This window comes from Astatotilapia calliptera, chromosome 20 (genome assembly GCF_900246225.1).
Source record: "Astatotilapia calliptera chromosome 20, fAstCal1.2, whole genome shotgun sequence".
Lineage (NCBI taxonomy): Eukaryota > Metazoa > Chordata > Actinopteri > Cichliformes > Cichlidae > Astatotilapia > Astatotilapia calliptera.
The window spans coordinates 19,179,468-19,287,801 of NC_039321.1; the positions used below are offsets into that span (position 1 = coordinate 19,179,468).

Below are 108,334 nucleotides of genomic sequence, written 5' to 3' on the forward strand. Positions count from 1 at the left end.
TCTTCATCTCCACTGTTTTGAGTTATGTTTGAGAGGAAACCTGCTTTTGACATTATTTTTTAACCCGTAATGGGGGTTAATGGGTTTTATTTTTCAGCTCACAGTCTCTTAAACTGATTTCAAACAGATTTATTAGAAAAAAAAGTCACTAAAAGTCACAGAACTGTTTGCTCAATGGCAGCATTTCATTTTCAAACTGAGCCTGAGTTGAACCGTACCTTCAAAACGACTTAGAAAGGTTTTAATAGATTATCATGGATGGTGCTTCATCTATATAGAATATCCCAAGGTTCCTTTTTTTGCATTTCTTTAGAGAAATGAATAAACCACTGCAGTGAAATTAAATTCACTCAGCTATTAAAAGTGGAAGCAAGGCAGAATTAGGCACACAAACACACAACTAAAGACACAAAACCGTGAGAGGATATGAATGGTTTAATAAACTCATATAATACATCACGGGTCTGATGAATTAAAGTCATGGCCAGGATTACCTGAGCATATTCCTGTGTCATTAAAAAAATACAAATCTATAAAGCTCAAAAGAAAAACAAGTGAGTCAGTTCTTCTTTCAATCTGAGATCAAAACAAGGACGGTCCCTGTGCACCTGATTCAGCTCACTTCTTATATGACTTCCAGTCTTTTTAACCCTTCAAAATTTAGCACGGGTTTGGACGTAACCTGATCTCCACATTCAGCTGATGGAGGAGTGCCCCTGAATGCATCTTTACAAGTCAGATTTTAAGAAACATTTTCCACTGATCTCATTCAAGTGCTGTCAAAAATCATCTGCCCCCTTCTTGATTTCTTATTTTGTAGCACAGTTACATGCTTCACATCATCAGGCAAATTTTGATATTAGTCAGAGAGTTTAAATGATGTCATTTATTAAGAGTAAACAGTCATCTATGCCTGATGATCTAAAACATGTAAATGTGAGAAATGCACCAACAAAAAAAAAAAAAAAGGGGGAATCATGAAGAGTGCAGATACTTTATCACAGCGCTCATAAATGACTGAATTGAAAGTGCACCGCCTCAACCCGTGAGCCTAATATACACACTCATTTCTTGTTTACTTCTCTGTAGTATGTAGCAGTGCAGAATAATAGTGTAACGGATCACACCACAGATAAATAGCACAAAAAAAAAAGGCATGCTAACTGCAAACTATCTCTTTCATAAAGCAAAACAAGGATGCGACCACAGTGCTGCCATTAGTGCTTAAGTAAAAGCTTGTCGTCATGTAACGGTTTTACCCTTTTCCTCCCACTCTTCATCCGTGGTTGACCAGCAGGTTCTGAGAGAGAAGAAAGAACAGAGAATTAGTCCATCTGCACAGCAGCCACGCCTGCTGACCTTTGAAGGAGTTCTTAGGTGGAAGGGTTGTCCCCGTTTTGTTTATTCTCTGCCACCTTTAACTGACCACAGCAGAAAGGTCAGGCGGGTAAGACTAGGGATTACTCTGGTAATGGAAATAAGCAAACCCAAAAAATAAAAATAAACTTCAAGAGGTTTATGAGAAATTCTGTCATCATTTTGTCAGATTTTTTTTTTTTTTTTTAAATTGACGCTACAACATTTAAACAACTGACGAGTGGAGTGACTATCACTGACCACCTTGAATGCTACTTTGAGACTTACAAACTGCAACTAAATGTTGTTGTAGGCCAAGAACACACACACTGTACACACTGTGGACACACATCCAGCCCCATGGAGAAAAACTCCACCTATCAAATTGCTCAGGTAATGCTTTACAAAGAGCCCTGGGCACTGACCCAGCCTCCAACCACCACAGATCTGAATTCGATTAAGTATCCCACCGGGCCCAAAGGATGCGTTGCCAATGTCCCAATGCCAGATACTACAGAATCTCCCAAGAGCTGCTGGGTCTATGCCCTGATGGAGTCTTTGTGTGGCATTAAAGGGACGATTTCAGGCAGGTGGTTTAAATGTTGTGGCTGATCAGTACACTGTGTATTTAGTATTTGTATGAGCAGCACAAAACCAAACAGGGATGACGGTGTCAGTGTCCTGGCCTTCAAACATTTGTCCATCTAAATCAATATGAAGGAAAAAAAAAAAAAAGTTTTGGTCACTAGATTCACAAAACCTTCAAGAAAAAGTCTCTGTCGTACGAGCATTTTTCTGCTGCAGTTGTTGCAGCTTTCAAACAAAATGACCTCCAAGCTCCAGCATGCGCAGCCTATCAGGCGTACCTTCCTGCTATTTAAAAACAGCTGCATGCAATTGATCCACGGAGTGCAACCTTCATCCTTCAACCTAAGATCAATGCGGTCCTTGAAACCCTAGCAACAAATCGTCCTGGAAAGAAGACGCGTCTGACACCATCATTCCAGCGACCTTGTCTTATGTACCATGAGAGGGGTTCGCTCAGATTGTGAGCCCTCACGTGAAATGGCAACGATCAATTAACACCTTGAATTGCTGGTGATTCTAAGAGCGATACCAACAAACTAAACTAATCTCACGCTAATTTGACTTGAGCCCTGACATCATACAGAGCTGTTTCTACAACCTTTTGGAAGGGAGCTTTTTGAAATGCTAAGGTAATACATTTTAAAGAATATATACAGCTATATTGTATAAAACTAATGGACAGATAATTGGTCTCATATGTGAAGGTCTTTCAGAACTTTTCCTTTGAAAACAGAGACATTACCTAATGAGATGACTCCTAGCTATTATATAAGCTCATTTCCACAGGAAAGTTCAACACTCGCTGTAAATGGAGGATCAGATATACTATGATTATTTTTCAAGTGCAAATGTGAAGCAATCAAGTACAAGGAAGCACATGTAACGCATTCATAAGACAGCAGCACAAGCTCGTGTGAAATTTTGTCGAGCGTTTGCAAAGAGCACTTTTGTAGCTGACTGAAATTTTCGTTTTTTCATGTAAATTCTGTGGACAGGGCATGATTAGTACTCCCCTGGATTTATTGAGGTCACACAAAAATGGCAACAACTACGCAACGCTACATGTACAGACAATACAAACTGTGACAGAATGTTGTGTTGGAAACAGAAACAGGTGTTTACCTTTGTTTATTTATTTATTTTTTAGCTAAAGGCCCCAAACAGACTTTACATGTCTCTCGCTACATGGATGTTCCCCTAAAAATGAACAGCAATAACTTGTCCTGATCCTCTCATATATTTCAACTCAAACTGCCCATTAAGCTTAGTTCTATGATCAGAAATCATCTATAAGAAAAAAAATCTGTTTTTAACCCAAGGTTCTTTATCGTAAAATGGATCTCTTGCAAATTTGCTTTGGATTCCAAGTCAAAAAAAAAATTGATCCAACTCTGCCCCACTTGGCCTCAAAGACTAGACAGCAGCAGGGAGGAGGGTTAGCCCAAGTGGAACGATGCAACGAGCTCAATTGACTGAGAGCTGGGGGCGCATTGACCTGAAGCCGCCTGCTAGACACACTGCGTATATGGATGTGCTATATGTGCATGTGTGTGCTGAGAGCACGTGGTATCTGTTCTAAGCACTGCAGAGTTGACTCCAGCTGTGAAACTCAAACCATTATAACCACAGAGAGACTTACAGAGCAGTGTGATCAATATGACTCCCCTCTTTTGTCCTCTCATCTGATGCCTCTGGTTTAGTCTCCTCATCTCCCATACCCTTTCAATTCTTCTGTCACTTTCCTCGACTCTTCTATTTCACTGATTTTTTTTTTTTTTGTCCTTCCAGTGTCTCTTCATTCTCCTCTATACACTTTTGCTCACACGAGTAGTTTGTGTTCATTTATAATAATGTAAGCCATGAAGGCGTATCTCCTCTCCTGTTGTTTACCTTAGTGAAGAAGAAATCTAATACTGGCTCGCTCGCAGAAAAGTAACAGACATGAAAAGAGTCTTGACCATGAAAGAAAACAAGAGTGAGTTGGATACGCAAAACAGAAAAATGATAGGACACAATTACAATCTGTACATCGAAAATGACAAAGAAAATGAAAAACCCTTATAAGAGAGACAAGAACTCTAGTTAGAAATGTACAGCATGCTGAACGGCACCTTTGCAAACCAGCTAACAAATGAACCTGTATTATGGCTTTAAAACATTGACATGGGATCTTTTACATTCCAGGATCAAGTTCACCTGATCATTTTTCTTTTGTACGATTTAAATTCTCAAAGCAGATGGACTCTGTTGTCAGAGTCTTGTGAGTGTTTAAAGCAGGGAGCCAAAATCCGCCTGGATTTCAATCCAGCTCACTTGACAGCTTTGGAAAATGTGAAGGGGGGCAAACATTTGGACGTTTACCAGTGTTTCATAACTGTTAAAACATTTCTTCCCGATTACCATTCATTCGTTATTGTTTTTTTTATTGTTTTCCACAGTTAAATATTTTCTGTGAATTAATAAAAACGTTGTTTTATGATTACGAGACGGTCTGGGCCGGGAACTACAGGGACTTTCTCTAGAATTTGACACAATTATTACAGAGAAAGAAAGAGTCACGCTGACAAACTCCTTTCATTTACAGCATTTTTACACAATGCAGAAAAACTAAGATGTGATGTTGAAATGACCCCCCCTTCTTCACTTTAAGAATCTCGGGGATTAGATATGTAGCTAAACTTCAGAGAGGAGATGTCACCGGTCAGGCTCACTCAAGCTGAAAGCAGGCTGCATGTGGCCTGTGTAGTATGACAAAGTTTACACACAACAAATTATTAAACAGATTAATTAGCCCTCTGAGCAGTTCTGAAAACTGTATTTTTCCACATCTACTGTACTAACGAGCAAAATGTAACTAATGGATTTCCCACCTGTTGCTCTAATCTAGGGGGTCTCAAACTCGCCACTTGTGGCCCATGTCACCCCTGCTTGTGGCCTGTATATTGACGTAAAGAAATCTAATGAAATTTGACCCTTGAACCTTTTTTTGTTAGCGAGGATTTGTTTGTTGTTAAGAACAATGTTAAATTAGTTCTTTTAAAAAGCAAAAAATGATTTAATATGAAAACAATATGAGCAGAGAGCACTTACATGTTGAGGGATTGGCTGTGTTAGTTCAGTGAGAGAGTTATTTGTAAACAAAACACTTATAACTTATTTTTATTCTGTTAAATATGAATAAACTTATAACAAGTGCTGCCACATGTCTGGCCAATAGGAGAGTTCCAGTGTTTTTATGTGGTAGTTCAGTGAAAGGCTTCAGTTAGTTAAGAGTGAGAAGAAACAAAGATTGTGTTCATGTTTGCAGTTTTGTCTTGTTATACAATATTTGAAATTTATAAAAACAAAACAACATTTTTGGAAATATTTGAGGGTGTTTTCTTGTTTGTTTTGTCCTACTTGAACACTAAAGTGGCCTTTGAATGAGATGACAGTGCCAGCAGTGGCTCACAGCTCATTTACGCTTGAGACCCCTGCTCTAATTGAAGACACCTTCTAAATTAAAGTAGTCACCGACTATGAAGACTTGCTGAGGTTCTTTCAGACTTTTGACCAGCTAGTGCCTTGGTTATGGTTACGGGCTGTTACAGTGAGCCTATTTTCAGTTCATGTGGCTCCGGCTAGAAGATTAAAGAGGCAGAGTGAAGGGACTGAAGAGAGGAGAAGAGAGACCGGGGCTGACCACTGTAGGAGATAGAAATAAATAACAACAAAAAGTCAGGAGAGGTAGGAGAGCAGAGTCAGGCTGTTCCCCACTCCGCACCCAGCCTGGGAGCCTTGACTCAATTGGAAATCCATTTTATCTGATGACTGGCAGGCAATTGGGGCTCCCAGGTGAGGCTCTGCGGTTGATAGGCCTGACCACTCCACTGCTGAGGGACAGAGGGATGAAGATGGAGGGGAATGTGGAGGAGAACACGTACTAGATTGGCTCCACTAACAAAGTTCATTTTAGGCAACCTAGATCATCACTTAGCCTCCACTTCTATCAAAAACAAGAAGTGGGAGGGGAGCTACTAAGTATTTTCACTTAGTGGGAAAAAAAAAAAAGACTCCAAAGATATAAGGCCGAGGAAAGCAGCAAGCCGTCTGAAAAACAAGACAAAGATTCCAGTGTTTTCTTGATAAATGACGAAAAAAGGAGAAAGCAACTGCTAAAAAAGTGAATTCAAATTTTATGTTGACAAACCTCATCTGTAATTATATGCCCCGCAAGAGAGGGAAGGATGTTTTGTAATGAGTTGGGAGACACTAAATTAAGTTAGGAAATAAAATAAGTCTCTTTAGAAGAGAGGGTCACTGCAAATCAATGTGTTGTTGTGAGTTATTCTGATTGATCCAAGATTTCTATCCTAATATGACTACTGAACTGAAAATCAGCAGGAAGAGATATTATGTGGGGAAGGCCTTACTCTAACAACATCGTGTCAGAGAATGGAACAAAAGGCAGAAACATCCAAAGAAGAGCTTTAAACGTCCTTCAAGAAGCTGGGGAACTATTCCTGAGAACTACTTAAAGGAATGACAAGGAAGCTGCCCTGAAAGTTCAGGCTGGGATGAAGAAACCAGTGGGTCGTACCAAAAGTGATGTTGAAGCATGTAAAACTACAAACTCTGTTGTTGCCCCATGCAACGCATTTCTACAGATATTTGCCCATTTCAGTAAACATCTGCATCTACTTCCCATTTTCCTCACAAAATCTAAAGAAATGAGACTTTTATAAATCCAATAAATGAAGTTCAGATGTCATTGTTTAGTACAATAAATATAACGTGCTGCTTTTTGTGGATTTGTAGGACAAAAGAAAGTCAAATGCCTGCAGTATATTTACATGAAAACAGGTTTCACATGAAAACCCAACAGCTCTGCAAGCGGGTAATAAAACATTGGTATTTTTTTATTTACAATAGGGCTAGAGAAGAGACGGAGAGAAGGAAATCGATATTTTTAGAAATACAGGGTCTGAATGAAGAGCAATCACAAAGGAAAGGCAGGCTTCAAATCATAAAGGAAAAAAAAAAAAAGAAGTGGAGAGACAGACGGATTGAGTCACAATGGGACACAAAGGAGAGGCTGGTAGAAAGTGGACTGTTCCGATAATGTTGTGGCTGTTTCGGGGTGACAAAAGCCAGTGAAAGACCCACCTAAAAGCCCCGCTGTTGTCCTCTCTTATCCCAGCTGGTGGTCTTGGTTCCACAAAACCTCTTCCTAAGCACACACAAGAGGGGCCGATAAAATGCCGACCAATGGCGGTCTGGTGTGTGCCCAGAAAACAAAACAAAACAACAACAACCAAAAAAAAAACAACTAAATGTGTCAATTGCTTATGCAGCCTAGGTGGCTTTCAATAGTACACAATACGGCACCGTGCTGAATTATTATCGGGACCCCTGTTGGAGCAAACAGAAAGAGGGAGACAGAGTAGGGGGTCTGGTGGCGCGAGCCGACGGGAGTGGTGGCGTTCAGAAAGGTCAGGATACAGCGAGGAAAGAGCACAAAAGATGGTGAAAATGCTCCTCAGGAGGCAGCTGAGAATACCCTCAACTCTACCCCCACCCCCACAACTCTGCCCTTGTTTGAAAGCTTTGTGGTGTCTGAGGGCCACCGGATGAAAGAAGAAGCAGAGGCTCTGGATATGGTTTGATGGGATGTTCGATCGCTCCTCGCACCGCGACAAAAGACAGAGAAAGGGAAATACAGAGACAGAGGGAGAGAGGGGACGTGCAGGAGGAGAAAGACGTGTGCTACAGCTCTTAGAAAAAGTTCAACGTGCAACAAAACAGCTGGTATAAGTAGTTGTACGTACTTGCACTGTGATTATTGAAGAGATTTGCAAACCAGAAAGCAGAACTTTTTGACTGAAATACATAACATAAGTCTTTTAATTGCAGTACTCTTTTTCATTAACACCAGTTACATGAGGACTGGCCAAATCCCGATGCTCTCATACTTTTGTTGGAACCCTACTTAAAAAAAAGTACCTGGTTCCAGGTAATGAAAACCCCCCAAAATTGAGTCAAGCTTAGGCAAGCAGGTACTAGTGGAAGAGAAACACGTGTTACGCCAAACAACCTGTCCTAAAGTCCCGACTTCTGAAGGTAGAAAAGCCTGCTGCTTAGTTTTGTTTCTCATAATATTCAAGAATATAAGGCGGGGGGAGACAAAACTTCACTACCCAAATAACTAAATGTACAGAACTCCACAGCACCGAATAGCTAGATTGAAAAATACAACCCACAAAGCACAGAATACAAGACAGAGGAGACAACAAAAGAGGAAGAGCGAGAGCAGATAATGATGCTCAGTGGAGATTGGTTGTGATCGGTTGTACAATGATCAATGCCGGCTTGAAAGGAGGCAACGCTGATGGTTTATGAAGGAGGGAACAACTGCCAACAGTATGAAAATGAAATCAATAAGTCAGCTGCGGCGCGGGGGAGAGAAAAATGAAGGAAGCGGGTGAGAGAAAGCAAGAAAAAAAAAATGGAAACAGGAGACAAGACTGAATAAAACAAGAGAGACAAAGAGAGCGGGAAAGACGCGGAGAAAGAAAAGAGAAAGAGTTGCAGACAGACTAAGAAGTGAGATGAAAGGTGCTGGTTTAAAATGAAGCAAAGGCAGAGAAACTAAACTGACAGATGAAGGAAAATCTTTAAAGAAAGATAAAAAAACAAAAACAAACAGAGTACAGCAAAAACAAACCGATGAACATTTACACTCACGAACTGACAAACTTTTGAACAAAACCCAGATCCTGATGTAAATATAGCCGGGCATGTCTACTGTGTATGTGTCTATATTTGATTGTGTCTATAAAAAGGTAAGTCTACACATGAAAGGTGAGATGATTGATGGACATTTTTTCTCTCCCCCTTCACTGTGGGCATTTTGTCAGGCAGAACAACAAAGCATAGATGTTCCAAAGAACAGAGGCGTATTTTTTTTTTATTTTATTTAAAAACACACATTAGAGTGTCCTGAAGTCCATCCCTCTGTTCTTTATAAAAAATTTAAAAAAAAAGCTGTTCTTCACTGACTCAGATATCCATGACAACAGCATTAAACTCTCTCTCTGGACCCGACAATAAACACACAGATACACAAAAACACTCTGAGTCACACGGACGACATGCAATGAGGCACAAACAAGTTATGTTTTATGTTTTTCTGATTTTGTGTCAGCAAAAGTCTTTAAACATGCAGCAATGAATACAAAACATGACAATGTAACGGCCAAAAACAATCTACAGACTCCAAACAAACTGCAAGGATGTGAACTTTTACAAATGTGTTGTTCTCAGTGAGCATTTTGACCTTTGCATCCACAGGGAGAGTGACTTACTCACTGCACTAATGGAAAAAAAGTTTTTATACACCAACATCACAGGTGGAAAAACAGAGTTTTAGGTTCTGTATATTTTTCAGTTTAATAGGCACACAGCAGCATAAATGTTATAATGTTAATATATTTATATGTTTGCTGCAGTAATTTGATCAAGAATCTGGAAAATTAGAAAATGCTGTGCAAAAGGTAAAGTTGAATTTTCAGCAGTAACTTTTCAGAAGTTGCTTGTGAGAAAGCGTTTCTTACAGATTTTGATGGGCTAAATCCAAACATGACAGTTAAAAATATCTGATTGGCCTTGGTCTCTCAAATATATTTATACTTATTTTATATTTTACCAATGTACATTTAGATATTTGACTTTTAATCATGAACTGTAAGCTTATATCTTCTCATATTTATAGTTGTTTCATGATAATAATAATAAACTTTCACCTTTCTTCATTATGTAACAGTAGAAATGGTAGATAAAAAACCCGATATGTAACTTTAACATTAATGACAGCCATAGTACGTTTAGCTTATTGTGAAAAAAGATGAAAAACCTTCAAGATATTTTAATATGCTTTAAAATCCTGTAACGTTGTTCTGCAGCATTACAGATTTCCTGGAACAAGCAATGAATCTTCTATCAGATAAGACGTCAGAAGTTTAAAAACAGATACGTCAGGAGATTTCAAATTTGACAATTGCATTTCATACTTGATACAATCCTAAATCACAGGAGCCAAATTTTATGAAAATATTGACAAGTTTAGCATCTGCCATCATTTGGTCTTTCTTTTTATGTTCAGGAGTCAAAATATGTTTTTATTATTTCTGTTTTTAAATGAGAACATTGGGTTTTAGAACTAAACTAGTAACATAGAAAAATAGAGCCAGCCGACAGCTCTAGGCTTTAAAATTGGTAAAATTTGATTAGAATTATTTGGGGTATATTTCATTGATTCATCAAGTCAATGTCACTGTACAGTAAATGTTACCCTACACCAAAGGTGGGTAGAGTAGCCAAAAATTGTACTCAAGTAATAGCGACACTACCTCAACATAGTTTTACTCAAGTAAAAGTAAAAAGTAGCCGTCCACAAAATTACTGAAGAGTAAAAAAGTAGTGAGTAACTGATCATAACATCTGACTTAATCTTTAACAATGAGATAATCAGACAGACAAAAATATAACATTTAGTGCAAATTTTGGTATTTTAAAGTCTGAAAAGGAAAAGAAAATGCTTCATATAAATAACGATTACAAAATAATAAATATCGGCAGGAGAAACACTTTTCCAAATCAATATTAAACTATTATTTAGAGTAGGTATATTACCTATCCCTATCCGGTTGTTCAGTCTGACGTCACTAGCCGTGTCTGGGTCTAAACTCCGCTGCAGGTCCATATATCAAACGATCAATATGGGATTACTGAGAGTTGAAAAACTGTCTAAAGTCTTTCATCTTTAATAAAATGATCAGCGTTCTGCTCTACCAGGTATAACAATTGAGTTTAACATCCAGGCATCCATGAAAACGGAATTTATGACATTTAACGGAGTTAGAAGTTAGCAGGGAGTTAGCTCGCTAGCTTCTATCTAAATACAATATAGCATGTCCTGACTGCGGGGTTTTGGAAACAAATTCAAACGTACAGCTCTGCTATCACTTCCAGCATAAATGAAGACAGAAAACTAAACAGCAGTGACGTTTGTAGGGTTACTGAAGTTGGGCTAGCTGGTATATAATGATGTGCTACGTGACCGCTAGCGACACAGCTATGTTAGCATAATATAAACAAGCTAACTTTTTTTCCACTCGATAAAAGTTAATGTGAGTGTTCTCGGTGGTCAGGAACAAATGTAATCGCATGGCAGGATGCTGTAAAAGGACCAAACTTCAGCCAGGAGAACAACTGAGATAATCCATCCACAATACGAGGTTAGTCATTCATATACTGCTGCATGGGCTGGGCTGTAGTTACATCGTAAGGTTTTAAAAACTGAGCTTAAATAAATGATTAGCGGTAATAAAAGCCGAGGGAGGTCAGCAGGGATCACTGACTGTTTTAGGAGCTTTTTGAGATTAAATAGAAGAAAATACAAAACATTAAACATGTTAACAACACAAAAGCCATATTAAACGCAGACTACTTTAGACCCGGAAGTAGGATTCGTCGCGTCATCACTGAACAACTGGATAGGTCTATATTTGTTAGGTTATATATGATACTTCTCCAAATTGCACAACAGGCTCAGCAGATAGAAAATAAAACAACAAATCTTACTTTGACACAAACTTAGTTTATGTCAAAGTAAGATTCATTTTTGTTTTCACTAAAGTTATTCACACCGAGTAGAGTAGCCAGAATATTTTCTCAAGTAAGAGTAGCGATACATCATAATAGTATTACTCAGAAAAAGTACAGTGTAGTTAAACTACTCCTAAAAGTACATTTTTTTTCTAAAAGGTTACTCAAGTAAATGTAACTGAGCAAACTGAATTAGTTACTACCCACCTCTGCCCTACGCTGAACATTACATGAAACACGTGACAGCTAGCATCTAAACTCTATATCAGTTTCCATTCAGAATGATAGTTCTGTAACTTCCTCAGGATGTAAACGTAAAACAAAATCATGTGATGTGCGTTTTGCTGGCTATCTAGTCATAACATTAGACTTTGTGGGGCAAAACATGCAGGAGTCCAGCAGGGAAAATAGTGCTAAAAAAGCATGGTGGCAATTGCTTTATCACATGCCAAACTCATAGTACCACATTAATAATAATAATAATAATAATAACCTGTTTCGGTCAACAGACCATCATTACACAACATGTTATACCATCGTGTTTTGTTGAGTCTTTGTCAACTTTTGCTCAAAACTGTGAGCTGAGAGGGAGAAAAAGTTCAACAGTTCTTTTAAGACTTTTTTCTTCAGTGTCTGTAGGCAGTCACCATTAATGAGGCACAACAGACCTACAAGTGAGAGCAGAACAGAAACACGAAGCTGACATAAATGGGCTCCAAATGAATGTCACTTTTTAAAAATCAATTCAACACCTTTCATAAAAAACCCACTGAACACTGCTTCCTTACAATTTGTTATAATTTAACATCTTTTCTTTGTAGGTTTTATTCCTGTTCTCTCTAGTGGGCAGGAAGTCACAGAGTCACAAATAGAGAACTAAGAGATGAAAAGTACTATCTGCTCTATGGTACATCAACTTTGCAGAAAAGTTCTGCCTTTGGAAAGCGGATATAAAAGCCCTGCGTAGACTTCAGCCCCAATTAAAGCAACTCACACTAATTTAGAAGGTTGGTCTGAAACGCCTATGCCCAAGTGTTTAATCTCAGACGGTTTATCTCTGAACAAATACAAAAAAATGAGAGAAACTCTGGTCGTTAATTAGGCCTAGTTTTAAGAAAGCTACGAGACACTTTGTAATATTTATTCATGCATAGCAATGAGGTGAAAGGAGTCCAACTGTTTGTTCGCTTCATAAATTTTGTGTCAAAACTTGAGGAGTGCATACTTAAGTGAGAACGTGCGTGTGGTCAGCAGCAGGTCCAGCAGGAAGCTGAAGCTCCTCATTCTTCTTCATTAAGTTTTGACTGCTGAGGGGCCAACGTCTATGCCCCTTTCTCTCTGTGTGTCTGTGTACATCTCTTCATCCCCTGCCCATCTCCAACCCTTCCTCCATAAACACTTATCTCCTCATGGTATCCACTCATCTTCCCCTTCTCGCTTTTTACCTCCTGACAGTCATCTATTTCTCTCCCCATCATCTCCCCAACTTGCCTCATGTCGCCTCCCCGTCCCTCCTCCTTTCTCTCCTTCCCCTCATCTGTCCAGCTTTACCCCCTTCCCCACCTGCCTCCTTACCTCTATTCTTTAACTGTCCACCTCCTCCTCTTCATCATTTTCTCCTTCTCCCATTTTCTCCCTTCACTTCTTCAATTGCTCACTGTTTGCTATCATGTTTTTTACTTTCCCTCGACTCTACTCATTCTTCTCTACTCTGCTTCCTGTTTATTTGCCCGTCTCTCGCCTCAGTCCTGAACACAAATTCATCTCAGTTTTTTTCTCCCTGAACATTTCTTAGTTTCTTTAGCTGTTTGTTCCACTTAAACCAACTTCCAGCGCCTACATGTCACCATTTAATCTCAGGTTTAACTTCAAACCTTAATGTGTCTTTTCATTTCTCTCTCCTTCTACTCCATCTCTTTCTGTGTCCGATACTTCTCAAGGCCTTTCTGTTTATTTCTCATTGGCCTTTCACATCTAGCCTCCTTATCTAGCCGGCTACAGATCTCTCTGTATCCACAACGTGTATTTTCTCCTTCTTCAGTCCAATTCGCTGTCCTGAGCCTCTTCTTTGTATTTTTCTCCACTTTGTTTGTCTATTTTGTTATCTACCAGCAGAGTGACTGAGCTGCTGTGATCTCTGTACCGGCATGACTCCTGTTCAATCAACAATAAAACTGAAGGTAAAAGAAAAAAGAAATCAATATGAGGTTTTACACTGCTGTGATTCACTGGCTTTGCGAAAGTCGCTGTGCATTCAGATCGGCTACAGATACACATTTATTATCAGCATATCAACATTGTCAGTGTGGACTTTCTTTGAGAATAGACTTATCAAAAGAAGATGAAACAATTTTCTCTTTCCCCTTATCTTCTGGTGGGCTATCCACCGAGAATCATACCAGCACACAAAGCCGCAGAAACTGCACAGAGTTTCCAGCTCGACAGGCCACGCTGTTGTGAATCACAACAGTGTTCCTTGCTACAAAAATGCTACACCATTTCTCTTTATGTCCACAGGATGCTCCTATTCACTGACTACAACGCAGCCCTGAAATGAAGCCACCCAGATCCCTTTTCATATAAATGAGGGAGGCTGAGTATTGCAAACAATTCTCTGGAACAGTGTCAATTTAAAAAGAAAAATTACATTTTACAATTCACAAATGGTTCATTTACCATCTCATCCATTTTTTTTTATAGATGGTCGTGTTATATCACACGTCTTACTGAGAGCAAAGATTAACTGGGCACATTAGAAAAGTGAGTGATGCTGCCGATCCAAGGAAAGCTCCACTTCACACAGACAGGTGTCCCGGCTCTTACCTGCCCACAGTCTCGATTGCTACGACTGTCAGTGATTGCTTAATGGTCTAAGGACCTACTATGGCGTTTTAGATTGAACGATTATAAAACAAACAACAGAAAACAAACAGAAACAAAATAGCATAGAAGGGAATTTAAGGTATTAATTATGGCTCCTTCCTCAAAACAAGGATAATCGGTCTCAGTACGCTGGGTTATTTGGGTGACTCTCCTATGCCGTGATAGCTGATAACTCTGACATCTCATCACCAAGCCCGCCAACTCCCTACTGCACCTCTCCATGGCTGTCAGGGGCAGAGGAGTCGTCAACGTGGACAGCTAACAGGCTACACGGGAAAGGCAAGATTCTAAGATGCGACTCTAAAGCACTGGAGAAGAAATGAAATAAAAACTGTGCATTTGTGTATCATTTACCATAACCGCAGCTTTGTGCAAATATCTTGTTGTTATAGCTGTTAAGCTATAAAGGCTGGCTTTACCTTTAACGCAATTTCTATCTAAGGTACTCAAAGATAAATTCAAATATAACTAAGTTTGGGATACAACGAGCCAGGCCTGTGGATGGTCACACATAGCGCCATATCCTTCATTATATCTGCATCTATATTTTCCCATATTAAGAGCACACTTCCTGGTCCACAAGCCAAACGACTTCAAACACGATGTTGCCTGATATTAGACTGAATCATGAATTCATTGCACTCAATTTGCATGTTCAGAAACTGCTTGTTTAACCAATTTTGATGTGGGAGAGGCTTCAATTCTCCGTAACTACAGAGACCACATGAGCTGTTTAAATCTAACATCTGAACATTTGAAGTTGACAGTGATGGACAAACAGCTTGTTTGTGACCTTTTTCCCAAGATTTTGATTTCACTATTGGTTAACTTCATACACACAGTATCTTAGGGCTGTGCAATATGACCAAAATCTCATATCCCGATATAAGACATCTATCGTCCAGACTAGGGCTGGGCCATATCATATCGTTCACGGTAATACCGGTATAATGTTGGGCAACGATAAGAAAATGAAATATCGCGATAGAATATGGGTAAAACGCACATGCGCACATGGCGGAAAAAGCATGGCGGCGACGGAGAATGAGAAGGGCGAAAGCGGATCATTGAATGAAACGGATGAACCAGAATTGGTTTGTAAAAATGCTGCAACTTCAGTGATGTGGAACTGGTTTGGCTTTCGTCCGTCAGACACACAACAAAGCACTATTTTTGGTAGACCATGCTAGCGGGCCGTCGTTATTATCGTGTTTTTTGGAAAATATGGCACACTTAAAATCAATCCTTTGATTTGTCTGAAAATCGACAGTGCCCCTTATAATCCCGTGTGCCTTATGTTTGAATTCTGGTTGTGTTTACTGACCTCGAAACGATTTTATGTGGTACACGGCGCTCGAAATCTGTCAAATGTTTTAGTACGGCTTTGCTAAGCTACGAAGTCGCACCACTTGATGGATTGTCGGAGCATTACGGCTACCGTAAGCCGGAGCCTCGCGGAGTGATACGTACTGTGCTTCAAAATAATATTACCGTATTGTGTGTGTATAACCTCTTTTTAAGTTTTGTGGATATTATACATGGTTATGCTGAGGATATGTCGGCCAATTTCCACTGGAAATGCCTTTTGGTTATACTGTCAGCGAGGAATTTGCATTTGAACTGTTAAATGTTTATATAACTTTAATGCACATAAAAAAAACAGCTGCTTGTTTAAGTGAAAATACATTGATGGGTTTTTTTGCACTAATAAAGTTGTGTATTGTAAAGTATTTTGTCTAGTGTCAATTATATCGTCAGTTATATCGTTATCGCAAATTTTCAAATGTATATCGTGATAAAATATTTTTGGTGATATCGCCCTGCTCTAGTACAGACAATGATATATATCACAAATATTTTACATTTTCTGTAAATTCTGTGAGGCTTGGGCAACTCGACTTGTGTGCAGTGTTTTCAGCTGGGCGTCGTGTACCTGGAGTCGAGTGTGACATAAGTTGAAACGGCCGCAATTTTCTTTGTGAGTATTTATTACACGGCGTGCTGCGGGGAAAAGCCTGTTTCTAAGGTTCATTATTTTAGCCCCTGACGGCTCTTTTTAGCTTCTCGTCAGTAAACACTTTGCATACTATGTCACATGATTCAGTTTATTTTGAAAAATCTGCACAGAATCTTCATCTTTATTTTGAAAAGTTTATGTGGAAAATAAAGAAGCGGACGGCGGAGCCATGTGATGGTTTTATCGTCATTGTTGCTAACGACAATGCATAAAAGCCGTCGCTCGTCCAGCCGTAGTGTGGTTATATTAAATATAAGAGAAAGAGAGAACTTTAAGAAATTATACAGTGACCATCAAAACGATGAAAAAATATTGCTGTAAACAGTTTATTTTGTGACAAAACGAAACAAACGATAGCGTGATATGAAATGATAGATGTTTTCATATCGTCATCTGATATATATCGTTATATTGAACAGCCCTACAGTATCTAGTATAATACTTATGCTTCTGTGAAATATGTTTCGTATGACACAAACTTAGCAAAGATCTAAAGTGGCACATTATTTAGATGGTTCAGATTAAAGGACTCTTTCATGTGTATTTTCCATCTTTTGGTACATTTTCAGTCTGTTCTGTTTCTCTGCTCAGATATTCCAAATGACTTTTACAAATCTCTTTAGTAGCACTCTCTCATGTCTGTCTCGTTTCTTGCCTTTCACTCCTCTCTCCACGGTGAGCGTGAGCGTCTGACATTGATCAAAAGCAGGCTGTCTCTTAGATTGAGGCTAAATGACTTGAGAATCCCACCAGCCACACAGACAGCATGTGTGTGTGTGTGTGTGTGTGTGTTGTGTATGTATTCACATCTGAGAGTGCTGATAAATGACTAGAGAATCCCACAGAGTGTCTGGACAGTGTGTAAGCGTTACATGTAGTAGTGCCCACATCAGGCACAGCCTCCCAGAGGATAATGACTAGAGGTTGTCTGCACCGTCTCTGTGGGATCCTCCTCTCATTTGTCATCAAACACACAAACACGTGCACACGGGTACACATAAAGATGGAAGCATAACCCAGCAGGAAGACGTCTGCGATATGCATGTCTGTCTACTGACCTGCTGTGGCACTGATCAAAACACATCACAGTCACCTCTGCTGAGAGACAAAAAAGGAACAGGACCAATTTTGTCCCAATTAAGTCCTCTTTCACTCACTTAAAAGCTCAGGAATGAAAAGTCACCATGTGTTTCTCTCCCCTCTGGAGACGTCCTTATTTCCTATCATTATTAAATAACTAACCAGCTGTAGTGTAATCTCTCTTGCATGGTCCAGTCCACTGCAAAATTTTGAAAGGATTAAAACTTTGATTCACAAAACAGAAGACATTACTCATCAGCTCTGCTTATAAGCAAGATGAAATACATTTATGAATTTTCCCCAGGTTCTCTGCCTACAAGCCTTCTTAAGATGCAGTCATTTTAAAATACATTAGAAGAGTAATGTTTAGTTTATATCTGTACAAAAGCTTTACATAAGCATATTTTGTACTCTTTTACGCAGTCATAAAAACCCTCATTTGTCACACTATCACAGTAGCTGTTAGCCAAGTGGAAAGTGTTAGCCGAACAGTGTCATTAGCAGCTGACAGATTTTTCGTATTAGCAATGCTTGGTTTTCTAGCACAACTAGAAAACCAAAGTAGGCCTAGCTGATAATTATGCTGCTCAAAGAAATGAAGTGAATGACACAAAGTCAGTTATGCTACAGCCTGAGGCACAAACTAAATGATGGTGACTGTGGGCAACGAACTTGTGATTGAAATGATTTTGATAACAGGAAGCAGGTGTGCGACCAATCGCACTGAGTTGCTGTTTTAAAAGCGTCTTTGGAGCATGAAGACGCAGATAAAACATCAGTGAGATAATCGGTAGGCTATCAGTTTGGGATTGAATGGGACCAGTTTGGAAATTATGTGCAGTCTGTTTGTGATAACACAGTGATTAACTCTTTTAGTTAAGCCAGAACCTCATAGATTTGAAACAGAAATTCTAAAAAGGTCATACTTGCTGCAGGACAGCACTTGAACTGCTAAATGACAGAGGCGCTCGGCAATACCGCTTTTATCTAGAATACAACCATATGGCAAAGAGTTTAGCCGAGTCCCAAAGAAACCTCTGAGTGGTTACGTACTCAGAGGGACTGCAACATGTTGGTAATCTGTCTGCATTTTTATATTAGAATGCAATTACTAACAAACCTTCATATGGAGTTTATAACCAAACTCCACGAACAAGAAACAAATGGCTGTCAAACTTTAGCAGGTAAAATGGTTTCACAATGGTCTTAACAACAGGACAGACTGATACTCTGTAAGTTAAAAGCTCTTCTAAGCAATCAACTTTGAAAACTATCCATGTGGTTCTGCTAATTGTTGTCTCACTAGCACTTGGCGAGTTTACTGTGTCACTGCTACTGCACTGGGAAAAAGTTATCAGCGATAACCAAACTAACTGTGACAGCTTTTAAAGACACAAAACGGAGGAAGAACTTTATAAACTTCCAAATTGACAGGGTGAAAGTCAGGGAGATGCCTCGGGGGCCAATCAAGAGGAAAGACCTTGATGAGTAGGTTGAAGCAAGCTGCAATGTAGCAAGCTATTCACGCGCCACAAACACACACGCATATATGTATTATTATGCTCTGCTGTAGTCTTTAAAGACTGTCTTCAAAGAGTCTTCCTTCACTCCTTGTTATCTCACACCAGCTAATATATGGAGGAAAGTCTCCCACTCTCTGTCACACACACACACACACACACACACACACACACACACACACACACACACACCAATCCTAGTAAGCAACGAATATAAGAACATAAACATTGCTGCATATTTAAAAATGTGAATTTATGACTGCATGCTGTCATACACGACATAAACAGAAGTTCAGACGCTGCTGAACGAGCACACGAGTGCATGTATCCATGCACACAATACAGCAGTACAACAGCAGAGGTATCAATGTTCAGCAAGCTGATTATCACACGTTGTATTACTGTGTTCCAGGGTAAGCCTCACTGCCCCTGAGCAATACAGAGGAGATGTGAGCAGAGACCAGCATGAGATAGTAATACGCTGCTCGAGTGCATAATGAGCAGCTGTACCTTCAAATGCTTCTACCGTACAAACTTTGCGAGTAGCCCGTCCTGCAGCTTCCTCCTCACATTTTCTCTCTAGCGTTCTGTCAACTTGTAGCTGCTGCAGAAATGTACACAGGACTTTTCGATGCTGTTAAATAAAACAGCAGTAGGTTGAACTCAATATTAGGCGGTGCCAAAAAGTGAAGTATAAAGGTTCAATTTTTCTAAGTGAATGTATATCTGAGTTTTCCATTGTGGATAAAAATATAAGGGAATGAGAGAGATAAAAAGAGTGAAGATTCAGTAACTAGTAGATAACCCAAGCCAAATCATCAGAGACAGACTGATGATTCATCTCAGGAGCCTACAGAAGTAAAAGGAAAAAAAATGGTATAAGGAATCCAGCCTGTAAAAAAATCCTTTATTAGCACCAAAACAAAGAAAAACTAAGAGCTCAGAAAATGAGCCAGGCAGAAATGAAACTGACTTACTGGAGGTAAAGTAACTCCAACTAACTGGAAGGTAGATCAAATTTAAAAAGCTTTATATGCCTCTCTTATTTCTTTCCAATTGTAAATGTATTCTGTGATATTTAATCATCAATTAACTTTGTTAGTAACCTTTAAACTGCCTTTTGATGCTCCAGCATCTTTTTATATTTATCTTCAAAAACCTGCACAGCTCAGTGTAACGTAATTCAGTCAAATCACTGCTTTTCTATGTGTGAGGCTGAACGGCAGTGAAACACGAGGAATTTTAAAAGTTACTTTAAAAATGATTTGACACTAAAGATGAAGGACAAATCTGGCTGCAATGCCTGATCACATAAACTACATCCTCTGGTGGAAAAAAGAGAGCTTAAAAACATGATTGTTACGTGCCAAGGGGTGTGGCTTTGCTTTTGTGCTCTGTTTTGTGTTCTGTTTATCTTTCAGGCGTCAGGCCTCCTCTGATTGGCCAGTTCGAAGTTGATTGGCAGGTGTCTATTGGCTGGTCTGGGCTCAGTTGGCCAATCACACTCCAAGGAACACTACAAATGAGCCGCTCCCTGGCCAGCTGGGGGCTGCTGGCTTCTGCTTTGACAAACATTTGCGAACAAGCATCTTTATGTTGTGTGTGGTGGGAGGCTGGACAGGTAAGCCGGGGTACCCTATACACTGGTTGTAGATTTTACTCTGTTAGTCACACTAGGTTATGCGGTTGATGCCACCCTTGTATGTTTTCACTGACTTTTATCGAGTAGCTAGGTAGGCCTTTTGTTTTGCATTTTTCTTTCAGTTAGGCTAGGCCCTGGAAGCTACTGACCTCTTTTTGTTTTATTACTTTCTTTGATTTGGATCAACCGCCCAGTCCTCCTCCCCCACCTCTTTACTGTTGTTAAATTTGACTATCCAGGCAAGCACCCAATAAATCCTGCCTGATACTTAACTGTTCTGTGGTCTTCCTCCTTCATTGATTGTGGTTGTCCAGTGTTGCTGTCTCCTTCCTACCTTTGCCTCCGCCATGGTGGGGGGGACGTAACACAAGTGGGGGCTCGTCCGGGATCGTTGTATGTGGTGGACAACCTGTATTAATGAGGACGGTGCCGTGATTTTAGGGTGTCTACATTTCATAGTATCAGCCGGAGATGAGTTTCGACCTGCCTGGTTTTGTTAGTCACCCTAGCGTTGACAAAGTTGACTTGTGTCGCAAAGACGACCTGTTGAGTATTGCTGCCCAGTATAACCTTTCCGTACCAAAGTATGGAGTGAAGAAGGATATTAAGCAGGCTTTGTTGGAGGGATTATTCGAGTTGGGGATTTTAATCAGCCCTGTTCCAGCTGGGGTGCCTTCTCAGGACCCTTCAGTTTCCCCTGGTGCCTCTGCTGATCTAGCTTCTCCAGAGAGAACTGATGAGCAAGCGCTGCCTGCTACACCTCCGGGTGCCCAAGTTAACACTGATGCGGCTCCCCAAACTCTGCCTCGCTTTAAGCCTTTCACTCCAGAATCCCAATCATCTAGCAGTGATGCAAAGCTTAAGGTTCGCTTACTGCGTTTACAGTTGGAGGCACAAGAGAAGGATAAGGTGCGTAAAGCGGATTATGATCTCCGGCTGGAGGTCCGTAGGCTGGAGATAGAAGCTGAAAAGAAGTCAGGTTAAAGCAGCTTGAAGTAGAAGCACTGAGGGTGTCATCAGGACAGAAAACAGATGCCACTAAAGAAATCCCGAAAGTCTCCCCGGAAAGTTTTAACGTTAGCAAACATATTGCCCTAGTACCTACCTTTCGTGAGACTGAGGTAGATTCGTACTTCAACGCTTTTGAAAAGGTGGCTACTGCTCTGAAATGGCCAAGAGACATGTGGCCCATATTACTTCAGTGTAAATTAGTGGGCAAAGCTCAGGAGGTAGTAGCTTCACTTTCGCTAGAGCAAAGCATGAAATACGACGTGGTGAAGGAAACAATTGTACGTGCCTACGAACTGGTACCTGAAGCCTACAGGCAGAAATTTAGGAACCATAAGAAGTCCAGCAGTCAAACATATGTGGAGTTTGCACATGAGAAAGGGGCTCTTTTTGATAAATGGTGCGCTGCTAACGGAGTTGGGGATGAGTATGAGTCGCTGCGTGAGTTAATGTTACTGGAGGATTTTAAAAATTCATTACCTGAGAGGCTCATAATGTTCTTAAATGAACAGAAGGTGACGTCAATGTCCAAAGCAGCTGTGTTGGCCGATGAGTTTGTGTTAACTCATAAGAATGTTTTTACCCCTGTTTCCCATCCAGATAGGCCCACAACCTTGCGCTCAGCACGGCTTGAGTCTAGTTGCTCTGCTGCGAGGCCAGTGAGGCCAGTGAGGGTGCCCTCGCCTCCCCACGGTGAGCGTGAATGCTTTTATTGCCACAAGAGGGGTCATCTCATTGCAGAATGTCAGGCATTAAAGCGTAAACAGCAACTATCCTCACAACCAAAAGGGGTGGGATTGATTAAAGCCACAGAGACTGGGAGGGCATTTCAACCAAACACTAACCACCCTGACCCCTGTTTCAAACCATTCATTCTAGAGGGAGTGGTTTCGCTGACTGGGAATCCAAATGATCAACAACCAGTAAAAATACTGAGAGATACAGGGGCCTCTCAGTCCATCATTAGAGAAAACGTCTTACCGTTTTCTGAGGAGTCATTTTGCCAGTCCAGTGTTATTGTCCAGGGAGTAGAACTCGGATTTGTATCTGCCCCTTTGCACACTATTCACATTCAGTCTTCATTAGTCAGCGGAGTTGTTAAAGTGGCTATTCGTTCTGCGTTGCCCATACCAGGCATTGACTTCATCCTAGGTAATGACCTTGCTGGAGGCAAGGTCATACCCATTCCTGAAGTGTTAGACAGACCCGAGCTGAGCCGGGATTCTGACTCAGCCCAAGACCAGCCTGCCATCTTTCCAGCTTGTGTAGTTACGAGGGCCCAGACAAAAAAGTATGGTCCTGACTTGGCCGATTCCTTCATGAGGTCAGATCCCGTTGGTGACGTGATTAACTTTACCTCTGGATCTAAGGTTCAGGCCACAGTTCCACCTGCTGACAAAACACAACCAGTTCTGGATTTGCCAGTCTCCCGAGAGGAGTTCATTATTGCACAGAAAAAATGATGTAACCCTGTCCAAGTGTCATTCCTCCACTCTCAGTCAACAGGATGCCAAAGGGAAAAAGCTGGCTTACTTCTCTGACAAAGGTCTTCTGATGCGCAGATGGACAAGTGAGGTCTCGGAAGACGCTGACTGGTCTGCAGTATATCAGGTGGTGGTACCTACTGCTTATCGTACCCAGGTACTGTCCTTAGCACATGACCATCCATGGTCAGGACATTTGGGGGTTAATAAAACATACACCAGAATTCTGAAACATTTCTTCTGGCCCGGACTGAAATCTGATGTTGTTCAATACTGCCGTACTTGCCATGTATGCCAAATGACCGGCAAGCCAAACCAAGTAATCCCCCCTGCTCCTCTCTGTCCTATCCCAGTAGTAGAGGAGCCATTTCAAAAAGTGATTGTTGACTGTGTGGGGCCTCTACCTAAAGCTAAAACTGGAAACCAGTTTCTGTTGACGATCATGTGCGTTTCGACCAGGTTTCCCGAGGCAATCCCACTACGGAGAATAACAGCTCAGATTGTTGTCAAAGCACTGTTGAGATTCTTTTCAACCTTTGGTCTGCCTAAGGTTGTGCAAACAGACCAAGGCACTAACTTTAAGTCTAGAGTGTTTGCCCAAGCTCTGAAAACATTAGGCATTGAACACATAACCTCGAGTTCTTACCATCCTGAAAGTCAGGGGGCACTAGAGAGGTTTCATCAGACTTTGAAGTCTATGTTAAGGAAACACTGTTATAGTTCCCAACGGGACTGGGATGAAAGTGTTCCACTTGTTTTATTTGCCTGTCGGGAAGCAACCCAAGAATCTCTGTGATTTAGTCCCAGTGAGCTTGTTTTTGGGCGTGAGATGAGGGGTCCTTTGAAGGTTTTTAAAGAGAGGCTGGCTACACCGGTTGACAACACCAAAAGCCTTCCAGAGTACGTCAAGACACTGAATGACAGGTTGAAGAGGGCTTATTCCTTAACCAGGAACGTATTAGCCACGTCACAAGCGAAAATGAAGAGACACTTTGATCAGCGGGCTGTTGACCGTTCATTTCTGCCAGGTGACAGAGTGCTCCTTCTCCTTCCGGTGCCTGGCTCCTCTCTCTCCGTTAGGTTCTCTGGTCCTTATGTTGTAGAGAGAAAACTCAGCAAGACTAACTACATTATTCAGACCCCGGATCGCAGACGTCCCACTCGGGTGTGTCATGTCAACATGATGAAGCTGTACAACTCTCGTGAACCTTCAGCTGTGCCATCTGTGGTCCAAGAGCAAGTGGTTACGTCTCCGATGGCTTCGGTGACCAAGGTGGAGATTACTCCAGATGAAGATGGGTTGGTGTTACGAGGTGCTGAGCCTCAAAGTGCTCGACTAGGTAATTCTGTGATATTGTCAACCCTAACACAATACCTGTCCCACCTTCCTGCTGAACAGAGCAATGATATTATAACACTCATATCGGGATTCCCATCTCTGTTCAGTGATATCCCGTCTCAAACCACTGTCATAAAACATGATGTGGTGCTCACTAACCCTACACCAATCAAACAGCGCGCTTATCGGGTTAGTCCTGCAAAGAGGGAAAACATAAAACAGGAAGTTGAGTATCTTCTTCAGAATGGATTGGCAGTGCCAAGCTCCAGCTCTTGGAGTTCACCATGTCTCTTAGACACTAAGTCAGATGGAAGCCCAAGATTCTGTACGGACTTCCGAAAGGTGAACTCTGTCACTGTACCCGATGCACATCCCTTACCCCTTATCGATGACTGCATTGATGAAATAGGGCCTGCAAAATACATCACTAAACTCGATATGTTAAAAGGGTATTGGCAAGTGCCTTTGACACAGCAAGCGTCTGAGATTTCAGCTTTTGTCACCCCTGACCACTTCCTGCAGTATACGGTTATGCCTTTTGGCATGTGCAATGCCCCTGCAACGTTTCAGAGACTGGTTAACAAAGTGTTGGGAAACATCCCTAACTGCCGAGCATACTTAGATGACATTGTTGTGTATAGCAGTGACTGGTCCACCCACATAGCTACATTAAAAGAAGTCTTCATTAGCCTAGACAGTGCGTCTCTCACTTTGAACCTTGCCAAATGTGATTTCGCTAGAGGCAGTGTCCTCTACCTTGGCCAGCAAGTTGGTCTAGGGCAAGTGCGCCCTGCAGATGCCAAAGTCATTGCGATTAGGGAGTTCCCCCAACCAACCACCAGGAGAGAACTGCGGCGGTTCCTTGGGATGATAGGATATTACCGACGGTTTTGTAAAAATTTCTCTTCTGTTGCTGCTCCTCTCACTGATTTAACCAGCCCCTCAAAGCCATTTATTTGGTCTGGGAGTTGTCAGCAGGCTTTCGAAAGCCTTAAGGGCTTACTTTGTTGCACCCCTGTTTTGTCTGCTCCTAACTTCTCTTTACCATTCAAACTGGAAATAGATGCCAGCGCAGTTGGGGCGGGAGCGGTGCTTCTCCAGGAGGATACTCAGGGCATTGACCATCCTGTGAGTTACTTCTCTCGGAAGTTTGACAAACACCAGCTCAGGTATTCTACCATTGAAAAGGAGACCCTTGCTTTGTTGTGGGCCTTGCAACATTTTGAAGTCTATACAGAGTCAGGTCAGAGGTCAGTCCAAGTATTCACAGATCACAACCCTTTAGTTTTCCTCTCCAAGATGTATAATCACAACCAGCGGCTTATGCGTTGGTCACTGATTATTCAGAATTATACCCTCAAAATCCATCACAAAAAAGGTTCAGAAAACATTGTATCAGACGCACTCTCCCGTGCTGTTTAGAGAGGTCACCAAACCCTGAGTTTGGTTTTTGAAGGGTGGGGGTGTTACGTGCCAAGGGGTGTGGCTTTGCTTTTGTGCTCTGTTTTGTGTTCTGTTTATCTTTCAGGCGTCAGGCCTCCTCTGATTGGCCAGTTCGAAGTTGATTGGCAGGTGTCTATTGGCTGGTCTGGGCTCAGTTGGCCAATCACACTCCAAGGAACACTACAAATGAGCCGCTCCCTGGCCAGCTGGGGGCTGCTGGCTTCTGCTTTGACAAACATTTGCGAACAAGCATCTTTATGTTGTGTGTGGTGGGAGGCTGGACAGGTAAGCCGGGGTACCCTATACACTGGTTGTAGATTTTACTCTGTTAGTCACACTAGGTTATGCGGTTGATGCCACCCTTGTATGTTTTCACTGACTTTTATCGAGTAGCTAGGTAGGCCTTTTGTTTTGCATTTTTCTTTCAGTTAGGCTAGGCCCTGGAAGCTACTGACCTCTTTTTGTTTTATTACTTTCTTTGATTTGGATCAACCGCCCAGTCCTCCTCCCCCACCTCTTTACTGTTGTTAAATTTGACTATCCAGGCAAGCACCCAATAAATCCTGCCTGATACTTAACTGTTCTGTGGTCTTCCTCCTTCATTGATTGTGGTTGTCCAGTGTTGCTGTCTCCTTCCTACCTTTGCCTCCGCCATGGTGGGGGGGACGTAACAATGATAAATAAAATAATCATTAAAAAAGCCTATAAAATCTATCCTCACTACTATATAATCTTATTTACACAGTCAGACAGTGTCTACAGAGTGGGTGGTTTGGTTTCATACCCTCCTAAAATTCTGCAGACGTTATTGCTGCATCAACTGGGTGATGCTCTCTTGTTGACTTAAAATCAGACCAGCTACTTCATTAAGTCTTCTTCAGTTCCAAAGAACATATAAGAATGTTAATATGCATGCTTTCAATAAAAATATCAGATTTAAAAGATCCCCAAATACACTAAAAGGTCAGTTTATTAAGTACACCAGTTCAATTGCTTGTTTACACAGATATCTGCTCAGCCAATTGCATGGTAGCAACTCACTGCATGCTTTAGGCATGTCAAGATAACCTGGTGAAGTTCAGACCAAGTGTCAGAAAAGGGAAGAAAGGTGATTTAAGTAACTTTGAATGTGGCATGATTGTTGGTGCCAGACAAGCTGGTCTAAGTATTTCAGAAACTGCTGATCTGCTGGGATGTTCAACCACCTCTCGGGTTTACAGAGAATGGACTGAAAAATAGAAAATATCCATCAATATGCCTCGTTGATGTCAGAGGTCAGAGGACAATGGCCAGACTGCTTCAAGCTCATAGGAAGTCAACAGCAACTCATAAATTGGGCAATAGAAAAATGCTGTTTGGTCTGATGAGTCTCCTACTTCTGTTACAGCATTTGGATGGCAGGGTCAGAACAACAATAAAGCATGGCTCCATCCTCTCTTGTGGTCAAAGGAGCTTGCAAAGAAAAGCGTCTGGACTTCTTTAAGTTGCTTGAAGACGTTTCACCTCTCATCCGAGAAGCTTCTTCAGTTCTAAGGTCCTTTTGTCCCTCTGTGGGGGGGAAACTCCCACTAGGTTTAAATCTGGGACTCTCCACCATTTGACCTTAGAACTGAAGAATCTTCTCGGATGAGAAGTGAAACGTCTTCAAGCAACTTAAAGAAGTCCAGACGCTTTTCTTTGCAAGCTCCTTTGACTACGATGACCTGGATGACTGAGAACCTTCACAGACATCCTCTCTTGTGCCAAAGATTCAAGCTCTTGCTGGGGATAATAGTGTGGGCAATATATTCTAGGCAAAATCAAGCCCCTTGACTGAGTAATTAACTGACTAATAGACTGAGTATCTTTTAATCACCTCAGCCTACCTGAGTATTATCGTTGACCATGTTCATGAATTTATGACCAGAGTGTATCCGTCTTTCGGTACTAGTAAATTGCACCTAATAAAGTGACCTGTTAATGTATATCCCTTTTTAACAAGTTACTATACCTCTCAACTGTCCCCAAACTGCATCTCAAAACACTGCACAGATCATTTTGTCTACAAAGTGTTCACCGCACTTTCAGGTGAAGGTCTGAGAGTGTCAGAGAGAAGTAGCGTCAGTGGGGTTTCTGCTGTTAATTTAGTTAATGGCAAGGCAGCTAATCAGACGTGAAGAAGGCACTCTGCTGTTTCGAACCTTTGTATGAGCAATTATGTTACATGGAAATATGGCTTAAAAAACCCCCAAAACAAACAAAAACAAACACACGCCTCAGTGACAATGCTTGAAATTTAGCACTAAGCGCCACTGTCTGACAAAAAAAATTGCTATTAAGGCAACGTATAGTTAAGGGGCTGTGTTTGTGTCACTCTTTTATACATTGTTTTTTGACAGAACACATCAGAGCATCTTTATTAGCGGTGCAATTTTGTCACAGTTCTGGCCTCTGCGCAGAAAAATCAAAGTTAACGATAAAATCAGCCACATAAACCAGGCAAACTCTAAGGGTCCTTCTATTGTTGCAGGGACACCATCATCAAGTATTCCCCTGCACTTCCTTTGATGACAGGAGTGCATTAAAGTGTTAGGTTGGATTATTTGAAGGCTATACAGACAGTCCTTTTATACTGGGAACTGAAGCCTGAAGTCTCATTAAAGCCACCAGACTCTGTTGACAAAAACAGTAATTTTCCCCTCGCAGAAAACGGGACATGCTCAATCTGTTCGTTTGTTTGTGGTATTGTGTGACTTTGGTGTTTTTGATTAAACGTGTTAAACTACCTAAGTCACTCAGCGGTACTCCTGCAAGTTCAAATTGCTGTTTTGGAAACTGGCTTCAGCTTCCTGTCCTCAAAGGCTGTCTAACAGCAAAAGAATGGAAATATTTTAAATATCACATATGCTTAAATCAAGGTGGCTTTCAGTGATGTCCCAGTCCTAAAGTATGCACTGCTCAGCTTCCATGCATTACCCCAGGCTGCTTCTCCAAACCAGGTTGTGCCGATCCCATCTACTGCAGGTAATAAATCAACTATTGAAAAGTAGCTCGTATAGCCCAACTTAAAAAAATAAATAAATAAAAATCTTAGAAAAACCTGAAGCGACTATTAAAGAAGAACTTAGCAGTGAGTGGGCGGGATTACACATTTTTTTAAGGTGAATGACTATTAGTTATTGTAATCTCTCCTACTCCTTCATAAAAATGAATAAATCCTTATAAACAATCTAAATGCATTTTCAAAATAAAAGCACTTTTACTTTAGATTATTTTGCATCTGTAGAGGAACCAAAGTGCAAAAACGATAGGTGAAGGCTATAGGTGGAGTCCTCATAACATGTAAAAATAAATCTCAAATCTTTCTGTTTTCAGCGTTACATTTATGACACATTAACACTTTGCACCATCCCTGACACTTTTTTATTATATCTTTGCAGATTGAAAAAGCTCTCACCTTTTTTGCAGCATTGATACACTGCATGTATTCTTTGGCCAGGTCAGAACACTTTAAGGTCTGGTCTTTGTTGTCCCTGTAACAGGATAAAATCTGAGCCTGCAGGCCAGCACACACTGCCTCTGTGTTGCGAGGCCTGCAAAAGACAAGAAACAAGAGAGACGGAGTGAAAAAACTGTCATTTTTGTACCTCTGTTTCTTACTGCTAGTGTAAATTAGGCTTTCAAATAAAATAAAAAAAAAGAAGAAGTAGTAAACTCATCACACTATTCATTCAGATTCTTACATCTTCTGTAAATCAACGTTTCATTCATCAGTTTAGCTTTGATTAGTTGATGACATAGTATCAGTGTAACATGAATTCAGGTAGGTCAGCTGCTCAGAAAAAGAGAAAAATGCTGGATCACAATTGAAACAAAAAACAACTTTAAAAAAAAAAAAATCAATACTCTAGCTGTCAGTCTCACATTCATGACTGACTTAGAGGGAAGAAAAGCTGCAAGAAAAAGCATCTAAAATGCATTTACAATCTATGAAAGTTTACAAGTATCCAAGAGAGCTGTCTATTGCTGTTTTGGTGGCAGCACGGCTATTTTCAGCAGAAAAGCTCCAAAAACCTGTTATTCACCAACTCTCCAGCAGCACACTCACAGACAGACACTAGCCTGTAAACAAAGGAAGGCAAAAAGCAGAAGCTTGCACAGACAGACAAGACAGAGTCAACTAGAGTGACTAAACAAAACAACTTCATCAGCTCACTTTGTTCATGGAATTCATTCATTGAAACATTTCAGAAATGTGGTTTTTTGATTACAGTTTTAAATACTGACACAAAGAGCCTTTTTGGAGAACATTACATTCAAAATGTGGTATGCACATCATAGTCTGGCATCAAAACATATGCTGTGTGAAATTTTGTCATAATTGCTTAATGAGAATTTCCTAGTTATGGCCAAAACTGTGTTTCGGGAGGTCGCAGTGATTTTGTGCTTAGATCACAAAATTATAATCAGGAGTCAAAGGAAACATTTGTACCAGACAAATAAAAAAGGGCCTCCAAGTACTCTTGGGGACCTTATTTAAAAAGCTTTTATTAGCAAAGTGCATTTCTAAATGCTGAAATTATTCTTTTAAACAACAGCAAGCTGTCCGAAGAACTTTGTCTGAACTTTTCCATTAGACAAATCCCTGTAAAGATAAAGGTCATCTACAAAGCATCCTGGCATCCTTAAAGAGATCATTGATGATGAATAACTGTTAATAGAGGGGAAGAGGATCTTTAAGACTGCTACCAGTTTCTGAAGCAGCAGAGAACGAGCAGGAAAACTAAGTGACAGTAAACGAATGAAACACTGCAGGTTAGATCACTCAGGCTTTGTGATCAGTCTCATTAGAGATGTGCTCACTTCCTGATGTAGCAGCAGAAACAAGAAGCCCTCCAAGTATTTACTTTAAAGGCAACGGTGTTGTACTTTGTATATAAACGTTATGTAAGAGTAGGTCATGGAGAATAGGCACTGAATTGTAAATAACTGGACATGAAGCTAATAAGTTAATACTTTCTTTAAAGATATAATATATTTGGGGGACAACTTTAAAGAAAGGTATCCTTAAATGTAAAAGCGAGGTCAGAGGTCAAGTGTGACATGTTATTTTAAATATTTATATTATACTTTCTGTATGTTGAAAATAAAGTTTCCAAGTTACGCATCTTTTCGTCAAATTTAGGCCGATAAATCATTAAGATGACATTGAAGCCGTTAGTGAAGGTGAGCCAAATTTTAATGAATTGTTAACATGAGCCCACTCTACACCCTCGCAAAGCTATTGTGTTTACAGACAGAATGACAACACGCACATATGCAAACACTACCAAAAACATAACCTTCTTGGTAGCAGTAACAAAAATGATCACATCACTGACATATTTGGTGAAAAGTGGGGAAATGCACCAGTGCAGCAGCGAGGACTCTGGTCTATCACAAACTTCCATCTGCAGAAGGATCCCACAAGCAATTAGAAGCTTTCATATTCTCTTCTTATTTCCTCTGAATGTGGAGGAGAGAACAGGACTGAGCAGTCTTAACAACATTAGCTGCACTGAAAGCTGGCTGGACACGCCAAAAAAAATTTTTTTTCCCGTGAAGGGTGATTAAATCAAGTTCAAGTTCAAATTTGCCACATGCAGTGGCAGGTTGCCCTGCAGTGGAATGAACCCGCCCCCCGACCTTACACACACAACAATCAGGGAAGCTTTATCATTTTTTAGGGACTCATCTCGTAAAGCTGATCAACTATGGTTACACCATTAACAATTAAGACCGCATGAAGTTAGCAGTGTGTCCAACTTTAATCTCAGTTGTGTTATAGGAGGTTTAAAAAATAAACTCACTCTTTAAATTGGGACGTTTACATCTTACCCACTTCATAAACTGATGTGAATCAAACAGCTTTGCAGCAGCTGTTTTGTTGTACTGGACCTTTTGCATGACAGACACTGAAAGGATGGAGGATGAGAAATAACTGTACTATGCAAATCACAAATATGCCATTTCCTCACTTAGAGGGGGGGGAAAGCAGTTGATGGTGCTTTCAGTGCTCCGGCACAACTACACTTTCCACGGCTTTCTCGTTGCTTTAGAAGTTCTTAAGTCTTCTTAAAAGTACTTCTCCCGACTCTCCACAGTTTTTCACCTTAGGCCTAAAATACTTTATAAACATCTTTACCAATTTCAATTGTGTCACTTGTCTATACCTGTAACAATACCAAACAACAAACTGTGTTGTTTAATTTTGAACACTTGTTTTACAGCTGTGTTCAAGTTCAAGTTCTGGGTTAAAGCTGTCTTTTTAATTTTATTTTGTCTCAGATCAGAACAAAAGAAACTCTTTTAAGAAAAAGTAGAAAAAAATGGGAGTGAAGATAAAAAACAATTCACACCTAGACGTGCCAACCTGTTTGAACAACCTATGGGGTGTATGGTACGTGCTTCACTGCGAATCGTACAATTAGCGCTAAATCGTACTTAATTGAGTGGGCAGGATCATTCTGATCAAATACAGCAGAAAAGTGTGCTTTGAGAGATTGAATTAGCCGTGTTTAATTTGATATGTGGGCTGTATTATAATTTGTCTTTACCTGTCTATCTGTGTGATTGTTAACTACGACAGGCTTGCTGCCTGGGCGCCTCGCGGTAATGGATTCTGACTGATTGAAGCAGAGACAAGAGAGTTATGTACACCCACGCAGGTATAGACTGGCACGTGCGCACACGTCTGCTGTAAACATCAAAGGGCGCCGTGCATGCACGCGCTTCGCTACATGCCAACACGTCGATCTCCGCACTGTGTCCCTGCTCGCTTTCTCCACGAGGAGCGTTTAACACCGGATTTAATTGAAAGCCAAATTAAAGACTCTTTTAGACTTTGACTCATGAAGAGAAGCTGACCCCATCGTTTCAATTACAGCATATCCATATCCACGCAAACACTTTATCATCAGGAAAAATATCATGGATGCGGCAACGGAGTTTATCTGAGCGCAGGTGATCGAGGTTAAAGAGGAAAACGAACAGAGATGAAGAGGAAAAAACAGAAAGTGAGATAGAATGATGGATGGAATGAAGCATCAATTGGCTCTCTTTTAGAAGCCCATTTGAAGAAGATGACAGCCTATCAGATTACTCGGTTCCCCCCAAACAACCTCCAATGGTTTATATCTCCTGATTAATCGCTCTTCTTCCACTTTTCGCCTTCCCTCCAACTCTGTCTTCTTTCTTACTTTTTTCTCTCCCTCGCCCGCCCTCCTCCTCTTTTTTTTTCTTTTTGGTCCCACCATTAACAACACAGAGAGTACAACACCAAAGTGTGCCATCTTTATCTCCCCCTCCGTTTGAGGCCGCCAAAGATAAGGAACTCTCCTTTAATTTGAAATAAATGGCCTTCATCAGGGAAGCCAAAGCCTCCTGATAGCGCTACGTGGTTTATTAAAGGCGCTTGAAGCAGAAAATTGGTTCAGCTGCAGCAAAAGCTAAAGCTCTGTCCACATGCTACACCAAATTGAAGGTGAGGTCTTAAATCAACAATATTAACTGAGCCGCTTACGAAAATAAATAAATAAGAGGAGGAGAGTGAGCGGGGTGGGGAGTGGTGGGACTTCTTTCTTCTTCTTTTTTTTTTTTAGCTGGAATGAGGTAAAGTGGCATCTCTGACAGCCCGCTGAGCCATGTATGGGGTTGTTGTTGTTCATTTTCGTGTGTGCGTGCTGCAGAAGCACTCTAAATGCGAGTGGAAATAGCAATTTTTACATTTTTTTGGAGGTGGTGGTGTGGTGGGGTACTCCACGCATCTGTGAGCAGTAAATATGACAAAACATAAACAGTAAGATTAGTCGCTTAATTAATGGTGCTGCCCATTATTTTTAATCTCCGGCAGCGAAGGCGGAGGCGGGCAGAACACAGAGGCCTCAGACTTCTGGACCACGCAGCTTACCAAGACAAAGAGAGGGAGAGAAATGAAAGGGTGAGAAATTGGAAAACGGAAGAGACACGAAAACACACCAGTGACTACAAAAGCCTCCGGGAAAGCTACGAGACTGATAAGGAAGATGCTTTTATCGCCTCGAAACCGCGCTTCTCTCAGAGTTAAGAGTGATGTTTTTGTGTTTTTCCTTAATGGCTTTGGCTATACATATGAGGCACTGTTTGTCCTATACACCATTTTATTTCTATCCTGTCAACTACAAAGGGCTGGTATCTCTAATGTGTTTCAGGCAAGTAATTAGAAAATCGTGTTAACATCTCATACAAATAAGCACCCGAGGAGAGAGAAAAAAAACAAAAGCGGAGAGAATCAAATGCTGTGACGTAGTGTAGGAAGTCTGGAATACCTCGTGTGTGAGCAGACACATTGCTTTGTTATTCCAGTAATAGCCTCCAACTACAATCATGCTCTTAACATGAGCTATATTTCAGAATTAAATTACAATAAATGCATTTTTTAAATTAATTGGAATAAAGGCTGCTTTATTTGACAGCATCACAGGCACTGACCTGGAGGTTTTGTCAGCTATTTTTGTATATAGTGCTAAAAAAATCATAATAATTTATGTAAACAAAAGAAAATCCAAACAATGCTATAATGTTGCTATAATTTGATTTTTTTCTTATTAGAAAAAATCAAACTTTACTTCTCATTGTGGCAGTGGTATGCGATGTGATGTCACAAAAAACCATTAAAAATAATGTCTTTGTCACATGAATAACAATGTTTTGCTCTCTTTTCTTTCCATAAATTTAAAAACAAGGCAGGGTTTGTTTTAGGGCACTGCAACCATGTGATAGACAACTTGTGCAGTCCTGCTTTTTCCTGTCAGGCTCCGTAAACCAATCAAAATACCAAGGTGGTGATGGTGTGATGAAATGTTGTGAAAAAGACAAAAACGTATGGAGCCAAACGCAGCACTCTCAAGATGTAAATAAACTTGAAAAAACCTTTAATGTTTCTTGGTCCAGGAAACTCACAAAGCCCAATTTTTAAAAGCTAACAGGGCACCAAGCCAAGGAATCCAAACTTCCAGAACATACCTGAGGAAAGAAAGGCAAAGCAGAGGCAGAGGAACGCATGCAAGCAACAACGCAACACAGGACAAAGGAAGACTGGCAAAATATACAAGAGCTAATGAGGGAAGAGGAGACAGGTGGGGAACAAAGTAGAGATGGCACGATACCACTTTTTTATGTCCGATACCGATACCGATATCATAAATTTGGATATCTGCCGATACCGATATGAATCCGATATAGTGTTTTTTAATCAACAAAACTGTTTTTTAAAATATCTTGCTGCATTTTGCAAGTCTGCAAGTTCATACTCAAGTTTAAAACAACAACTACACTAAAGCTATTCTGTTGTACCTGTATACAAAAAAAATATTTCATAGTTCAGCAATACTGATCAATCTAATAAACTTAAACCTACACCATCCTCCCTATTCTGGTATTTTAAAGAGTACTTAGCGTAAATATTAAGCAACCTAACTAATAGGGTTCCAACTCCCAGCAACAACAAAAATAAATAAATAAAAAATAGGGAACCACCCCTCACGCTCCACCTCATGATGCTTAATCGACGTAATCAACCTTAATTTGATGCAGTGTGAAAAAAAATGCACAGAAATCAATTATTTTTCAAGAAATATTAAATAGATTCAACATCTTTCTTCAACAAAATTGCAGACTGCACAGATGGTACCTTCCCAAAGGAAAAAGTACTATAGCTTACTAGGGTATATATATTAGACTTAATAGTCACTATATACAGTAATTGACTTCTATTCATTTTACATCAAATTAAAACTTTGTGTGTCAGATAATTATTTATTAAAAGCTCGACATTTTAAATGAGAATAAGAAAGAAAAGTATGTCTTTGTGCCCCCTTTTCCCAGTTAATGCCCTATCGGCCCCCCTGGCTAAACTTTGCTAGATCCGCCCCTGCACAGTTACCAGCCGTCAGCTACTAGAAAAAGATCCTGGTGTAGAAAGTAATATTAAATAAATTCTAACAACAGCTTATCAAGCTTAAACGTGCTGCTGTTGTTCAGCCGCTGGTTTCCTCTTTCTGGTGCAAAGTGGACCAAAAACAAACAAGAGAGACGGACTCACGACAGAAAAGCCGATCAGCTGATCATTTAAGCAGTTTCACGATTGAAGTAGCAGCCGAGAGGCAGTCGCTCGTTAAGCTTAACGCAGGAATGCTTTACAAACATTCAGAGATGGACTTACACACTTGCTTTACTTCTCTCGGGGATAACTCTGTCGGAGATGAAATGCCAGGTTGCTAGCGAAGCTCCAAATGCTATCCAGACCACAGGTCCCGCATGCCACAGCTGCTCTATCACGTGATGCATACTGCTCCGACATGCTAACGTTCTGAGGTGAGTTACGGCGTGTTGCAAGTTTTGTGAGGTGCTTTCGTGATATTTAATGGATCGGATTACATTTTTTATTTTTCTCCGATATCCGATCCAGTCATTTAGGTCAGTATCGGACCGATACCGATACGTAATATCGGATCGGTCCATCTCTAGAACAAAGCTTAAGATAATTAACATAACGAGACGGTGGGAGGGAGGGTGAAAATCACACATGCACAGGGAACAACAGTTACCAACATAAAAGATCTAAACAAGCTTGACGCAGGAGAAGACAAAAGAGAAGAGAGGGATGAGACTGATGGAAGGAACAGAATGGAAACACAAAAGGGGAAATAACTATAAACCTGAAGTCATCACTGACTTAATGTAAGACTATTAGCAAGACTAAAAAATAAACCATAGAGAATATATACAAACTTAAGATAACCAAGATGTGTAAACCCAAGTAAAAAAACCAAAACAAAACAGAAACTCTATTAATAGTAAAATAAATACTGACCAAAATTCTAAAAGAAAGAAAAACTGAAACATAAATCAAAAAGCATAATGAACTCAAAACCTCAAACTCCTGGGTCCAACAGCAAACGGTGAAAAAGCAAAACAAGTCCATAAATTAACGGCCGATCTAATATGTGCTCCTGTAAACAAAGGAGGCAATGTGTTGACCAAGAGCTCTACAGCAGTCTAATCTTAAAAACTAAAGTCTAATTAGCTTTGAACCAGAATCAAAACTCTGTCTCCCAATAAGGGAAACGTGCTAACATCAGAGAAGTTCTCCTATGACAGCAACAACAGAAGGTAAACAAGTTATCAGGTAATGACATTTTGGTACACTGGAGGTTCTGAATCACTCCGACTACTCTTATGTTAGTGGTTTGATTAATACTGATGTGGTGGTGGAAAAAAAGACGATAATAAGAAAAAGAGATAGGGCAGGACAGGTGAAGAGGAAAACAGCTACAGAGAAAGGGTTGCCTCTTATCTCTAGCTTGTAGCTTGTAGGCACCTGCTCCCTGACAGCTTTTCAATTGACTCAGGGCACATATGCTCTTCCCCCCCTATCTTGTTTCTCTACACTCCTTCACTCATCCTCTCCCATCTCTCCTATTCCATCACAACCGTAACCCAGAAGAGCGGGTCCACTATATAGTAGTGCTCAGACTTCACTTTAACTTCCGTGTTTGCGAGAGACAAAGGACTCCCTCTCACTTTTGTCAGTCCTTTAACAATGCTGCACACATCATTTCACTTAGCCTTCCACAGTGGCTCTGATGACTGTAATGCAAAAGATTTCCATAAAAATGTATACTGTAAAGAATCCGTCTGTGTCCATCTGGAAAACGTGCATAATAGAAATAAAGATGAATGCTCCCACTCGGGCCCAGCTATCTTCTAGTTTTAAAATAAAAACCATATATTGTGTAATAATTTGTTTATGCCTGTTCTTGTTTTTGTAAACTGTCATCCTATTTTTTTAATCACCAATTTTAAGTTGTACTTAAACTAATAAACATCTCATTTTAATACTATTTTGTTGTTTTGTTAAACATTATACTCCAAAGGAAACAGGGCAAAAAATAAATAAACAATCTACTGAACAACATCATTTCTCATTCTTCACTGGAAACGGCAACTTCTCAAATCCATTCATGCACGAATGTGAATCCAGTCTGCTATACCAGAGTGAACTGCACAAATATCCAAAGAAACAAAGATTATAGCTGGGTGTACAGTCATTGCCTGCTTGTTGTGGGACATAGTAGTGAATTTAGTTTTTCGATCACAGGCGGTAGAAAACTGTGGATCTGTGTGAAGGACAAATCTGTTAAAATTCAGACTGCAGCAAAAAAGATTCTGCTATCGGGAAATACTGAAAGTAACAGGTGATATGATTTTCCATTGCAGCTCCATTTCAGCTGCACCCTAACTAATGTCGAAACTAACCAATAATTTGCTGATCACAAATACAGTCTGCAGCAGGCAGCTGCCTAAAGGTTGTTTAAGGTATCTAAGATAGAGAAAACAAGAATATACAAAAAGCTTATATGTAGGGTGCGGATCCATCTGTAGCTGATGCGGAGCCGATTTGTACACCCAATCTTACACCTAATCTTCATAACTTTATTTGACAGCATTTCTATTCAAATTCAGGTTGCTATAAATCTGTTTGCAATCCAGACTTGTATTTGATTGGCTTTTCTCTTACAGCACAGCAACAACTTCAAACTAGGTTGCTTATCTATCTGGACTCAACTCGTCGGCTTTATGACTGAGTGATCTCTGTTGACTGGTACGTTCTGACACATGTTGGAAGAATCTGACAAAGGGTGGCTATTAAGACTAGTTGGACTGCCACTGTAACAGACAGCTGGCCTTGTTAAAACACCTTGGATTATTGACCCGAGTGATCTGATGTGAGTATACAGTATATCTTGCCTGTCTCCATTTCACTCCCATTCGACTACTCTGAAGAGGAGGCCGTTGTCATCACAATGCCTCTTTCACTCCAATTCTACTGCCAACGTGTGAAAAACCTGTCAATTTAGAAGAAGAGTTTTATATTTGCTAAGTGAATATCAGAAACTACATCAATCTCTTTGTTTCAGAACAACAATGTTGTTTATGAAACGTCTACAGCCACAGGACATCGATATGAGACATCATTTATTTAAACATTTATATATATTTTTTGTGGCAGCTGGAAAACAGAGAGGCCACATGTGGTGCACTACTCATAAAACTGAGCTGCTCTGAACTACTGCAGAAATCTGTTTTAGATTGAGAGCCATTGACTGACTCTTCTAACAAGACCCTACCTTAGTTTATCTCTTACTGTCTGTAATCCCACTCTAGGAGAGTAAATAACCTGCCAGCACTTCAGTTTTAGGCTTGTGAAACTGATGGCTCTTCAAAGCAAACTGCAAAATTGTGCAACACTGTTAACCAACACGTAGGAACATGAAAAGGGGGAAAGTGGGAGGCTGGGGGCCTCGGGGACGGGTTTGGCAATAATTAACAGCTTATTTTTATAACATTTGCTTATTTTGTGACAATTTGACTGATAAACTACCACACAAGCTTACGTCCTACTACAGATATCAACATCACAGCCCATTTCACCAACTACTGAAACTGTATTTGGACAAAACTTCTAACAGTAAAAGCATAATAGAGGTCTTTCATCAAATGTACGAACCATATATATAGTAATTTGTATCAACATGACATATGTGGTTGCCTGGTTAGTGGAAGGACAGACAACAGCAAGACAGTACATGATAGTTCTCTTTGTGTGTTAGGCGCGGGCAGATAAACTTAAACATCTGGGCTAAACAAACAGTCCTTCACAGGAATCTGCCCAAGGTACCGCAATGTGTTATTAATAAAGGCTGCAGACCTTCTGCCTCTTTCTTTGCCCCTCCCTGGTGTACCATGTACACTGAACTGTCTGACAGATGTCAATGATAACAATGCAATCTGGGGTAATTCCTGTAGCCACGTCTCTGTGAAACACCAGTGCGCTCACAGAAGTAGGCTTTTTTCTCCATCAGTCTCTGTTGTCTGGATCCATCTCTTTATACACACCATGTATCTCCGTGTCAACCCCTGATTTCTGCGGGAATTCCAATTTGTCTGGACTGTCATGAAACAATAGTGGAATGAAAAGTGGAAATAACCTGGTTAAAATACGTATGTACAGACTTGCAAGTGTTGTATGTTTTTCTGATTTACAGTACTTAACAATTGCTGGCTACTTGAACTGTAGGTACCTGTGATAAGTACTAGTAGATGAAATGGTATGCTATAATCAAAATGTGAACTATGCTTGAAAAATCTTTCTCATTACATAAAAATGTCTGAATCTGGTTAAGAAATCTGGAATGCAGTGAACTTCTAGAAAATAAAGGGGAAAAGTAATTTGTAATTGGCAGGCCTGAAGAGTTGGACAAAGAAGGCAAAGCAATGAAAGGCAAGGAATGATAGGAAAGTTACTGAGGCTGCTCTATTATGCTCCATTGAGTTTGACATTTTAGAGTGCTACAGGTTGCAGAATTTCTTACTCTCTTCATCTTCTTTTTCCTTTCTCACACACACACACACAGAGACGCGCGCACAGCATGGTGACACATTGGCCCTGTGCTCTTTGGCTTCCTCAAGCCCCAGAGTGCTGCCAGCCAAAGCCAAGGATTAAACTGTGGATTAAACACATCCCACACATACCAGCAGGCATAAACACGTGCTTATACAAAGCACAGAATAACACGGACAGTGGAGCTTGGGCGGTTTACGAGTCACCCACATCTTATTTTACAGTAGCTTTGTTCTACTGCTCAGCACTCAGAAACTTCCCTCGGATAGTTTTAAAAACTAAGGTCTGCCTGAAGTTTAATATAAAATATAAAAGACGTTTCTCTCAATTCCACTGTTGGAGGATTTCTGCACAGTCTTCCTATGTCAGTTAAATCAGACTATCGATGGGTATAAAGCAGTACACTAGTACAAATTTTCAATTTTGTGTTAGGGTAAGATTTTCATAAACATTACACAACTGTTGCCTGTTAGTTTCTTTGGGTGCTTTTAAACAATACTGTTTAGTCAAGATAAAGTGAATAAATACATTTTCCTCATTGTTACAGATAATTTATGTGGTCTGAATACAGTATTTGTCCCTTTTTGGGTACAACCACACACACATCAGGTAGATAAAGCACCTGTTCTGACAGAAAAAAAATAACCCACCGTCAGTGTACATGAGCTCCTGCAGTTGATAGCTAGTTCAAGTTGATAGCTTCCAAAATACAAATCGAGCTTGTGCAAAGCCTTCCTGTTGTGTTTACTCACCTCCACTCAACACATATGTAAAGCCAAGGTTAAAATATTTTGGAACTAACAGCAGATAACCCCCCATAATCTAAAATAACACGGTGAACAATAAGTTCAACAAGATTTAGACAAAACCCCTCCAAGCAAGCTTGTTAAATAATGCAAGGAGCAGGAATAAAAGATTACACAGGTAGGATACAGCCAATTCTTTTATTTCAACCATCTAAGGGAAAGGATGTTTGGATTTGTTTTTTGTTTTTTTTAAAGAGAGATTTGTGAACTATTCTGACAGGCATGTATAACAAACAATTGTCCTTTTTTTAAATTTTTTAATTATTATATAGGTAATAATGCTGTTTTCAGATGGCTGAACAGGGCAGGAAGTTTCCTAATACAGTTCCCAAGTGGACTAATATCCTGGGTCTGAACTGAGCACTGCAGAATATGTTTGTACACCCAAGATGTTCAGTTTTTGAGTTTTGTTAAAGCATCTTCTGTCAGTGAGTTGACCAATGGCTGTCCTGCTTCACGGTGCTCAACGTCCTCATTTAGTTCCCATGTTCTGTGGCCATCAGACCGACTGGGCCCAGTTTCTTTCTGGTCCTGTGTTTGTCACAGTCGCTCCCTGAATTTCTTTGTTTTTTCCTGCTTTGTTAATAAAAATTGCTGTTCAGTGAATCTGAACTTTGAACTACCAGTTAGCTGTACTGAGAGCATTCGGCCTTTAACAGCAAACTCACTTCTGGCTTCTAATGCAAATGGAACCTGAGATGACCCCCCCCCCCCCCCCCCCTTAAAAAAGTGAAAAAAGAAAAACTGATTTCAGCAGCAACAATTAACTACCTTTTCCCAGCTGCGGTTCATTAAAAGTCCACTATGAGAAGTGAAGATGAGGAAATAAGGTATTGTTAGATGCAGCTTAATCAAAGCAGCCAATTAAAACTAGAGATGGACCGATCCGATATTACGTATCGGTATCGGTCCGATACTGACCTAAATTACTGGATCGGATATCGGAGAAAAATAAAAAATGTAATCCGATCCATTAAATATCACGAAAGCACCTCACAAAACTTGCAACACACCGTAACTCACCTCAGAACGTTAGCAGTCGGAGCAGTATGCATCACGTGATAGAGCGGCTGTGGCATGCGGGACCTGTGGTGGTCTGGATAGCATGTGGAGCTTCGCTAGCAACCTGGCATTTCATCTCCGACAAAGTTATCCCGAGAGAAGTAAAGCAAGTGTGTAAGTCCATCTCTGAATGTTTGTAAAGCATTCCCACGTTAAGCTTAACAAGCGACTGCCTCTCGCTCTCTGGCTGCTACTTCAATCGTGAAACTGCTTAAATGATCAGCTGATCGGCTTTTCTGTCGCGAGTCCGTCTCTCTTGTTTGTTTTTGGTCCACTTTGCACCAGAAAGAGGAAACCAGCGGCTGAACAACAGCAGCACGTTTAAGCTTGATAAGCTGTTGTTAGAATTTATTTAATATTACTTTCTACACCAGGATCTTTTTCTATGTAGCTGACGGCTGGTAACTGTGCAGGGGCGGATCTAGCAAAGTTTAGCCAGGGGGGCCGATAGGGCATTAACTGGGAAAAGGGGGCACAAAGACATACTTTTCTTTCTTATTCTCATTTAAAATGTCGAGCTTTTAATAAATAATTATCTGACACCCAAAGTTTTAATTTGATGTAAAATGAATAGAAGTCAATTACTGTATATAGTGACTATTAAGTCTAATATATATACCCTAGTAAGCTATAGTACTTTTTACTTTGGGAAGGTACCATCTGTGCAGTCTGCAATTTTGTTGAAGAAAGATGTTGAATCTATTTAATATTTCTTGAAAAATAATTGATTTCTGTGCATTTTTTTTTCACACTGCATCAAATTAAGGTTGATTACGTCGATTAAGCATCATGAGGTGGAGCGTGAGGGGTGGTTCCCTATTTTTTATTTATTTATTTTTGTTGTTGCTGGGAGTTGGAACCCTATTAGTTAGGTTGCTTAATATTTACGCTAAGTACTCTTTAAAATACCAGAATAGGGAGGATGGTGTAGGTCTAAGTTTATTCGATTGATCAGTATTGCTGAACTATGAAATTTTTTTTTGTATACAGGTATAACAGAATAGCTTTAGTGTAGTTGTTGTTTTAAACTTGAGTATGAACTTGCAGACTTGCAAAATGCAGCAAGATATTTTAAAAAACAGTTTTGTTGATTAAAAAACACTATATCGGATTCATATCGGTATCGGCAGATATCCAAATTTATGATATCGGTATCGGTATCGGACATAAAAAAGTGGTATCGTGCCATCTCTAATTAAAACATTTATCACATTTTCAGTTTGCTCTAGGGTAAGAATGCAACTGGTTAAACAATAAGAAAAAAATATTACAATCTATTGCCATTAATTACTCAACTGTGTGCATGGATAAGTGTGAGTCACAGTGTGTATGAGTGTGGGGATGGGTGGGTGTGTGAGGCTCCAGGAATCATATCTCCTCATTTTTGGACTCCAGATAAACGTGTGACTGTGTGTATTTGCGTGGTTATCTTTGTGAGTTATGACATTTTAACAGGTCTTCATTTTCCGACACCAGAGAGCAGAGAATGAGCCTCGGCCTTAGCGCGAGGGTTTAAATCAGGTCGCGGTTAGGGTAACTGTATAAGATGTGCGGGTGTGCGAGTGCTTGTGCGTCTCACCTGACATTTTCTTCCGTCTTGGAGGCAGCTTGGTGGAACTGTTCTTTGCTTTGTTGATACCTTTCCAAATTCTAAAGACACGCACACCAAAAACAACAACAGGGAAAAAAACAGCATTAGTAAAACGTGTGATTTTGCAGCGTTAATGTGTGTATTTGTGTGCCTTTGTGACTGTAGTATTGTAAGTAGGGCTTATAAAGTGCTGATATATACATCCCTGGGACCGTTCAAGATACCTTTCTGTAACTGTGCCCTCTGATAACTAAGATCTGGCAAATGCAGAAAGAGATGTATAATGTATTATTTAGAAAGTATATGTTTGACTTTAAAAGAAACACTATTAAGCAATATGAAGGACTCGAAAGCTTAGCATGAAGATAAAAGCAAGTGTTTGTGCTAAGCTAAGCTAACAGGCTCAACTATATTATAAGCAGCATATCTGATTTTTTGCTGCACTGCGAGCATAGACACAACAAACAACTATGTATCACAATTTTCCCAAATTTAAGCTTTGCTATTTCATTAAAATAGCCGCTCTGTTCCTAAGTCATATTAAATTGGTTCTCACTTCAGACTGTGCCCATATCTGACTGAATAATAACATTTCTGATCGTCATTTGTCCATCAATGATTTAGGACCCTTTTTTTTCCCCTCAAACCTCATCTTTATAACTTCCCAGATTTTCCTTCCAAGTTCAAACTTAGGAGTCTGACTTCCATTAGATAGCATTACCTTCACATACAGGACCTATTTTTTGTGATTCCAGCCTCTTTAAGCGGAACTAAAGCCTAGCAGTGATGAGCTGCATTACTCATACATTTTTCAAGAAATCGTGATTTCTGATTTCGCAGCTTGCCTGGTGAGTACCAAAACCCAGGCAAGCAGACAGTGGTATTATAACAAAACAAGCAGCTAATCCACAACAACTGCAGCCTCTCCTCTGCTGATCCTCCCAGCTTAGGCCTTCCAGCACCCTGTATCCCCCACAAATATTTACCCAGCAAGCTGTACCAGCTTTGGAAGGAAGCATGGAAGGGAAGAAATCGAGAAAAGGCAAGAAAGAAGGTAAGACAAGAATAAAGAAAGAGAAGCAGCAGAAGGCATGAAGGTAAGTAGCAGGAAATAAAGAGGGGAGAAATATTTTGGCCTGACATTTATTTAGTACAGAGTTGGGCTCAGCATGATCATACAGTCATGTGAAAAACTATAGGAATAACCACAGGAATTAAGAGGGTAAGAAGCAATCAGCTGCTGCTAATAAAATGTACCTCATCAGTTTATCATCAGCGAGTATGAGCGCCTCTAAAAAAACTTCAATAAAATTCAAGTATATCTATCACTATCTTCAGCATACATGGGTAAAAATACCTATTTGAAGTGTACAGAAACATGTTTATTTCAAAGCAATCAATGGCACTTCTTGTGACTGAAGCAAGAAACACAGCGTTGTTGGCCTGGCATAGTAGACATGGGTTTCAGTGTAGCATCTTGAATCACAGGCAGCAGGTTTATCAATATATCCGTACTGCTGCGTCAGATGGCTGCAAGGATTTAATGAACTACAGGAGAGATTTTCCCCATTCAACATAAAGTAGCTGTGGACAGCTAACGATTTCTGAGGATCAGTTCAAAGTCTCTCATTTTTGTAACTAATCTGATGTTAGCATTGTGTTGCGCTGTAAGAAATTGTAATCATTTGTGTCCCTGTTGTCAAAAGACACCCTGCAGCAAAAATCAAGTATTCACCTGGACCATGGTATAAAGGGAGTTATTTTCCAGCACCTGCTTTTCTTTTTTCTTACACCACTGCTTAACCGTCATCATTCTCCTTCCTTCTCATTACCATCCTTCCTCCACTCCATTTTTTCTTCCAAACATGTGTTTTCCCCTCCTTCCACAGATTAAGCATAATATTGGAGTTGCTTTCCACCATTCATCATTCCTTCATTATCATCGGTGATTAACTCAAACATACTGTTTAACTGTGCTTGCCAAGATGACGTGATGACATGACACTAGCTGCAAAGCAATCCACCAATTTTGCTTAAGTTGAAAGCAAAATTCTCAAACACTGGTTGCACTATTCAGAACATAATCCCTGTCCCCAAGAAACCTAGGATCACTGGACTAAATGACTACAGACCCGTGGCTCTGACATCTGTGGTCATGAAGTCTTTTGAGCGCCTGGTTCTCTCCTATCTCAAGACCCTCACGGCCCCCCTCCTGGACCCCCTGCAGTTTGCATACAGAGCCAACAGGTCTGTAGATGACGCCATCAACATGGCCCTACACTTCATCCTGCAGCATCTGGACTCCCCAGGAACCTACGCCAGGATCCTGTTTGTGGACTTCAGCTCTGCCTTCAATACCATCCTTCCAGACCATCTCCAAGGCAAGCTTTCCCAGATGAATGTGCCTGATCCCATCTGCCGGTGGATCACTGACTTCCTGACGGACAGGAAGCAGCACGTGAGGCTGGGAAAGAATGTCTCGGACTCCCGGACCATCAGCACCGGCTCCCCTCAGGGCTGTGTTCTTTCTCCCCTGCTCTTCTCCCTGTATACTAACTGCTGCACCTCCACCCACCAGTCTGTCAAGCTAATCAAGTTTGCAGATGACACCACCGTTATTGGACTCATCTCGGACGGGGACGAGTCTGCCTACAGGAGGGAGGTTGAACGTCTGGTGTCCTGGTGCAGCCACAACAACCTGGTGCTGAACGCCCAGAAGACAGTGGAGATTATTGTGGACTTCAGGAAGCACACAGCCCCACTCCCCCCCATCATCCTGACTGACACCCCCATCACCTCTGTGGACTCATTCCACTTCCTGGGTACCACCATCACCCAGGACCTGAAGTGGGAGCCCACCATCACCTCTGTCATAAAGAAAGCCCAGCAGAGGATGTACTTCCTGAGGCAGCTGAAGAAATTCAACCTGCCAACACGGACGATGATGCAGTTCTACACTGCAATCATCGAGTCCATCCTCACCTCCTCCATCACCGTGTGGTACGCTGGAGCCACTATCAGGGACAAACAGAGACTGCAGCGTGTTGTGCGCTCTGCTGAGAAGGTGATTGGCTGCAGACTCCCATCTCTGCAGGACCTGTACACCTCCAGGACACTGGGGCGTGCAGCTCAGATCACAGCTGACCCTTCTCACCCTGGACACAGTCTGTTTGACCTGCTCCCCTCAGGCAGGAGGCTCCGGTCCATTTGCACCAGAACCTCTCGCCATAAGAACAGTTTCTTCCCCTCTGCTGTCGGACACATGAACAATAACCGTATAACTGTTCCCACCACTAACACATGACCCTACGCTGTGTTCACTGCATCATTCCATGTTTGGCACTGATCACCACCTGCACTCATGTATATATCATGTATATATCTATCTACTTAGCACTTTTATTTCTTATTCTCATTTTTATTTTCATGTCTATTTAAGCTTAATTTATAACAGTATGTTTGCACTGAAGCACCGCAGCAATTTCCTAATGTTGTAAACCCGCTCAACATTTGGCAATAAAACCCTTTCTGATTCTGATTTAGTCCAAGACTATGTCAAAATCCATTTTTACTGAACCATAATTGACCCCACCCTATTTTTTTTACCTTTATATTTCAACTTAATTCTAACCAGCTATAAAGCGTGTATTAGCTTCTATCAACTGGTTAGACTGAGCAACAGATTTCAGTTTGTATTTCCATTAATTTTGAACCAAAATTGAAAGGATTTAAGAAAAACAACAACAACAACAACAAACAAAACAAAAATGAATAAACTGTGAAGTTTATAACAAACGTATAGTAAGTAGAATATGTGTCCTAACAAGCGATACCACTGACAGTTTCCACAAGGTGATTTTAGCAGCTATAACAGGAAGACAGGCCACGATCAGTTTAAAATAAAATAAAACATTTTACAGGTTAAACTGCTCACTGTATGCACACTGTAGTAGGACCAGAGAACATGAGCTTATTGTTTCTTACACTTTAACCTCCTCGTTGATTCTAACAAGACTATTACAAAAAAAAAGAAAAACCATCATGTTGTATTCAGTAAGACTTGGAATTAGTCAATGAGGCCTTAAACTCATAAAAATGCAGGGCAACCATTGTTCAGGGGGTTGGGAAGCTCATCTTGTAACCGGAAGGTTGGCGGTTCGATCTCCTGCTCTGTCTGTCTTGGTCATTGTGTCCTTGGGCACTTTACCTACCACCTACTGGTGTTGGCCAGAGGGGCCGATGGTGCAATATGGCAGCCTCGCTTCTGTCAGTCTGCCCCAGGGCAGCTGTGGCTACAACTGTAGCTGCTTCCACCAGTGTATGAATGTGAGAGTGAATGAATAGTGGAATTGAAAAGCGTTTTGAGGGTCTCGAAAAGCGCTATATAAATGCAATCCATTATTATTATTAAATAAAGTCTAAAGTTATTCCACACTGGATTTACTTTTCAGATGTGGAAATTATATGCATATGGAATTTATACCAGGAAGTACTGCATGGTACATCCATTCGTGTTGTTTAACTGGAGGTTGGCAAACAATTTACTTTAGTATATGTGCATTACTGCCACCGGCTAGTGGTAGCTCACATTAAAACAAAATCCTGGTAAAAAAAAAACAAAAAAAACAACAGACTTCATGCAACTCTGATCAACTATTGTTAAAATCTTCAAAATGAGTTTTCATTTTCATGATATCCAAGTATTTAAGTCAAGTATTTTTTCAAGAACCAAAAAAGTGGAGCAATCAACGTAAAATGTTTCACAGACTGACAGGATTTGACACAGCTAAATCTGCGTCATTCAGTTTTAAGGGATTTGGCTACAACTAACAGGCCACCTGAAGCTTTAATTGCCATTTACCCTTTTTTTTCCCCAATAGGTTGCTCATTATGTTCACTTGCTCTCGGTCCTGTACACCATTCAACCCAGCAACCTTTTGTCAGTTTTTCTTCTATACTTCAGCCTGAATAGCTGGCCTCAAAATCGCACCAATGCTGCAGTTTATTAAAAGCATCTCTTCCCTTTTTTTTTGCATCTTTTCCATCTAAACTGCGTTGGCAAAAATGTCGGCTGTGTATAGAATTGAGGAGAACACACACATATGCATGGCACAGGGATAAAAAGAATAAATAACAGTGGTGAGCCAACAGGCTTGTTAGCTGTGAAAGGTGGCAACAGCTGTACTTTACTGTCATCAGTCCAAACAGATTTGTGCTTCTCTGCTGATGATGATTGCAGCCATTTTCCCCAGCTGTCTACACATGTTTACAACTACCCCCGTAACTATGGGAACATATTTCTTAAATTTGGTGAATTGGGAAAACTGAAGTCAAACGCAGTTATGTAGATGCTTTTTCTTTCTATACCAGGAGATATCACAAACACTGATCCAGAAGTAGGTGGCAAAATTACTCTTCACACACACACACACACACACACACACACACACACACACACACACACACACCCTTTGATCCACCTGTAAAACAAGCAGTCTTTTAACCCACACACACTCCCACTTCATGTTACACTGATTTGAGAGCAGCAACAGCATTCACTGAACAACACAAAATAGTCTTTAATGGTTTCACACCATTAACCCTGGACTATGTGTGGGCCTACATGACATTTTCTTTATATGCACATGTATGTATGACCTATATCTTTAAATAAATATATTTTGTCATCTATGTGGGAACAGAACAGGTTTGCATTCAGTGGATTCAGAGTGGGTCTCCTGGTCAGCACAAACACCAAAAGTAATAGTTTCTAATATTGAGAATGCACTTAAAGCAAACCATCTCTTGCTGTTGTCTATATGTGAGTAAGGGCAATGTTTGGGAATGATTTGTACTTCTTTCAACTGCTCAGATTCTAATGGCTCAGTCACACTAGAGTAAAAACATCAAGGCAACCTCTATGCAAGCAGGAGGGGAAAATAAATAAATTCAACCACTTACACGTAGAACCGCTGAGCATGTCATTTTGATCGCATAGAATTTAATGTAAAACAAACAACAAAGGTAGCAAGCCAGTTTACCTAAGAACATATTGTTTATTTAGATATGTTTGCTATTGTGTGTTTGTGCTGCATCCTTTGTTTACAAGTTGTATAATGAATTCTAATGTACATTTTAACTTTGCTACCTATAACAAAATTGTTTTAAAACATTGCAAAACTAAAAAAAGCCCTATAGCGTACATACTTATTCGGTGAAATCTTACTTATACTGATAAAATTAACCTGATCTTCTTCATCACTGCTGCTGTTGTTACATGACGAGGTCAAAATGATGGCAAGTTTGCTGCATATGGTCGGAATAATCTGGGTGGTCCCACGGTCTCAAAACTACTATAACCCTAGTGTTATGCAGCTGTACAGCTACAGCTGTTTTAATAGCGGGATCATATCACACAAAAAGCTACAAATGTTAAATTCAGCTAAAATGTTTTCCAAAAACATTTAAAATATATGTATTAGATATTTTATTTAATAATTGGGGATCGTGTTCTATTCCGTGTTATATCCTTGTGTAATTTACCACCTTCTCTGAATGGTTATATAACATAATACAGAATAAAAGCACAGCATGTAACATTTAGTCAACAACCAAAGTTTGCAAAACAAAAACAAAGAAAAGAAAAAACATTTATTTGAATCATTTTTCTACTTTTTCAGTCTCACTATGCCTTCTTCTGGACACTGCATACTTGAATGTTGCTGGCTGGATTTAATGGTGTGTGTTTACCACAGTTATAGCAGTGCTCCTTTTGCTCAGGAAGAATAATGAGGCAACTGGAATGTTAACCACAACTCTGCAATGTTTAGTAACATTAACTCATTATGAAACTGCTATCTTCATCTCCAGATGGGTGCAGCCTCAGTGGAAATACTGCAAACAAGCTCAACTAATAAGCAGATCCGAAGCCCTAGCTGCCGCATATTGAGCAGACAGCTTTTCGCAGGATGAAAGCGTTAAAGTTCGACTTGGTTTACATAAGGCCCAGAGTGTATGTGTTTCCATAAGAAAGTGCAACACAGCAAAAAAGCGGAGGGTTTTTTTTTTTTTAATGCAGTACTCGAGGTCTGATCAGAAGAGCAGCACAGCTCCATTGGGCTAGGATCACACATACAGTAAGCGTCAATGTGGGTGTATATGTATAAAGATCTATATGTTTACACCTGCATATGTGTGCGCTTATATTCCACCTGCTGTGGGGATATAAATCTGTCATGAAAATCTGTTATAAAAAAATGTCTAGAAAAAAGTTCTAATATTGTAAATTTATTTTATTAAGAAGGCAACGTTCATTGCTAGCATGACCAGCTAACACGTTAGATGTAGGGTTATGGTAAATCTCCAGAGAATGAATCAAAGTCGATGTACTGTCCTCTGAAATAATGAAAACACAGCAGTGTGTGTCTGTGTGCATGCCGTCCGAAATATTCTCTCGCCTCTGTTTGGCCAGGAATAAAGGTACTGCCTTTGGAATGATTTGGAGTGAAGCAGTGAGTGTGCGTTTAAGTGTGCAGATATTTCTGGTGCACTACATAGAGGCCCCTGCTGACAGCCTGTCAAGCAACCTGTCAGACTTGGAGGAGGATTATTATCTCCTTCTGTATGCTCTATTTCCACCAGCTTCAAACAATACTCCATACTGTGACAGGAGAGTGTGACAGAGAGTGCAAGACCACCAGTGAGAGAAATAGGAAGGGGGGAAATAAAGGAAGAATTAGGGAGATATTAAAAAGTGCTTGCCGAACTAACAAAATATATGCTTCCACGGCAGATAAATGTTAGTATTGATTTTCTCAAATGAAAGACAGACGCACTTCAATCAGGTTGTCCAGTTAAGTCGCTCCTGACATTGTCAAAATAGTGGCAAACGATTTTTCTTGAGCAATTCGTTAAGATGAAACAAGACTTTTAGGGTCAGTTAAAGTTCAAATACTATGTTTTGTGTCTTTAAAAGCAAAAGCAATACCCTATAGTAAGGTGGGGCAAAAAAGTATTTAGTCAGCCACCGATTGTGCAAGTTCCCCCACTTAAAATGATGACAGAGGTCAGTAATTTGCACCAGAGGTACACTTCAACTGTGAGAGACAGAATGTGAAAAAAAAAATCCATGAATTCACATGGTAGGATTTGTAAAGAATTTATTCGTAAATTAGGGTGGAAAATAAGTATTTGGTCACCTCAAACAAGGAAAATCTCTGGCTCTCACAGACCTGTAACGTCTTCTGTAAGAAGCTTTTCTGTCCCCCACTCGTTACCTGTATGAATGGCACCTGTTTGAACCCATCATCTGTATAAAAGACACCTGTCCACAGCCTCAAACAGTCAGACTCCAAACGCCGCCATGGCCAAGACCAAAGAGCTTTCGAAGGACACCAGGAAAAGTATTGTAGACCTGCACCAGACTGGGAAGAGTGAATCTACAATAGGCAAGCAGCTTGGTGTGAAAAAAATCAACTGTGGGAGCAATCATCAGAAAATGGAAGACATACAAGACCACTGATAATCTCCCTCGATCTGGGGCTCCACGCAAGATCTCATCCCGTGGGGTCAAAATGATCATGAGAACGGTGAGCAAAGATCTCAGAACCACACGGGGGGACCTGGTGAATGACCTGCAGAGAGCTGGGACCAAAGTAACAAAGGTCACCATCAGTAACACACTACAACGGCAGGGAATCAAATCCCGCAGTGCCAGACGTGTTCCGCTGCTGAAGCCAGTGCATGTCCAGGCCCGTCTGAAGTTTGCCAGAGAGCACATGGATGATAGAGCAGAGGATTGGGAGAATGTCATGTGGTCAGATGAAACCAAAGTAGAACTTTTTGGTATAAACTCAATTCGTCGTGCTTGGAGGAAGACGAATACTGAGTTGCATCCCAAGAACACCATACCTACTGTGAAGCATGGGGGTGGAAACATCATGCTATGGGGCTGTTTTTCTGCCAAGGGGACAGGACGACTGATCTGTGTTAAGGACAGAATGAATGGGGCCATGTATCGTGAGATTTTGAGCCAAAACCTCCTTCCATCAGTGAGAACTTTGAAGATGAAACGAGGCTGGGTCTTCCAACATGACAATGATCCAAAACACACCGCCCGGGCAACAAAGGAGTGGCTCCGTAAGAAGCATTTGAAAGTCCTGGAGTGGCCTAGCCAGTCTCCAGACCTCAACCCCATAGAAAATCTGTGGCGGGAGTTGAAAGTCCGTGTTGCTTGGCGACAGCCCCAAAACATCACTGCTCTCGAGAAGATCTGCATGGAGGAATGGGCCAAAATACCAGCTACTGTGTGTGCAAACCTGGTAAAGACCTATAGTAAACGTTTGACCTCTGTTATTGCCAACAAAGGTTATGTTACAAAGTATTGAGTTATATTTTTGTTATTGACCAAATACTTATTTTCCACCCTGATTTACGAATAAATTCTTTACAAATCCTACCATGTGGATTCATGGATTTTTTTTTCACATTCTGTCTCTCACAGTTGAAGTGTACCTCTGGTGCAAATTACTGACCTCTGTCATCATTTTAGGTGGGGGAACTTGCACAATCGGTGGCTGACTAAATACTTTTTTGCCCCACTGTAAATATTTTAGCAATTTTTTTTCTTTGTCACCGAAAACTGAGACTAAGCTACATGACAAACATTTTGTATTTGACAAATCCATTTCCAGAGTATGTTCAAAGATATTAACAGTCATAACCATTGTGAGTGCTTGATCTTACACCACTCCGGTATTTGCAAATGACAAACAAATCCTTCTTTTAATTTCTCGGCACATATGAAATGTACATAAATGTATTAACATAAACCTAGCTAAGCTTCGCTTAATTCACATCTACTGAAAACTGAACATCAAGCATCGAGAACACTTTGACCAGTCTCTTATGTGACTGCTGGTGTAGTCTGCAAACACACTGAGCTTTCAGATAGACCCGTGAATTTACATATACTGCACACATCCACCTGAATATACAGTATGCATGCAAAACATCTCCCTCTTCCTTTGCCTGACGCACATGCCCACACATTGAGGACTGTCTGTAAACATCCTAAGCTCTACAGTAAACACAGCTTGTGCCACCCGTATGCCAGCCTGCCACTCTTCTACTCCCTCTGCAAACCCAACCTGTTACTAATGAGACTAACACAAATAGCCAAGCATCTGACACCAAGACCTCTGTGTGTGGCTAATTCAAATATGTGTAGAGACTATTCATCAAGGTAATAAATGATTATTTAGGTTGACTGCGTGGTAAACGGAATACAGATTTTGTGCTGTGGTGGTTTAAGCCTGCTTGCGTTTGTCCTTCTGTTATTTAAACTAGACAGGAACACAATCGGGAAAAAGAAAGAAAGAGAAAGAAAGAACTCTTTCTTGTCCTTTTTACTTGTCTTCAGCAAAGAGGCTAGCCAGAAAGAATTGGACTTCTGGTTTAAAAAAAAAAAAAAATCCCTAACTTCAGATTTAACCAAGCAGAAAAAAGCCTTTTTTTTTTTTTTTTATCAGTTCCCAGAGTCAGAACCAGACATGGAGAAGCTGCATTCAGCTTTTATGCTCCATATATCTGGAACAAACTCCCAGAAAGCCTCATATCAGCTGAAACACTCAGTTTATTAAATTCCAGGTTGAAGACTCACCTGTTCTCAGCTGCATTTGAATAAAGCACCAAATCCACACTGTTTTACTTTTAAGCTTAAATTTCAAAACTTACATTTTAACTACTGATTTTATCTACTGTTCCGCCCCCCCCCATTTTAAATAATATTTTTTATTTGTTTTTATTTTTTAATGTCTCTGTAAAGCACTTTGAATCACCTTGCTGTTGAATTGTGCTATGTAAATAAACTTGCCTTGCCTATTGCCCAAGTCAGTGACTCTATCAGCTTATTGTGGCTTATGGCGCACTAAACATAACCTTTACTCACATGCATACAACCACACAAATGCTCACAAATCTTTAAAACTAAAGGACCACCTATTCCAAACTTGGAAAACAGAAAATAAATCTCAATTAGCAATCACAAATAAACAAAAGAAAATGTAACACAGCAACAGAGTGGCTGTAAAGTGTCCACTCAGCCACAGGGGAATGATGACACTCCAATGTTACAGTTGTCCCATGTGGCTCTGTCTACTGCCACCACCCTGTCCCCGTCAAGCTTGAATTATCCATGGTAAACAGAACATAATACTTGGATTTTACACATAATGTCCTATAAAGGTCTTGTCAGTCTGAAGTACAGAGGAGTGCTTCTCCCAGAGAGACCGCGAAAAGGTCCTTTTTGTGTGGCGCCTGGTGAGGCCGAGATTTAACTTGAAACCCCACCTCTTCTGCCTGGCAAATGTCAGACCGAAAGATGAAAGGCAACGCAAGGGCTTGTAAGGGCTCTCTGGAGATACTCAGGCTGGCTCAAATTTGTTTCCTTTTTTTGAATCACATTTACGGATACACCTGGTGGAGTGCTTCTGCTACACACTTTTTGTGCATTGAATTCCGCTGTATCAGTCAGGTTAAATCTACTGTAGATGCATTTGTTTGCTCACAAACCTGGGAGATCATTTATATCAATTTACTGTCTGTCATAATGTTGCTGCTGAGTAAATATATGCATTCGTGCGGATCATATTGTTGAATATGTCCACATAAAAGTGTGTTTCCACTTCGTGCTCATGCTTCAGCACATGATTTTCATAATGGCTCACTCACGCTAGAGCAGACCTTCCCAAAGTGTGGGGTCCGCCCCCTAGGGGGGGTGCAGTACCATTGCAGGGGGGGCTCGGCATGAAAAGGGAAAAAAAACAAAACAAAAACAACGCTTGGACACTGCTAGCACGGGGCGCCCACACAAACGCAAAGCAGGAGATGAAGCATCGCTGAATATGTTTCCAAACCAACCTCCTTTCAAGCCAAAGACTAGAAAATATGGTGAAGCATATCTTCCCTTTGGTTTCACCTGCACAAGTGCCGAGGTAGGTCTCCCCTGCAGAATTGGTTTTCCCTGCGTCGGGAGCAGCGCTGGGCTCTTCAAATCACGGGCAAACAGTATCCCACATTCTTGATTTTTAGTCCACAAACACTTCTTGTAATGACTAACTACTCCTGACATTTTGGAGATGTTAGCTCTTCATACAGTAAAGTTACAGCGGGATACAAATAATATCAGGCTGATCCTGCCACGATTTGTTCCCCCGGTTCAAATCACGGACAAACAGTATCCCACAGCAGTTTATGTTTTTTTTGCACAGAGAGGCATTTTTTTGAAAAATGTATTGATAGCAATGTTGAATATTATTGCACAGAAAAAAAACAACTACATGTAAAATAATCACACTGTGACGCCTCTGCCTTTGTAAATGGAGGGACAGTAACTGCGTGCGTATATGTAAGAGTGTAAAACCTGAAGATGGAGACAAAATACTGTTTATCTGCCATTCTGCAATTCCTCTCATATAAGCAATAACGTGGAGCACAGCTGACGTGAAAAAGGCACATACCTTTGACGTTGTGTGACGAACTCTGTATTCTTCGTCCACACGTAAACGCAAAAAAGGAGTTTTAAAAAAATCTCAGTTTTCGGTGATTCGAAAAGCCGTTTACGTGTGGACGCTGCGTTTTCAAAAATACCCGTGTAGGTGTGGACGTAGCGTAAAAGAGTTAGTTTATTTTCTTACTACCTGCAGATTACTTGTATTTGCTTAATTGTTTACTAAATGTTTGAGGTGTGAAATAAACCGCAATTGGGCAAAATATGGGTGTGTGTGGTTGGAGGATGTGTTAGTGCCTCCTTAACATCTATGGCAACAACAGTGTTGCAGAGTTATTACAGTTAATCATCTTTTTATTACAACTTGGCCCAGTCCAAAACTAATAGCAGGCCGACTCCACCTTTTATTGCCAGGTTGATGCACCAAAGTCACTTAACTGACTGAATTCTGGTTGCTCGACCATATTTATGTATGTGTGTACATCAAGTCTGCCCATGTCTGTACACCTATATAACATGTGACTTTTTAAAAGCCGGTGAAACCTAAAATGATGCTGCTCGAAACCTGTTTATGTGTTAGTTGTGTGATTGTGCAAATGTTTTACCCTCTTCTCCAGTTGTGCCAGTTGCTCCTTGTAGAAGGCATCCAGTGCTTTCAGCTGTGAGTCTTTCTTCTGTAGATGCTGAACCTGCAAGTAAAAATACACATGCATGCAAACAGAACAGTGGATGAAAAAAAACAAACAAAAAAAACATGGAATCCAGGATAAACTTACTTAGATTATAGTTATAACATTTTAGGCAGTGGTTTGCCACAAGTTAAGATCAATGGGAGAGGAGAGAAGAAAAAAGTTATGTTAATGCTGTTGTATCATATTGAAATTTAAAAATGTAACTGACATGGAAAGATATGTTGTTATCATTTAACATAAAAATACTAGTAACCTAACTTGTAGTTTATACAGCTATAAAAAAAAAGGTTACCAACACTTATCATGGTCATAAATGTTTTGTCAATTTTTGGCTTTTTGTGGTTTCTTTGAAGTCTTTGGGGCTAATACAGAGAGACAGACAACAATTCACAGCCATATTTACACCTATGGGCATTTTAGAATCACTATTTAACCTAACACCAGTAAATGCATGTATTTGGACAGTGGGAGAAAGCTAGAGTACCTGGAGAGAACCCACAGGGAGAACATGCCACACAAAAGTCTCGGACAGATGGTGGAGTAAAACTCAGGACCTTCTAGCAAAAAGTGTTTGTAATGTGAGGAACTCCCTCAGTGTCCAAATACTCTAAATTTTCTTTGGGGTCAGATTCAGGTGCCTGTATTTCTTGCAAAGGTCAAGAAGCACCAGGACCGGTGTGTATGGTATGCTTGGGTTCATTATGTTGCTGCATTGTGAATCTCTCTCAAAAGATGGAAACTACATGGAAGTACTACATCTACTCCGTGGAGTCACTTTGTGGCAGATATCAAACTCCAGATTAGGCACGTCCTCTAAATTTGCAGCCTTCATTCAGCAAAATCTATGTCTGTTGTTTGATCTTTCCATAAATGAATTTTGATGAACATGTTGATTAAGCGGTCACTCCTAGTCTGGCTAGCTGTCCCTTGGATGCAACAGTTTTAACCCACTGAAGGACAGTTTGACACCAAAAATACTTTGAAAGCTTACTAATTAATGCATTACATCATATATTCTTGTGGAGTCAGTTCCTGTAGCCAAGAAACAGCCCACATATATCTCCCTTGCGCTTGTGATCAATTATGTTTTTGTATGGACAAAACAAGATAAGATAATTAGTTAGCTTCAAGTAGATACATTTCACCTCTACATTATTCGATGCTGAGAAATCCTTGCTTAGAATAACAATCCAACTTCGGGCACTCTGCCTCTTATTCTCACTTTGAAAGTATAGCAAGCCATGTTCAGCTGGAAACTTGGGGCACAGCCATACTTGTGATGGGTGAACAGTGGCTCCCATTTTATTTACTTGAGTCAGACTCTGTGAATGAGATTGTAATGCTTCCCCTGAAAGGCAGCTCTGCTCTCCCTTAGAGAGGGAATGGGGGAGGGAGGGGTGAGAGAGTTCAGATATATGACTAGGATGCCTGCTGGGCACCTCCTGAGTGAAGTGTTCTGGGCATATCCTACCAGGGGGAGGCCCTGGGGCAGGCCTAGGACATGGCTTTGAAATGCCTGGAGGAGGAAGCTGGGGAAAAGGAGGTCTGAGCTACTATGAATAGACTGCTGCCCCCCGACCCTAGATAAGTGTCAGAAAGTGGATGGATGAATATGTTCTCTGTTTTGTCTTGATCTGGTCTGAGTCTCTTGGACACCACTGTACAAATACAGCACTGGCAAATGAATGCAGTACAGACCAGCATATGACTTAGTACAGTAAAAAAAAAGTTAACATATCTTCTAAATCTAAGATTTAACAGCCTCAAGATGGGGACACGATTTTGTCTCCAAGAAAATAGAGTCTTCACAGTGTGACAGTGTAAACAGATGTGTCCCTGCAACATCAGTGATACAGGTACACACAAGTTCTCTGTCCTTTCTCTGTGCAAAGTCCAGCTTTAAGGTATCGATTAAGCAAAAAGAAAAAAAAATGCCATATATAATCACAGCTCTCAAATCAGACTTTTATCTTTTATTTCTTTTCACCTGCACCCCTCTGTTTATTCACCCATGGATTCTCTTTTACTCCCTCCCATAAGCACCATCTTACATCCAACCATGTTATTTACAAGTAGTTTTGAAGCTGCAAGATGGCAGTTACACACAAAGAAACATGAACAAGTGCAATTTAGTGCAAGCATGCTGACAGACATGCATACACATGCAAATCTACACCACAGTGACTAAATGAGAGCAGAAAAAAAAAAAAAAAAAACTTGTGTTGGAGACATAGAGCAGACAGAAAAATGGAAAAGGGAGCATAGCTCACAAAAGAGACATGAGACACAAGAGAAATGCAAGAAAAGCTGCAAAGACGATGGGCCTTTTTACCAACACGTGCACGGAAACGTTCTTACCCTGTGCAAAAAACAAGTGCATACAATCATTGTTGCATTTAGGAAACGTGCGCACCGGCCTATCACTTACTACTGAGCGTAAATTCGAAAATCTGAATCATTCTGAACAAACAGGCTTACGCGAGCTGCATACTGTCCCCATTTCTCTCCTGGTGAAGCATAAAAAGCCTGCACCTATGAGGCAAGGAAGCAGGAGAAACTCCAAGTCTGAAGAAACTGAAACTATTCTTTCAGACAGGAGTGTTTGATGTTTTTAATGAATGATGAGGAATCGGTTTAAATTTAAACTGTAAGCCTGCACCTTTCCATTTTGTTTCCTTTAAATGCAATTGAATTTTTTTGTATTAATTCTGAGCATGTCTTACGCCATGTCAGAAAATTATAGATAATGGCCTTATTCTTCATATTATCATTATTATTATCATTATTATTAGTAGTAGCATTTATTTCAAAGACTTAGATGTACATTTCCTAAGACAGCCAGGATTTTATTCTTTTGTTATGTACAAACAAATTTATTGATAAATTATTGATGAATCAATGATTTGACTGTGAAACTTTTGTATGGATGATTACATACACAGATTTGTATGTACATATAGTTATTACAGTAAATGAGGGCCAATATTGGCATTTTCTTTTAAAAAGCATTGAATTAACTAGCTGAAGAAATCAATTATTTGTTACAGCCATAGAGAAACTGCTGTTGATACATTATAGTAACAAAATGTGATTTTATTCCAGTGCTTTGTGACTGACGTTATATATTTATACAGCAGAAAAATGTTGCCATATGTATAAAGAAAGCAAGGTCAAAGTAATGAAACAAAGAACGGAAGCAATGGAGATAAAAGAATGAATAGGGACTGTTAAAAGTAGGAAGAAGGTATGTGAATATTTGAATGAAAGGGCTGGAGGAGCATTAAACTGAGAAGAGATGAAGAGCCTAGAATAGTGAGTGCGTTTAAAAAATAAAAATAAAAAATAAGGAGGAAGGAAGGAAGCGGGAAAGGAGGGGTTCGATTTGCTTTGAATTCAATCAAATCAAAGTTGTTTTTGCTTCTTCTTTTTTTTTTTTAATTCATGAGATGCTGCAATTTAGAGATATTTCACTCTTCCAGCTGTCAAGGATTTCAGCTCAACAGAAATGATTAAGAATGACTCTAATCAACACATAAATGGTAATTTCAATTTTGTTTTAAAGTGACCTGTAGCCTGTGCAAGAGCACAATAGGGAACACTGAGAGAAAGCAGTGGAATAGATGGAAAGGACAAAAGAGACTGAATTTTTGAAGGTCAGAATGAAGCTTACCATTGATTCTATCTCATCTGCAGACTAGATATGTTGGGGGACAGAGAAAGAGTGAAGGAGGAAGAGAAACAAAGCAGGATAAAAAGAGAAAGAATGAAGCACAAACAGGAAGGACCATTAATTCATGTAATCAAAAGCATAGGCGATCAGATTAGATTCCCCCAAGAAACATGCATGCAATCTCATTCATCTCTAACAAAAAGTAAACAATTCAATAGGAATTTGCAAAAGATTAACCTTGTAACACCAAATGTATCAAGTATAATTAAACATTTCTGAACATAATACATGTTTTTTGTCATTTCCACAGCTCCAGATTAGCACAACATGTTTTGAGAATGTAGAACAATCATATAACTGAATATTTAACCTGCATTTCTTGAATAAAACAACATTAATGTGCAACTAATATCAATAAAAGATTAAAGACATATTATTGTTCCAAATGTTTGGTCTTTAAATAAATCCAGGTTTCCATTTGAGATGCAGTGATACTGATGTTTGGCACACATGTGGCTTGTTCACTGATTGGCACATTGGCCTTTTAGCACAATAAGATGATCTGATCTAATTAGCTTCTACCAGAATTGCAGGATCACAACAGATCCACCAATTCTGCTTTTAATTAGGCATCCAGTGTCATAAATCTGTATGATCCAATTTGTTAATTTAAAACAATTCACCAGTTAAACTAATTTAATGAAGAAACAGGCAATTTATGACCCAGGCCTCCAAGACAGATTCATTTGTCTTCTTTTGCATTAAAGGAAAAGCTGCAATGTTCAGACAATCTGAATCATGTTAGCTATTTGAATTCAGCATGCCACCCCCCTGCCAACCCAAACCGGTCATGGGAGATGGCCGCCCCTCCCTGAGCCTGGTTCTGACACAGGTTTCTTACTGTTAAAAGGGAGTTTTTCTTTCCCACTGTTGCCAAAGCAGAGTTTCATAGAAAGGCAAATAAACATGGGGACAGCGTTTGGATACACAGGTGACTCTAAACACCTAGAAAAGCTTTAAGCCAAATCTCTCTTCTTAGATCGCCATTCCCACCACAACAGCAGCATTTCCACAGACTATGAAGAAAGCCACATGCTTTCTCTAGAAACATAAGGGGTTCCATTCTGAACAAGTGGGAGCGAGACCCCTGCCATTCTGTCTGATCTCCTAGATCGTCTTTTTTCAGCTGCTTGCTTTACGCCGGTGTCACCACAGTGGATCATCTGCCTCCGTCTCATGCTATCCCTAGCATTCTTCTGTCACATCAACCCTCTGCATGTCTTTTCTTCACATCCCCTAAGATCTTCCTCTTTCCCTCCTGCCTGGCAGCGCCATATTCAAAATTCTGTGTTCAACATCTTCACCACCCCTCCTATCCAGATGTCCAAACCTTCTCAACCTTGCCTCTCTAAATTTTAACCTCCTATCTTTTTGTTAGTGCTAGCATTTCCAAATTATACCATCAACGCAAGTTCCACTCACTATATATTCATATCACTATTTGATTATATAATGAAATAGGAGAATTTTATGATTGTCATATCAAGATATGTTTCTTTAGTATGAAGCTTGTAGCATCTGGCAAAAGCCATATATGAAGTTTCCACATTAGACAAGCTGTATATAATTAGCTAAAGACATTACAACATCACACATGATTTTTAAAGTTCAAAAACCACCAGATGGGTGCATTTGTTACACTGAAAAACTCAATATGTAGAAAAATATAATACCTGCAAACTATCATTGAGATTGACGGGTTGTCACTATCTGAAGTGCCCTGATGCACTAAATCTTACACATCTGGTGCTCCAGGCAAATTAATGCCAATCAATATTTTTAAAGCTCTTGTATCGCAGGTCTCAGATCTCAGTGGCACTGAAAAGCAGCAGCGCCGGCAAGTAACGGAGGTGAAGAACGTCTACTCGCACACATGCACACGCGTACAGCGGGGGGAAGATTCATCATAATTATCAGGGCTGCTGAACGCCAAATCAAATCAGAGCCAATCGTCTGTGTTTCATAAACAGACCTTAACTGAGGAGAGACAAAGAGCGAGAGGGCTTCTGACGGGAGAGACGCTTCCACTGTCGGGTGAAAGGCTGCAGCTGGTGCATGTTAATGCAGGTGAAAAGAGAGACTGAAATTGTTCATGTGTTCATTTTCTATGTTAGACAAGTATCGGTTTGGTGGGGATTAGGTAAAATCAGAAGAGATTTAATTAAAAAAAAGAAAGAAAAAAGAAAAAAAGCTGCACTCCTTTCTATCTGTGTCTGTCTGTGTTGGTCCCGTTTTAATTTGCAGTCAAAGACGAGGCTGAAAGTGAATCAGATGACTCCTCTGGTGTCCCTCCAGGGACCTGCAAGTCTATGGTAGATAACAGCCAGCCAAGCGTGGCTTTACACACAACACACCGCAGCACCACACCACGATGCACTTAAAGAGGATGGCTCAAGTATACACACTGATGTTTATTGAGTCTGTCCATTTTTCTGTTGGGTACCTGACGTTGTCGGTTCATGTCTGTTACCCAATGATGCTTTCCCCCCCCCTACAGACAAAAAGCCACAACTAAATCAGCATCTCCAAGTCTAAATCTTATTTTTGACTGTATTCAGAGCAATATTAAGCACCACACAGCACATTTGCATTCAATACTTAGCTCGATCCACCTTTGAACTGGCAACGCGGAAATGCTAAATCAGAGTCACCATAACTTAGTGTTTCCCAACCTTTTGGAGCCACAGCACATATTTCGCATTAGAAAAAAATCACAGCACACCACCAAACAAAAATGTCACAAAAGCGCATATTGATCATTTTTCCCCACACACCAGGCATAGCAGAATTGGCTCAGTTTGTCCCCAATATACCATTTTTGCTTTCTTTTAACCACTACTCACGCTAGGGCCGTCATCTGGGTCGGAAGTTTCTCCATGACCCAGGTCAACCTGACTACTTTTTCTTTTCAAATATTAATTTATTGCTATTATGCGCTGCGCTGTCTCATGACTATGTAATTTCTTCTTCGTCTTCTTCTGTTTTACTGGCAGTTGGCAACCCATTTAATTGGAGCAAGATGTTGTACTGCCCTCTAGTGGAAAAGAATGTAATTGTTCTGCCTGTTACTCACGTCTGTCACTTAGAATACCAATCAGGTGAAACTAGATAATCTTCCACGACACACCTGATCATTTGTCACGATGGCACAGTGGTTGAGAAACACTGTCATGACCACACGGTTAAACAGCAGAAAGGTGACACAGGTAGTGTTGTGCTGATGGTCAGAGTGATCGCTAGAAACTTCACAATCAAGGACGGTAATGCACGAAATCAATATTAACACCATCTTTAGAGTCATTTAATTTAATCGCTAGTTAAATGTTGGCTTGTCTGCTTGTAACTGAAATTAATGTGTCTGGTAAGCGGCTACACTGATCGATCATCATAAAATGAAAGAAAACAGAAAGAGGGTGTTTCTGTCTGATGGGCTGACTAAAATTACACGTTTAGATAACGGTGTGCTGACAAAGATTCCAGGTATCGCTTCTTTAACTTTTTGTTTCACTGAGCATGTGTGCATCACTGCAAAACTCAGATGTGTCTACAGAAATGAATGACTTAATAAATAACAGTCAGTTAAACGTTGCAAACTGAGCCCATACTTTTTGTACAATTACCGCTTTAGTAAAGAAGTCAAGTGTGACCTTCTTACCATGCAAACTATGGGCTATGACTATACTGGAAACATTTTAATAAGATGAGTTCGGGATCAAAATAAGGCAAAAAGGAGAGTTTTAAATGTTATCACCTTTTTAAACAGTCACGTATTCCAGATACATTTCCATGAAACAAGCATTAGTAGAAAATAAGTGTCACAATTTTCCTATTAAAATCATAATCTATCCAATGTAACTGATGTTCAAAGTTAGTTACAGAAGAAATCGTCCTGAAAGAATGCATTACACTGAGCCATGTAGTTCATATGGCTGGCTCCTATACTTATGAGGTCATGTGGGACCAACAGTGCTGGAAAAATAAGTGCTTTTAGTGGTTCCAATGATATCCTTCCATTTATGTGAATGAGGCTCTCTGAGATAATTCAGTATTTTTCAGCTCATGGTGGAAGGGCAGAAATAAGCTCCCTGGTGTTTCCCTTTCTTTCTCTCGCTAGCAGCAGCAGCGCTGCAGTTTGTTTTTAGTGAACAGCACTACCTTAAACTACACATTAATCAGTTGTTTAACAAGGGTACAGACTGCCCAGCTTTAAAGCCTTGCTTACACTTTCCGCGTCCCTGAATCTGCTAGGATCCACTTGGGTCCGAGTGACATATATTTTGTCATTTATCAGTGAAAGCAAGGGTCCACGTGGCATCCACATCTGATCGTTTACTGTGACTGTGCAGACTGGTCCGTGGAGCATTTATATTACAACGCATCAACTATGAATGGGTCCCAAGCAGGAGAATTTAAAGTAGTATGACAGCAATGACTACTCTCATCATGGCTCCAGCCTAGAGTATAATCAAGGCTTGAAAACAACATCACCTAGTTCACTGGGTTGTACAGCAAACACTGAAACTTGGTAAAAATGAGCAGGTATTGACATTATTTACCTTAAGACTGTTAGACCACTGAAAGTCCCTAAAAGCACCTTTCTTCCCCCAGCAACAGCAGAAGCTGCAAAGTGCATGAAAATCAAATTCTGTGTTACAGCCAAAACTTTGAGCCACAGTAGCATGAGTTTTACTAATTTTAAAAGAAACTGGATTTGTGTTACTGCTGAAGTCGCAAAAGAAAATAGAAACTGCTTTTACATGACTCACCAACAACACAAGGCACTCAAATAATAAACCTTTACAAGGTGATATCAGTCCAACCCCTTCAAATGAATGCTATCGCAGTGCATCTGTTCATTCTGTTATGTCAGTTACAATCGGCTTATACATCTGAAATCAACAATGAAGGGATTCAAATTGCAGAGACACTCAGTCCATAGCGCGGTAAAATTACAGGGATAAGCATTGCGCTTCTAGGATAACAGAAGATGCACTCATCACAAATAACAGTGTTTCTTTTACACTGAACTTGGGTTAGACAGACATTATGTACAGAATAATACATAAATAAATAAATGTAGCTTTAAAGCACCATTAAGATCACAAAAGCCACACTTTTCGCTGCCTGACCAGTTACTTGCATTAAAGAGAAATTTACCATGTCGTCTTACATGTTGCTTTAAATATATTGTCCTGAAGTATATTTTAAAACTTTCCAAAAAATACCTGGCTGAGAAAAGAAAAGGAGAATGACAGAAATGACTAGAGACAAGAGAAAGAGCAAATGCATTAGAAATGTAAGCAAGGGCAGGAAAATAACTTCAGTTATTAACAAGGTGCATAATTGATTACAGCAGTTACTAGCCATGAGCTAAGCAGGAGATTAGCTTACAAATGTATTATCGTATATTCTTCCCTCTCCAGGCACCTTCTGCATATGAATCAATTCAGAGCACAGCTGGAGGTGTCAAGCATCTACTTAGAAGCTAGAGACAGCAGGAAAAAAAAAAAAAAGTGAGACAGAAAACCCGAGCGGGAGTAAGAGAGGGAAGGTAGAGCTGGAAATGATGAGGGGAAAACAGAAGACAGGTCTAACGGATAACAAGTATGAAACAAAAAAAAAATGACAAGGATACCATTACAAAAATCACAGCAACAATGGGCGAGCTTGCAGATCAAGAGAAGGAAAAACATCCGACAGTGTAACTGAAACCTAGCAGGGATGCCTAAACAGTTCCCATTGTTGAAATGCAGTTTGACTCGTTAGCCTGAGACCCTTTTTTTCCCCTTTTTGAGAAATAAGTGACAAAGACAGTTTTAAAGGTTCAACAGTAGTTCCATGAGGCTGAAACATGCACGGCAAATAGACTACAGAGGTCGAGCCTAATAAACAACAGAAACAACCAAGCTACTAACAAGCAGACGCCGCCAACTCCACAGGCAAACATCCTCGCCACTGTCCGTTCTGATCAGTGACAAAAAGCTTAAACTAAAAGCTTTATTTATACCGAGGGGCCTGCAACCTTTACTATCAAATAAGCCACGTTTGGGCAACTTTTAATGGAAAATTGAGCCATAAAATATTTTTCAACTTTATAATGAAGATGACGCAATAAGCATACATTACTAATGATTTATGATTATTTGATACTTTTACAACTAGAATCATGCTCTGTCATGGTCTGGAGCTGCATTTCAGAATCACCGCGCAGCAACATCTGGGAAGCGTCTGATTGGGAACGGCTTCATTTTCTAGCTTCGCAATGGTCCCAAACACACTGCCAGTGCACTAAAACCATACATGGATAAAAACAAACGATGGAACACTATCAGTCACGGACGGGCCTTCCCAGAGCTCGGACATCAGCATCACTGATGCAGTGTTACATCATCTCGACAGAGCTCTGAACAAAAGGCAGCCAAAGAAGAGCTTTCAATGTCCTTCAAGAAGCCTGAAGAACTACTTAAGACTACTTAAAGCAATCAGAAGAAAGCTAAGAGAGTTCAGGCTGAGCTGAAGAAAAGAGATGGTCATGCTAACTATTGAATTGCAAACTCATTAAAATGGTTTCTGGCTTGTATACTACATTTTCATCTATGTTTTACTTTCATTGTTCTTTTCCCAAGCAAAGTATGAAGAAATAACAGGTGATTACGTTAAAGACTGTTTTTTGGTTTTGGTTTTTTCCCCCAACAAGCAAACACAACTCAGAAATGAAGACAACAAAGTTGTTAGCAAGATTGAACCTATTCTGAAACACAGAGTCCACAAAGCTACGAAGGCCACTTTGGATCCTGCCTGTGCTTATTCAAATGAATCTAATTTAAAACAGCGTACTTTAACAACAAAAACATGTCAGCTAAAAGATTTTAAGAAAATACAACATCAACTCATACAAAAGGTGAAAAAGAAAAACCCAGAATACTATGATTTAAGAATGTCATAAACCCACATTTTCTGCTTCTGTTAACAGTCCATAAATGTTTGGGAACTGAGGAAACCAGTTGCTGGACTAAATGAGGTAAGTTGTGTAAAGTGCTTTGAGTGCTCAGATAGAGTAGGAAAGTGCTATTTAAGAACCTGTCCATTTACCATTTTCTAGAACCAAAGGTTACTGGAGCCAAAGGGTCAAACTGCCTGGATTAAACCTAAATAACTGCAAGAATGTGTCACTTCCTGCTTCCCTTCAACTCAGCGTTCATTTGGTGTGAAGAGGTTAAAGCCACAGGGGGAGTCGGCCGGTGGTGAGACTGTGTTGTGTCCTGGGTAAACTCCTGACTTGTTCCATCGCCACTGAGGACAATGACAAAAACTGTCGAATGACCAAAGTTAAATCAGGCAAGAGTTTCTGTATTGGTGGTGTTGTGTAACTGTGAGAGTTGGTCTCATTTTATGATTGTCAAAGAACAAAAAAAAAAAGAAAAGGAAAAGACATATTTTAATATTTGAAACAGCTCTTCCCTACATCAGTCGTACCAGTTTTGAGGTTAAGCTGTAGGGACAACAGATGGTGGCTGGTTGAGCTGTTAGTCAGTGTCTCTCACAGTGATATCAACTATTGTGGGCCAACTCCCTGATCCAGTACAGAAGGAAAAACAAGAAGAGAGCCTCAGTGCCCCAGTGTTAACAGTGCAATGGATCATCAACGCACCACATGGGCAAGGCGCACTAATGTTTGGGCTTGTAAGTATGTCTGGGACAGACACGTATAAATACACACTCACACATCTCCATCTTCCCCCGTGGGCAGCGTGTGTGTTGGGTTGCCATCTGATAGCGTCAGCAGTCTGTTCTCCCTCTTTCTCCCCCTCTCTTTATTTACTCCACTGCGTTTATTTAACACATAGCTCCCAGCGAGGCAATAAATTAGCACTCAATAATAATCTGACTGATAATTACAGCCAGCCAACTACACAGAAGAAAGAGTGGGACAAATGGGCCACTGGCCCTTCTCCTCCTCCTCTCTTTCATCTATAGTTACTGTTTTCATGCAGACTGCTTTTTATTTATTTATTTTTTTCTGTCTGACACTTAATCTTTAATGTTTTTGTTATCACACAGTCTGCACAGTCATGTGATGTGGTAGTTTAGTTAGGTCAAGCAAATCAACAATTAGAACACATGTGCTGTCAAAATTAACCCCCATTTATAAAGGAGCTCAGTTTGGCAGTTCTGCCAGAAGGAGTATCTGCTAAAAGCACATGATTCAACCTAGCATGTGAATTATTACAATATGTCTCTTTACCAAGAAATAACAAATAACAGGGATGTGTGCTAACATCTCTGGGATGTTGGTACAATATCCCGAGCCTAGTAAGTTCAACATATCTGGCTTCATGAAGGCAGCGTCCAACTCACTAAGTTAGCCAACACTTGCTTCCACACAGTCGCACGATTATATGGTGCTGGAGAGGAAAACCACTATGAACGTGTGAGTACTTTAAGCACTTTCTTTAAGACTAATATATTAATACATTTTAGCCAGTCTGAAGGCAGGAAAGAAAGCTAGCAACAATGGCAACTGGCGAAGTCTGCAGCACAAGTTACTATAGCGATGTAAGAAGTGAACTGTTCTCAGTAACCCTGCATTTACGTGGATAACCTTAAATGATGCAATCAGGCCTCTGGTATCATGATTGTGTAGATAGCTAGTTATTAAAAGATCAACTTTTACATTTGGAGTGCCTAAAAGATACTAGCCTTGTTTGGGGAAATCACAAACATAAAAAAGCCCCAAAATTTAGCAGTGAATGGTATAAATGAAAATCCTACATTTTACTAAAAAGAACAAGCTTTGTACTGAAGGAGTAACTAGAAAAGTTTGGTGACTTTTTTAGAATACTCAATAAAAAAAAATAAGAGTTTACTGTAAAACATGCGGTTGGTTTGTTTTGGGGTGTTTTTTGTTTGCTTGCTTGTTTGTTGTTTGTTTTTATCCTTTTTTTATTCTTGAACTGCGTGTCCTTTTATTTTTTCCCTGGAGGGGACTTTTTCTTTTGAGGATGTGGATCGCTACATATTGAATTTGATGAACAGACTGATGTTTGGTTTGGTTTTTGTTCAGGCATTTTCTTTTTCTCTTTGTCTGCCAGCTGTTTTGTCATTGTTGGGAAAATGTGCTACATATGCTACAAGATACGCTATTCTCTAAAAGAAAAAAAAACATATTGACAAATTTCAGCATTTAAAACAACAGCCTAAGGACATGAGAAGCAGAAGATGACGGATGGCTGGAAACTAAAGTAGGAAAGATTTGAATATTTACTTTTTTTTCTTTTCTTTTTTTATTGTAATAACTGAGATTACCTGAAGAACTCCTCAAACGTCCCGTCTGTCTGCCTTCTCATTTGGCTTTCTGCCTCACCATCTCACTCTGCATTTAGGGGAAGGTAGCTTTTGAGCGCACTGTCAGTCTAATAGCTTTACATGCAGAACCATTTCAGTCACTGCAGATGACAATTACTGATACAACCTGCAGGCTTATCTGTACCCGAGCCTCCACAACCTCCTTCTCCTATATTCAGTCCGTCACTCACCTCTCTTCACACCATTTCCTTCAGCAGCACACATCCCTTCTCCCTACTTCCTAAGCACCCTCTCCTCCTCCTCCTCTCTCTTTACTGGTCATTCGCTACATCTTCTCTTTGCCCCCCTTGCTTTAGCTTCATTACCGTTTACATTTTTTCCTCTTTTTCCTCTCCTTTGTTGTCTTTATCTTCCAAAACACTGGGTCAAGGTTGGCGATTATTTGTGAGTAACGTTTTTACAGCAAAGTCCAAAACGTTAAGGCACTTCAGATTCGGTCCATTCTAAATGCATCTGAATCATCATGAGCGAATAGCAGAGCAGGAAAACAGATGGTACAGCCCCCAAATAGCCCTGATCTTAAAATCATGGCGTAAGTCTGAGATTACTTGAAGATAACTGAGACGAATAAATCCACATGAGAACTGTGACAAATTCTGAAAATTTTGGAACAAACTTCTTGAAGCTGTGCCAATGAAACTAGGAGAGTTGGTGCTGCGCTTCTTTGAAAATAACTGAAAATTATTTGGGAATAGTTTTCAGAGAACGGGAAGGTCTGCACAGCATGCATGTCTGAGCACATCTTTGTTAATAAATTCTTTTCCAACTTATACACCAAGGCAAGATTACAGCTTTTCATAATAAGAGCAATAACGTTAAAATAGATCAAAGGCTACTAAACCACTGAAAACGGAGGAAAAAGCCTGCGCACTTAGCAACTCATTTATCCTTTTTTCATTCAACTAAATGGCATAATAGCAGCATGTTACCATATGTCTGACTAAATAAGCAGTCAGAGGAGCACACGATAAAACATCAAGCAATTCACTCATATGTAGTGCTATAATGAAGCATGTCCCATCTGCCTCAGTCTGCCTCACTCCTCTGTGTGTGTGTGTGTGTGTGTGTGTGTGTGTGTGTGTGTGTGTGTGTGTGTGTGTGTGAGAGAGAGTGTGAGCATAAACACAGCTGTTTCTCTCATACTGATAAGCAAAGTCTGAACGAGTTTCCTGAGTGTGTAACAGAGAGACATTGCTGTCACCCCATCAGCATCAGAGTTTCCAACTGATTATATGGTTTTAGGTATAAACAAGTGAGGCTGGTTTGTCCAATCAGAGAAAACATCTGGTTCATTCTGGCAGTCTGACAAACACACCGGCAGGTAGGGAAAAGAACTAAACAAAAAATAAAAACAACAACAACAACGTGATGAAATCAATCGCTAGCCCCTAGCCGCGACATCTGACCAAGTCTTTGCTAGAACTTCACAGTAACAGAGGAGCGCTCCTGAAATGATACAGCTCAAGAAACAGCAAAATGCTGTGTAATATTGTGTAAGCTCATTCCAAGAGACCAATGTAGGCATTAAACAGAGGATCCTCTGGGTCCTGTGGGTTGCTGCTGTGAGATCTCCATGGACTGAGCATGTTGTGGATACTCTACCAGATTTGGAGATTGTGGGAGTGTGTTGGGCTGCTGACTCATTTTAGTCTCTGCTTTAATCTACACTAAACATGATGACAACATCTGTTTCTTCATCTGCTATATTCTCCAATGCTTTCAACAGATAGTTGTCACTTATGCTGATCTCCCATTTGGTCCTAAAAATTTGCCAACTGCAGCTGAAAAGGGGGACATGAGCAATGGGAGTAAACAGAGACATTACATTTAGGAACATTTAGTGTGCGCGCTCAAACCCACAGACCCTAAAAGTTATAGCAGAGAAAAACTTGGATTTATTGCTCATCATTAAACCAAATTCAGGATCATAGAACTAGAATTAGTGTGTTTATATGCATCTCCTAATCAAAGTACTTTAAGAAGTGCAAGACGTAGCAAATATAGCATCAACTTTGGTATCTTACAAAATGTACAATATAGTCAGTGTCTCCTTATTTTAAAAACTTATGCATTTAAAACTGGCCAAAAAAATTACAGATACCAACATAGTATCATCTTATTTTTAACAACTCGATATTTGTGTAATGCTTTGTGATATTAGTCTATAAATTATTCAGTTATGCCTAAAAAGATCATAGAAACCCTTTTTAAGGCTAAAATGGGTTTTGTGAAGCAAAGCTCTCTCACCTTTGACCACCAAACTTAAAATCAAGCCTTCTTTTAGTCCAAACAAACGACTCCTCAGCAACGCTTCCAGCGTTAACTGGCATGGTATCAAAACAACTCTCTTTAAGTCACTGAATTCAACGGGGTTACTCTGGTTTAAACTTGAAGCTTAAAGTTTTTAAACCCAGGCATCGCAGAGCATAGATTCTGAACTTTGAAAGATGCATTTGAAGATTTCTTTTCTTTTGAGTATTTAAACATTCTGAAGTTTTTAAAACTTGCAACACTTGCAGACCGAAGTTAATGATACCCTGGCTATTACACTACCATAATAATTAAATCACTGGAGTAAGGCTATAAAATTGGGTTATCCTTCATTATTTTAAAGCACTAAAACCTGACCTTACTCAAAATAAAGAGCACTACCCTGCCAGATGAATCTCAGAAGAAATGGATTCAAATATTTTCTACGGTGGCCCTGAGAGGTCAAATGCACTGCAACTTAAGAGAATGCTGCAAAAGCATAAAAGCGCACACAACACATGGAAGATGAATAAAAGGAAAGGAAACTAGAGCGTTTTGGGGACACAATAACGTGACGGAACAGCTACGGAAGTGACAGAAACCAAAAGATTTGAAGGACTGCACAGAGACGCTCAAAACAGGCAGAGGATTCATCAGTGCTGTGAGGGCGAAAAGGATGTAAGGAAATGTGAGTTTATTTAAGATGTACCGTTTATGGTTTAGAACACTGATACATGTCTGCTATTAGCCGTTTAATGTTAGCTTACGTCCACAGCTTTTCAGTCTTGTCGCTGTCTCCTAAAAAACACTACAGCTGTGTTTTGCAGGTTTTGCTTTTTCTTGTGAGGTTTTGTGGCTTTGTTTTCTATTTTTGTTGTGTTGCATTAAACTTTTCTGTTTGCTAGTGTTTTCTTAAATTGCACTGCACCTCTCAGGGCCGCTGCACTTTTCTTTCATATAAAATCTAACTTTTATTAAAGCAAAAATGCCTGACAGTGCTACATCACACAGGAAAAGCCAGATATCTGTGTGTTAGTCAGTTGTAGATACACACAATTCAAACCACACTGACAAAAAAAAGTTGTGCACTGATATTGCAGTAACTGTTCAGAATAGCATGGAAAAAAAGCTAAAGGTGGGAAAATAGTAACACACCACTGTCAGTATTAATGAGGAGTCCAACACAGTGTGCAAGGTGTTGTTTTGATTCGGAGGTTGTAATGCTGCACTTGGATTTTTTTGTTTTTTTAATGACATGTACTAAGAAATTATAATGAAGGATGTTTAGTACACGTGGGTACAAGAGCTCATTCGATTATCAGTATATATGTTTTTGTCCTAAAAACAAAAACCAAACAAAAAATAATGATTTACTTTTAAACTTTAATTGAAAATATAATTTAACCCTTTTTTACATGCAATTTTATGGCTCAAATTTAATGTGTCATCAAAATAAGAAACCAAACATAAAAAAAACCAAAAACCTCACAAGTATTAAATATGGAGAATGCAAACCTCACTCAGTGACCTGGTGCAAATCTGAATAAGGATAATTGCTTTCTTTGTAAAGATCCAGGAACATCCCTACAGCACGTGAGTCAAAGAGCATCAACAGCTCTATATATATATATGATAGCTTCCTTAAAGACTAAACGAATATGAACATTACAATGAAAAGTGCCCTGGCGCTGTACCACAGGCAATTCTGACAGTAAAAATAATGGCAGACAATAGGACATGTACAAGGAGGGCACAGACAGATTCCATTAGTGTTGGAGGAGCAGGTGGAATAGCATTTGTGACTGGTTTTTCTGGTGACAGAATTTCAAAATTTATCTAGTTTTTGTGCATGATGTGCACAGGGACAAAGCAGCAGGCAAAATAAGACAGACAGGCCAACATATGAAATATGGCATATGGTTTTGTTGCCATCTAGTGTCGACTGGAGGAAGTGATTCAAACTGAGTACACCCAGAGTGCATGTAACCAGCTAATACATGGACATTTCCCAGAACAACGCAGTAGTATCTCATTCTCTATGAATTAGATGTGTGCACGTTTATATAAGACAGGCTTTATGTTAATAATAATGTCTCTTAATATTATGTAATCAGGCTTTATTTTGCTTTTATGTCTGAGCTAAAAGCAAATCAAAGCCTGAGAACATCTCCTCATGATGTAAAGATTGCTTGTGTGCCCATTAATTCTCTTCTGTGAAGCCCTGAGGATTTTTTTTTTTTTTTAAACTGGACAGCTGGCCAATGATACCTGATGATGATGAGGACATTTTTCCCTCCCAAACAGAGGTTTCCTGAATAAACAGAAGCCTTAAATAGTTTTAAAAGTGTTATACTGACATGAAAAATTCCCTGCATAATACCCTTTAACCACCTTACATGTTCCCTGTCACATTAAGTCCAAGTAAGATGCAACTGACTCACCTGTGCTTAAAAGGCACGTTTGAAGAATGAGAAAAACAAGGCTGGCATTTTATATTAGCCCAAGCTCAGTCAGAGGAAGTTAAAGGGCAGCTAATAAAATAGTCTTCCTAATTGTTCTGTGAGAGAGAAATTTACCATATGCTAATGTGACTTATAACCTTTTTTTTATTTTTAAAGGGGGGGTGGGGCTTTCAAGACGCACCAAAAGGCCATTAATACAATATAAAAAGAGAAAATCCCTTTTAGCTCTTTAGTTCAACTTGCTTCTATTCTTTCTATTCTCCCGTTCTCCTCCCCCCCACACACACACTTATTCTGAAATTAATCTGCAGAAGATTTGCTATTAACAAAGACTATTCACAGAGTGTGGCACAGAGTGGGCGAGAGCTTTGGCTTGAAAGATGAGGAAAGGGCCAGAGGAACAGAAGGATCAGGCAGTGCGCTAGGAAGAGCACAAAAGACAGGAGGAAATGAGCGAGGGAGTGAAAGGCACCGGAAAAGAAAGAAGCAGTTAAAGAGCAGACGCCACACATCGCTGACCGGCTCTTTCTTGACGTGTGACTCAGTGCTGCGACCACGCACGAGGACAGCGGGCACTGAGTCACCTGTAGCAACCTTCTCTGCCCACTCCTCACACCTTTGTTCCGACACTCAAGGATAAATCGCGACTCCGTCCATTCGGCACACATTTGCACAGCTCCTCTCTCCTCCTAATCCTCCGCTTTCTAACAATTCTGCAGGTCACCTGCTGCGTCTTCTTTCTGGATCATCATCATGATGATCATCATAAACATTAGTTAAACTAGTAAACTAGTTAAACTTAGTGGTGCTACTTTCAGTCTTCATGCCTTACATCTAAATCTTCTTTATTTCAACTTCCACAGGAAGCATTTACTCAGCTGTTTGTTTTTTTTAAACTCTCCCTGCACGTATCCCTCCCCTCTGTATGCAGTGCTGAGGCATCTGTCATTTTCATTCTTGCTCATCATTTCTTTCCGTCTTTGTTCTCCTCCTCGTCCTTCTCCTTCAGATTTCATATTTTCTCTCAACCCCTGCCACCCCTCATCCCTCCTTGTCTAACATCTCCTGATTGTGCGAAATATTTATTCATCTTGTAACCCGCTTTTAAAAATCACACCCTCCTTCTGCAATTCATCCTCCCAATGCGACAAAGAAGCGTTACAAATAGTCCCTCCTTCCTTCTCGTTGACCCATTGTTGCGCTTCCCTTCCACTTCCTTGTGGATCCTTCACGAAATGTTCAATCGCTTGTAAAGGGCTCCTTTTTCGTTCCCTTCTCCTCAGTTCTATTCCGCAGGAAATGCGTGTCATCTTCTCTTTCACTCCCATTCATTCCCGGCTCCTCTTCATTCTTCATCCTAACCCTTCACAAAATGTTCCGTCACTTCTTTTTCATCCTCACATCCTTCTTGCTCCCAATTACTTAGTAAATGCTTAATCAGCTGTCAGCTCCCATTTTGAATCGTCTCATATGTTCAGTCTTCCTCATCCATTTATTTTCCCTTTTCAGGAAATATTGCATAACTGTCACAGCTTTAAACTTTTCCTTGCATAATTAATATGGCTCCCTGCCAAATGTACATTGGTTCTGACCATGGGTGCCAGAGAACTTTGCTGCCAGCTATGTAATCCATCAAAACTCGAAAGTTATTTAGATTTTTATCACTAAAAATAACAAAATATTCACTTTTATTATTATGTTTTTTACTTGTAAACACTCGTCCATCTACACTGTGTACATGTCATGTCTGATGGGATTAGCCTGTTCTGGGTCCTAATGCTCTTTCGCTTCCCAAAAGCAAAAAAGCACAGAGACACCACTGAGATTTAAAAATGATCTAAATCCTTTACACCTAAAAGAATTTGGTAATCACAGCTACAATGTGAGCACAGGTTTTGGTATTACAATGGCAGGAAGAAATAGGACCTTTCATTGGCTTAAATCCTGTTTTAATCAACCACCTAACCTACACGGTGAAATGTCACTTTTAAAGTTTACCCCAAATCCCATCTTTTCCTCCACTGATTTATCGGAAAAAACAGTGAACATCCAACATCCATGTGCTCTATGCCATGTACCAGTTTTGCTAGTAAAACATAATCCATATTGATTATGAAAGATGGTCACAAATAGGACATTCCCTTAGACTGTGGCTCCTGGTTGAAAGTAAAATCGATTTGGTTTTAAATTTAAAACATTTTTAATAAAGCTTAAACGTACAGTGGTCCTTAGATTTCAAACACACTGCAGCTTAAGAAAACACCAACAAATAGAAAAAGCAACACTTTACTATTGCTATTAGCTGTTTACTGTTAGCTTGTTCGTCACATTGTTGTCTTCCCAAAAACACTGCCGTTGGGTTTTGTGAGTTTGTGGAATTTTTTCTGTTTCCATTGTATTTTCTTCAACTTTCTTTGTGTTTTGTGTGCTTTTGCAGCACTTGATTTGTCTTTTTCAAGTTGCAGTGCATTTGAACTCTCAGGACAGTTTTGTAAATGTGCTATTCAGCCCTGAAATATTTCACATGGCCATCTCCAGTAATTTGGGGCTCAGAAAAATAAAATACTGCAACTTAAATGAGCAATTTTAGTGAAAATTTAGCAAAGTATTGCTGATCCACATAAAAACTATATTTTAAATGCTGAACCGGTACTAAACCTGCATGTCTTTGAATACATACCTCTAGTTTCTTTTTATATGACCTTTTATTGAGATTCTCCAAGAGGTTGGAGATTCACAGAAACCACTCAATTATGGGAAATATGCTATATTATAATAAATAAATCTGCTGGCTGGAGGTGATTAATGGATGATTAATGGATACACCTTAATGGATAAGTTTAGGCAAACTGCTCATACAGTATGCACTAGATATACTCTTTGCTATGTCTGTATTACTGTGATACAAAATATGACATTCTTATAAATGACCAAAAAAAAAAAACTACCCATGCAAGGGTGCACAGGACAAAGAACTGTGGAAGATGAGTGATCATGCTCTCTGACTCCATAACAGCAAAAAAATAAAAAATAAAAAATTAAATTTGAGTAAAGAATGTGAGCAAGTCTGCCCACACTTCGTATGCATGTGCATGTAGGTTTTCATAGCACAGAAACAGTAATTACAAGCAGCCCTCAGCATCAGGAGGTCCAGTCCTGCTCAAGCGGTCATTCTGCTCAGCGCATCCCTCCAGCAGCTTTCTATTAGCAGTGGGAGTATGTTGGAGTGGAGATAAGACAGGCGCTACAGCGATGGGGGGGAGGGGGTGTAATAGGAGGGGAAGGGGGAGGAAGAGTTGTATGAAACAGGCACCGGCTGATGTGTACAACAAGAGCCCCCCCCTCAACCTTCCCCACCCATGACTACACGGGCATCTCCGCACCACTCCTATCTCCAGCTCCAGGAAACTCTCAGGGTGCAATTTACCGCTTGCACTACGCTGATAATACCGTCTCCCGGGCAGGAAGGAGAGAGTGATGGGCTGGGATAGAAAAGGAGAGAAAGACAGAGTGAGATAGGGGGTGAGGGCAGGAAAGAAGAAGAGAAATGAGGGAGGGAGAACATGGGAAAGAGGAGTAGATAGAAAAAGAACAGGGATGTAATAGGTGAGAAGGGGAGGATAAAAAGGAGGACGAGGAGGAGGCAGGGGGAGTATCATCATGGAAATTGCAAATTCAATCTCAAGAGCCAATTTGCGTCCGTATGAATACTCCGATTTAACCACAGACAAACTCATCAGACTGAGTCACATCTTGACACCACGTCAAACCTATCTCCTCCCACTCAGATTAATCCACTTTTACACAACTTTATCAACAAACTCGTGCAACACCTGACCTCTTCAGTGAACAGAGCTAGGATGACTGCTGACTAAAACTTTAAAGAACTGTACACAGGCAGCAACAGCTCCCTCAATGGGTCACTGGCAGATACTGCAGGGGGAAGCAACATCATATCCCTCACTCACATCATAACCATATTAACAGAAATGATGCACAAAGTTTCTGTAAACATAGAGCGGCAGTCGAAGGAGAGGCAAGGCGTGTTAGGTGTAACAAGAAAAACTAGAAGAGGCAATTAGTTAAGCTGGAGTACAGAGTTGTTATTGTTTAAGTATATACAGCAAATGGTCAGCAATGCCCAGAGGGTCATTTCAGGTTGCATTAGGTCATACATAACATATAAGGTTGGCTGTAGGAGTATAGTTTTTTATTTTATGCAAAAAATACTTTTTGATTTTTTATAACTTTGGATGTGATGGCAATTTTTAATTGGATTAAATCTGAATCTCCTACCACTTTGCAAACCCCTCTTGTCTTGCTTTAGACTCCCAAAGCTTTCGTACTGACCGACTTTCAGAGACATCTGTATTAACCCTTGCAGAGAAATTACTTCCTACAGGGTCCTGCCTAGTGCAGTGTGACTGACTAAAGCAGGGGTCCCCAAACCCAGTCCGTGAGGGCCGGTGTCCCTGCAGGTTTTAGATCTCACCCTGGGTCAACACACCTGAATCACATGATTAGTTCATTACCAGGCCTCTGGAGAACTTCAAGACATGCTGAGAAGGTAATTTATCCATTTAAATCAGCTGTGATGGATAAAGGACACATCTGAAACCTGCAGGACACCGGCCCTCGTGGACTGGGATTGGGGACCCCTGGACTAAAGTGTTTTAAATATGAACTTACTTCACTCTTATTTAAACTAGTAGCAGTAGCAGCTCAACACGACACATGAAAGAAACAAGAGATTTAAACTTTAATAGAAAACATGTCTGACGCATGCATGGGTGTGTGGGTGTGTATATACCAACTGTTTGGTCCTCTCAGCTTCCAGCCGTGTTTGTTGTCTTTCCCGGCTCGTGGCTTTGGCCATCTCTTCCTTTGCCGCCTCCATTTCTCGCTGTGCCATCTTGGCCCACTCTTCCTTCAGTAACTTCTGTTGTTGTTCATACCTTAAACCATACATATAATGAATATTGCTTACATTAATGGCAAACTGACACATTAAAGTATGTAAGATGGATTACAGATAATCCTCATGACACTTTGAAAGACCAAATTTTTTTGTTTGTTTGTAAAAAGTCTTTATTTTTAATTCAATATAATCTGAAATGAGTGACTGAGCCCATAAAGTCATCGGGAAAGTGTTTACAGAGGTCACAGCTCAGGACCTTTTTCCCATAGCCTTCTATTGAACCAGAAGCCTTTTCACATGGCCTGATGGTAGGTGTTACAAAGAATGGAGGTTTAACGCACACTAATCTTTTATACTGTTTTTCATGGCTTTCCACAGTACAGTCAGATGTTGTATGTATATATTTATGTATGTCCACTAGGGGGCAGTATAGAAACACTTTAAGCTCCCTCCATAGAATATTAGAAACATGCATTGTAGGGTAGCATCAAACTTATCAGGAGTTTAGTTCATTCATTAGACATGAATCAGAATGCTGACATGAAATAAGAATTACCTCCTTTTATCCATTTTCAAATGAACAAAATTACTATTAATGAAGGTCCTTATCAAACATGATTTATCCTGTGCAACACAGTTTAACCCGGGTCTCAAATGTCAAGTGATACCTGAGTTTAGCTTATAAATAGCAAAGGCCATGACAGCTAAAATAATTTGTGAAACTACTTTATATAGACACACTGGTAACCAATATTGAACTAGCAAGCTTGCATCTTGCAAAAATCAAACCTCTTTGGATACAAAAACAGCTTCCATCAAAACAGAGACATGTTGTACAATCGCACAACCCAGAATGGAAAAAGGAGCTTGATAATTTTTACAGGTATTTATTTATGCATTTACTTAACTTGACTTAATATGAAACCATGCATGATGCCCTGCAGGTTAAATTAGTCAGGACTCTTTTAGAAGAAGCTCTCGATTTAAAGGCTCTCTGAAATGATAAGCATCAGATCATATTTCTGAAACCTTCACAGTGTTGCATATTATCCTGTTACAGCTCATTTTAGTTTTTTTGATTGAGCCTTCAAAAAAAAAAAATGTGGCACACCTTCCACATTTTTTGTTCTCTTTCCAACGCAAACAGAAACACAACCTTGTGATTTATAACAAATCACAAAAAACCTTTTGCTCCAATATGCAGCAATTCTATTTGCAATGCATTCAAATGGTCACCAGGCAGAAATCTTAACTAAAATCTGTATCCTGAATTTCCTTTAACTCACCTCCTCTGATCTTCCTTGCTGAAGGAGGCCGATTTGCTGGAGTGCGAACTGGGTTGTGCGCGCTGCTGTGGGCCTTGCTGAGATTGAGAGCCTGAGCTGGCACTGTGAGAGGAGGCTGAACAAAGACAACAAATGTTCAAAGGAAAAAAGATTATCACACAAGGTAAAAACAACTTTGGCACTTTTGTGGCTTACAGCTTTACTGTCAAAATAGGGACTAATGCACATGTATAATTAATACTATATAATCAAACATTGTAATCTTTCTTAAGAAAAAAATGTTTGTATGAACTAAAAGATTTTTCATGGCTCAAAATTTACTTTAGGTCAGACATTTAGTTGATAGTGAATCTGTGTTTTCTTAATAGAAGTGTAAAACCCTATACATTTTCTGGCAATGTTTGACAATTTGATAAGCAACAGTCGATTTCAGTAAATTAAATTCCACTAAAGAAAAAGAAAAATAGTGATTTTTTTTTTTCTTTAAACGAGGACACCACAACGTTTCCCTGGCTGCCAAAATCATTTCCCGCTCTCAGTTTATTCTGACACAGGTGTCCAGTTAGAATAGAATTCAACTTTATTGTCATTGCACATGTCACAGGTACAAGGCAACGAAATGCAGTTTGCATCCATCCAGAAGTACTTTAGCCATGATATAGATATATTACAATATATATATATATTAGCAATAATATAGATATGTAAGTATAAAGTTAAAAAGTTAAAAAGCTCAGGCAACACATTTTTTTTCTTAAAAAAATATTTTCTCGTTAAACACGTATCAGCTGATGTGATACTGCATTTACAGATGAGAATCGAGAACCAGTTCCAAATTGTCCACTTCCCTTGAATTGTATGTGTCAAAGTTTATCAAGTTCTCACACAATGTTGGCACACTGTACTTGCAACTGCACATAGCAGAACAATGACGCCTAATTCACAGCGGGTGAGGTTTTTTCACACCTCAGTTCCAGTCAGTGTGTTCACACAGAGATAATAAAACGGTTAATATTGGGACTCAGTGAAACCTACTCCCACAAAGAGAGAGAGAGAGAATAAACTGTCAGCAATCAAAAGGGGAATAATTAAAACAAACTGGCTTCTAAGCAAACTTGATAAGTGCAGAGGCACCAATAGAATCTAATCTCAAAAATGATCACTACCTGTGTTTGTTTGAGGGCTTGAGGCAGGTGATGACGTGCGGTCTGGGGCAATGTTGGCAACTCCTCTCATTCTTTGCAGAACATCTTCTGACAGCTGGACAAACAGAGTCAACAAAGCATATAATATACACGACGTGTTTTATTTATTTCATAGAAAAAAAAACATTTGTGTAATCCTTCAGATAAAAAAACAACAACAACAAAAAAGCATGAGCCTCTTAAACATGCCATTAATAGAGGATCACTGAACCTCTATTGTATGTGTATCTGTATGTGTGTGTGTGTGTCTTTGTGTATCCAGGGAAGTCCTTAAGCACTACTACCCCAAAAACCACAGGAGGGAGCACTGACTCACTGTTTCTATGAGTCACACTGAATGTGCAACCAAGGCAGGCTCTCTTCTTACAGACATTTTCACAAAAGATTTTAAAAGCACTTTGGGTGCTCAGAGTAGAAAAGCACTACATAAAAACTGTTTTTACATTTACAAACCTGCTAACCCCATTGCATTCCACCACAACGTATTAATTTCCAGTCGTTGTTTTTGCAGGATCTGAGGGTGTCTTCATTTCCTCATAATGTCAGGATATTTGGAGGCACACACCCACACCAGCTGACTTTCTGTATGTGTGCGCATGCAAGAAGTTTAACTGTGGTAAATTTTAATTTACCACTTAATCATGCACACCAACAGGCTAAAGGTGAAATGAGTACACATCTGCATCATTATGACAATGCAAGAATCTCCACAAACGAGTTCAGAAAAGAAATAAACATGGAGGTGTATGATTATCTAACTGATTTTGTCAGCGCTTGACAGGTGACCGAAAGCTCAGCAAAACTAGACATGCCTATACCCTGTTGAAATCATTTCTATTTGTTGTTTTGTTCATTATCGTTTCCTGTTTTAGAAGACGACAATTTAGTTATATATGCAACTGCATTAGTGTTTCATTGGTTTCACTTGCATACACTAACTCGCTCTACTTGGTTGTGTTAAAAGTATAAGCTTTCTATATGTCCAACAGCACGTGAAAGCAACACTGTAAAGAGGCGTCAACTCCACACCAAACCTCGTTTGAAATCTGCTCATTTCAAGCCATCCACTTTTAGTTAAACATATGCTCAGTTAAACCAACATGTTAGGCAGTTATGACATTTATACGAGTCTCCCCGTTTTTCTTTGATACACACTTACTGTGCAGCAGACATGTTCACGTAGGATAACAGCGAACTTTAACGTTTCAATGCAAACTAAATGTGTTATTGTGTTAACGTTGTTAGCAAATGCCAGCGACTAGGTAACAGCTAAAAGGTTTAATTTCGGGCAATTAGTTTTCCTGCTAAGTAGGCAATGTATATGCCGAATTTACCTTAAGGTGCTAAAGTTTTCTATATTTCTTAGAGCTTCTGCCACGTATATTCTTTTACTTGTAAACAAGGAACATTACTATTTTCACCTTATTACGAATGGAGTTTGGGGTAACAACATTTTTTTTTTACATATTTCAGCTCTTTCAACAACCTGTCCCACCCTCTTCCTACCTTTGTACCTCCTCATTTTAGCAGTGACACTCTACCGGTCGTAGACTGATAGCTTGAACAAAGCAACAACTTAATTTGACAATAGCCAGTCAGCGCTAAACGAGACATTAAAGTAATGCTAACATGGCTTCTCAAGTGCTAGCTAAATTAGCATTACCTTGACTCCACGGAGAATTCTGACCCTGTCCTCATCGTCAACACCGAAGGACACTTTTCTTGTTGTACTCTCTCCCGAACCCATGCTTCTGCTGCAAACGCACAGCTTTCGTGGTGAGAAAAATGTTTATAATATGAAATAATGTTGCTGTCCTGCCCAATGACAGAATGTGAGACAGAAGGGATAGGGTTGCCAGGTTCTTCGTGAACCATCCTCCTCTTGCACATGTGTAAAGGTCAGATCGTGTGTTGGAAATGATAACATTGCGTGTGAATACGAAATTGTTAATAAGAAATTATTACATGTGTGTTCTGGGGGAAGTCAGATTAAATGCAAATTGCTTAATCGCTTTAAAAAAAAAAACAAGGATTTACAGGCACACCTGGCAACTCCAGGGTCATAGTTGAATGGCTGAAATATCAACAGCCAATCAAAGGCTATATACGGCATAGATTATTTCTATGCACCCGTAAAAGTATTGAGACAAAGAAAGTTGGTCACAAGACACACAGAAACATTGCCAGATAAGTTTATTTATAGAATAAACACAAAACATGTCTCGGTTTATGCCTAAATGTCAGCGTCTGCGCACAGCAGTGTTTACTGTATGGGGAGCAAACACAACATTCAACACGTTCCAATAACATTTACAAAACACACAAAATGGAAACATGATCTTGTGACATAAATGTTTATGCCTCAAGATCTCACAAAAGTAGTAGGCGCCTGTATTGATAAATCTACTCTATTAAAACACCCAAAACATGAATAACACATTTTTGTAAACAATCTCATGTGATTGTAATGCTAAATTTATACAATGCAAGGCAGCAGACGTATTGCGGGTTTTTGTGTTAGCTGGAAGGCAGTTCACTTGGCTGACTACCCAAGCAATTTCTATGCAGGATGTATTCACATCCCACTGCTCAGTGTGATCCAGGAGTCTGGTGTGTTTGAAAGTATACTGAATACCGGGTAAACAGGCTCTTTAAACACAACCTTTAAGGTGTGGAGATGTTCCCTGCGCCCTTTGGTGCTGTGGAACGTCAAAGTTCCCCCCTCGTAATCCAGTGCAACCTCAATCTTGACCGGTGGTGTGGTCACTTCCTTAAGGACCACATTTGAGGAGCACTGGCACACTGTCAGCTTGCCGTTTTTCCACTGCAGCCTCCAGGACACAGTGTTGTGCCCCAGACGGCTGTGGTCACCACGGCGAGGAATGCTCTTGTAGCACACGCCCAATGACCACATGCTATTGGGTCCCACTTCTACAACCCATACATGCTCGCCGCCAGAGAAACCCTGGCTGCACAGGATCTGAGGTGCACTCGTGAAACGCTCGGGGTGCTCCGGGTACGACTGCTTGTTGGAGCTGTATTTGACTGTGCGCAGATCGTTGGACACCAGCAGGTTGGGGTGGGCGGTGAAGATGCTGAAGGTGAGTTCCAGTGGGTTGAGGAGGATATGAAGAGAATCCATGAGGCGGGTCATTTCTGTGCAGAAGTCTTGGGTTTTGAGACCTCCCTGCAGGCACATATTATTGAGTGGAGCCTTTGAGGGGATGTTGGAGGAAATGGCACTGGTGACAACATGTCTCAGCTTTTGTTCAATCTGCATGAACCTGGAGAGCAAAGGATTTATTATTACTTACTCAACTCATCTAGCCATATGCCATGGGTAATAAACAATTAAATGTCGGTTTATCAGTAAGAATACTGCATCACTTTCACTTTTCTTTTCATTTTTACATTGTTCTATATATTTCTTCTTTTTAATTGTAATAGCAGGGCAGATTTCTGTACCTGTGTATAAAGATGCATGTGTCCGTCTCATTGAGGACCTCTGTGGCACTCTTTTGGGCCTCCATCAGCTGCTGCTGCTGCTCCTCAAGTGCACTCACGCCTAGCTGCCAGCTTTTGCGGCGCTGTCCTCTCTCCTCCTCCAAGAGCAAAAGCAGGCGATCCCTGTACCTGTATCACAGCACACAAGTGAAGCGGACTGGTCATTTTTATTCCTTTTATTATCGTGATGTTACTAAACAGAGTCAGGTAGATCGATTCATCACTGTGTCTGCTTTAAAGTTGTACATGCATCCATTGCGTCCATACAATGAGAAATAATCACAAAGCTCAGAAAATATTCAACAATCTAAGTTATAATCTGTGCTAATTAGATAAGGTTAGCCAGCTAGCCAAATGGTTTTTTAAAAATCAAACAAAAAAGTGAAACAGATAGCATCTGATTATGTATGTGAGTTGTTTTTGTTTTTGTTCTTTTAATAAATACCTGGTACTGAGAAAATGCCTGTGAGATGAAACTGGCTGAAATGCTGCTGGTAGACTACCTAAATGATAAGAAATGTGCTAGGAGGCACACCCAGAAGTTCCTGAACTTCCAGAAAGTTCCAACCCTCAGCATGAACGTCCATATATTAATTTGGACAACCTATGACATAATAGAATAGAATAGAATAGAATTCAACTTTATTGTCATTGCACATGCACAGGTACAGGGCAACGAAATGCAGTTTGCATCCATCCAGAAGTGCTTTAGTGATATAGATATATTACAATATATATTAGCAATAATATAGATATGTGAGTATATTACAGAAATGGGTCTATTATGGTATGTTATAATGTACACGGTATGAAGTATGTTGTGAATATTCTATAACTATAAGTATGTACAGGCTGTAGTGAGTACAAGCTATGTACAGGATATGAACAGGATATAAATATGAAAAACTATACAGAATATGAAATAAATAACTTTACAGAATCTGAGATATACAGCTATACAGAAATGGGAACTATGCAAGTTGTAAACAGTTGTAGGATTAAAAATTATCGAATGTACAGAATGATTATTTACACAGAGCTATACAGTAGTGCAGTTAAGATAAGTGAGGGTGTAGATAGTTTCTACAGAGGCTATATAAAGTGCTAGTGGTTGTGAGTGGTGGTTCAGTCCATGTTATTATTGTGTTTGAGGGTACAGTTGTCCATTGTGGGTGTGTGTATGTTCAGTCCATGAGTTTAACGTGGGTCAGATGTCAGGAGGCAGAGTTCAGGAGTCTGACAGCTGTGGGGAAGAAGCTGTTCCAGTACCTGGTGGTCTTAGCCCGGAGGCTCCTGTGGCGCCTCCCAGAGGGCAGGAGGGTGAAGAGTCCATGTGATGGGTGACTGGGGTCTTTGATGATTTTCCCAGCCCTTTTCAGACACCGCTTCCTGTAGATGTCTTTTATGGCAGGAAGTGGTGCTCCGGCGATGCGCTGGGCAGTTTTCACGACCCTCTGCAACGCCTTCCGGTCCGAGGCAGAGCAGTTCCCGTACCAGACTGTTATACAGTTGGTCAGGATGCTCTCGATGGTGCAGCGATAGAAGTTCACCAGGATGTCTGAGGACAGGTGGTTCTTCCTCAGAGTCCTCAAGAAGAAGAGGCGCTGGTGAGCCTTCTTGACCAGCTTGGAGCAGTTGGTCGTCCAGGTGAGATCCTCGGAGATGTGGACTCCCAGGAACTTGAAGCTGCTCACACGCTCCACAGCCGTCCCCTTAATGTGGATGGGTGGATGTGGGTCAGCATTCCTCCTGTAGTCCACGATGAGCTCCTTGGTCTTCTCGGTGTTAAGCAGCAGGTTGTTTCTGTCGCACCACTCAGCCAGACGATCCACCTCCTCCCTGTAGGCGGCCTCATCGTTGTCACTGATGAGGCCAATCACCGTGGTGTCATCTGCAAACTTAATGATGGTGTTGGAACCATCAGCAGGTCTGCAGTCGTGGGTGAAGAGGGAGTAGAGGAAAGGGCTCATCACACAGCCTTGTGGTACACCGGTGTTCATTGTGATGGTAGATGATAATAAACTCCTCCAAGAGTCCCTTGGCCCTGGGGAAATTGCTGCTATGCATGCTCAATATTTTTATTTAACTTAACGTACAACTAGCTCACACACAGCCTCACTAATGTGACTGAGCTCTACATTTCAGTCTTACTTCCTTCCAAAGATATACCTTCTTGAATGTTTTCTTGAAACTTACTAAAGTATTAGGGTGTTACAGACACCCTTGAATCTGCACCACAAAACAGACGCTGGTAGGCCTAAAATGCAGATGAACTGCATTAATTACATACATGCTTACTACATTCTTTGAGGGGTCGAAGTTTTGGTCTGTATTTTTATTTGCTGCTGAAAATATGAAGCACATCCTGTCAGAGAGAAGCTCCTGAAGAAACTGTTCTACCACCTCTGAAATATGCATTCTGGGTTTTCCACACCTTTTTAAAGCCAATATCATTTGTCATCTTGCTGTTTGAAAACATACTGTGCACGAACACTGGCTGACTTTTAAAGCATTTGGGAAAAAAAGATAATTCCTGTTCTTTATTGAGAATTCATTCCATCTATTTTTACATTGTGATGGTTGTAGAGTTTAACGTTTAACCACAAAAATCAAATGAAAACCTGCAAACATTTTTATCAAGTGCTTTAAAGTCAAAGATTCGTGAGGATATTCTATCAGAACAGGGTGTGTTTGGTTTTATGAGAGATTGTTGAGCGTGCATTCATACCTCATATAGTTCAGACTGTAATTGGGGAAATGTGTTTTCAAAGCCTTTAAGTCCAACTTTGGTCACTGCATTTGCTTAATTACACCACCTGCTACTTTTTAAGGCAGTGTTACTAGCAGCAAATGTGCAGCAGGTTACCTGTCCACCAGAGCACCTATGCTGTCCATGACTGTCACAGCCTTGCTGACCATTTTTTCTCCTACAGCTTCAGAGGTTCCCTGATCCTCTGCTGTCTTCTGCAGGAGTCCCTCTGTCAGCTGCAGTCTGCTAGAAATGACCTGCAAACACACATGTAATATGTTTTAAGATCTTTTGAGTTTCACACGACAGGATTCTTTCTATTGTGTATAAGCATAAAAGATTTCGGATCTGGAAAAACTGGGTGCCCTTTTCTCGTAAGTGCTTTCGGAAAACAAGTAGAGAAAACAGATCTATATATACATATATATAGTACTGTAAATGTTTTCTGTAATGTTAAGTAATATATGATCATATTCCATCAAAGTTTGATCATTTTCTGGTCCAAAATATTAAATTCAACGGTCTGACTTTGCACTTTTGAATTGTATGTATAGCACGAAACTGTGCACTCCCTTAGATTCTGCCAAAGGTCATCAGGTTATTCCTATCAGACAGATTTGTTTTGCATTCCAGATCTTCACCACTCCTCAAAAATGGCAGTGAGTCACTGAGGTGCCAAGCCCTTAATTTATATGTGAAACAAGTTCGGTTCCCATGTCTATGTCCCATGTGCATAGAGCATAGTCTTTTAAACATTGTTCCAAAATTATATTACAGGATTTTCAGGTTTTGACATTTCTCAACAGTAAGTTCCCTGATGGGATTCACATATTTTTATAACATGAATTATGCATTTGTATAACTTGAATATTTTATTCATGAGTCTACAAGCCCTGTCTGAGCACTACTTTCACTTTTGTGCATGCTCAGCTGACCCAGATATGCCCACATTTTGTAGGTTATCAATTTATTTATTAATACATATATAATAACCCCCCTTCCTAATATATAATGCTACAATATAACAGTAGGTAAAATGTTAAAATGTTAATGCAGTCAAAAGTACCTTATTTCGGGCCTCCAGCGCTCGTCTCATCTCCTCTTCAGCTACGCTAAAGATGAGAACGTCGTGGCTCTCGTGATGACCCTCTACGACGCACGTGGTGCACAGAGACATCATGTCGTTGGAACAAAAGTACTCAAGGGGACGCTGGTGGATGGCACAGGCCTTCACTCTCAGCTCCGTCGTGGGCTCCACCACGGGGTGGGTCCTGAACAACTCCTTCTCGTGGTGTTTCTGAAGGTGTCTGGAGCAGAGAGACACCTCACACTTCAGGCAGGTCTTCACGGCGGGCGACTGCTCATCTATGCACTGATCGCAGAAAACCTCCATTTTGGTATCCACGCAGTCGGCTTGCATGTTCAGCAGCAGCGCGGTGGCCTTGTAGTTCTCAATGATGCTGCGAAGTTTGAAATTTATCTGCAGGTTATCCGTGCCAGGATACTCCTCACGACATTCTGGGCAGCGCGGCAGGATTTTGCCAGTCTTATCCGTGCTGTCAATAGTTTTGCGGATACAGAATAGACAGTAGTTGTGCCCACAGGGGAGAGCCACCGGGTCCGAGTAGAGCTGAAGGCAGATGGGACAGCTCAGCTCGTAGGCTAGCTGGTCCTCTGGCTTTGACAGCGACATGATCCGAGGTGGTGAGACGGGTAGCTGCTTTTGTTCGTGCTTAGTTTCTCTTCTTTTGTCAGGTCTTCTAAATACCTTTGACTAATCTTACTTAATTTCTCGTTTCTTATCACTTCTTCTCAACCGTCAAGCTGTCAGGTGAGTCTATACAGAACAGGCCAGAAGGGCAGTTAGTGCATACTTATCCGACCAGGAGGAGGTGTATCCACAAATGTTTGCAGGACAACATTCCGTTCTTAGACACCTTGTTTGCTGTGCTGCCAGGAACTGACACCATCATACTGGCTGCTGTTGACGGTTAAAATATTTCTGACAAATCATCAGAACCTGTTTTAGGAAAGAGGTATGAGGATGCTGAATGCTGCTGGAAACCATAAAGCATGAATTTTGGTTAAATAATACTTAATATGTGCAAAAGAAAATCCATTTTGGGGAATTGAATGCTTTCAGTTTCTTTAAAAAGTTCCACAACCAATAAAGAGTATCACCAAGCTGAAGGGAGAATTGTGGCTTTGTCTGGCAGTAGCTCAGTTTTGTTTCAGTTTTGTTGGGCTGGGAGGAGGAGTTGGCCGTCCCATTGGGGTCTGGAATGTGGGGCCTCCCTGCTGCTGCGGAGTCGGGGCGGTCTGCTTCTCTCCACCCCAGGGAAGAGGGTAACACCACCTGGGTCTGGGTGCAGTTTCCCCCTCCAGGGGCAAGGGTACCTAGATCTGGGGCTTAGGGTATGCTTGGGGAGTGTACAGTGTCTATTTATGTCTGTCTCCACGTTGGGTGAGTGTTGAGTAATTGCATATGAGAGCATGAAGGTGGGAATGGATGTTTGTATCTGTGTGTGCCTGTTTGTCTGTGTCTATATGTCAGGTCGGGTATCAGACGCCACCTCTGTAGGGACATCTCAGGCCCTCCAATGTATGGAGGCCTATCTCCCCCACCATTCCCCCTTCCATTGGCAGACGCCCTCAGACATCGGTGCATTGGTGGTTCTTTGTGTCCGGGGATGGGCGTCCAGGTACACACCGGCTCACTCCTGGTGGCTGCTTGTCGGGGCCTGGAGCCTGGGGCTCGCTCGGGCCCTTTCGGGGGGTGGGGTGCCCTCGGCCTCTGGGCCTGGGGCTCGGTCACTCCGGCACAGCTGGCTGCCGGCGGAGCTCACGGGCACGTCACTGCAACTCCCCCTGGCCTCTGCTCCGCGGCTGCTGAGTGACCTCTCATCTGGGACTCTCCTCAGCTCTTTCTGGGAGAGTGGCACGGCTGCCCCTCTGTTGGTCTTCCTTTGTCTCTTGTGTTCTGGGGGTCTCTGGATGTCTGGAGCCAGGATCTCCTCTATACCTGCTTCATGTGCTGGAGGACGGGGCTATGGCTCCCCACACCCTCTAGCAGATCATTACATGAAGTAACCTTTTGAATACAAGTGCGCTCATGCTCACAGGTGTACACACGGGTGCTCACACAAACAAACTAAACCTTTTTTGGCTCCTACCTCAAAACACACTGTGCGCTGTTGATCTTATGTGCTGCACAATAATATTCAATATTTAGTATTTACTGTTATATTCACATAGATTATTGTGATGATGTTGTTTATTATATTGCTCTCTTTTTTTGCTTGTTTTCTCTTTTTTCTTTCTCACCAGGTGATTGACATATGTATTTTTTGTCTGTTTTGTTTTGATTGTTTTGGTTTTATGCCCTTTATCACTGTTCCTCTTCCCCGCTGTTTTTCTTTCCCTCTTTCTTTCTCCCTTTTCTTTCTCCCAGTCATGTCTATCCCGTGTTTAGCAAGTGAAAATATATTGGTAAAGAAAACCCATTGGGCATCTTTCTTGGCCTTTAGACAATAATTCTGATGGCAAAAGAACCAAATGGGACAGGCGAAAGAAAAAAAAAAGAGTATCAGGAAGAAAGGTGACCGACGTGGTCGTTGATGTCAGATGGGCTGTATTTCCCACACTTTTTCATGTACTGGGTTTTTCCCACATAACCATCGCTAAGGGTTTATAGAGAGTCATCTGAAATGAGAAAATATCCAGTGAGCAGCAGTTATCTGGGTGAAAATACTTTGATGATGTCAAAGGTCAGAGGAGAAAGCCAGACTACTTTGAGCTAATAGGTTTGTTACAAAGAAGCTACAGAGAAGAACATCTCTGAAAGCAAAACAGACCAACAGACTAGGGCTGGGCCATATTATACCGTTCACGGCAATACCGGTATAATGTTAGGCAACGATAGGAAAATGAAATATCGCGATAGAATGAGTAAAACGCGAATGCGCAGTTTCTTTGTTTTCATACGCACATGGCCGATTGTTGAGTGAAACAGATGAACCAGAATTGGCTTGTAAAAATGGTGCAACTTCAGTGATGTGGAACTGCTTTGGTGTTTGTCCCTCAGATACACGACAAAGCACATTTTTTTGCAGAACATGCAAGCGGCTGTCGTTATTGTCGTATTTGTCGGACTAAGATGCTCTTAAATCTGGGAGTAATCTGGGTCCTAAACCCCCCTCTTCAGGTCAAACGAACACTGCAGCATCACTGAGAGTTATGGGGCGATCGTGGCTCAAGAGTTGGGAGTTCGCCTTGTAATCGGAAGGTTGCCGGTTCGAGCCCCGGCTTGGACAGTCTCGGTCGTTGTGTCCTTGGGCAAGACACTTCACCCGTTGCCTACTGGTGGTGGTCAGAGGGCCCGGTGGCACCAGTGTCCGGCAGCCTCGCCTCTGTCAGTGCGCCCCAGGGTGGCTGTGGCTACAATGTAGCTTACCATCATCAGTGTGTGAATGTGTGTGTGGATGGGTGGATGACTGGATATGTAAAGCGCTTTGGGGTCCTTAGGGACTAGTAAGGCGCTATATAAATACAGGCCATTTAAAAACTGTCTAAATTCTTTCATCTTTAATAAAACGATCAGCATTGCTGCTTTACCAGGTGTAACTATGAAGTTTAACTTCCAGGCATCCATGAAAACAAAAGTTATTACATTTAACGGAGTTAGAAGTTAGCAGGAAGCTAGCGGAATTTAGCTCGCTAGTTTCGCTAGTTACCTAAGCATGATATTGCATGTTCTGACTGAGAGATTTCTGAAAAAAATCAAACGTACAGCTCTGCTATCACTTCCAACATAAATGAAGACAGGAAACTAAACAACAGTGACGTTTGTAGGGTTACTGAAGTTGGGCTAGCTGGTATATAATGATGTGCTACGTGATCGCTAGCGACACAGCTATGTTAGCATAACATAAACAGTGAAGCTGGAGGACGAACACTAACACTTTTCCACTTATAAAAGTTAACGTGAAGGTTCCTCATGGTTAGAGACAAATGCAATCGCATGGCAGGATGCTGTAAACGGACCAAACTTCAGTCAGGAGAACAACTGAGATAATCCATCCACAATACGAGGTTAGCCATTAATATACTGCAACAACATGGGAATAGAGCAGCTGCCAGAGAATTCAACATTAATGAATCAATGGTACAGAAGTGGAGGAAGCAAGAAGAATGAGTTTAATAAAGTTTGATTTCCTGACTGCTTTGTTTCGCTTAATGTGCCTTATAATCCCGTGCACCTTATGGTCCGAAAAATACGTACTGCACACTGCAGTTTAATGTTGCAAAGCACCTCTTTTTAACTTCAGTGGATATTATACATGGTTATGCTCAGGATATGTCAGCCCATTTCTACTGGAAATGCCTTTTGGTTAAACTTTCAGCAAGGAATTTGCATTTGCACTGTTAAATTTTTATAAAGCTTTAATGTACATAAAAACCAGCTTCTTGTTTAAGTGAAAATAAATGGAAGGTTGTCTTTTTGCGCTAGTAATGTTGTGGAGTTGTATTTTGTCTCGCATCAATTATATCGTCAGTTATATCGTTATCGCAAATTTTCAAATATATATCGTGATAAATATTTTTGGCCATATCGCCCTGCTCTACAACAGACCTTGAAGCAGACAGGTTACAGTAGCAGAAGACCACACTGGAGGCTACGCCTGTCAACTAAGAACAGGAAACAGAAGCTCCATTTCGCAGTAACTCATCAAAGTAAGATAATACAAGATTGTAAAAACACTATCAGTCCATTACAGAACCTTTGTGATGTGGCTGAAGGGAACAGCTAACATATCTCTCACTCTCAGGTTGCATTAGCTTAGTAAACCTGTACTTTTGACATAAATCTGAGTAATTTTAAGACTGATTTAGTGTTGAATATAGAGAACTAATTTCCTCATAACATTCAATTTTACTGTTGAAAGTAAAATACTCATTTGTTCTAAATCATTATGCAGATGCCACATTTGTGTGTTTTATCTATACAGTCACCACAACGGCTGAAGTGACACACAGGCTAATTTAACCTGTTATTCTGTGAAAGGTTTTCACTGAGAACTTTAGAGCAGCTTTGCATTCAACTGCATGCTGACCTCTCCTGTTTGATGAATGTCACTGAATATCACCGATGTCATAACCAGAAAATTCACTAGAGCACAGACGTCAAACTTATGGGCCACATACAGCCAGCTTCGATCTTAACTCAGCCGGTTTCTTTTAGAGATGGCACGATACCACTTTTTTATGTCCGATACCGATACCGATATCATAAATTTGAATATCTGCCGATACCGATATGAATCCGATATAGTGTTTTTTAATCAACAAAACTGTTTTTTAAATATCTTGCTGCATTTTGTATAAGTTCATACTCAAGTTTAAAACAACAACTACACTAAAGCTATTCTGTTATACCTGTATGCAAAAAAAAAATATTTCATAGTTCAGCAATACTGATCAATCTAATAAACTTAAACCTACACCATCCTCCCTATTCTGGTATTTTAAAGAGTACTTAGCATAAATATTAAGCAACCTAACTAATAGGGCTCCAACTCCCAGCAACAACAAAAATAAATAAATAAAAAATAGGGAACCACCCCTCACGCGCCACCTCATGATGCTTAATCGACGTAATCAACCTTAATTTGATGCAGTGTGAAAAAAAATGCACAGAAATCAATTATTTTTCAAGAAATATTAAATAGATTCAACATCTTTCTTCAACAAAATTGCAGACTGCACAGATGGTACCTTCCCAAAGGAAAAAGTACTATAGCTTACTAGGGTATATTAGACTTAATAGTTACTATATACAGTAATTGACTTCTATTCATTTTACATCAAATTAAAACTTTGGGTGTCAGATAATTATTTATTAAAAGCTAGACATTTTAAATGAGAATAAGAAAGAAAAGTATGTCTTTGTGCCCCCTTTTCCCTGTTAATGCCCTATCGGCCCCCCTGGCTAAACTTTGCTAGATCCGCCCCTGCACAGTTACCAGCCGTCAGCTACGTAGAAAAAGATCCTCGAGTAGAAAGTAATATTAAATACATTCTAACAACAGCTGATCAAGCTTAAACGTGCTGCTGTCGTTCAGCCGCTGGTTTCCTCTTTCTGGTGCAAAGTGGGCCAAAAGCAAACTAGAGACACGACTGGCGACAGAAAAGCTGATCAGCTGATCGTTAAGCAGTTTCATGATTGAAGTAGCAGCAAGAAGAGGCAGTCGCTCCATATATCGTTTGTTAAGCTTAACGCAGGAATGCTTTACAAACATTCAGAGATGGACTTACACACTTGCTTTACTTCTCTCGGGGATAACTTTGTCGGAGATGAAATGCCGGGTTGCTAGCGAAGCTCCACATGCTATCCAGACCACCGACAGGTCCTGCATGCCACAGCCGCTCTATCACGTGATGCATACTGCTCCGACGTGCTAACGTTCTGAGGTGAGTTACGGCGTGTTGCAAGTTTTGTGAGGTGCTTTCGTGATATTTAATGGATCGGATTACATTTTTTATTTTTCTCCGATATCCGATCCAGTAATTTAGGTCAGTATCAGACCGATACCGATACGTAATATCGGATCGGTCCATCTCTAGTTTCTTTATGACAGTGTCAAGAGGTTTAACAAGGCTTGACATTGTCAGGAAGGAACGTTTTCAAACCTGAGCTCATCATTAGAATAATCATAAAGTAAAAACAAGAATCAAAGACACAATGAAATTAAATTTCAACATAATAATGTAACAGTGATCAAAACAGGAATGAAATGCACAGATATTAGCAGCTAGCTGTGGTTAGGGAAATGTGCTTCTTAAATGAAGAAGACATGCTTACTAAATTATTATTTACTGATGAGCATAATGATGATGGCCACATTGGAACGCGGTGCTTTTAATTATATGTTAATTAGAATCTGCAATATTGATCATAGAGGATTTAATACATTGTATAAATATCTTTTATTCATTAGAAACTCTTTTGTTGCCAGGCATTGAAATAGAAAATATTGGACTCAACAGGCGAACTTAAGACATAAAGCTTATTTCTGAGTCATTTCAGAACAGATTTACTGGATGAAAGTAAAAGCGACTGTTGTTATTGTGTTTTACAGAGGTCTGCGAAGACACTTTGGTGTTTTCAGTAATAAGTCTACAGTATATCTATGTGGGACACAAATACACACATTCACACTCAATGAATCTTCTGTACAGTGTGACCTGTTTATTAATCCTCAGGGCTGGCATCACTCATTTCCACATCTGCATTGGGCTGGTGTTTGGAGCTCCAGGAGGTCTGCTTATGAGAGGGACTGGAATTGTTGTTTTTTTTCAGTCCCTGGAGCTACTGGCTGACAACCAGAAACTCATGGGATACAAACACACAACAAGTCCCACCATAGGAGCTCTGATGGGGTGGCAGGGCCAGTAGGGGTATGCAACAGGAAAGCTACAGATCAATATGGACAAGTTGCAGATAAGTATGGAGTATGTAGGAAGGTTGGGGGTGACAGTGGGGGCAGCTGCAGGAGGTTTTCTATCCTCGTGTACTCACAGCGGGCCGTCAGCAGTGTTCATGGGTCTGTGTGCAGCCATGGTTCCTGCTGCTGTTATCGTTTGTGCAAAGGCATGAAACATGCTTGTGGTGTTTGCATATAGTATTAGCTATACTGCTTTTAATATGGTTCTACTGCTCTTGCTCTTGTCATCATTCTCAAAGTTGGAGGAATTTTCATTTTAGCATTGATAACCTTAGCTACTAAAACTGAATTCTGTGTCCTTTGTAGTGCAAAGGAGGATTTACCACCTAACATTTTCAGCCTTTCTGTACTTCAGGAAGCAGAGGACAGAGTCAAGCAGAAAGGATTTTACTCAAAATGGTAAAGGAGGAGTCAGTCTTCTTGCTGTCAGGAAGGCCAGACATAGGAGCAGGAAGGTGAAAGCTCAAAAGCCGGCGTCTTGTATTTCAAGTCCCACAACTTCAGAGCCCTAGCAAACACAGTACTTCTCATCCATAATGGAATTAAGGTAAAGTTGGTCTACTGTCTGGCCCTCCTCCACCCCATCTCCTGCACTTAAGTAGAAGTACAGATACTTGTGTTAAAAAAAACTAATCCAGTAAAAGTACTGAGTCAACTTCTTTACTCAAGTTAAAGTGAAAAAATACAGTCTCTGAAATCAAAGTAAGAAAGTCCTTACTTCTACCATCCATCTACCATCTATTTTTATGCTCAAGTAACTCGATCTTCAGCGATATAAATATAAAACTAATATAATATTAGTACATGACAATACAAATGATCATCGAAGCTAAATTCTAGTTCTAAAGAACAAAGTGGTGTTAGGTGTGGCTGTGTGCAGACAGGAATAGGACCCAAGGTGCAGACTCCGGAGACAGAACTTAAACCAAAACAGCTTTAATGCTGAACTCAAACATAACATAACTGGGGAAAAAAGGTCAAAAATAAACTAACACCAGCGGATTGACAAAACACACAGCAAAATAAACGGTAGATCGCGACACGGACACAGAGAAACACAGGGCTTAAATACACAGAGGGAGCAATCAGGGAATGGGTAACAGGAGGGAAACACAGCTGGGGCAAATCAGGCCTAACGAGACAAGGGGAAGCAAAACCAGACACATTAACATCAGACATAGACTTTCAAAGTAAAACAGGAAACACATAACACAGACTGAACAAAGACACAGACTCGCACGCACTGCAACAGAGGGAACAGAGACGTGGGACCAGGGCAGACACAAACACTGACTGGACACGGGGATATAGCCACTAAGGACACACAGAGACGCGAACTAGACAAGGGGATACAGCTGACAGGGGAGACAGAGCAGCTAGAGAAGACAGAGACATAAACTATAAGACAGAACTCAAAGAAACCAAAGACTAGAAAGTGTAAATAATATAATAAACTCAAAACCCCTGGGTCAACGACCCAGGCATCCTAACAGTACGCCCCCCCCCCCCCCTTAAGGGCTGGCTTCCAGACAGCCCAAACCAAAACATCAAAACAAAACAAAAACAACCCAACCAGGGTGGGCGGCGGGGGAAACAGGATGGAGGGCTCGAAACAAACCAAACAAGGAGCCAGAAACAAAAAAAAAAGAACAAACAACGGAGCCTGGAAAGCAACAGAACAAAACACAGGAACAAAGTCCAAAACAACAGCACCAAGGCCCAGGCATAGTCCAAAAGCAAACAAACAAAAGAGCTCACGAAAGGCGCAGAGGCCCAGGCAACAGTCTCAAAAAAGTTCAGGGGGGCCGGCCCGGAGGCTAACGGCACAACAGTCCAAACCCGGGCAGGTCAGGGGGGCGGCCCGGAGGCTGATGGTCCAAGAGCCCAGAAAACAGGTCAGGAGGCCGGCCAGGCGGGAGGCACCGGCCAGGCGGGAGGCACCGGTGGCGACCGAGCAGATCAGGAGGCCGGCCGGGCGGGAGGCACCGACGGCGACGTAGTTCAGGGGGCCGTCCATGACGGCAATGGCGTCCAGTCATCGGCCGGACAGGACGTGCAGAACGAGCAGGCCGGACAGGACGAGCAGGACGTGCAGGACGAGCAGGACGAGCAGGCCGGACAAGATGTGCAGGACGTGCAGGCCGGACAAGATGTGCAGGAACAGACAGCATGGAGACCTCAGGAGCAGACGAAGCTGAACACTCGGAGGCCGGACCAGGCGGAGCTACAGAGGCTGAGGCCGGACCAGGCAGAGCTGCAGAGGCTGAGGTCCGATCAGGCGGAGCTGCAGACTCGGGGGCCGGACCAGGCGGAACTGCAGACTCGGGGGCCGGACCAGACGGAACTGCAGACTCGGGGGCCGGACCAGGCGGTGGAGCCGGTGGTGGCTGAACGGCCTCGCCAGAACCATCAGCAGACACAGGGACGTGCTGGCTGGGTCCTCCCGGACCCCCAGCTGACGAGGCAAGAGGCTGAACGGGCCCCTCGGATCCTCCAGCAGGAAGAGTCGGCTGAAGCGGTTCCTCGGACCCTCCAGCGGAGACAGGTGGCTGAACGGGCCCCTCGGACCCTCCAGCAGAGACAGGAGGCTGAACGGGCCCCTCGGATCCTCCAGCAGGAAGAGTCGGCTGAAGCGGTTCCTCGGACCCTCCAGCGGAGACAGGTGGCTGAACGGGCCCCTCGGACCCTCCAGCAGAGACAGGTGGCTGAACGGGCCCCTCGGACCCTCCAGCAGAGACAGGAGGGTGAACTGGCCCCTCGGATCCTCCAGCAGGAAGAGACGGCTGAAGCGATTCCTCGGACCCTCCAGCGGAGACAGGTGGCTGAAGCGGTTCCTCGGACCCTCCAGCAGAGACAGGTGGCCGAACGGGCCCCTCGGACCCTCCAGCTGACGAGGCGTGAGGCTGAACGGGCTCCCCGGGCCCTCCAGCTGACGTGGCGTGAGGCTGAACGGGCTCCTCGGGCCCTCCAGCTGACGAGGCGTGAGGCTGAACGGGCTCCTCGGGCCCTCCAGCTGACGAGGCGTGAGGCTGAACGGGCTCCTCGGGTCCTCCAGCTGACGAGGCGTGAGGCTGAACGGATGACCGAGGAGAGGAGCGACGGTGGCGTCGCTTCCTTTTAGACGAGGGAACAGGAACCGGTGGAGAAAATGGAGGGAGAGAGCAAGCTCACTAGCCCTGACTTGCTCTCTCCAGGCAGTTATGGTGTTCCCCAACTCACATCTAAAACCTGCAGCACATTGGCCCTTGAGGCCTGGAGTTGCCCATCTCTGGCATAGAGAGATGAAGACAAAATGCACTCTGTTGGAGAGAGAAGACAAAAGGTACTGACATTCAGTAGTGACAGAGATATGTACCGCTGCGCTCGGAGCAGTGACTGGGGAGATCAAATGCCGATCATTCGGGGTGTAGAGGAAGACGTCAACAGTGATTCAGAGTGACGATTCAGCCGTAAAGACAGACTGTGGAAACATACGATACATCGTGAAACTGATAATACTTTGATTTATAGACAAAGGAGCTGCAAATTACATATACAGCCAGGCTCAGCAGGCCACAGCCAGGCTCCACCATCAGCCAGCAGGCCACAGCCAGGCTCCACCATCAGCCAGTAGGCCACAGCCAGGCTCCACCATCAGCCAGCAGGCCACATCCAGCAGACCCAGCCAGGCTCCACCATCAGCCAGCAGGCCACAGCCAGGCTCCACCATCAGCCAGCAGGCCTAGCCAGGCGCCATCATCAGAAATTCCGCTTCCGGGTCCCTCGTGGTGGCCGCCTCGTGCTCTCGCTTCAGTATGCCACCCAAGAAAGGCCCAACACCAGAGGAGGTTGAGGACATTAAAACCTCCCTCGGAGCGCTGTGCGGAGACGTGGCCGCAGTCAGGGCACAGCAGGAGCTGCTTCTGGGGCTTCTGGAGGAGGTAAAACAGCTACGCCTCCAAAATGCCGAGAAGGACAGACGGATCATGGATCTCGAGCGGCGGGTGGATGAGCTGGAGCAGTACACCCGTACGAACGACCTGGTCATCAGCGGTATTAAAATCAAGCCGCGCTCGTATGTGCGCGCGGTGGCCGGGAACGTCGGGGAGCCCAGCGACGAGGAGACCCGCTCGGTAGAGCAACAGGTGGCGTCCTTCCTCCAAAGCAAGGGGATAGAGATGGACCTGGAGCACATAGAAGCATGTCACTCACTGCCCAGGAGGAGTGACAGACTGCTGGCCATCATTATGAGATTTGTCAATCGGAAGAACAAGGTCGCACTGCTGAAACAAGGACGCAAACTGAAAGGCACGGACGTTTTCATTAATGAACATCTGACACGAAAAAACGCAGACATCGCGAGGAAGGCAAGGCAACTGAAGAAGAACGGTAAAATACAACATACATGGGTAACAAACTGTAAGATTTTCATTAAGCTAAACGGGACACCAGAAGAGGCAAAAGTACTGATAGTGAGGAACATGGAGGATCTGGACAAGTATAACTGACACCAATGTATCAATTACACCAGGAAATGACATGGACACGTTGAAATTAGTTCTTCAACAGAAAGTAATTGATCTAGATTGTGAATATAAGGAGCATAATATAATAGATCCAGAAATAGATTCTGAAAGTAACTTTCTCTCTTCTTTTGTTAAAAATTGTAATTATTTCACTCAGGAACAATATGAAAAAGAAATTAACCTAGACGGGAAGCTCTCATTAATTCACTTTAACAGCAGAAGTATGTACTCTAATTTTGATCTCATTAAGGACTATTTGCAACAATTTTCTCGCCCCTTTAGTGTTATAGCCATCACTGAAACTTGGTTCAATGTCGATAAAGGAATAGATTTTTGTTTGAATGGATATGATTTAAAATACATGAATAGATTAAATAAGGCGGGCGGCGGGGTTGCTATATATGTTCATAACTCTATAAAATATAATGTTGTAACAACTATGTCTATGGCTATTGATGGAATTTTGGAATGTTTGACTATTGAGATTATGAATGAAAAAAAGAGAAATGTTATAATAAGTTGTATATATCGGACACCCAGTTCAAGTATTGACACTTTTAATGAATGGATAGAAAAAACGTTTGCTTCGGTGAACCAAAAATTACTATTTATCTGTGGTGATTTTAACATTGATTTGCTAAATCCAACAAGGTTAAAAGCCATTGATGACTTTACTGACACAATGTACAGCTTATCACTATATCCAACAATAACAAAGCCAAGCAGAATAACTTCACATAGTGCCACTATTATTGACAACATTTTTACTAATGTCATGGATTTCCAAATTAATAGTGGTCTGCTTGTCTGTGATATAACTGACCACTTACCAGTTTTTACTTTGTGTGACTGTGATTTAAAAAAAATAGATACCAAGATCATGATAGCAAAGCGAACAATAAATGAAGAAGCAATTCATGCCTTCAATTTCGATTTAGCACAACAAGATTGGAGTTCGGTGTATGAAGAGTCAGATGTGGACAAGGCTTATGATAATTTCCTAGATATTTTTACTATGTGGTACAATAAACATTGTCCTGTAAACGAACACATGACAAAGAAAAAAAAGATAAAAAAGTCCTTGGCTCACAAAAGGAATTATTAATGCTTGCAAAAAGAAAAACAATCTGTATAAACAGTTTATCAAAGTAAAAACAAAAGAAGTGGAACAAAGATATAAAGCATATAGAAATAAATTGACTGATATTATAAGAACGAGCAAACAACTTTATTATAGAAGAAGATTATATGAAAATAAAAACAATATAAACGGAACTTGGGATGTGTTAAACAACTTAATTAAACAAGGATCTTCTGGAACATCATATCCTGAATATTTTACTGATGCAAATGGTGAAACATGAGTAATATTGTCGATGGGTTCAATAAATTCTTCATAAATGTTGGCCCTGAACTAGCAGCGGACATCCCGTGTCATAAAAATGAAAATATCAGTAATATAAAATCAAATCCCTTTTCACTGTTCCTCTCAGCTACAAATGAGCAAGAAGTAATAAATATCACATTAAAATGTAAAAGTAAGTCTTCAATGGATTATCATGACATAAATATGTCTGTAGTTAAACAGGTTATTCTGAATATTGCTAGTCCCTTAACATATATCTGTAATTTATCATTTCAGTCCGGTTGTTTTCCAAAAAAAATGAAAATTGCGAAAGTAATACCACTATATAAAAGTAATGACAAACACAGTTTTACCAATTATAGGCCTATTTCTCTACTGCCTCAATTCTCAAAAATTCTAGAAAAACTTTTTAATTCAAGATTAGAAAAATTCCTTGAAAAACATCAAATAATAAATGTTGGTCAGTATGGTTTCAGAACGCAAAGAACCACTTCAATGGCGATAATTGAGGCAGTAGAAGAAATTACTGATACACTGGATAAAAATAAATATGCAGTTGGTATTTTTGTTGACCTCAAAAAGGCCTTCGACACAATCAATCACTCAATTTTACTGGATAAATTGGAAAGATATGGTATTCGAGGGAAAGCTGGTAACTGGTTAAAAAGTTACCTAACAGGTCGGGAACAATATGTTAGCATAGGGCCATTCAGAGAAACTTGGTATTACATGTGGTGTTCCCCAAGGGTCAGTGTTGGGACCAAAACTTTTCAATGTATACATAAATGATATTTTTGATGTTTCTCAAGTACTTAAACTCATACTGTTCGCAGATGACACCAACATATTTTTCAGTAGCGATGATTATACTGATCTTGTAATGACTGTAAACAGGGAGCTAAAATTAATTAAAAAAATGGATGGACATAAATAAATTATCATTAAATATAAATAAAACTAAAGCAATGTTTTTTGGTCATTTAAAATATAATATAGAATTACCAATTATCATTGAAGGTGTACCAATTGATAATGTGAGTGAAAACAAATTTTTGGGAGTTATAATTGATAACAAAATTTCATGGAAACCCCACGTCAGACACATAAAAACCAAAATTTCCAGAAGCCTCGCAGTTTTGAACAAAGTGAAACAATTCCTTGATAAAGATGCACTTCGTACTCTGTACTGTACCCTGGTTCTTCCATATCTTACATATTGTGTGGAAGTGTGGGGAAATACTACGTTGGCCCCTAGAGACAAAGCATGTATAAACTCCAAAACACTTACAAATTCCAAATAGCACGCACAAACTCCAAAACACATACAAAATCCAAAACACATGCAAACTCCAAAACACATGCAAAATCCAAAACACGTACAAAATCCAAGACACGTACAAGCTCCAAAACACATACAAAATCCAAAACACGTACAAAATACAAAACACGTGCAAAATCCAAAACACATGCAAAATACAAAACACGTACAAAATCCAAAACACATACAAAATCCAAAACACATGCAAAATCCAAAACACATGCAAAATCCAAAACACGTACAAAATCCAAAACACGTACAAAATTCAAAACACATGCAAACTCCAAAACACATACAAAATCCAAAACACATGCAAAATACAAAACACGTGCAAAATCCAAAACACGTACAAAATTCAAAACACATGCAAAATACAAAACACGTACAAAATCCAAAACACATACAAAATCCAAAACACGTGCAAAATCCAAAACACGTACAAAATTCAAAACACATGCAAACTCCAAATCACAACGGAAGTGCTCCAGGACGCTAGGGGCAGTGTTGAGCTCGATTTGTAAAATAAACGGCAAGTTTGTTGCAAACACATGGGCTCTAGTCTCCGTTGTGCTTCCCAGGTTGCCTAGCAACTATGATACTAACAGCTGGAAACGTGTCATACAACTTTTTTTGACAGAAATGAAGGAGAACATTTTTTTTTTCATTTGTTTGTTTGTTTCTACAAGAGCTTTGTGTGATTTGATAAGTATCTGAGGCTGAGACCACAGGACAGTAAAACATGATTTTTGGGCTTCATTTCTGTACTGAACAGTCATTTAAGATTAGCTAGTAAATAACAATTAGCTAATGTTGTTCATGAGACTAAAGTCATATCACTTTGGTAATGTAAATATAATATGGCCAATATTATGGTTATTATATTAGTCATTATTAGGTATTACAGCAGTGAACATGAACTCTTTGTCAAATACTGAGCTTCAGTACAGATTCAAGTTGCAGTTATTTACATGTCTTACCACCTTAAATCTTCACTCAAAGACAAGTATATAGGAATGACTGCCAAATTTATTTGCCACTGAAGCCGAAGGATGGCATCTGAATAAAACCTCTCTTGACATGCCTAGATGACATTAAAGCTTGGTTGGCTCTAAACTTTTTAAATTTGAATGAAAAGAAAACAGATTTGTTGGTGTTTGGACCCAGTGGCCCCTGTGAGTCCTCTTCTTTTCATTTGGAACCCCTGGAGGTTTATTTTAAACCTGTTGTTACTGCCCTTGGTTTTAAGTTGGACCAGTCCATTTTTATCATTTAAGGCGACTGGCAAGAGTGAAATCGTTTCTTTCTAGGCAGCACTTTGAAACCGTGATCCATGCTTTTCTTTCTTCCCCTGTGGACTACTGTAACGCACTTTATGTGGGGGTCAGTCAGTTGTTACTCTGACATCTGCAGCTGGTTCAAAATGTATATTGACAGTGCATAGGTGTATCATATATAAGAGACAAATGTTGTTCCTTCAGTATGTTGGCATTACTAAATTTGGCTCAAATGCTTACATACATGTGTAAAAAGAAAATGTACAAGCTGTGAGCTGTTTCAAATCAAATCACTTTTATTGTCACATCACATGTGCAGGTACATTGGTACAGCACATGTGAGTGAAATTCTTGTGTGCGAGCTTCACAAGCAACAGAGTTGTGCAAAATACAATAATGTAAACAAGCAAAATACAAGAATGGCTACATCTGAAACTAATAAATATATGTACAATATATAATAGTATATATATGTTTCTGATAAAATGAAGAGTAGACTGATGTATTAAATATTCCTTTATTGGGTGAGAAAATCAGACCATGTCATAACTGCTTTAAGTCATACAGAATAGATATCAGAGCTTTAAACAGGCTGACGTCTGCTAAATGGGTCAAACTGGGCAGAAAGTATACAAACACATAACATCCTTATAGAATATGATGTAACACTATAGATCAACTTAGCTCAGAATATATAAAGCATATAAACAATTACAGCAATATGATGCAACAAACACAGCAGTGCTACTGATCCAAAATCCTCAAAGCTTCATAGAACTGAAACAAACATTTATTTTTAGCTCCATTCTGCTGCTGATACATACTTTAGGTTTCTGAACATTGAACTTGTTGCTGCCTTTCATAGTGTGTAACTTGAAGGCCCTGAGTACTTTCTCTCACACTGAAAACACTGGGATGATAACATTATTTGAACATTACCTAATAAGACTGATTCAGGACAGACAATTAGTTATTTTAAACTTTTCTAGCAGTCCTTCACAAACAGGGAACAGTCTGTCTATTCTCTCCATCTGTCAGTTGCTGCTGGCTCTTCCTCCTCCTCTTCCTCACATACTGCTGAGATTGTCCTGGTGGATCATCAGGGGTGCAAAGCCTCACAGATGATGTAATGCAGTGGGTCCCTCAGTCTGTCCTCACTCTGGACACTTGCAGGTGTCACACATAGAAATCAAATGTGTGATAAGCTGCAGGATTCAAACACAAGTGTGACTTATAAATACATGTTCATACTTTTATTCCACAATCAGAGAGAAAGAAACAGAGAGAGAGTGCAGGACAGACAGGTGACAGTCTCAGGTGTACACACTGCTACAAAACAGCACCAGAGAAGGAGGATTTAGTGTTTGTGTCATTACGAGTGCTAAACAAGAAGAGTTCCCAGATGGTACAGTGGACACATGTGTGACTCCTGTGATTAAAGCATCTTTCTTTCAGCTTAAGGAGTGAACCGTCAGCTGACTGACATGACTGACTTTAATTACGCATAAAATCATCATTCTCTGTAAGATTAAAGTCAGCTATTGAACGGCGAATATTTTGAAGTGAAGGCTTTAAAACCAAGTTAGTACAAACGTCGCTAATGTCACATAACTTTCCCGACATGTTGCCAACAGTAATGTTTTAATGTTCTTCATTATAAATACATTTGCGCATAAATAAGTGACATAATATTCAGTACTTACTTCTGGAAGTTTACTCTTCGTCCGCTCCGCTTCCGCCGTTTTTTTTCAGCAAAATTATCCAAACCACCGCCGCGCTATGAAGTCTGGGATATGTTGGGCCATGAAGGCTACACAGACCCATCCTTAAAATTCAGGGAAATTAAGGACACATTTGAGGGCCGCATTTCGAGCAGCCTTTGAATTGGGACAGTCTTTGTCGTGTCGCTGTGACATAATCAGCCTTAAAATGCGGCCTTTAAGGCTGCAGACCCCAAATCCGGTTATTGGTACTTCCTGGCTTGTGTAGTTACTAGGTAACAAAAGCTCAACACTGCCCCTAGCGTCCTGGAGCACTTCCGTTGTGTTTTGGAGTTTGCGCGTGTTTTGGGGTTTGCGCGTGTTTTGGGGTTTGCACGTGTTTTGTATTTTGCACGTGTTTTGTATTTTGCACGTGTTTTGTATTTTGTACGTGTTTTGTATTTTGCATGTGTTTTGTATTTTGCACGTGTTTTGTATTTTGCACGTGTTTTGTATTTTGCACGTGTTTTGTATTTTGCATGTGTTTTGGAGTTTGCACGTGTTTTGGATTTTGTACGTGTTTTGGATTTTGCACGCGTTTTGTATTTTGTACGTGTTTTGTATTTTGTACGTGTTTTGTATTTTGCATGTGTTTTGTATTTTGTAAGTGTTTTGGAGTTTGCACGTGTTTTGTATTTTGCACGTGTTTTGTATATTGTACGTGTTTTGTATTTTGTACGTGTTTTGTATTTTGCATGTGTTTTGGAGTTTGCATGTGTTTTGTATTTTGTACGTGTTTTGTCTTTTGCATGTGTTTTTTATTTTGTAAGTGTTTTGGAGTTTGCACGTGTTTTGGATTTTGTAAGTGCTTTGGAGTTTGCACGTGTTTTGGATTTTGTACGTGTTTTGGATTTTGCATGTTTTTTATATTTTGTACGTGTTTTGTCTTTTGCATGTGTTTTTTATTTTGTAAGTGTTTTGGAGCTTGCATGTGTTTTGGATTTTGCACGTGTTTTGGATTTTGTAAGTGTTTTGGAGTTTGTACGTGCTTTGTCTCTAGGGGCCACCGTAA

General features: G+C 40.6%; 2 protein-coding genes across 3 annotated transcripts; both read right to left on the reverse strand.

The window, feature by feature from the left end:
- Positions 1-417: 417 nt before the first annotated feature.
- chchd6a (coiled-coil-helix-coiled-coil-helix domain containing 6a) lies at positions 418-84,238 on the reverse strand. 2 transcript variants are annotated; one of them, XM_026153120.1, is made up of 9 exons: positions 84,006-84,238; positions 82,304-82,397; positions 81,138-81,252; positions 79,744-79,888; positions 60,796-60,819; positions 57,039-57,122; positions 43,914-43,984; positions 29,442-29,577; positions 418-1,300 (listed from the first exon to the last, which is right to left on the reverse strand). In XM_026153120.1, exons 1-9 carry the CDS (start codon positions 84,087-84,089, stop codon positions 1,277-1,279), a joined length of 777 nt encoding a protein of 258 aa, XP_026008905.1. In that variant the 5' UTR covers positions 84,090-84,238; the 3' UTR covers positions 418-1,276. The 2 variants fall into 2 exon arrangements, with proteins under 2 accessions (XP_026008905.1, XP_026008906.1); XM_026153121.1 differs by lacking the exon at positions 60,796-60,819 and having other exon boundaries at positions 84,006-84,237.
- Positions 84,239-84,530: 292 nt separating this feature from the next.
- LOC113013552 (E3 ubiquitin/ISG15 ligase TRIM25-like) lies at positions 84,531-90,467 on the reverse strand. The gene is made up of 4 exons (XM_026154558.1): positions 89,662-90,467; positions 88,713-88,852; positions 85,808-85,975; positions 84,531-85,626 (listed from the first exon to the last, which is right to left on the reverse strand). Exons 1-4 carry the CDS (start codon positions 90,286-90,288, stop codon positions 84,918-84,920), a joined length of 1,644 nt encoding a protein of 547 aa, XP_026010343.1. The 5' UTR covers positions 90,289-90,467; the 3' UTR covers positions 84,531-84,917.
- Positions 90,468-108,334: the final 17,867 nt, after the last annotated feature.

Bases quoted from the DNA above. Each gene is read 5' to 3' on its own strand.
- chchd6a (XM_026153120.1), bottom strand. From the start codon at position 84,089: ATGGGTTCGGGAGAGAGTACAACAAGAAAAGTGTCCTTCGGTGTTGAC. The intron at 60,820-79,743 runs GTATATACACAC...CAACATATCTAG, and splicing joins CTGAGAGGACCAAACAGTTG to TCTGCAGATGAGATAGAATC. The intron at 1,301-29,441 runs GTGAGAGCTTTT...CTTCTCTCTCAG, and splicing joins GTATCAATGCTGCAAAAAAG to AACCTGCTGGTCAACCACGG.
- LOC113013552 (XM_026154558.1), bottom strand. From the start codon at position 90,288: ATGTCGCTGTCAAAGCCAGAGGACCAGCTAGCCTACGAGCTGAGCTGT. The intron at 88,853-89,661 runs GTACTTTTGACT...GTGTGTTTGCAG, and splicing joins CGCTGGAGGCCCGAAATAAG to GTCATTTCTAGCAGACTGCA. The intron at 85,976-88,712 runs GTAACCTGCTGC...GCTGTGATACAG, and splicing joins ATAGGTGCTCTGGTGGACAG to GTACAGGGATCGCCTGCTTT.